Raw genomic sequence first — 116499 nt, forward strand, 5'->3', positions numbered from 1 at the left:
TGGCTGTCGTAAAACCTGGAGACACTTGAAGCGGATGGTGGTTACCTCAGACCCCACCTCTGCGCAGGAGAGATGCTGGTCCCCTTCAGCAGCCTCTGTAGGAGGCACTCGCCTATCTGGAAACCAGTTTGGCTCCCAGTGGCTACAGCGGGAGCTGGAGGGAGACGTGGTATCTGCATTGTTTCCTAACACCCCCTCCTCCCGGCTCACCAATGCTTACTCTCTGCAGCTGCTTTGCCAGAGTTCACATCACCAGTGCTTTATCTTCCTCACTATGATGCTGCTGCTCCTGCGGGATTTTAAACAGCCAGGCTGGTGGGATTCGAGTGGAGTGGGGATGGGGGCCGAGAGCTGTGCACGCCTGTGGCCATCGATGGACTGAGCAAGGACAGCAGCGCGGGCAGCGCTCGCCCCCGCTTCCTGCCCGTGAGACAAAGGGCTTGTGGGTGGGGGGTGCCGGGGGCTCTGCTCCGCGGGAGGGGGCAGGTGCTGGGCAGCTCGGTGTAGCAGCAGCCCAAGGGGGTGGTCACCCGGGGGGGGACCGAGCGTGCAGGTGGGGTGAGCCTGCTCACATGCTTTGTGTTCTCGGAGGCAGCGCAGCATGGCCCTGAGCGCGCTGCCCAGCCCCTAGCAATCTGGTAAATCCTACATCCCTGCATGGGCGCAGTCATCTTCCGAATTCCAAAAATCTTCTGGTATCACATTGCCTTGTGGCAGGCTTCATGACACATGTGGAGAAGTTTTCCTTGCTGGGAAAGGGGCGTTGCTAGCTGCAGTTGGTTCCCTCGCTGCTTTTTGGGAGGGTCCTTTGACCTATGTCTGCCCTTTTGCCCTCACAGCTCTGTAGCATGTCCTGCTGAGTTCCTCCTCCGGGCTGAAGGTGCTCATCTGCTTGCTTCCCTCACTGAAGTGGCATCTTCCATTGCTCCTGTCTTTCTCCCTAAGTCTCCACATCCATCTTATTGAAGGGCAGCTGGAACAGCAAATGCCATTCAAGATACAGATGTGCTGTGGATTTATAGGGTGCCAAAGTACCTTTTCTGTTTCCCTCCTGCTCCTTCCCTAGCAATAGCATAGTTTCAGGTGGCTGCTGCTGGTGGCAAAGCTGCTGCTTTCACCCGACCGCCTGCTCAGCCGCTGGCAGGCTGCTGGGCTGCATGCAGCAGGCACGCAGGGCGAGGATGGCTTTCCCCTGCTCACCACTCGTATCCCCCGCTTTGGCTCTTACTCTGCTCGTTTGCCTGACCCCAAGGCCGTGCCACCGGGGTGCTGCCCCGCTTCGGCACGGTGCTGCCGTGGCCGTGCCAGGCATCCCTGCCATGCCTCCTGCCAGCACAGGGACCCCGAAATGCAGCTTGTGCTTCCAGCTGCAAACCCAGCCCTGATGGACTTTCTTAGTTTCAGTGCTTTCCTGTACAGGCAAAATTCCCCTTTTCCTCGCAGGCAGGAAGGCGGATGGCTGCTTGCCGCTGCCCTGCAGCAAAGAGTTGATGAATCATTTCCTTTTCCATATTTTAGCAAAACTGTGTTGTTCAGAGCTCACCTAGAGCATTTTAATGTTTTGAGCACTTGCACTCTTCGCTCGCTTCCTGCAATTGTCCGAAGGCTGGATTCTCTTTGTTTCCCAACAGTTGTTACTTGCTCAGGAGTGCTGCGGGTGGGTTAGGCTCTGTTAGTGCAAATTATTTTTTTTTCTCGTTGTCTTAGTCAGCCTTTTTACTTTTATTGTACATTAGTGTCAATGCGGTTTTAAAGCATGAATGTGTATTTCTACCAGTAAGAGCGGTTTTGTACGCAGAGGAGACAAAGCACCACTACTTGTACCTTTAGACCTTGGAGATTTCACTCGGCTGAATATAAAGCTATAAAGGGCTGTATTAAAAAAAAAAAAAGAAGTGTTTTGAATTCAGAGTTTTGAATAACAGACTTACTAGTGCTGGGATTTCTGCATGGTGAACCTCTGGTTTGTGTGCTTGGCTGTTTGAGAGGGAAAATCTGTGAGATGTGTTGCTCTTAATTGGGCGGAGCTGGATACATTATCAGAGGCCCTGGGTCCAATTTAAATACTGGCTGTATAGAAAATGGGGGTTGGCTTAACTTGTATTGCTCCTGGGCTGAAAAAATAAGGAGATGAAAGAGCAGTGTGATTTATTGTCTGGACACTGGAAGAAGCCTGGCAAGAGGTGTATCTTCAGCATTCCTGTTGTAGTCTACACAATAAGCTAAATTAAGTACCAATATGTAAACGTGAGGAGCAATGGAAAAAACCTGGAGTTTGCCTAAGGGTGCTAATCACAGGGATACCTTTGGCATTAAAATAAAAAAAAACACAGGAGCAAAAAGAGGCAGACAGGGCCCTGAAAGGGGGAGACCTGGTACCCAGCTATTATGGGCTGTGTTTAATAACCCAGGAGCTGATTTCTGGCTAGGCAGCAAGCTACCTGTGTTGTGAAGTGTGTAACTAGGAGTCGAGGTTTTTTTCCCAAAGCTCCTCTTTCCTGAGGCTGATTCATATCTGTCCTTATTGTTATCTATTGTGTTCACATGGCTGGGTTTTTTTCTTTTGTTAGCCTGTTTTCCTTCCTTGTTTTTAAAGAATAGCTTATCTGTATGCTCCAGAAGGGTGTGACTCACAAAGATCACAAGCTTTTTTGCAACGAGCTAAAGCCAGCCTGCTGACTACGAGAAAATACGCTGAGGTTTTCAAACACGAGTGCCACATCGCCTTTGCAAAAGGTGGCGACGGCACAGAGATGAGCAGTGGTGGGATTTGGCCAGATCCGGAGTGTCCGTTTCCACCGCTGCCAGGCCGGAGTGCTGACAGCACCACCTCACCCTGGGGAAGCGCTGCCCCTGTGTTTGGTGCTCTTCATCTCTGCTGCTGGTGCCATGAGGGACAGGAGCAGTAGGACACAGAGGTGTTTCTGGACATGTCGGTCGCATGAACCCAGTGACCACAGCTTGGGTCTGGGAGCTGGAGAATGAGCCTTCAGCTGAGCTCTGCCGTCGCGTGAGTCACCCGGGACCCGGCACGTAACACCTTGTCACTCCTCACCTGCCTCCCCATGTGCATTAACCATGCGTACCTGCCTATTTCGTTGGGGTATCGCGAAGCTTGTAGGAGATTGACTTTGTTCTGTCTAAGTTCTAAAGTATACCCCTCGTGTTACTGAGGCTGCAGTAGCAGGAAAGGGAAGGCACCAATTTGTTTTTATTTTTTGTCAGGCACCTTTGCAATGGATGATGGAGCAGACGCTGTGATGACTGTGCATCTCCTCGCCAATTCAGGACACTCATTGCTTCTGCAGCAAACTCTGGATCGGCTTTTGGAGTGGATTTGCCCAGACATTCGCCTTTTCCTGGTGTCTGAGCGAGTTACTCCACTGAAATACTATGAGAGATGTCGTAAGAGAAGCTGCGGCTTTCCTGGAATATCTGTTCTTCTTTTTCTACATGAGGACTTGGGAGAAGAACGGATTTTCCAGATCCACGAGCAATTCCAACGTCCACCCTGGCGCTACCAGTGTGCCCAGATTGCTAATGGGCAAAGCCACCCCTACGCCCCAGCTCCCCAGGACTTCTATGGCCTGGATGACCAGATGCCTGTGTGGGGCATCAGGCGGGTGCACTGTGGCCCTGAAATCCTGCGTGTCACCCTCTACTGCAGCCTCGATAACTATGAGGATGCAGTCAGGCTCTACGAGATGATCCTACAGAGAGAAGCAACTATGCAGAAAAGTAACTTCTGTGTCTTTGTGTTGTATGCAACCCAAAATATTGCTGTCCAGCTCTGTTTGAAGCAGCTGCCCGTCGGGGTGGCTGCGGAGCCGAAGGAGTCAGCAGCCTTGCAGTTCAAGGTGCAAGAAATTGGGCAGCTGGTGCCTCTCCTGCCTAACCCGTGTATTCCTATCAGTAGCACCAGGTGGCAAACACAAGACTACGAAGGAAATACAATTCTGCTTCAGGTATGTGTCTGTGGTGCTCTGAGAGGAAGGGTTTTTTTATTGGTTGGTTTTTTTTTTCAAGGAAAGCAGGACTGGTTTAAAATGGAAATTAAGATTTTGCTTGTTCATGTTTTCTTTTGAATTTTTGAATGCAGTAATTGGTAGCTGTCAATGCCGTGATGCTGTCGATAAATATAAGCACAGATCCTTGGAATGTTCTCATATTGTTAAATTAACATCCCTGACAGTGAAAGTATGAATGCATTTTTGAGCAGGCTAGTTTAACATCTTGCCTTCCCTGCTTGAATTAAACAACCATAGCAGCCTATTCATTTTTTTGCTAAGTCATTATGTTATAAATGTTTTTGAAAGCAAATTTTTAGCATCTGAAACCAGATGTATTCTAAGTATAGTCTGGATACAACTGCCTGCGATAGGTTTGTGTGAGTTCTTGAGTCAGTTGCAGTTGGGTGCAAGTGCCAAAGAAATGTCCTAGGAAATCTCTGCCTTTTCTGTTCAGGTGTGTGGTCCAGAGCTTGTATGAACACACACCAATTAAAAATGACAAAAAAAGGCTCTGCTGAGATAATACACAGCGGGAACTACATGTGAGCAGGCAGGCAGTTTAGCTTAGTGTGCTTTCTTTCCATTGTAACAACACCTCCCACCTCTGATTATTTTGTTTCTTGTAATTTGGATATTTAAATATCTTGCCCATCCTGTGGTTTTTTCTTTTTCTTTTAGCTTCCAGAGCTCATTTGTTACGAATCAAATTACTAATTCTGCACGGCCTATTTTTATGCTGCTCTGAACACTAATCCCCCGGGCAGCTTTTGCATGCTTCTCATTCAGTATCGCTTTATAAACTGGTTTCCACCCACTTAGACTGGACAAGGCCCTGAGCATCTTCATGTAGATTTGAAGCTGACCCTGCCTGGAGCAGGGCATGGGGCCAGGTGACCTCCAGAGGTCCCTTCCTAAATTACTCTGTGGTTCTTCCTGCTGCAGGTACAAGGTCTTTAAGCTGACAGATGTACATGAATTCACTGGCAGGATGTTCAGCAGCTTTTTTTGGGGTGTAGCTGTGCTGCACTGTGCTCCTGGTGAAGGAAGCTGGAGGCTGCTTGAGCCTGGGGATGCATCTCCTGTGGCCGCTCCATGCAGGGCGCTGGCAGCCTGGCACACGGCTCCTTGTTCTCCAGTTCATGCTGTCAATCTTTATTCTAAGTACCTGTAGATCATTTATTCTGCCTCTCCCCTGCCCCAACTTTCTGCCTTATTGCAAATCAAACCCAAGGGTCAGCTCACGGACTGCTACCCACGCAGAGCTGTCATTCCCCCCTGAGCCTGCAAGAACTTTTTCTTGGTTTTATTGCAGAAGAGATAACCCAAGCCACCCAATTTGATAAAGTAGTATATAAACGACATCCTCTCTTTTTTTTTTTTTTGCTGAAGTCGCTCACTAATTACTATTCTATTCCATGTCCTTTCTTTGACTACTTACAGGAGATCCCTGTTTAAATTTTACAAGTTTAGCCTTAAGACTGATTTAGGAGTCTTAAGTAGGAGAGTAGGACCATTGCTTTGTAAATAAAGACATGAAACATGTCTCTAGCCTTGTAGAGGATTGGTGAGTGGGTGCCTTGCTCTGGCTGGGGTCCCAGGGGCAATGTGTTCCACAGGAACCGGTGGGACATGTATGTTCAGCCGGTCCCGGTCCCATTGGCCTCGCTGGTCTGACGGGTATCTCCCCCTGGATTAGTCTGTCCGTGTGTTGCCCAGCCATCAAAGGGAATGCCATGTGATCGATCCAGAGCTTCCTGAACAAGTTTCTTTCCAAAAACAGCCAGTCTGCTTTTGCAGACGTGAAGGAGCTCTGGTAGGTCTGATGCCTCCAAGAGGGTTTTGGGACAGGCACAGCTATTTGTGCGTGCGGTGTTTAGGTCACCTGCAGCAAATCTGTCACATGTGTGTGCTAGTCCTGAGATGCCTCTGGAAGGTGGCCACGAGCACCACAGCGTGTGCGTGCTGCCATCAGGAAACCCCCAAACAGAAGTGTAAAGAGCTTCGTAGATGCGATGTGGCAATTCAGGTTCTTTGTCTGAACTGGGGTTCAGCTGGGTGGCTGCCTTGGCAGGAACAGCAAGAGGACAAGTGCATGTGTTACACCCCACCAATATACACTCCCAAACTGCCTGCTTTAAACTTGAGGGTCTTCTGAAACTAGCTGTGGTAATTCTTCTTTAAGTGTTTATCTAGTCTCCCCTTGAATCCACGTCACCTTCTTGTATGCAGGGACTTCCCCAGGCCTACTGCCACCTTCCTTTAACTGGAGCTGGCTCCAGCTGGCTTCATTTGATGGCTTCTGCTTCTTGCATTGCAAATGGCAGGGAATGGACAATCCTTATCTGTTTCTCCGGGTGGCTCGTGGTGGTTTAGCCTTTCATCCTCTCCATTCCAAAATGTCTTTTTCCCCAGGATACATGGGTGTTCCTCTACTGTATTTGCAATTACCCTTATCCATTTCTGAGCGTTTCCAGCTCCATGATACCCTCTTGTGTGCTGCAGGTGAAGGACAGGCATCATAGCCCAGCTTTGGGACCAGAGCTGCACCGTGCATAACCATGTTCTCCATTTCATTTGGAATAATTCTTAAGATTTCATTTACTTTTTAGACTGCTTCAGGCACTGAACTGATGCTATCATGCTGCTGTCTGTCACAGAAATGAGACCCTGGGTTACAGTCACCTCACAAGCTAGCATTTTGTGTGTAAAGCCAAGATTATTATTTTTTTTCTATGTGCATCACATTACCTACATTTTCATCTGCTATCACTTAGGCTTGTAGGACCACTGTGCTGTTCTCTAGTGGGGCTCTGACTCATGCTGCAGGCGATTTCAGCACAGTGAGGCTGGATGAGAGCATCACCACTTGGCCAGGCTAGAACAATCTGTTAATGAGGTTCTCTCTAAATTTTCTTCAACAGGTACAAGAGAGGTCCAAGCCCCATGAAGCACATGTTGGGCTTTCCCATCAGCATAACGCAGGCAATGAAAAAATCCTGCAGGACTCTGTCCCAGCCCCTCTCCCTGCAAAACAGGGTAATCCTGGGTGGAGAAGCCAGGAGGTCAGAGCCGCAAAGGGTAAAATAAAATCTGACCACAGCGAAGCCCTTATTCCTGAGCAAGCTGGCGGTGAGCTCCACAGGCACTTCTGCTCTTCTCACAGTGGTCCAGCAGCCCGGCCATGGTGGGAAGCCACCCCGCTCCGCAGGCGGGCGAGCAGCAAGCAGCAGGCTTCTCGCCAGGAGAGCCACGTCCCTCGGCACACGGCGGAGACCAACGTTGACACCGGGCTTGCCGTGGCCAACGCTGTGAGTGGCCGCTGCCCACTGAACCGCTTCTCCAGGGACCTGCGGAGCAGCCTCTTCCAGCTGCGAGCAGCCACGGATGGGGCCAGCAGCACCATGCCCACCCCGGGCAGGACCCAGCTGCTGTCTGCTGCAGCCAAAAGGAGTAAAGGAGCAGGGCAGAGCGCGGCAGCCTCTCCCTCGCAACCGCCACAAGCCAGCATTGCAAACAGGGCAGAGGATGAGGAGGAGGAATTCTTTATATGACTGAAAACAGACATGCTAGACAAAGTCAGCGTTTCCAAATGGCAGCAGGGTGCTTTTGTGTCTATTGTGCCTCCTCGTGCTGTGACCGCTGATGCTCAGCTTACCTCTGTAGCTGTCACAACATTTCGGTAGTGGGTTCACCAAAGCAGACGCTTACCTTCCATGCAGCAATGCTAAGGAGGCTGCAGATAAAGCAAGAAAAATAACACTGAATTTACAGAAAGCTTTATATTTTTTTAATGTAGAATAGATTGGAGGATTATTGTGCAATGAATAGGAATAAGCCATATGGCTCCTAGAGCTGTTCTAAGATGCTAAAAAACAGCCAGTGACATCTTCAGATGGGGTTAGATGGTGCAGTTTGCCTAAGCTGCCCAAGCCGCTGGATGCCCCCAGCCATGGGGCTCATCGTCCTTCCCTGGGACCTGTTGGAACAAGGTAGTGGCATGGTCACGGTGGTTATGCTGATTTTCCAGTGTGTTCCTTCTCTCTTCCCTTGTTGGTATTTAAAAGCTATCAATGTCAGTTTTATGCAACATGTGAAACGTAAGCATGTTCTTTTAAAATATTTTTGAAGAAAAGATTTGTAGGTGCCTTTTCCCCAAATAAGCACAGTACATGCAAAAACACAATCACTAATAGTTTGAGCTATGTTTATGCTGCAGTAAGACCTGTGGTTGCCTTTTCATGTGACACTTACAAAGCCCACCATGTTGCTGGGTTTATTTTGTTTAGACCAGTGTGGAGTTACCAGCAAGCAATCATAACTGGGTTTTAATTAACAGAAGACAAGAGAAGCTAAGAGTCTTGGAGGGAGCTGCTGAATGCTGGAGAGTAAAAAGTGCAGGAGAAACGAAGTAATGTTTCAGGCACAGATGCTGAAGTAACTCCCATCTTGATCAGCAGTTTTCTTTTCTCAAGCAGGATTAAGTAAATCTCAAAGGGAAAGAGATGGGAAGGGTATGACAGAGGCACGACTTTATTAAATGAAAAGCCAAATCTGATCATACTTACTTTCCAAACAGCACAACATTTTCCCCTTAAATACACCTGAAGTCGACTTTACACAGAAGTGTGAATGTGTCTGGTGAGTGCCATCTCGTTGCCTCTCCTTAGGTCACAACTCAAGCTTGACAGGTGATGACTTCTTGTGGCCGGAGGAGAGGCAGAGGGCGAAGGGCAGCAGCAGCAAAGCCTTCCTGGGGCTGCACAATGTTATGGGTATCTTCTGGTACTCGTGCCAGCTGAGCACAGCTCACACTGCACCGCTACAGCTTTGCTACCTGGGGGGGTCCAACGCCTGCCTATGCTGCGGGTGGGCTGTGCGCTGGGGGGCTGGGGAGCCATGCCACTGCTGGGTCTCCGCTCAGGCTTTGGGAAGGCCCCACGTTCTGGGGAAGTTTGAAGCCCAGTTGGTCTTAGGGCTGTGGGTGGGAGTAGGGCAGTCCCTGCTCTGCACCCCCACAGCTGGTGCTGCCCTGGCAGTGATGCTCACGTACCCTCCAGTGCGGGGCCCGGGACCTGCAGAAAGCTGAACTTATTTCACTGCACACTTACGCACCCCCACCGCTACATTTTCACAAGCTCCATAAATATTTTGGGCGTTTTAATAAATCATACTGTGATATTTTACATCTTTAAAGGGTTATTATTTAATCTTGCCTAACATGCTAGAAATCTAGCCAGCACTTTTCAGAGCCGGAGGAAATGTTTGGACAAGAAGGCAAGCGGCAGAGGGCTGGCAGGGGGGTGAGCTGTCTGGGCTCGCTGTGGTGTGGCTGGGGGCAGCCTGGGAGGGATAAGGAGAGAGAAGGGGGATCGGGGTAGGGCCCTTGGCAAGGTAGTTGCAACCCTGGCAATGGGCATGGACAAGGATAGTCATGAACCCAGGAGTGAAGCCAGAAGTGGGATTCCTGGGAGAAACTGCTTTAGAGATTTCATGGTATTATCTCTATTTTGATGCCAAAGGTACCTATTTGATGCCTATTTAGCATCACCTCATTCTACTTAAGAGAAAGAGGGTGCATAGGAGGTGGAAGGTCAGTATCTAGCATGGGGGAAATGCTTCATCATTTAAAACAAAAAAGAAGAAAATGTTCCATGAGGTTCACCTGCCTGCAATAGATCACAGAAGAGAATGGCTTCAAGTCAAATGAAAACTGCTCTGAAAATACTGCTTGTGACAGTGAATATATAAAGTCCATCTATTTTAAGTGTAGGATACACCTCACTTAAATTCTGTATTACCCAGGCAGCTGTTTGGTCCGGGGGTGCAGTTTCTCCCTGGTTGGATTCGGTAGTGAAAGGCAAAGATTCACATTTTCCATAGACACTTCATATCTCTGCAACCTTTATTTTACAGTTCCTTGCATGCTGTGCCATTTCTTTCGGGCTTTTTAAAAAAGGCTGGTTAGAGTGTGTGCAGGCTGGCAGGGGGCTGCTGAAGCTCTGTGCCCCCAGTAGTGTCCAGGCAGCCTCCTGGGACCGGGCAGGAGTGCGGGGTTGGCGATGCTGGCAGCAGGCTGAGCCGGGGGCTTCCCTCTCCCCTAGCTCCCATCCCACATGTTGGTCCCAACAAAGCACGCAGGGGCAAACAGTCTTGGTGGAAAACCAAAGAGGGAGTTTTGAAAAGTTATGCTTAGAGGTATGATGGCGTTGCAACCCTGAATGAAAGGAAGTGGTGTGGGGGTTTTTTACCATCTGTATGTGTCAGGCTTGATATAAATGATTTAGTCTGGTGGAAAGGGTTCTGACTCAGTTGTGACCATCAGGGGTGATGATGCTGTGGGTACCGAGCTGCTGATTCCTCCAGACACCTTGATGGACAGCAGCCAAGGTGGTCAGCATGGGTTGGCACCTGCTAATCAAGATTTTAATGTTGAGATGTGTACTTTTAGAGGGTGATGGTCATCCTGTGTTGTGCAAGTCTGTTGGGTGGTATCACACCTGGGAGCAGGAGCATGGCCCTGGGATTCCTGTGAGCCATGTGGCTGGGTGACCCCGTTCCCAGGAGGGAGCAGAGATGCTGCTGTGGCTCTGCTCACAAGGGATGATGATGAATGGTCCTGGCCCAAAGGGAAAGGCTTTTCTCCTGGTCTGATTGCACAGCCTGGGTGATGAAGGCTAGAAATCTCTTCTTGTGGGAGTGGGGTGCATGCTGAGAGCGAGAGCTGCTGGCAGCAGGAGTTGGGCAAAACAGGAGAGCTTGCTCTGGAGTCACCTTAAGCCAGCCTGCAAGGGTGGCTGCTGTTGCTTTTCTTGTTTTGGTCCCTGGCTACAAAAGTGGTGTCTCTTGTCTCCTCTGAAGCAAGTGCAGCGGCATTTGTGAGGGACGAGTTGCCAGGAAGGAGTGGGAGCACTCCCGGATGCCTGGATACGGGCACAAAGGCAGGGGGTGCTCTCCCCACTCCCTGCGCCTGGCACGGTGTGGCGGCACAGGCGGGAACCCGGGTAACCTTGGCCTCGGCACGGCGGCTGCTGGAGTCAGTCCTGACACCGCAGGCTTGGCCCCTCATACTAAGAAGAAGCTGGCAAGCTTGATTCTTTCGGGGAAGCAAATGCTGAATGCACTCTTCTTTCCCAAGTTTTGGGCCAAATTCAGCTTTTGTGAATGTCTTGGTAAATCCTGAACTGGTCCAGCGAGCACAGCTGAGCTTTCCACATTTACACTGGTGGGTCTGGGGTGGGAGTTGCTTCTCTCAGCTCTGGCAGGATATTCTCCATCTGTGTTGGTGCTGCGCTCCGTGCCCAGGACAGGCAAAGCTTCACAGCCACTTGGTGGAGGGAAAAAATGTTGCACGTAGCAGAAATCCTTAATTTGTCATAGGGACACGAACCAGAAATTGTCTCTTTAGCCAAAGATGAGCGTGGCAGCCCCAGCTTCTCCGCGGGCTGTGCATGGTGCGCTCCTGGCACCCATGGCCGGGCCGTGGGGTCTGCCTCGCTGTAAATTGCGTGGGCAGGGTGCGGGGCGGCTGCCCGTGGGTCCCTCTGTCCGAGCACGTGTAGCTGCAGCAGTAACAGAAATGTTCTCTGTTGCCTGTCTGCTGTACCGCGTCCAGCCAGGTGGCCTGTCCCCTCAGGTGGGGACACCGGGGGGGTGCCGGGGGGCGGGGGGGCTGCCCGTCCCTGGTGCACCAGCTCCGCCTGGTGCCCGCCGGTGGCATCTTCCCGGCCGCTGCCGCCCCCGCCCCCCGGCAGCAGCGGGGACCGACGGCGCTGCCCCGCCGCCCCGCCCGGGCTGGCACCGAGCGGCCGTGCCCCAGCGGGCGGCCCCGCACAGCAGGGAGGGGGCAGCTGCCGGCGGCCGGGGCTGTGTCCCCCCGCCCCCCCTCCAGGCTTTGCCCTTCGGCAGCGGCAGGTGCCACCCCCGCCGTGCCCCGGTGCCCCCGGGCTCCTCACCCCGCTGCCTGCCCGTCCTGCGGCTTCCCACCCTCGCTCTCGTTAGCACGGAATTAACCTGGTATAGAAGAAAATAATAGAGATACCAATACCAAAGAAAGCTAACTTAGCTCTCAGTCATTCGTTTTCTCTGCCAGCAAACTAAATTAAGGAGATCTGCCACGTGAGCGACAGGGGTGAATACCGTCCGTCATTATTCCGACGGCAGCCTCAGGCATGGATGCGCTGCAATTCCATATGCAGCTGTTAATGTGTATCTGCTGACTGCAGAGAAAAATCAAGGCACAGTGCTAGCATGCTTGTTACAAAGGCGTTTTGCTAAGAAATGCCATGGCAGATCAACTTTTTTAGCTGTAATAACAGAAAAAAGTAAATCATTAATTTTAACTGGAGGCAATTTTGTTTCAAAGGTTAAAAAAACAGACTTCTCCCTTTTTAGTTGAGCGCCAAAGGATCACTCTTGGCTTGCCGTGAATTAATCCTGTTCCCCTTCGTGGAGGTGACGATCCACTGTGTGATGGAGCGGGGCGGGAAGCAGGACCTTTGCCTTGGTGGGGTGGGGCAGGAGGAGATGCGGGGCGGGAGGAGAGGTGGAGCGCTCTGGGGCGGTGGGGTCATGGCTGTGGTCCCTCTCCGCCTCACTTGCAAAGTGAATTAGGAAGCTCAAAGGCTCTTAGGCTTTGCTTTAATAATGAGGAACTGGAAACTTCTGTGGAAGCCAAGAAGGGGTCTGGGCTGTGGGAGGGATGCAGAGGGCTCAGGGGTCCCCATGGCACACTGCGTGGAGCGCGTGTCCTTCTTCCCCGCCACCCCATGTGGGTCCACAGTTCACCCCTCTCAGCACAGCAGCAACAAAAGGGTGTTTCGGGGTGGGGGGGATTCTCTGTGACCCCCTTTGCCGGGGTGCTGCAGAGCTGCCGGTGGGGCAGGAAGGTCACTGCTCCCTTGTACACCAGGATCTCCCTGCCCAGCCCTGCTGGCACCTCCTGCAGCCAGGCACGGCTTTGCTTGAGCCCAGGTAGTGGAGGTGGGAGGTCTGGCTGCTGGATTTTGCCAGTGAACCCTGAGTGACCACCCAAACATTAGTCCTGTCGGCCTGCCAGGCCGGCTGGCATGAGACGTGCGGCAGCAGAGTGGGAGTGTGTGCACATCGGGGCTGGGGCTCAGCTTGCACGGAGCTACCTGCCCTGCATGTGTTCTTTAAGGGGTTTTGCTTTTGTCCTCTTCTCCAGTAAGTGTTCTCACGCAAGGTTCACCAGGACCTTTCTTTTGTCCTTAGGGAGATGAAAACTCATTTTTCCTTCAGTCTTTTGGGCCATGATGTGGTAAGTGCAGAAGCTGCATCCCTGCCTTGGGATGCCGCTTACTTGCAGACATCAGGGAACATTGGGAGAGGGAACTTGCAGCAGGAGCTGCCTGAGGATGGGGCAGGATGTACGGAAGGAACCGGAGATGCCCTGTTTGGGCCTCAATAAGAAACCTGGAGTATGATGTGCTTCCGTTCAGCAAAGTGCCTACCTGGCTGTGGCTTTTCATCCAGCGTAGGGTTGGCTCAGCCCTGCGGGGGCTCAGTGCCTCAGAGACGCTCTGCTGCTTCATAAGCCAAGTAGCCAAACACACTGGGGAGCAAAAAACTGACATGAGATTAAAAAAATGTCTTTTAAAAGACCTGCCTGAGAGCTGCAGTATAATCCTCAGGGTGGCAAGTCTTAGTCAGGCCCCTCTTCTGCCAAAGGCAGGTGTGCCTGCAGGCTGGGCTTCAGCAGCAAGTGGTGTCCTGGATCTGTCCCCTTCTTGGTGTCAGATGTTCCCCATCGGTTTTACTTTCAGGAAGAGCTGCTGGTTTCCAATGGCATATCTCAGGTGGAACACCTCATATCCTTAGTACCTCATTGAAAAGAAGCATCAGAGGTATTTCTCTACACCCAAAACGTAACAGTAGTTATACAGAATAACAAAATATAGCAGCTGTTACAGTGAGCAATTTCTTTCCTGTTCCTGTATAGTGGGTTTCATTAAGCACAGAGGATGCACCTGATCAACCTGGATTAAAAATTCAGTTATATTATATTTTACAGGAGAAACAATGATTGCACCCAAGTTTGGAAGGGTGTCTGGAAAGAAAATTCAATGTGTTGGGAAGCAGTCGGTATGGGTTTGTGGTCCTGGGCACTACCAGGAGGCAGTGATACTCCCGCTGCATTTCCCCACCTCCTCTTTCAGCAGGCTTCCCCTGACACTACCACTGCATTGCAGTTTGCTGCGCTGCTCTTCTAACATTTAATTCTCATTATTCGAGAGAGGTTTTGAGAGGTTTCCATCTCCCATGGAGCACTTGCATTAATATTCCAGTTCAGGATCTCAGTTCTGCTGCTGATTACAGGCAAGGACAGATCCGATTCCTATTAGTGTGAATTAATATTCTTTAAGAGTCCCAACAGCTTTCTTCTCCCCTATCACCCTCCTTCAGGCACTGGCAGCCTGGCTATGCTGGGAGGTGATTAGGTTTGTAGATTTGTTCCTGCAGACACTCGGTGACACCATTAGTTTTCTCATCTCACTTGTGCAGCTGAAATTGTGACAGCCTCACTTCTTTAATTGGGATCATCTTGAGTTGCATCTCAGCATCAGAAGGAGCCTTGTAGGGCACAGGCCTGGCTAGGCACGGAGCAGGCAGGAGCCACTGGGGCTTTTAGCTGTCACAGCTGGTAAAAGGTTGATCCTTGCTTTCTGAAATGGGAAGGTAGGATGAGAGATGCCCTGACAACTGACTGGATGTGGAAGATGTTCCTTGCTCTGAAGTAAGCCCCCTCCTGTTGGCATGGCTGGGATTCAGTGTCTTGGTGTGGAGCAAGAGGAGAAAGTCCCTCCTTCTCCTCCTCTTGCCTTAGGTTTGACTCACTGCTGCTCCCTTGGGAGTGGCAGGAGAGACATCCTAGCCCTTGTGCCACTGTGTCACATGTGCTGTGTAGTGCTGGTAGCTGGGATTGCCCCTGGTGGATGTGGTGACTGGGTCAAGTGCAGATCCTGCATCATATCTCTGCTCCAGGGTGGGAAGGGGTGCAGCTGGAGTTGTGACTCCCCAAAGGTCACTTGCCCTGTGCCTGGGCCACCTTTGTCTCTTTCTTCACGTGGTGACAGCGAGCACTTCCACTGGGCAGGAGGACCAAAGGTCTCTGCAGAGCTCCACATGGCCCTGAGTCACCCTCGGTCCCTGTATGGCAGGGAACCACCCTGCCACCTCTGCAGGCAGCGACAGTCAGCCGAGTGGCTGCCTTTGCTCTGCCAGCTCCCAAGTCTGCTGTGGGGACAGGGCTCTTGTGCAATGCTGGGCTGCCCTCACTGCTGTCCTAGGACCACTGCTATCAGAGCATCTCTTCCTGGCCCCAACTTCATATTCCAGCATCACCAATTCTCCTCCCCTGCTCCATCTCCCGCTGTCCTGCAGAAGATGCTCATTGGGTCCCACAGCGGGTGTGCAGCAGGGTCCAACTGGGACCTGCAGCGTGGCACATGGGGGCAGCTCCCTGCCCCTGCTGTGGGCTGAGAGCCGTGCCCTGCCACTGCTGCCGTGTTTCCAGGAGGAGGGAAGGGAGTGACCCACTTGTGGGAGAGGTCAGCCTTAAATCCCAGTGTTTGAGCACCAGTAAGGAAAAACCTTGGGATAAACAGCAGCAGTCTCTGCAGTGCCCCTTTTAATCTAGATGGAAGAATTTTTCTAAGGCCTGAGAGTTACCAGCTGGTGGGACAGGTGACTGCAGCTTAGAGAGATACTACATTTATATGAAAAAAAATGTTAAACCGCAGCCTAAGTCTCCCCTTGGATCTCATACTTTATCCGTTCCCATCCACCAATGTTGTGCTGCTTGGCCAGAGGCTGCACGGCAGGGCTGTCAGCAGCCTCCAGCTGCCGGAAGGCTCTATAGCCTGCATAGGAGTGACTGAATCAGCTGCCTGGGCCATAAACGCTCATCTGTGATCCTTTCTCTGGGCAGGCTGGGAACCCCATCCTACCACTGGCTCCTCCCAGGCTGCCCTGGCCTCCCCTGCCCTGAGCTGCCCTGATGCGTCTGGAGCCTCCCACAGCCTCTGTGCCCCGAATCCACTGGCTACGTGGGGAGTCAAGGCTGCTTTGGGGGGAAAAAGGGTGGTTTGGGGGGCTGAGAGCAGCCCCATGGTGCCGGCAGCAGGGCTGCTGGAGCTGGGTCTCGGGGCACAGTGCGTGTCCCTGCCAGCTCGGTGGCCGGGCCAGCAGCGTGGGTCAGCCCTGGGCATGGGCACACAGCTGTGGTCGTTAAACTGCTGCCTGTTCCCGTGGGCTGCTCTCTCACCTCGCCTCAGAGGTAAGGCTTTCCTCCTCTTGCATTTATTGCTCAAACCCGGAGCTAGGAGACCATGTATTGAGCTGGAGTGCCTGGGGCACAGTTACAGTTATTGCCCACCCTAGATTCTGGCAATGAGCCCGCCTGGCTCGTCAGACTTCCCTCTTCAGCTAGCTGCCGTGGCTGAGCCAGCGCCGCTGCCAGCGCTGCGCTGGGTGCCCGGCTGTTGGCTCCTGTGGCTCCGTGCTGCTCCGAGCCGGGGAGCACCCTGGGGAGCACGGCCACCCCCTGGGCAGTGCCCGCTCCGCCTGGGAGAGCAGCAGTGCCACACGGGAGCTATTCACTCGCTGGTGATGGAGAGAGGTACCTGAGCCACGGTGTTCCCACGCTGCTTTTTGATTCTGAAGCTTCACTGGCTTATGGTTGGAATGGAAGCAAGGTTTGTGGTTTTGCTTTTGCTTTACCAGAATTGGCTTAAAGCACCCCAAGGATTTTCAATTAAAACAAACAAAGGAAATTATATTCAAGGAAACTCCCAGGACAGTACAAGAGATGTGATTCTGATGTGCAATGAGTACAAAGGGAACGTGTTTTGGCCATCCCAGTGGCTGGAAGTTTTGTTTCCAGCCTGGCAGTGGATCTAAGCAAGTGGATTTTGGTTGTGTTCCTCTCCCTCCTCTATTTGTTGGTCATGTTAGATGGAAGCATCCTTGCAGGGCCACCACATGTATTGGGAACAGCACCAAGAGCAGCTTCCTTCAAATGCAGCTGTGGGCAAACCAAATAGCCACTGTGATGGATGTAAGCAAGTGGGATGAAGTAAATCAGTGTTATGGAACCTTGTCATGTAGATCAAATGCAACATTTCACAGCATTGATACCCCAGGGCTTCCTTACCCATTGGGCACAGTGGTTGTTGTGTTGGCCTGCGTGGCCTCCTGCCAGTCCAACCAGTGCTTAAAAATGTAGATGTACTTTCCAGAAGCGGGTTGAATTATTGGAAGGTGACTAATCAAATTGGTTCTGGCACCACTAGCAGCATCCTGGTGGATCAGATGCTGAACTGTGATGCCTGGGCTCTGCTGAAGGCCCTGCTGGGCTGCCACTGGCCTTGGCGGGGGTGGTTTGGCCACCAGCTGGTTTCAGCTGTAGGGTCAGTGGCTTCACACTGAGGAGGGCACTGGGCTCCCAGTCCCTCAGCCTGACTCCCCGAAACCTACAACGCCGATGTAAGCCAGGCTGTGAGGGTTTCCAGCCTGTCCGTGTAAGCTGGGAGACCAGAGGGAAGGGGTGGGGTGGGAGCAGAATTTCCCTGAAAATTTTGCTGTGTTTTTTCATCTTGATTTAATTCAGAGCTACTAGGCTTTGTGGAGGGAATAGCTGATTGCAGAAATGTCTCATGCTGATGTTTACCAGATACTCTTTTTAGATGGGAAAGTCATTCTGTGTCACGAGAAATTTTGCAAATGTTAGTTTTTGTTGCAAATCAGAGTGAAACCAGATTTCAGGAGATTTAGACTTCTCACAGACTTGGAGTTTTAGCCACCCTTAGCTGCAGCTCTCTGACAGCCTGCTTGAGCTGCTGAGCCACCTCCTTCAGTAGCACATGGCACAAGGAGTTAAAATAATTGGAACAAGATATGCGCCATGGGAAGCCAAGCATTTTCTATTAAGGAAGAGCAAACCTTCTACTTCTTGTAGCTGTTTTGATTCAGCAGTTGTCTTAGTGGAGACTGCTTTTTTTCCCGATTTCATTGTTCAGCTCTGGTAATAACCACTGTTGTGTTTGCAAGTTTTAAGTGATGACAGGCCAAATGCCTTACCAGCATTTCATTTCTTCCTGTGTGAGTGTGCTGGCTTTGCCTGCCTTCATCAGCACCATGGGCTTTCTCTCTCTTGCTCCACTTGACATGTAACTGAGCTGTGGACAAGCCCTATCTTGTATGATGCTGGCATGGCATACGCAGTCGCTGTGCCTCCCCAACAATCAGTGTCTTGAGGCACCGCTCATCCAGAGGGATTACATTCAGTCTGCAATTTTTTTGGCATCAGCAAAGCGGGTTCTCAATGTGGGGGTCCTTAATGGCCTTCATGCTCCTTCTGTGCCCTGTGTTGTATTTGGTTCCTGAGTTTAGTTTGGAAAGGAAAAAAAAAAAAAAAGTGCTGCCAGGGTGTCGGTGGGAGCAGGGATGTGTGTGGGTGTCAGAGGCGCAGCAGATGTGGCAGGCAGGCTCACGCAGAGGGCTTGGCAGGAGCGGGGATGGTGTTGGGAGGACATGCCAGGGCTGAAAGTGGTCACCTCTCCACGTACCAGAGCAGGCTGGCCACGGCCATGGCATGTGCCAGGAACAGCTCTTCCTCCTCCTCCTCGTTGTCCACATGCGCTGCCGGCACAGCCTGTCCCCACCGAGCCTGCCCGGGGGAGCACAGCACGAACCAGCCCCGCCACAGCAGCCGGTGCCACCCAAGGGGCACCGTGCAGGGCGGCCGGGAGAGGAGACTCCCGGGATTCCAGTTTCAGGGTGGGAGCTGCGAGTCACAGGCTGACGCCAGCCCAGTGGCCCCCGCAACCCCAGTCAGCCCCATCACGGCTGCTTGCACAAGCTGGGTTATTTAAGCTCCCGAGTGATGTGGAAAGCTGTGTCCCAAAGAAAACCTTGTGCGTTTAGCCAAAAAAAGACCCAGAAAAAAAGGAGGAGAGGAAGGGAGGAGGACCCATAACACATTTTCCCCCACCTTGCAGACTCAGAGCCCTTGCCCCACTTACCTGGCCGCTGGGTTTGAATTTCAGCTGTTTGATTCATGAGAGCGTGTCTCGGAGCCTCTGGAAGCATGTGGACTGCTCCCACCCGCAGGGTGACTGCCCGGCGGCACTGCCACAGCCTGGCTCCCCGGGGAGGGGAAGGGGTGCTGGGGGCGTGGGGGTCCCGTGCCCCGGGGCCCTGCAGCGCTGCCTGGCCAGGTGCCTGCCAGTGCCGTTGGGTAACATGCAACTGTGCAAAACCAGAGCGGGATGGATGTTTTTGTTTTTGTTTTCCAGGTCTAATGTGAGCTTTTCATGGTTCCAATGTAACTGTGAGGTTTTATGGACTCCTGTTCACTGTGTTCTGCTGTGCTTTTATGGCAGGAGCTATGCTCACACCATCACCAAAACCTGTTTGGACTCCTGTTTACTGTGTTCTGCTGTGCTTTTATGGCAGGAGCTATGCTCACATCATCACCAAAACCTGTTTTTGAGTTGTTTGTGATGGAAACTGTACTGACAATGAAAATACTTGGGAAGTATTGCAAAGCCAAGGTTGAATGGAGATCTCCTCCCTCCACACCCACCACAGGGATCTTGGACCTCCAGGAGGCGGGTGAGGACAGCAGCCGTGGCCACCCATGAGCAGCTGACCCACGGTGCACGGAGCGGGTGGCCTCCTGGGTCCTTGTCTGAATTTCCCAGTTGCTATTCTGGGTAGGAGTTGTCTGCAAGAGAATCTGTCACGGTTTTGATTCAATATGCGGTTTACTGCTTGGAGAGGTGATTGAGAGCTTTTGTTCTATGTTTTTCTCCTTTGTGTTCTGTCTTGCTTGACCTATACACAGAAATGCACGTTGGCAACCTCAGCCTATCCATCTATAATCATTGATGCTCCAGCATGTGTTTTTACTTTACAGAGGGTTTCAGTGTTGCTGTTGGTAATGGGAAAGGAGATGTTATGGGCATGCAGCAGGGCCTTTTAACATCTACAAAATCTCAGCCAATTTTTAAAAGCCAAAGCAGTCACCCGCTGTATGTTCTAAAAGCTATTTGTCCGTAATTTTAAATTGTAATAATAATAATAACCTTGCTGATGCAGAGGGTGTGTGGAAGAAACAGGCATCCTTGAAAATTTCCTATGAGGCTTTGCCAAGCTTGAAGTGACTTTTTGATATTTTTCCCCCTTTTTTTCATGACTGAAAGCCATTTCTCACAGTGGTGGGTAGCAGCTCCAGCTGCTACATGTCAAAGCCGAGCACAGGATCTGGCTCTGGAAGCAGTGCAGCTCTCTGCTATCCTTTTGCAAAGCGTGCAGGAGGCAGCAATTTCCCCAGAAATGTGGGAAACGAAGCCCTGGATGCAATTGCCCTTCGGTCCAGCAAGGCTGTCAGCAGAGCAGTCCCATCCCCTCCTGGCCCAGCTGTGCGCTGCACATCTGCAGTTCACAGAGCGCATGCTTGGGCTCAGCCTTTCCTCAGCCACCCCCAGTTCACCCAGCATGGAGGCTGAAAAGCCACTGATCTCACTGGAAAGGATGCAATGCACCGGCTTGCTCCAAAGAGGCGGCAGGTTAAAACTTGCTTACCTCTGTGGTACCGTGGAGGTCTCGGCTGCGTAAATGCAATTTAATGCCTTGGAATCCATCAGGCGCGTGGGTGTGCAGGGCAGCAGCATGAGAGCTGGCGGGGTGCTGAGCGTGCCCCGGGCTTCAGCCACCCCCGGGATGCTGCGCTGCGGCACAGGATTGATGAGACTGTCATAGGTGCAGCCGTGCGGTCACAGTTAGGAGGTGCTCCCATCCGCAGCCCCTCTCCCGGGGCTTCCAGGCTCTCCAGAAAATTACCCTGTAGAGCATCGCTTCACATGCTTATTCTTAGCCTAACGGTGTGTAGTCATTTGGGGGTTTGGAAACTGGATGAAATTCGATTCATTTGAGTTTAAAAATTCGGTCAGTCCGATGTGGTTGGTTGAGTTGTTTTTTCTTTCACCTTGTGCTTCATAAACATTTTGGTGGCGGGCATTGTGAGCATTAGGGCCGAAGTGATCTAACCCTCTCCACCGGGCAGGAAAATAGAGTTATTCCCATTTTATTCAAAGGGAAATGAAAATAAAGGGATTTTATACAGCTTGGCCAACACTGCAGGGAAAGTCCCTTTAATAAAAACCAGATCTCTCATCTCTTAATCTTACACGTTAACTGCAACAACATCCTTCTTCCTTAATCTTCCTTTCATGCACTTCAGAACTTTGCACTAACAGTTTGCTTTTATTGGACATGGCCTTGATAAGTGATTTCTTTGAACAATAGCCAATTCACTGGCTATTGTTCGGTGGTAATGAGCTGGCTTAACATAAAGTCAACAGTGAGCCAAGACTTCACACCTGAATAGGCATCCAAGAGGTCGGAACCGGTGTCTGATATTTGAAAAAAAATCCCCATTACTATTTGGAAAATAGGATAAGAACAATTAAGAAGAGGACTGATGCAGGTGTATGACATAAATGCAAACTGCAGCCATCTTAGGTGCTCAGGCTGGTTTCTCTGTTTTCTTATGCTGGACCATCACTGCCTGTTTCAGTCTTTATAGTTACTCTTTGTCAGAGGGATGGTGAGACAATGATGTTGCCTTTACCCAGGGATGCTGGGGGCTGAGAATGGCTCCGTGAAGGTTGGTCAGTGGTGGGTGGGAGGGAAGGAAGTTTTGGCATCTGTATGAGAAGGGGCTGTGGATGACGGTGAAGTCCTCCTCCCTGCCTGGAGGAATGACGAGCTATTTAGTGCATCTTTCTTCCATCTAAAGTAGGAGTTGGGAGGCCAGCTAGACCACAGTTAAGGCACTTCTGGGTGAATCTGGGCATTCCCTGACAACAGGATATCTCAGAGGCATATGAATGATGGGATCAGAAAGAACTCATGAATGTTTTTATCTCTATGCTCCTTGGCTCTTCACATGTGTTAGTGGAGCTATTTCTGCCTTTTTCCTGCCTTTTGGAGGTGCTTATTACTACAGGCTGCTGGAAGATCCCGGGGAGTGAATGGTCCTACTCTGACAGGAGCATTGATTATGCTTGGAAATTGTTCTGGCAGCACTTAGTTATTTATCTTTTTTCCCCCCGCCCTTCCCCTAGGCAAGAAGTGCTTGTTACAGTTGAGTACTGTACAGTGATTTTGGATACTAGGGAGGCAGATCCTGAGGTATCTTTGCTGTGCTCATCTCTTGCATATTTAGGTTAGTCAGCTAACGTATTGTTGATGTTGCCTTTTAGAAGTTATACAACTGCAGCGGGCTGGCCGCGTGCTTCAGGTGCTCTGGTGCTAAGGAAGCCACACGTCCACCCATGGGTGCTCCCCTCGGCATGCAGGCAGGGCGTGCTCATCCCCCGGCTCCTACCTTCTGGTAGCAGAAAACAGAAGCTGATCCAACTGGGAATACTGGGGCTGCCCCCACTCACGTGTTGCCCTGCAGAGTTGTGTTGCACTGCTGGTTCTGCAAAGCATTACTCTAACTGACTTTGTTGTTACTGATAATTTTCTCCTGGGGTCATAGATTAGGCAGTTTTGGTTTGCTCTTTTTTCAGTTTGGTTTTAATTACTGTTTGACCTCCTTGCTGCTGGTTCTCTTCTGCACTTGCTGTATTGTAGTAACTTTGCTCTGGGCTGTATTCTGAGAAAAACTAGGACATACTCAGTGCCTTTGGTAGATGTTATGCCTGGAAGGTGGCCAGTGCTGTAAGAAATGCTCCTGACTGAGTAACAGAAGCCAAGAAATAAAAAGTTATGACAGTGTTCCAGTTAAAACATGGCAGTACCTCATACAATTTCAAAGTGGCTTAGCCTGTGTCATCACAGTACCAAAAGAAAGGTGCGTCCCGAGTACTGCTGTTCCCAGGAAATCACTGGCTGCATAAATAATCACTCAAATGAGGAGTTTTCAGTGATAGCCTAAAACCACACCTTCTGTCATGCCTGTATTCTTTGCTAGTCTACTGGCAGACAGGCCAGACCTCCTTTATAAGACTTACATGCAAAGGATATTGCTGCAGGCTCAGTATTTATCGAGAGACAAGGTATTGCTGGACTCTTTCTAACGGGTATCATTTTAGACCTAATGTTCTGCTCTGCTTTCTGTGTCCGTACTTATTTAAATCTCTTCCATGTGTGTTTCCCAGAGCGATAAGATCTCAGTGGCACAACCTCAGCAACAACAATTGCATTTAGCCCATCATCTTTCAAAAGCCTCTGCTGTCAGCAGCAGCCAGCAGTTCCTCCTCGCCGGGTGGAGGAGCTCCCTGGGAGAGCTGCCGGCAGCGACATGCTCTGCGGGGATCACGCTCAAGCAGTGAAGTTGGACCTGGCCATCCATGAAGGCAAACAGCTGGCAGCCAGTGATGGAAATGTTAAATGAGGTATGGTTGTGCCTTTTAAACGCTCCTCTGGGTTACATAGAAGGTCAAGTGTTTGTTTGTATAAGGTAAACAAATGCCATTACTCTTAGCCCATGTTCACAGGGTGTGCTGGTCATGACCTCCAAGTCAAAGTTATGGGATATGCAGGTCTTGGTTTGACATGAGAGTTGGAAGTATCCAGCTGGAATAACAGGGATCTAGGTGGGTAAAAGCAATGGCAAGAGAACGTTTGGTGGAGATGCCTAATTTAATTGGGATTTGCCATAGGTGACTATTGCCTAAATCAGCCAGGCTCCAATGTACTCTTGTCCGTGTGACTTCTCTTGGCAAGAAGTGGGTCTTCTGCTATATGTTTGTAAAGTTCCTCATTTAACACTGTTCTGACTCGCTGGTGATACCGCTATGCGACGGGTAAATATTGAAATTTTATTGTCTAGTGCTGAACAGGCATAAACTTGCTATTTTATCATCCCTATTGAATTATTATTAGAATGTTGTTGAATAAAATACTAACTTGTCAGCATGACTTCATTTTGATGGTATTTGTTCATTGAATCTAACCTACAGACAATGGTGAACTTTGCCCTGTGCTGTGGAAACGCTCCTATTCTTTGACTTGTGCCCTTTTAAACAAAGTGATCTGCGAAGTGTTTATCTAGAGGCATAAAAGCCCCCCTATAAATCGATGCATATCCCAACTTTATAAGACTTGCATATTAATTTGCTTATTTTCCATCTGAACAAAGGATCTCAGGAACCCACAAACATGGTCAGAATCATCTTGATCCAATTTGCTACATAGTTTTGTTTGACTGCGCAGATGTTTTCTGTGTGTTTGGCAAAAAAGGGGTCAAACCCTCTATCTGGGCCTACTATTTCTGGCATGATCCCTGAAGTTTTTAATCCTTTTTGAACATGAATCTTCTGAGAGTTTATTTTGATTTATTAACCTGATTGTTTGAACACAGGGAAACAATCTGGAACTGCGACCTTCGCTCGGGAAAGTGCATGCTCAAGTATTTCTGCTCTAAATCTCTCCAAGCTCAGTGCAAAGCATGTGAAGGACCCTGATGGCCACAGCAGGGCTCATCAGAGACACGGCTGAGCCTGTGCATCCCCCCTGCAAGGTCTGGGTATGGCTGTGGTCTGCATGGGGCAGTGGGGCTTGCAGTTACCCAAGAGAGTTCTGGTGGAGGGCCCGGGCTGTATCGACAGAGCTCTTCATGGATGAGCAGCCCCAGCCCGGCCAGCATTGCGTGGGGCTTTCTGCTCTGGAGCAATGTTGACAAGGGCTGATCTCGCCTGGAGCCTGCGACAGCGCACTGTGCTGCACGTACGGGCTGGCCACTGACGGGTAGCCGTCTTATCCAGAACAGCTGGGTTTTGGGGGATGTCACCCCATGCAGTTTCATTAAATAACCCTCTCTGTCTCTGCAAAGGAGACCTGGAGATCTTACGTGCTTTGGGAATATGCGCTGACATAGCCTTAGTGCAGCTCCCATTCCTCATTTGCCCCGTTGCAGCATGTGAGGGGTCCCCAGTGTGGGCACTCTATGGACAGGGTGCAGAGATGGACACCATCCCTCAGTGCCTTGCAGTGAAAGTGTATCTGGCCGGTGAGTGGCAGGATGAATAGTGCTCTTAACATTTTCTGCGGAGCTCCACAGCCCGTGCAATGAGGCAGCAGTCATCTGGGTCATTATACCTCCCTTCCTGTTACTCACAGAGTTACTGACTAATTCACACATTTCTGGCCAACGTTTTTCCAACTCAGCTGCCTCAAAGAAAGCACCTCTGACAAGAGCAGCTGGGTTTCAGAAGGTGCTAGGGAGTCCCTGCTGCCAAGCAGAGTCAAATCCACAACTGCTGGCCTACATTTGCTTTATAATTGCAAACTCTGTAAGCCTTACCATTGCAATTGGAACTGTTGGGGTTTTTTTGTAATCCAGTGGAGCTGATCCGAGTGTGCTGCAGACAGCGCGGGCGGACCCAGGAGCAGCGAGGATGTGCAGCAGGATGGTTCCTAGCCCATGGCAGAGCTGTCTCTGCGGGGCAGACCACGGTGCCACGGCTGCTGACAGGGTGCAGCACGCAGCGATGGCTGGGGAGGTGTCTGCTAGATGCAATTAGTGCTTCTTCGGCAAGCCGGCTGTTGGAGAAGCAAACCGATGGAAACAATAACAGGAGCCAATAAGCAGCCTTGTGTACAGCAAACTTTTAAATTCTCCATTTTGTAAGAAACAGCAGTTGTTCAGGGCCAACATCATAAACGCCCATCTCGGAGCGCTGCTCTCCACGCTGACGATGACCAGATGTTTAGTCAAATCTGACTAACCTCTGTTTCACAAGTTCAGGCTTTTCCGGTGCTCTGGGCCAAACCCAAAGCTCACGGGTGTGATGGAGGGCCTCTGTGGGACACAGGGGCTTTGAGATGTTTTCAAAGCTCCAAGGTTGTTTGTATAAATATTGGAAAGTGGTTCTCAAGCAGCTCTCGCTGTGTTTTGAGCGCTGTTCTCTTCCGGGCTTTGCAAGTGCGTCAGATGGAGACATCAGTAAAAACCCAGCACTGAGTGGCACTGGCATGAAACCTGGGGATGGGGACAAAGATGATAAAGAAGCTGAGCTCTCACTACTTGTGTTATGTCTTGAATACACTTCTCTCCCTCCCTTCTCCAGAGAGGTCACTGTGGGCATCACAGAGGCAGCTGTGTTTCAGGCCTTAGCCAATGATTTTATGTGCTGACTTAAATTTTGGCCCTTTTGCTCTTTCCCAAGGCAGTGCTGTAACTAGATTTTTCATTTAGGGAAGATTTGCCGTGGCTTTTAATTACCAGTCTTGGCTGATCCTGATGTGGCTTTGCTACCTCAAGAAAGCCCTTTTTGTCACAAAAGCCATCTCCAAGACGAGCCTGTGAGTGAAGTCCAGAGACGCAGCAGGTCTCATGGTCTTTCCTTCTCACTTCTAACCAAGAAAAGCAGAGCTGGCTGGCGGGTGGCACACAGGCGGTCGCTGCCTTTGGCTCCCAGGGACAGTGAGTTATCATGCAGGTGTTTCCAAAAAGCCTTTTCCAGCCAGCAATGCTCTGGGTGGTGGAAGTGGCTCTGAAGGAGGACCTGTACACAGATTTGGATTCATCTCTGTGATGGTCTGATCTGCCTAATGTCCAGGACTGAGACATCCTCAGCTGAGTGGAGACTGGAAAGGACATTGCATTTCATGCCTCAGTTGCCTCATAGTCAGCATACAGCAGCACAGTGTGATTGGCTTGGGCTCAGAGCTTGTCAAGGAAATTTCTCTTTTAATCCAGAAATGTAGGGCACCTGTCAGATTTACTCTGTTTTCACTTATCCCACGGTGCCTACTGTCACATCTTTGAAATATGGCTTGGGGTCCCTTTGACAGTTGTCCAAGGTGTAGGTTCCTCATGGACATGCTCAGCAAAAACCCAGGATATTATAGCACAAAACTTCAATGCCCAAATTTCTTTAACTCCCCTAATTTACATACTCATCTGCAAAATCCTCAAATATTTCCACTTTATTATACTCCCTCTCCTGCCCCCACATTCTCCTCATCTTTTACTCCTTATTGTAACAAAGGTCAGCAGGGTCAGCAGAAGGTTTGCCTATAGCCTTTGCAAGGTCTGGATCTGTAAGCGTACCTGAATTATTCTTCACCCATCTAGGAGTCCTTAAACTTTTTGATATTGCATATGGACACCAAAGAGCACCTTAAATTACTTTCTTTTCTATTAAGCTCCAACAGAGACAATCTTGGGGGTGGGATGTACAAGGGTTTTTTGAACTACCATGTGTTGTCCAGAATTGCAACTGTCATGCCTACAGCTCATTTCCAACTCAGAAGAGCCACATCCAGGAGATCGAACTGTGAAGTGACGAGCAGAAGCATTGCCCACCCGGTGTGTTTCTCCCTGTAGATGAAGATCAGCACAATGAAGCTGGGTGGTGTCTCCAGGTAAGCTAAGAAAAGGTTTAGCAGGTCAATGAATAGCCATCTGTTAGAGAAACTTGGGGTGGAGATCTTTGTGGTGGAGAATGAATCATGAACTTGTGGACTACCCAGTGTTCTTGTCTAAGAAAACAAACAATTTGTTGCCAATCTGGACAAACTGATTTTTTTTGAGCAGGCCTTGTTCTAAGCCAATGATGACAACATGTCTCATCCCAGGTTGTTGTAAGAAATCCTGCATTCAATTCAACTCTCTTAATAGACTGCCTACTCATCTGCTAGGAACAGAAATGATAGTAAATGTTTTGTATAACTTTGCCACCCAGTATTTCATATAGCAGTACTGGCACCGATGGCTTGCACCACACTGGTGTGTCCTAAACCCAGACCATAAAAGCAATGTGCTGCTGTTGACAATGACGCTAGCAGGATTTGAAAGGCTGGTTGTTGCTCTTCTGGCAAGCTCTTTCAGATCCCTTGGTCTCTCTGTACAACCCCATCCCCGAAAGGCCAGCTGTTGCCTCTTGGACACATCAGGCTGTACTGGGCAGTGGGGAACCCAAGGGGACCAGAGCTGTGGCCCCTGCCACCTGCCTCACCAGCACCCAGCCTGTGCCTCGAGCCACCGCAGGGCAGAGGAGAGCCGACCTCAGTAGCATCAGGGGCCACTGGTTCTCACGCAATGATGCCATGCAGTTGTTTTGGTCCACACTGAGCAGTACCAAAGCCTGCAGACAGCACAAGCGAAAAGTATCTCCATGTTCTTCATATGTTGATTGACCGGTGTTCCTCTGGGACGGATAAAGCTGTCCTGTAGGTCTGGCCTGGACTCTCACCTCCTCTTGGCAGAGGGGAATGGAGCTATCGGTATCTGTTTAGTTTCCAATGACTTCTGAATTTACCTGTATCCTATGGAGGTGGAGCCCTTCGTGCCCCCCCTGATGTTAACTGTGGTAGGATGAAGCATTAGTTTTGCTCCTCTCTACTTCCCGGCAAAGTTTCTGTGTGTGGGCAGAAGGGAAGCAGGTGCAGGGAGTGCTCATCCTTCCTCATGCCCACGCATTGGGGTGCACGCTGCTCCCTCACCCCTGTTATAGGGAGGTGTATGAGCTGGCATCACACGTAGCTCTCCATTTCTGTCCATGGGTCTTCCTAAGAAGAAGGATCTCTCTCTTAGCACTGACTGTAAAAATCGGGAAATGCTGGTGTTTTATAGCTTGGCAGGCATGGAAGCTGGGGCCTGACCGCTGTGCTGTGAGGGGACAGCGTGTCCTCCCTTTCACTGTTTAAAATAGGTTGATTGGAACACTATAACAGATTAAGGCACTGTGGGTGTTTAAACTTTCAGGATGATTGATCACCTCTCGGAGAGAGGCAGATGGCACTGTGATGAGTTCCAGATCCTCTCAATTGAGCATCTCCAGGGAAAGCTTTATGGACCAGGCTGGGGGCAGGGTGCTCTTAATTTAATTATTTCTTAAAAAACAATGTAGGATTTCAAATTAAATCCTCTTGGCTCATAAACAGAAGTCTAAAAATTGACTTCTTTTAAAATAAACTGCCTGAGCCAGTCTAGGACAAGGGCCAGGCAAAAGGGCCTCGGTTCACAGCCCCCTGAAGGCTTTGGGAAGGCTTGGCACGGGTCGGACTTTGTGCCATACTTTCACCTGGGTGCTGCTGTGTGGCCCCTGAAGGGAGCCCAGGTCTCCTCCCAGCCACGTGGCCTTGGATGGTGACCGCTGCCAGCTGCTGGGCTCTGCCAAAAGCATCCGCATTAGTGCCCCTGTTTGGATCACCCTGCTTACAGGCTCCTGATCCCTGGGGTAGGAACGTGCTTTCAGGCCCACTTAAATATTCCAGCAGCTGTACTGGAGCCGTTAGCCCAGTAACCCTGTAACGGGGCTGATGCTCCATGAGCTGTCATTGATCTTCATCAGTGAAAAGCAATAAGCAACTAATGAGCAGAGCTCAGCACTTTCCCAAACACATCCCAATTCTCTGCTAGCCTCAGTTGCCTGAGGAGGGGGAGAATTGATTAGAAAGGGTCATTTGCCTTCTTGCTTTCTGGCATAGGTTTTAACACTTCCAAGCAAGGATGCAGTCAGCATTCCCTTCGTCTGAGGCAGGTTCCCCCCAAGCATCCCCTGTGGCTCGGAGCAGAAGCCTGTATCTCCATGTCAGGGGCTGCATCTCCACGTTCCTGTTGGTCCCCACCATTTGCCAGCGAGGCTGGGAAATCGCACACTGGCTTCAGTTCAGGAACCATTAACTGTGTGGGTGTTAAAGGAGCCGGTTAGTTTTTCGAAGGCAGTTTCGGGGCTTTATGGTGATGTAAAGTTCCTCCGTAAGCCAGTTGGCAGCAGCGCCTGGGTAAAAGCCCGTGCTGCGTCACTCTTCCTTGAAGTGCACTCCCAGCCTGCCCAGGCCCCGGCTCTGTGACTGTTTGGGCCGTCTGGCTTGACTTCTGCAATTAGTTAAAGGTTATTGTAGGTTTAAAATGTTGCCTGCTTTGGCAGTATCTGCAGTCCCTTAAGGCAAAGATGCCTGTTTATTGTTATAACACCGCCTAAGCACAACAGACAAAAAGTCCCTGTAGAAAAGAGTATTTCAGTGAAGTGGATTTTTTTAAAAAAAAAAGTCTTGGCTGGCCTCTGAAACTCAGATGCCATTGGAAACTAATACTAAGTTTATGGTTTTTTTCCTCCATAAATCAATCTCAGAGCTTTTGTTATTCTGCTCTCATCCTGTGGTATCTCCCCAGCGCTGATAAAGAGCACTTAGATGCCCAAGGGGTGAGCAGAACTGCCGGGGCTGCTGGCGGGTTTCCCAGGAGCTGAGCAAGCCCGTGCTTGGGCGCCAGGCATTGCAGGAGGCCGGCGGTGCTGCCGGCCGGGACGAGGGTCAGCCCGTGCCACCGGGACGATGGTCAGCCCACGCTCCCACAGCCACCCAGCACGTGGTGGTGCTTTACTGGTGCTGAGGGCTCCACTGCCGCCAGCACGTTGGTTCAGTCGCAGTGCTTCTGCCACCCGAGCAGGCTTGCAAACCAGCTTTGCCAGCACCGCGTCGAGCTGGGAGACATGCTGGCAAGTGTGACAAACTGACTTTCCGCTAGCTGCCAGTCGGTCTGCACTGGCATCTATCAGCTGTGTTTTGCGCTTTACCCAAGCATCACTGCTGTCAAGATGGTCTGCTTGGGCTGTCGCTGGAAAACGGAGGGAAAAAAACCTATTAATCTCACTCTCCTGCTAGTCCTGGTTCTCTTTAGCACAGCTGCAGGTGGCCGGGGCGGCACATGCGTGGCGCTGGGGGGTAGCATGGCTTTTCTCCCACAAGGCCAGGAGCTACGCTTGTGGCTTCTTGGCACTTGCAGGAAACGGAGGAGACAGCATCGCTCCCTGTGTGCTGGGGGCTGGCCTGTCACCCAGCCTGCTCGGGGCACCCAGGGGTGCCTGCTTCTGCTGGGGGTCTGCTGGGAGCCACCACTGCATCCCAGACCTGTGGGAACAGCTGCTCTGGGGCTTGGTCCTTTCAAGGCTAAACACCCAGCCACCTGAGAGGCCATCTCCAAGGGGAGGAAATCCCATTGTGGGGTGGGCTTGCTTATGAATTAAAAGAAGCAAGTGCCTTGAAATCCATTTTGGGTTTCTCTTCAGAGGAACTGGAAGATCCAGTGTGAAAATCCCTGTATCGCTCAGTGTGAAGCAAGGGATGGCTGGGAAGCGAGGGCCTGTCTGTTTGGCTGTTTCAAGTGTTTGGATGTCTCTGTTTTTTTATCTGTAAGAGCAACACCACACATATATATATAAAATAGATGGGTTGTTTGGCCTTTTTCCCTCCAGCACCCACCTTTGAAGCTTTCCCTGCACTCTACTTGGGCCGTGCAGAGGAGGAGCCAGCCCAGCGTTACTGTGTGGCTTCATTTCACACACATTGACGTGAAGATGCTAAATGACAGGACAATTCAGCCCACCCCCCACTCACAGATGGGTGGGTGCAGGTGGCAATCCTGCTGCTCTGAGGGAGCAATCACGCTTTGCTGGGCCCCCAAGCATTTGCTCATTTCTGATTACTGTAAGCCAGGTCATCCTGGATCTTTGTAATCATACGGACTAGTTACTGAGGCCTTTTTAATTCTCCAGCTCACTGTAGAAGACATTGATGCATCATTCTGATCCTTTCCTACTATTAACCAGCAGGGTAATCACAAGAGAAATGGAAATATCCCTGTATGGATAATGCCTGACTGTACAGCCTGTGTGCTGCCTGCCCACGGTACCTATTGAAGATTTTCCAGTGATCTGGCACATGATGAACTGGAATGATTTCTGATTTCACTCCTGACCCCCTTCATCATGCATGAATAATTTAGCAAGAATAATGGGCTGGATCATCATGTCTGCTATGATGCACCAGCTAATGAAGTGGCTTATCATCTCTGCAGCTAATAGCACGTCCTGGTGCGAGCAGCGGCTTGAATGTCTTGGCTTTTACTGAGAGCGCTGAAACTTCTGAGTGGATTTATTTCACTTTTCTCCTTGCATTTGATGTGAACTTTATGCTAATGCATTTCAACTCTCTTGATGTTCCTGTCAATATTCCAACTTTCACATCTTTGCCAGTGAGGAGCAAATCAGTTAGGTTCCTCAGACTTCACAGGAGTGATGTTTTCAAAGCAACTGCTTGTAAACTCATTATTCAAGGAAGACTATTAGCAGAATATTCATGATTTAGGTTTATCTTCTCGAAGGAAAACATTCAAGCTTAAATACCTCTGTGTGCTTTATCTGCCATACTTTCCCTTTTGGGTCTCTGTAACTACTATATGAGATTCTAATATTATATAAACCTAAACTTCTTGAAGAAAGAGAGATAGGCGAATTATCTGCTTAAATTCTGAATTGTAGTGGGTTTTTTTTCCTGCTTTTTAAACAGCAACTGTGGCTATGATCTTTTCTGAGGATGAGGTTTTAATAGCAGTGTATACTATACCAATGTTTTCCTAAAAGCATGAACTGGAATTTACACTTAAATTATCATTTGATTAAAAGTGGGATTATGTGAACTCACAGTAATGATCTTTCAGCGAGGGTAATTTCTCTCTCATCTCTCTGAGGGAAAGTTGGGAGGAACCATCCTAGAATAAGCAAGGTCACAGTGTTATTGTAAACCTCCCATGGTTTCCAGAAGAACTTGAGACAATATTTATTGGAAATATAGTGCTGATACATGCCTATAAAGCTAGAGTGCATCCATTACCCTTACTTATGGTGAGCTGCAAAAATCCCTTTAGACCTCTTTTTGGTAAAGGTGAGTCTGAATATTGTGACTTATTTTTTTTAAGACTTTTTATGGGGGTTTAAAGATTTTTAAACCCTTCCACCAGCACTGCTGGGCAGCAGAGGGCAGGTTCCCCTGCAGCCTCCTGCTCAGCAAAGCCCACCACTCCGCTGCTTTCTCTGTGCAGTTTCAGGAAGAATCTGTATCTGTTGCCCCTCTGGGTGTGCAGTTTGCCAGCACTGTGCTGCAGCCCCCAGCCCTGGACGTGATGTTGTGGAGCCTGTCGAGCCACTTGAACCAGAAATAGCTGCTCTGCCTTCTTTGGCCTCTCTGGCTTTAGAGAAAAGTTGCTTTTCTCCAGGTCTAGCTGCCATCTTCAGAGCCTCCTCCCTGCCTGAGAAGACCCTGTAGGTAAACGCGCCTCTGGTATTTCCCCTCTCATTAATATATGGATGCCTTGCGTGCCCCAGGCTATCAAAGCAGAGCTTCACTACTTTGTGCTGGGGAATTATGGAATCTTTTGCCATTGTGCACGCTGTGCCTGAGATTCCATCGGGTATCTCTGTCCCACATGCTGTTAATTGACCATGGGACCAGTTGGCATTTTGCAGGCAGCTGGGGGGTGACTACCCTTGCAGCTTGTCGTTCACAGCTCACTGGCTTGTGCTAGGGATGTAGCTTGTTGCCAACATAGAAACTTCTCTGGAAAGAGTTTGGCAGGTTATGTCCTTTGAGAATTATGGCTGTGCCGTGGGCTTTGTAATAAATTAACTTTGATACAAATATTATTTTATTAAGTTTGATGGGAGAACTAAACAAAATGTTTTTGGGGTAGTTATGTCAGCGTTAAGCTGCTTTCCCATGTTAATACCCCATAAATAAAAACCTGACAACATATTCTTTGTTCAGAACCATACACAGACTGTTGCACAATATCCTTGCTTACTGCAGATGGGCTTTATTTTCTATGACTTGCGACTCACCATGGCTGGAGCATGAGCAGCCAGGAGCTGGGTCTGAGCAGAAAACAGCCCCACGGGAGGGGGCGAGCCCAGTGGCTGCAGTGGGGCTGGGACAGAAGCAGGGTGGCCATGGTGGCCAGGGAGGGGTGTGCTGGCTCTGCTGGTGGTCGCCGTTGTGGGTACATGGTGGGAGCCATGCCCTGAGGGACGGGGAGCAGCTCCCTGCGAAGGTGCTCCTGCACACGCCCAGCAGCTGATGGTGTGCGGTGGGAATGGCTGGCCCTGCGGTGCTTCCTATGTCAGTCACAGCTGTCGGTGTAGGCTGGGGGTCGGTGAGAACTCAGGAGGGAGGGGACACCTCTGTGCCCTTGCCAGCTGACCACCAGCCCTTTGCTGTATTGCAGTACCGGTCTGCTGGTGTGCCTCGGGTCCCCGGGGCTTGCTGGCCAGAGCTACATCCATCTCCTTGCTGCAGCGGGTGCTCATGCGGGCTGGTTGTGCCATGCCACCCCCCCCGCTCTGCCCTGTGGCACACACCCTGGCACCACAGCCCCCTTCCAGCTCTGCTGAGCTGACGGCTGCTGGCTCATGGGGCTGATCCTGTAACGCTGAAGCTCAAAAGGAACAATTTGACTGCCAGCATTTAGATGCAGGAGAGACCCCTAGTCTTCGCAAGTTCTGAGCAGCAGCAGCCAACGATGGCTGCAGAGTGGGGCCCTGGGAAACAGCTAGCTGACGGGGACGTGCTGCTGGCATGAACCTCCTTGCCCTGGCGCTTTAGGGCCAGTGATTTCCAGATTTATGCTGGGGTATCCCCAGAGTTAAACCACGTGCGTGGAGCTGCTCTTGCAGGCAGGCAGCAGGTTTTGCTCACAGTAAGTCTGTCTGCGTAAAGCTCCTTAAGTCTGTTAGTCAAATTATTTCCATAGTCAGCATAAAAGCACTGAAGCCATGTAAGCACACTCGGGCGTTAGAGGCAACCCTAGGACCTTGCGCAGGCTGTGACCTCAGATGTCACTGGGGTTTTCAGCTCATTTCTTGTGCTTCAAGTAAATGCCAGAGAGTTGAGGGACATGGACAAAGTGCAGGAGGATACCCAAATGAGCTGCCATCACCTGTGCGGTGAAGCCTTACACAGGCAGCGGGACCTTGCTGTGCTTGCAGGGTAGCACGGCTCTGATGAAGGGATGGGTTGCTCCCTTTGCTGGCTGCTGGGCTGCTTGCCTGGAGATTGTTAACGTCCTTCAAGCGAAAGTCGAACAAAGCTGCCCTCCCTGCTCAAAAGATCCCAGTTTGTTGCTGCTGGCAGCATGCTGCTGCTAACGGGAGCTGGTGATGCCAAGCACCGGCAGATCTCATGGCAGTGCAGATGGAAAATCCAACGGGGGGGTGAGCACGTGCTCTGTGCCTCGCTCTCCAGCTCCAAGCTGATGTGATTCAGCTGCCAGTGCCAGGCAGAAGCCAGGGAGAGCCTGTGGCTCGGAGGAGGCTGAGCCGAGTTTCCACGGGAGGGGTCCAGCAGGCTGTCCTCCAGCTCCTGGCACCGCAGAGGCTCCCCAGTTCCCACTAACCTTCCCGTGGTGTTGCTCATGTGCTACCCCAGCCCCACAGCCTGAAATGCAGTTTGTATGCTCTGCATATTTTGCTTCTTCCCACCATCCTTCAGCTAGTCCTGGAGCAAGCAGTAGCAGAAGGCTCCCAGTGTTTCTCCCGTGGGCAGCGGCCGGGAGCGATGGGATGCGTGCTTCTCCCTCAGATGTCACAGGCAGCGGTGAGACAACCAGCTTCAGGAACTGGCTCTGTCTTTGGGGAGATACGCAGTGATGATGGCTCCGTCCAACCCTGCTCGTCCCAGCTGATATCCCTGTGCTGTGCTGCTTTCCTTCTTATCTCTGCATCCCAGATTTCTCCTCCTAGCTCCCTGTCTCTCCCGGTTTCACACCCCGTCCTGCAGTCGGGAGCCAGCTGCAGCAGTGTGACCGGGCTCCTTTCTGCAGAGGTGTAGGACGTGCTCTGCTTGAAGCGGCTTCTTGCAGAAACACTGAAGGCTGCTGAGACCACCCCTCCAGGATGTCAAAATGCTGCTCAGCATCCCGATAAACCACTGTAATAAGTGAGCCAAAATGAGGAATTTTCCTTTTCCTTCCCATTCCTGGTACAAACATTCCCACTAAAACCTTCATGAAAAGCTCAGCCTCAGGGAAACACCTGGCTTGGGGAAAAAAAAATCTTGATGTGACTGGTTTCAGTTGCTCAGCTTTGCAAGCACCTCAAAAGGAAAGGTTTGGAGGCAGAAAGTGCTAGGCAGTTGGTGGCTGCAGCTACCCACAGCACCTGGGAGTGATGGGGAAGCAGCTGCCGGCTGCACTGTGCTGCTTGCATGGCAGCAACGGCCGAGGCCAACAGCAGAGCTCCCCCCTGACCTCCTCAGGAATTAGACTGAAGTCAAATGCTATTAAGTTTCCCTTTCTAATTTTTGCTTTTCAGGGGGCACACACAAATAAGCGTTTAGCATACAGTGTGCAGAGCTTTTAGTGCCTTTTGAAAGATTTCTTTAATACCAAGCCTGACTGGAAGTAGGTCAAGTGAAAAATGAGGAAATTACACTTGTAAAAATGCATTAGGAGCTGAGGTGTGCATATATCTAGCTGTCATTTAGCAGAGGTCCTAACAAATTAGAAATTAAAGTTTTAGATAGAAAAGTTTTCCTGGCTACAGTAGGTGAAGCAGCCTCTGCTGCTGGGCTCTTTGCCTGCCCTGGTGTTGCTCTTCCACCTCACTTGGAGACCTGTGGGAGCAGTGTGTGGGGCAGCTCATGACATGGCTTTCTGTGCCAGATGTCCCTCTTTTTTGCTTTTAAGGTTGGATGATTCTATAAAAACTTGTTTCTTGGTGCACTCCTTATAAAAAGGACTAATGATGCTACCACTAGCAAAGCCCTGTTGAGGGATGAGTGCTGGCACTCTTCTGAAAATCAAAACCTGCAGCTTATGTTGAATGGAATTTAGGCATCACCAGCGTTTTGAAGGTGGAATCCTTCCAAATGTTTCCAACCTCGGTCACTAAAAAGCCAAACTCTAACTTGTGACTCTTGCTCTTTTTCTTAATGGTAGGGCGAGTGGGAAGGGGCTCATGGAAATACAGTTTCAGCAATGTAAATGTAACTCTTGTTTTATTTTCTTTTTAAAGAAAAAAACCCAAAACACATGAAAACCCACCCTGTTAAAACTATAGTCTGAGCATGCTCATCCAGAAACACCAGCAAATCTGTTTCTCAAAGGACGTTCTTTAGTCTCTAACAAACACATTAAATACCAAGTCTCCAAGAAAAAGCAAAGCAGTTTAATGTAAATATGTTGGGTGAACTGTGATAACAAATACTTTGAAATAAGCATTTTTTTGAAATAAGTATTGTTTTCTTGTCCTCAGGCTTATAGTTCCTGGGCCAAGCACCCTCAAACTGCAGAAAACCAAGAGTTTTTTTCCTCTCCCTCTCCTCTCACCTAATTTGAACGTTGTTCTCTTTCCCTCAGTGTGGTGGTTCTCCTGCTGTCTGCCAGGCATGCCTCCTCCTCCAAACATGTGATGTATTTAAAAACAAATGTCTGTTGTGCCCTGGCACCTATGCTCATCCAGCTCTCAGATTCATTTGAAGGGTAAGAAGCACCTGATTTTCTTTAAAAGGTAGCAGGACTAGCAGTCAAGAAAATAGCTTTAAAATGCACCTCCCTTCAAACACCGTTCTGGGTGCTTGTTTTACCAACCGTACACATCCTCAGATAGCCAGGTAGGGGATTTCCTTCAGCCTGGGCTGCTGAAATCAGGTAGATGAGCAAGTTTAATAAGCGCTCATTTGTACTGCAGATATACAGTAAGCACTGTTGCTGGGGTGTCCCAAGTGTGGCCAAGGGCCGTTGGAAAGGAAGACTTTTAATTGCTATCCAAGTTCATCCGATACCTTTTTCACCAGCAGTAATGGTATGTAAGCCTGGAAAGCTTCTGTTTAGTTCTTCATTGCTGCTAGAGCTTCCGTATGCTTGCAGGGTGAGAAATTTCACCCCGGTACCACAGGAGGCAATGTGAAAAACCCACACTGCTGTGTTAAGTCCTCTTGTAAAGCAGAACCATGATTTAAAATGTTAAGAGGCTTCTTCCTTGTCTGTCTTCATCTCCTCCTCCCTTTCCCCAGCTGTTTGTTCTGCAGTGAGTTTGTCACCCTCCTTCTCGCCGCATCGATTTCTAACGCAGGGCTGCAGGGTGATGCACCGCTGCAGTCGTCTTTCTGATCAAGGGGGAAGTGTTTAGCTGAGTTTTGCTCACAACAGCCTAAAAGAGAAGCATACACGAATACTGCAAAGTTGTTTACAAGCGCAGCTGGGCTCCTGGATGTAGCATCCCTATGACCCTGAAGAGCAGGAGCTGCTTGCTTTGCCGGAGCGATGGTTTGTGTGCTCTTTGGAGTCCCGAGTGCTAAATGTATGATAGTCAGCACCCGAGTGAGGAAACCCAATTACAGCTGCAGAGATTAATGTCCTGCCAGCTCATGGGATTGCTGTGCTTTGTAACCGTGACCCACATGAGGCAATGAGGCCTTGTAATGAAGCTCAGTTGCTTACCAACACCCTGCTGTCACCTGTTCTCTGACGCAAGCTGCATTTTTCAGCAGAAGCTTCTACTTTCACTGTCTTGGGACCTTGGTCTGAACTTCCAAAATACCTTCTTGTGCCTGAACCTAGGGTTTGTATTTGTTTATTTCATAGCTTTAGGGACCCCCCCTGGTTTTGTGAGGGTGAGGGAGTACCCTGCACAGTTGTGTTGTACTGGCTGTCGAGCCTATATCTTTGATTTTCCACAAAACCATTGAAAACAAAATGACAGTAATTCTATTCCAGGTTAAATGCTGTCTTAAATGCAGGGAGGGAATTACAGGTGTAGACAGCTAGCAGTTTGATTGTATTTTAAGTGCATTTTCTCCCACTTTTAAATCTTTTATTAAATACCATGTAGGTATTTCTATATCTCTTCTTGTTTTCATGCCAAAACATGTATTTTGAGGCATTACTGTATGCACTACTGAGACAAAGAAGAGACAGGTAAGACTGTGTTATGATGCAGAAACACTTCTGCATCCTTAACACCACCAGCAGAAGCCAAGGCCTCACGGAGGGTCCAGTTCTGAGCGAACTCGGCACATTCCTGCTGGGGCTGGAAGGGAGGCACGTTGCAATGGGGTTAAGACAGGGCTGTGTACCAAGTCACACACGTGTTGCCAGTGGGTGTTCATCCTTGCTTTAACTGGGGTTTTCAACCTTGTTAATGGAAAGTGCACTGAGTATTATGAGCGTGTAGGAAGAAATAAACCCCTGCCCAGGAGCTTTGCTGGGGCCTGAGCTGCAGGAGGTGGCTTTGGCCAATTTATGGAGAGAGGTAAATGAATGGGAATATTCTCCGACTTGCAAAGGCTTTGCCACAGGAATCCCTCACAGGTCTGCAGCTCTTTGGCAGCATACAGAGAGTCTTCAATCCGTAGACATATATGTGGCAGATGGCCGTGCTTGTGCATTCAAGGCATCTTTCAAAATCACTGCAATGATTAAGACTTTAGCTGATGGTTTCCATATTCCTGTGTCCTGGTGGGTCCTGCCTGTATAATGGAACAGGATTGTCCTGGGGAAGATCGAGATAATGGCGAATGAAAAAGCAGTTTTGGTGGAATACAGCAGAACACCTGTCTGGAAAGATAAGCAGTTCTGCAGCAATCAACAGGGTCAGGCTTGTGTACCAGTGACATGTCAAGTGCAGGGCTACGGTCTTCTGGTTTCATTTTGTTTTAAGCTTTTAAAATTGCGACTTTCCATCTCCTCAGCAGCTGTAGACTAGCACAGCTCCACTGATTACCATGGACCTCTGCTGATCTGAAGCGATTGCATGTCGTTTTGCTGAGGAAGACAAGGGCAAGTGCCGCAGGGGCACCAGGAGCATGGTGATGGTCAGCGAGACCCCAGCCCTGGGCTGCAGCCCTGTCCCCCTGCCTCGCTGCCTGGCTCTGCCCCGTGCAGCTGGGGCTGGCCTGATAGTTTGCTGGGAAAGTTATTTGTTTCCCTCTGAACAGGGATCAAGGCATGGTGGTGCGGTGCTGATGGCACTCTGGATGAGGACTGGTCTCTGTTTGCCTGTTTCTTTTTAACAGTCGACACTCAGAGCCTGTTCACAGTTTCAAAGGAGCAGAGACAGGCATGAAACCCATGGGAGCAGCTTTCTTTTGTGTGTGCCAGTTGCTTATTATTATTATACGTTTTGTCACTTGAATTATGCATAATCAGAAATCAGAGCCAAGCAAAATCAGGATATATTACCACAAACAAAATAAATGGAATATTTGTCTTTGTGTTCTTTTAGTTAACCGTTTTGCATGAGGTATTTCAACAGAGCAATTTATTCTCTTCGGTTACTCAGTATAACTCTATTGGCAAAGGCTGGGGTAATGATGGTTAATGATGGGTAAATTACTGTCCAAGCTGGTGAATCCCACATGTTTTTGTTACCTATTAAAATTTATCTGTTGAATATTCCTCCACAGGGGACAACTGGCCCTTCAGATTCAGAATCAACCATCTTGTGTCTATTATCAGCAGAGGCTGCGCTCTACTTAAAATCTAACATTCCAAATGTCACTTCCAGATGATCCAAAGAGAAGCGCTTGCAGATGCCCGAGTTGAGGAAAACAGCAAGGGAAAGGGCATTACATGCGTCCATCTCATCAGGAAGTTTTGTCACATTGCCAAAATCTGAAAACATTTGAGTTGCCAAGCGCAGTTTCTCTCGCCCTCTAAAGCAGTTCAGTATGCCATGCAGGAAAGCAGTCTGAACAGCAGTGTCCTTGAAGGAGCTAGTACGGCTCACTTATTTTTAATTGAAAATAACGAACCAGATGTTCAGCATATACTGGGAAACTCGAAACACATGCCTACTGCTGCAGGGCCAGACCTTCACTGATGGAGTGGGACCACGTGTGGCCTGGGGCACTTTTCTCCCCTGGAGCTGTTGGGTGTCTCCCTCCCCTCCCTGCCTGTTGTCCTCGGCCCACGGTAGGGCTGGGTGTTTGTGCTCCCAGCCTTTCCCTACTGTCCCTACACCATCCCGCACAGCGTCACCGCCACCGCTGACCCTAAGCGCAGCACCAGGGTGACTCAGCTCTTCTGAGGGCAGCTCCTCCTGCCCCCCTCCTCTCCGTGCCTGACCTCACATACACTCAGATGCGCTTGGCTGTTGCATTTTATGCTTATTTGGAGTCAGAAAAAGCCTAAGTGGAAAAATAGCCGCTGTAACAAGTTACCTGACTTGTCCCTTTCTGTGTGGCTTGGCTGCCGCCCCAGCTCTCGGAGTAGTGCTCAGCAGTCCCCGAGCCTCCCAGGCTCTGGCATCTGGTCGGCTTTCAACGGGAGCAAAAGCCAGCCATTTACAGAGAGGAACGGGTGTTTGTGGGAGATGTTTGCATGTGGTAATGTGCTCAATGGCTCTCAGTCTAAGTATTGAAAAATGCAAAACACCCTGGAAAAACTGCTGGCCTTTGGTACTTAACTCTTTGGTGATCGTGTAACAAGCAGCTAATAACTGTAGTAATTTGGTCAGAAGTACAACTGGCACACCACAAAAACAAAATTCATTTGTTTCCTCTTTTACTGCTTACTTAAGAGAGAAGTTAAATCTGACTTCCCAGCTTGTTCAGAAAACCTTTGTAGACTTCTTTCCTGGTCTGCATAAGAGATATTGCTATTTACTACACTTTTTTTTTTACTCTATTTCAGGACATCCTAGAACTTCTTGATTTACCATGAGTCATTAGGAAGTTACCAATTTTTAGGTCCTAGCAAAGATTAGTCAAGAGACTGTTTCACAGCACGCCGCATTAGCTTGCTCCATCACGTGCTGTACCTGAGAACCACTTGTGGTGAGATTTATGTCAGGTGACGGTATCTCCTGTTCGCAACCCAAAAGTGGTCCACAGATTTGTGTCACCAAGGAAGGGTGAGAGAAGAGCTGAGAAATGGCCATAACATCTCTATGGCTGAGGTCTGGTGGCAAGCCAGGCCGTGGCTGGGGGGAGGGGGCTGGCGGCAGCCTTCCCACCACCTGCATCGCCAGGCAGTGGCAGCGGGGGAACCTGGAGCATGGAGGTTAGGTTAGAACCAAAACATCTGTGAGAATGTCAAGGCCCAACTAGCAATATCAATTTTGGTAAATGATTTTTATGCACAAACACATGTATAATAACGTATATTGTGAAAACATGTTATACATTCCAGCGTACATACAGGGCGTGTGTACCACTAACACCTTAGCCCTAGTCTTCTGTGTGAAAATGCACAAGCTCCTCTGTGAATTTCAGTTGATCTTTAGTCCTTCTTCTAGCAATCAAGTATATTGTTTAAATTTTTTTGGACAATACACAGATCACTGACGGGCACTTCATTAAGATAGCTAAATCCATCCTTGCAGGCTTCATCTCTAATTTTATAATGTGGTTTTCTTTGTCAGATGACTATGTTTTTTCCTAACTCTTTCAACAAAAGTATCCAGCATGATTCAGGTTTATTCTTTTATCAATCGTATGTGTTGTGCATTCAAAATAACCAACTCTGTCATCTGGAGAGCTGTACAGTGCTCCTGAAGCAGCAGGTGAGATGCTTTAATCTGAGATACCCATTACAAAGCTGGTGCAATCAGTCCGTCTGACTCCTTAAGACTTACACTGGGGGTTTTTCCCCCCGCTCCGTGACTAGGAGTGACTTATTGACTGCAGCATCCCTGAATTGCTCTGGAGAAGCAGCCTGCTTACCTGTGATACTTGCCCCACTTCTGTCCCTGTTGCAGGGCGAGTGATGGGCCTGCCCTGCTTCCCCTGAGGCTGGCTGGGAGGGCAGGGAAGGTGCGGGGCTGCTGCTCCCTCCCCTCGGGATTGCCCTGTGCCAGCCTCACCACTGAAGAGCTGTTGGAAGCAACTTGTTGAAGAGGTGCTGCACTTTTGGTCAGTCTCTTGGTGCTCAGAGAGCCAAAGCTTTTTGCTGCTGTTTTCTTAACCATGTTTTACTTTCCTCCCTGTGCCCTCTTTCCTTTTGCGAGCTCGAAAGCAGAAACATTCAGAAGCAGCTGGGGCTGCTGGGTGAGAAGAAAACCATATCAGCAGTTGATTTGAATGGGAGTAACAGAGCTGTAGATGGGAGGTCAAGGCTATGGTACATCATGTCTAACCAGCCTGTTTACCTTCTATAGTTCTTTCAAAATGTTTCTTCACTTTTTTTTTTTTTTAAGTGGAAAATCTGGGGGTGGTTCTTTCCCTTCTGCTTGTAACCTCTGGATTTAGTTAAACCCACAAAAATGCTGAGAGAAATTGCTTAATCTCACTGAAGTCTGTCATCATCTTTCAGCTCGATATAAATTTTTGTTTGATTTTTGAGGAAACTGTCATTTCAAGTGTTTCAGGCCATGACAGAAGATGGTATCTGTATGTGTTACGGAAAGGTTTTTAGTAAGTACAACTAACATATTGCAAAACCAATGTTCTGCACGTTCTGTTTTTAGAGGTAGGTCGAGGAAATGTCCTAGAGAGTCAGGCTGAGCAGGCTCTGTGTGCTACACTCGAGCTAGCACAGCTAGCCACACGTGTTTCACCACACGTAACTACTAACAATACATATCTGTGAGGGTTTTGCTTTCTGCTGTTTTATGCTTTTATATGTCAAAGACCTTGCTCTTAGCACAAACCTGAGCTTCCAGGCTTTATGGCATTGCTGTAGCCTGCTCCAAAGCAGATACTTACGATGTTCTCCCTTGTTACTGCTTCTAAAATCACCTTTTTTTTGAAAAATACATGTTGTGTTCTGGGTGATTACAGGTTGGATAATTATGTGTCTACACACTTGGCAGAATAAAATAGATTTATTGATGTATATAGCCCCTGGCTTCCCAGGGGAGTTATCGGTAGGAACCCTTTTTTTGGCCAGAATGTCTATGACTCAGCATCCATCACTGATCTCTGAAATTCATCACTACATCTGTCAAACGTTCAAGTTTTTTTCCATCTTACAAGTTTCCTAAACTGTTGTTGTATAAACAGCCTTTTAATTACATCTTTCTTATAAGTCTGTCAATTTACTAGAAGGACACTCTGTACTATCTGAATGAGCTATCACTCCTTCCCTTTGCCTTCCATCCTTCTAAAAAATCTGCTCGTAACTGTGGCAGGTATTTGTGTTCAAGTCATTACCTGATCTAGAAAAATGAGATCTTCTTGTACAAAGCACTTATGTCCTGTATTTCAGACTTATGGCTGACACTGAACTGAACTTGCTGTTGAACTCTCTGTCTAGCAGCCTGAAAACATCTGGTCTCTTGTGACTGAATTGAATAAGCAGCAAAACGCAGTAATTCTTTTTTTATTATTTTTTCTTGACAAGTTTTAGCACAAATTCTAAGAAACTTCTGTACCTTTCATATTCTCAATGGGGTCATGAACCTTCCTTGGCTATAAATGTGCACCTGCTCTTCCACCTTGCAGAGCAGAACAGCAATAAGCTGTATTTAATCACTACCTGTGAGCATGCCCCCCATGAAAATGGCCTTGCGGGGGACTCTCAGCTGGCTGCAGCCCCCAGTTGAAGTGGAAAGCATCTCCCCTCCATCGTAGGGCTGTGGGGTTAGGCAATAGGGGCATGGGGGAAGTGAGAAGCAAGTAGTAGACTTTGGGTTGGAAGAGCATAGGAACTAGAGCACCATCAGCTTGCTTGAAAAGGTGTGTGATCAAAGGCTGGCATCCCCCCCGTGTTGTCTGTGTCTCAGGGCTGCTGGGCAGTAGGTAAAGATTGGGCTTTTCTGCCTGGTGCTACAAGTATGAAATGACTCCTCATTGTGTCCCTGTACTACTTCTTGGCTGATTTTCTGTTGGCTGCGAGTGTTGTGGGGATTCACTGGGGGCTTTGCAGCACTGAGGTGTTCCAAAACAACTGCAGAAGGTGTTCCCTACAGCTCAGAGGAGCTGTGTAACAGCATACAGCTGGAATATTTTGCCTTAGTAGGAATCATACACCTGGGTCAGAACAGATAAACCAGACTTGATCCCGTGGGCAAGCAGAAGGCTCCCAGCATCACCCCCGCTACGCCCCACTTAGAGGTTTGAATAGCAATGAAGTGCTGTTGTACAAATGCCCTTTTGCAGGACAAATAAATGAAGTTTCTGTATAAAGGAGTAACATAAAGCTAAAGCCCTACTGATTCCTCTTGAAAATTCCATAGGAAGACCAACTGCGGCCAGCTCTTAAAACTAACTTCATTTACAGCATCTTATAAAATTATGTGATAGATGAGGAACATGTGTCCCTTTTTCCTGTTTTATTCTGCCCTACTTTAGCTCCTTTCTTTCACAAAGCCTGTCTTAGCTTGATGTAAGGGCTCCTTCTCAAATCTGCATTGTTTCCACCCTAGTTAAGTGTGGAGAAAATATTGCTCAACACAGCCTAAAAAAATGAGCGTAAGAAAAGACTCATCTGGATAATTTTTGATTAATTGGTTTTTTTCTTTCCCTCTCTTTCTTTTTTTTTTTTAATTTTATTAACTGAACTAAAGTGGTCCCAACTTGTATAAGCTCTTCTGAAAAAATGCAGCCAGCACGAAATGTGATAGCTGGGAAACACCCACTGCAAGGCTGATGGTGCTGATGGTAAAAGCCTGGCAGAAGCCAACACCAACGTGCTATTGGTATTTGTAGAGGGAGTGCTTCTCACCCCGCTCAGCAGTCAGAATTAGCTCCTGTGCTCCTTCCTGGTGATGTCTGCCTCATGCCAGCTGTAAAGGCAGGATGCTGGGTGGCAGAAGCTAAGGCAAAATGTACTTTTGGGGGCTTTGGTGTCTGAGGCTGAGAAAAAAACACCATGACACAACGAATCCACTGAGTCATCTGCCCGGGGAACAGTGTGCTCTGTCACTGGCTTCTGGAAATTTTTATAGCTGTTAATTTCCCAGGACAATCCCCCGTAGCAGTTCATTTGCCCCAAAAGGAATCATTTGCTGTAAATTCAGGCAGAAGATGAACAGCTTGTATTTCGAATCAGCAGGACCAGAGTGATGACTCGGAGGAGCAGCCCGAGGCCCCTGGGGCTGGGTGCAAGGGCAGCGCAGTGGGGACCGAGACCATCCCACTGTCTGGGGACAGATGCTGCAGCTCGGTGAGGCCATTAGTCCTCGTGGCATCTTCCCGGCTTCCCAGCAGGCTGCATTTAGCTGGTGTGGAGAAATGAGCAACTGGGCACCGTGCACCCCTTCTGACAACCAGATAAGGAACCAAAACTTGAAGCTGCTGCCATCAGGTTTTGGTGGGCTCCAGCTGCACTGCTGAGGGCGAGTGTCCACCTTCAGGGCCTCAGCAGCTGGCTCCAAACTGGGCTCATCCAAAGCTCTGCTCCCGCTAAGAGAGCATGGATCAGCTTCAAGGCTTTGTGCACCAAGGAGGTCTTTAGCAGGAAGGAAATGAAGGGGGAAACAAAACTCAGGCTTTCAGAGCAGCTGAAAAATCCCCATGATCCAAGCGCCAGCATTAGTTGTGCCGCCGCAGTGAATAGGAGGAAGGAGGGATCATTTCCTCGGGCCTCCTTTTGTGCCTGTTAAATCATTAATGCCGCTCTAGGTCTCTATGACTCCTTTAAGCTTGAGCACCTGGAAAGCTCTGGGTTGCATGTAGGCCAAAGAAAACATGTTTTTGCTATTAAAAGCTCTCTTATTTTGTCTCGTCAGCCTATGCATTTCTTGCAGACCATGCTAACGTGCGCAAAAGTGAATTTCTCTTTTCTCTCTTCTCCTTAGATGCAGCTATTTCATTGGAGAACACCCGACCTCACTGGAGAGAAATGTCCCATTCAGGGTACGGAAGGTAAAAAAATCTCATTTAGTTTATTGCAGCTCGTGTCACGTCCTGGAACAACGACACCCCTGAGACAGCACTGATGTACAGCTCTGGGTGGCTGCAGATTTCCCCACCAGACCTGGCCCCCCCAGTGGGGCCATCAGGACCTGATGCTGGGAATCCCCAGCAAAATTTCTGAGCTGACAGTAAGAAGACAGATGCCACTGTGGGGAGAGAACTGCTCTGTTACGAGATGACAGGAAGGAAACCTCAGGTTACTGCCAATAATACAAGGACAGTACTTTTTCATGATGAACTGAAGTACAGGTGGGGCCAAGAACAAGTCCATCCTTTTTTTACCCCCAGTGTTACTTCAAAGAGCACTTGTAAAAGATACGTTCTTCCCCAGAGTTTGTTTTTCCATAATTTAGAGGAATTTGTAACAGGGAAAGATGACCCTGATCCAACTGGTTAATTGAAGGATGTTCTCTCTGTAAACCTGTTCTAGTAAGATGCCAAGAAGGTGACTTACAAGCAGGTGAAGGCTGTTGGGTGCTGTGCTGCTGTCGGTGCACTCCTTTGCGTAGTTCCACACTTGTCCTTCACTGAGATGCCGGTAACAGAGCCAGGGTTCTGCTGGCAGAGCCTGTGCCCCAGCTAACCCCCTAGCATTTTATGCAAGGTGAATCTTTATCTTTGCCTTTGGGGATTGATTGGGTTTTTTTATTTCTATGGTTTAAGAGTTAATACTCTGTTTCTGTTTAATATTGGTGAATTAGCAGTACAGTAAGGAAATAACTTGGTAAATTAGCTCTTTCAAACTGATGTGATCCAGAATTACATACACAGTGTAAGGACTTGATTTCCAAATGCTCTGGAATGCATGTCAGCCCCGTTTTTCCTTATCCTTTCTGTGTGTGACTAGCCTTTGCCATCCAAATCCGAAAGCTGTAGCTGGAGACTAGCCGGAGCAGTGGCGTGGGGCAGGCGGAGGCGGCTGAGCCAGCCCAGCAGCCAGGCTGCGGAAGGAGAGGAAGGACCTGCAGGGCACGCCATGATCAGTGCTGGAAGGGAAGGGAAGGAACCTGAAGCTTCTCCATGATGAGCATGGTCTTGGGTAGCCTGTGCACAGGAGTGATGCCGCATTTTCCCAGTGACCTTGGGAGCTGGATGTAGTGGTAAGGGCGGCAAGAGTTTGGAACAATAACTGCTAATGCACTACAAAGGGGGGTGGGCTATGTAAACAAACTGCTATGATTAGATTTTACTTGGTTCAAAGAAAATATTCCCATTCCTTTTAAGTTTCTGGTAACATCTGGGCCATCTGCAGGCTCCGTGGCAGGTGATGTTTGCCAGCATCCTCCCCTCGCCTGTATCCTCTTGCCTGTGTTTATGGCAGAAGAGAAAGATGTTAAGGAGAGAACCAGCCTTTAAAAAACCTATATCTCCAGGTCTTTTATTCCCATACCCCCGACAGGAATATTTTCTAGGCTTTTCAGGTGTACAGCTGTGGTAAATAGCCCTCGCTACCCCAGCTGTTGATTTAGCAAGCTAAATCTGCTCATTTCCCTTAGCCCCTGGAAAGCTCACGCCGAGGGCTCTCGGTGCAGTGCTGGGACTGGGAAGAAGCTATCCGTCTTTTGATTATTGTTTTCTCCTGCGGTGTTTCAGCTGGGAACAGTCTTGTCCTGCTCTCCTAAACAGGGAGGACTTGTGGTTTTCCTGCATGCTTGATGAAAAGCAAAATCTGCCTGGCATCTCTGGGGGAGCTGGGGGGCAGCCGCAGTGGTCAGAGGAGGGAAACCCAGATTTCCCCACTTAGCCAAAACCAGAGCTAATTGTAGGAAAAGGCAAGGTCCGGGGGGTGGGCGGGGGGAAGCGTGCCATGCTGCTGCACCCCAGCCAGCCCTGACGTGCTGGGGTGGGCAAGGCTTTTGGAGCACTTGTGGCTCCCTGGTGCCCAGCTGGGAGAGGCTCAGGGAACACGGATCCGACAGCCTTCCCGTGCCACTTCCCTGGGACTGCAGGCAGAGCCTCTGTCTTGGGAACGGCTGTAGCACGGAGTTACTGCAGGGCTTAGGAGTGCTTGCCACGGCTCGCGCTCCCGGCTGCACCTGCTGCTGTCAAAGAGGAATAAAGAGAGATGGTTCCTGCCCCCAAAACAGCGAACCTTTATAGTTTTGGGGGATTTTATCTGATTAATGGAGCTGTTCCTGCATTTATTCCTACAGGGTCAGACCATTTGTTTTCATGGGGTGTGCTAATATATTTTTTATTTTTTCTTAGCCATTGCTTTTTTAAAAAAAATATCTTAGAGGTTTGTTAGGGAAAGTGTTGTAGAGGTACTTCCATGTGACATATTTATACATACCATCAGTGATGTGAATTCAGCCCTGCACTAAAGTAATAACCGATAGGTTGTAATGTTTATAAACATTGCTTTGAGATTTAAATTTAGAAGACAAGCATAGGAAATAGAACTTATCACAACACACTGTAACCAAATAGGGTCTCAATAAAGAGAAACAAAGAAAACAAATTCTATACCTGGGCATTTACATTCTCCCAGATGTTGGGTACCATCTGCCAGGACTTTTTAGCTCTAAAGTAAGCTGCATTTATAACACCTATAAACCCGGTGATTTCTTCCCATCTTTCTCCCCTGCCCACACTTTTGGAAGAGAAGGATGTACAGTATAGTAACTTGGGGTGACAGTTTTCTGTTGGTGTATATGGAGAACAGCACAAGCATATTCAGGGGGACTTGGCTCCGTGAGTAGGACCAAAAGGACCAAAAGGTTCTCTTTAGCAGTGGGTGGGAGAGCCGTGGCTCCAGCTTCCCATCGCAGGTGCTATGAAGGTGCAGCTGCAGCCAGGGAGGAAGGTGTGTCTCCATCGGGATTCCCACCTCTGAGCTACCCCGACCATCAGTGCTCCTGGGAAGGACTTTCATAGCTGAGGAGGTTTTATCTTCCAGCGCCTGCATATTTAGGATGCTCCCAGTTTATTCTGGCAACAAGGCTGCTAACTTTTATTATTGTTTTGAAAAGATCCACACAGGTGTTATGTGTATTTATGTACAGTTCACATGTACTACTTAACAGATGCTCAACATCTCAATTCCGGCCTTATTGCTGTGTGCTTGTTGTATCAACAGGATATTTAGACTCCCTAGAACTCAAGTTTTTACTGGGAAAAAAGTCAGGTTTTACTGAAATATTGAAAAGTCTTATCTAGTTTTGTTTTCATTCTGAATCCCAAGGATTCCGCACAAAGATGAGATTTATTAGAGGCTTGAATGCTCAGTTGTGTGCATTATTTCCATTGGATTGGGAGCAGATTGAAAACTGGAGAACTGGACATTCACATGGTCCAAGAAATGAAAGGTACAACTAGCACTGGGTTATTTTTTTTGCTCTCTGAGTTATACTGACAGCAGCCATAACATTAAGGCTGAAAAGTTTATTTACTATATAAAGGCCATATTTTCCCTTCTTATCCCAGCTTTTCTTGGCTTTCATTGCTTGGCAGTATCCCCTTAACCACTAACACCCAGAGGCGTGGTATGAAACTGGGATGAAAAATGAACATGCAGAAGAATATTGGAGATTTAAGTGGGTATGGCTCTAAGAAAACCAGTGGAAAATATGTTTACTCCAAGCATCTGTAGCACCTAATTGAAGCAGTGATATTTTCTGTAAGAACATAGGGAATGCTTTTGTGCTTTCTCTTTGGCTTTGAATTTCACTTTGAATCAATGTGACATAATCCATGGAATTATTTTCTCACAGCTGCAATGGAAACTTTCTGCCAATAGACAAGGATGTGTTAATTGGGATGAAAAAGCTTACATTCAGTCCAGCTTTGTTGCTTTCTGGAGTCTTTGTTAGGAACTGTTGCTTACTTCTAATTTATTGAAATCTAGTATACAGTAAATGCTATTATTTTGAAACTATTAATGTTGCTATAAATCTGAATGGCTAGAAAAGGGTGGCAGATCATGATCAAAAGGGAGCTGATCTACAGCTGTGTGTGAAATCTTTGCTGATACTAAATGTGACAGAGAATGAAACACGTATTTATGCGCCCATAAAGGATGATGCAGTCCTCCTGGGCCTGCAGCATTAGCATCGCTAAATGAATTTCTGTGAATCTAATTTAGAAGAACATAAAAGAACCCGTATCACCTTCAGGGCATCTGCGAGTGCTGCTGATTTGTTGTTTATTCATATTACTTTTCCCAGGCACCTCTCATTTGGAGGTTGAGTTCCCCTCGGGTGGACTTGGTGGCACCCGTGGGGGCACGCAGCCCTGCCAGGATGGGGGCCCAGCTGCTGGCTGCCGGCAGCGGTCCCAGCTGAGGGAAGGCTCCCGGTGCAGGGGTCTTCCCCTGGAAGAGGCGGTGGGGTACAGGGCAGCCCTTCATGGGAAGGCTGCCAGAGCGCTATGCACTGCTCCCTGGGCACTCCTCGCTAACGCCATGCATGTACCGGGGTTTTAATTACATACAGCTAAGCCGTGGTCAGCAGTTTTAGCTCATTATGGTCCATTATTGGTCTCAGGGTTCTGCAGTGCCGTTCCAAAATAAATAAATAAAAGGCACTGTGTGTGTTTGATGGGAAGACACGGGCAGAGAATGGCCTTTTCTTTCCTGCATCTCCATGCCCCCCTTTTTTGAGGCAGTGGGGTCCTGCAGCAGCCATCTGTTCTAAAAGCTACAGATTTAAGCATCCAAATCTTTTCGACTACATTAATCTGTATTTATACAGGTTACTTACCTTCCCAGGGACACAAAATGTGCAGGCAATAAGTCTGCCCACAGTGCCCTTGCATCCCCAGGGAGCCACAGCAGTCCCAGACAGGCAGGGGACCCCCCAGCCCTTCCCCTCCCTGCAGCTGCATGGCCAGCTGGGCTCATCCCACCGCTCAGGCATCCCCCAGCATTTCAACTCACCATCCTTTCACTCCTTCCTCCAACCCCCTGAGGAAATGCCACTCCTGCCAGAGCTGCCCGGGGCCCCCGCTGACAGTCTGGTACTTCGGTTGGACCATGGCCGCTGTCACCAGGTCAGACCAAGCCTGGAGAGCTGCCTGCTGCACCACCGGTGACTGCCCCAGCGACCTGCCAAAGAAGAGAAGATGGGCTCCCACACCTCTCTGGTCAGTCTGACCTCCTCTCCCTTGCCTTTTGTTGTATGTGCTTAATCTGGAGCTGTTTCAAAAATGTATTCCCTCCCCCCCCCCCCCCCCCCCCCAAATGCAGATTTACATTTTCCAGAGGCCTTTGAAGACATAAATCAAACAAGATAAATTTTAAAGCTCTTCTAATCAGCATCACAGTCCTGGTTTGTGCCATATGGAGGAACAGAGGAACAGACTGGAGCTGAGAGTGTGAGGTGGGGTGGGTGACGCACCAAACAGCCTCACCAGCAAGTGACAGCAGCAGAGATAAGCCCAAACAGGGAGATTTGATGGGCACTGTAATGTACATGGTCATGGCCATCACAACAGAGCATGACAGTGCCATCAGGGCAGCTGGAAAAAACTGTTTTTCCTATTTAACCAACTGTATCATTTTACAGTCATGTTTTGGAGATTAACAACAAACAGCAGAGGCTACTAATGCAAGTGCTTCAAAGAGGGAGACTTCATCCTGCAAAAGGCTTATCGAAAACCCTGACTGAAAACAGCAGGACAGTGTTCAGGCTGCATGAGCAGGGCCAGCAATGGGCTTTGAGTAGAGGTAGTTTCATGAACGTACCTGTGGGGAAAACGGTCGGAGCTGAAACGGCCCCAGCTGCCTGCTGGAACTGCTGCTGCAGGCAGTGCTGTGCCAGGTGGTGCCTGGCTTTCACGAGCCTTTGCAGAATGACAGAAATGTAATACCCACCTCATTACGGGGACCAGTTTCCAAATCTTTCTCAGTGAAGTTGCAAGAAAAGCTAATGTTCCTTCCTGGACAAAGCTTTGCAACTCTTCTTTTGGCCAACTATCAGCCTGAGTGGTGGATGTTGCCTTGGGTATGGGATACCATGCCCACGAGGAGGTGGCTTCACGGCAGGCTTACAGCATTTCATGTGCTTTAGGGATTTGCTTAGTCTGGCAGAGCGGTGCCTTGTGACAGGAGGGGGTGGGCTGGCTCCTCCTGCTCCCCATCGCTGCCGGTGTCACTCCGAAGCATTCCATGGCTAGGTAGCTTTCAGCCGGATGAGCAAGGTGTGATGTGCTGAGCGGCCATGTGGTTGCCAGACCCCTAGCATGGGGCTGCTTGAGAGAGTGCAGGCTGCAGCAGGGATGGGAACAGGACCTCTTGCTCACCTGAAGGTCAATTCTCTATCTTCTCACCATGCAGAGCAGGGCTTTATTCCAGGCTTAGTCCCTGAGTACAGGCATGCCTCCTTAAGGCAATGGGAGCAGGATGGCACAAAATTCAGCTCCGTGGGATCTCCGTTGGTGTGTGCAAAGAGCAGGCAAGGGGAAAGGGCTGTGGTACCTCACGCAGAGCAAAAGCAGACATGAAGTTCTTGATTTGAAGGGGGCTGTTCAGACTTTATCTCCAGCTTCCCATGCATTCAAAGCTGAGCTGTTCCCTTCTCAGTGTTAAAAGTTCTTCAAGCCCTGCCTGACTCCAAGCACAGAAAGAGCCCTAATTCTGCCACTCTTTCCCGCCTCTCAGACCTGTTGGGAATTTTTTTCTCAGCAGGAGTAATCAGAGTGCAAACCGACGGGCTGAGAAGGGCAGAGCTCTTCCCCAGCTCTCACCTTTGCCTGCAGCAGAGACCTGTGCCTCCTACCTGTGTCATTGCAGGGCTGGCTGCTGGGGAACTCGCATGGAGGTGACAGCTGGGCGGTCACAGCTCTGTAGGTATCCAAGTGTTGACAGGGATTTCTAAAAACCGTTTTGAAAAAATGTATTTTTGCCATCGCAAGTCCCATCAAAGGAAGTCCACAATGTTAAGTACTCAAATAGAAAACATTTATGGAAAGAACAAAAATGTTATCATTCCTTCTCTTTTCCGGTGAGTGTAAATTAATGGCAGTTCAGCGCTGCACTGAAATAAGCAGGGTGAGGTTGTGGGAGAGCTATTTTTAGGCCAAAAATATTCAACAGTTTGTCACTCGCTCATTCACTTTTTAATGTGAACAAGGCTTCAGCAGGCTCCAAAAAGCACGTGCCTGCTGCCCGCACCGCCCTGCTCTGCAGCGGCCCCAGCCAGGGGCCTCCAGCGTGTCCACAGGCAGGTTTTTACACAAATACGAGATCACTGCCCAAGGAGCCAGACGCCACCTCCTGTGTCTATGACGGTGGCTTATGAAAAAGGGCTCCCCGCTTTCCAGTGGTGGTAAGCTAGCAAAGGAAAGTTGCTAGCTTAGCCCCCTGCTCCATCATTTCCCATGAGATGTCGCTGGGCGCTGATAACCTCACCAGCTCCCGTGGTGAGGATGTGCACGCAGAGCCACCACAATGCACTGTCATGGAAGGTGCTCAAGCTTTGGGCTTTTTCTTCCCCAAATCTGTGATTGTTTTTGGAAGGTGAAGGAAGGCTGCTCTGTATCTGAGGGTTTTTCAGAATCCTCTGCAGTGGCCTAATCCTGCTGTCACCCATTTCAGCTGGGGAAGAGCCTGGCCGCTGCTGAGGATTTTTGGAAGTGAGGTGCAAACAGTAAGTGATGCCCCCACATGGGAGAGGGGCTGGCCACCCTGGCAGCGCTGCTGGTGGAACTCACAGGACTATGAGGCCCAACAGCCCCCCAGGGCCACCTCCAGTTCTATGTTGCTTTGTATCCATAGGCAGATTTACCTCGGGTGTTTGCAAGTTACTATCAGGGAAATGGAATAATATTGCTCTACTTCACCTTTGCGTTGGAGTTCAAGCACCATCCTCAACCCCATGCAGAGACCCACGTCCTGGAGCTGTAGTTGCACCTGGGACCTTCGCACAACATAATGCAGAATAACAACCTGACAACTCTGTGTGTTCAGTCAGGATCAGACCTGCTGTCCTCCTGCGCAATGAAACTACTGCTGCTCAGCTAGCGTTGGTTTTCCAAGTGTATCCTATGGCTTGTTATCAATTGGAGCGAGGCTTAATTTTGATTCAAGCTTTCTTCTGAAATATCCAGCAAAGCCAAAGAAAGCCAAAGCCAGGAGAGTGAAGCAGAGATAAATGCACCTTAAAAAAAAAAAAAAAAAAAAAAAAGACCCAGGGTTCTCTTTAATTTGCAATTTATCTGCAATTTAAAAGAGTAAACACAGCCATGCTGAAGATGCATAAACACAGCTTGGAGAGCTATTGAAATCTAGGTCAGGGTTTCAGCTCTGCCTGGGGATCTCATTATGTGAATCAGGGAGACTCTGCTGCTCCAGGAACCAGGTGGAAGATACTTCTGAACCAGTGTAATGAAACCAGGTAGGCTTCTGCTCAATCGACAGCAGCTCCATGCAGGCTGATAAACAGGTCACAAAGCCATTGCTGAGCTGAAATTGCTGAATTATGACCGAATCACAGTGTTCAGTAACGGCGAAGGAAGCCTTCCTTTTACTCTCTAGTGGCTTCGGTCTACAATTGTGTTCTGAGGAGGACCTGAAGCATTTGCCAGCAGTAACCAACTCACCTTCCCGATGCTTGAAGTAAAGTATTGAGCTGTCAATCTGACAGCTGTTAACAAAATACACAATTTGGGGGGAAAGAAAAAAAAAAGCTTGCATTGATCCACATTCATTTGATTTGCAATCTGAGCATATGACTTTTGCAGAGCATGAATCTATTCTGTATTTGAGACCCAGCCTGTGTTTGTATTTTAAGCTAGTCTTCCAAGCAAAACATGTGAAAAGAGAACATTTAAACAGGAAGGGTTCGATATTTTTTTTCCTCTCATAAATTTCTGTAGGTCTTGTTGCTGCTAATTACTGGAGATCTCAGCACAAGATCTTTTCTTTCTAGTAAACCAGCTTCTCATGTTTCCTGCCCTTCAGTTAATCAGTTATAATCTCCTGTTCTGTTTGCTTATTTAACTTTTAAAAAGCTAATTGACTGTTTGTGACATGAGTCGGCCTAAGACTACGAAAGCAAAGTGTGTTTGCGTGTACCCGCAGAGCAGATGGAGGGTGGGCTTTGGCAATGCCCACAGCTGGCCGCTGCGTCCTCTAGCTGCTCCTTCCCTGATGCCCAGCGACCACCGACGTGCAGGGCGGGGGCGTTCAGCCCGGCTGGCTGGCTCTGTCCCACCATGCCTGCCCGTGCGCCTGCCAGGGAGGTCGGCGGGGCTGGCTGGCAGCCCAGCACCCCTGCAGGTAGGGCACGGGCAGCTGCCGGGGATGATGACCTGCAGCCTTGCCCAAGCGAGGCAGAATCCCAGCCGGCGAGGGTGGGTTAGGGTCGAGTAAGGCAGGGATGCGCAAGGGAGCCTCTGCAAGCCTGGTCCTCTGATTCTTCTGGAGGGGCTGGGAAAGCGGATTAGAAAGTAAAAAAATGAGGAGCTATTGCAACCTCATTTGTGCCTCTGCTCTGTTAATTGAAGGAACATGTTTGTGGTGGGAGTGGTGGACTTGTGTCCCCTGTTGCTCTGCTGTCCCACGTCCCCTCCCTGGCACGGGCATGCTCTTTGGAAACCTATTTCGTTTGGTACCTATTTCTCTCTGTGAACACGTAGAGCAGGACAGCAGCTGCACCCGCAGCTCCTCACTCCCCCACGCCCTGGAGCTGGACTTCACAAGATGCAGACCAGCACGTATGGGTGCCAGGGCTTCTCTGCAGCCAGTACTGGTTTCCTTGTTTACGTAGTAACCATGTCTTCAACCTGAGTACCAAAGAGGTCTCTTCCCAGCATGTACTTCCCGACGGCTGCTGCCTCCACAGGCAGCATCTCTGGTGGGGCAGCCCAGCGTGTGTGAGGCTGATGTGAGCCACCTGGGCTGGGACGTTACTAATGGTCTATTGGATCCTCTGAGCAAGGTTAGGAGATGGCTTTTCTCAAAACGGTATTTAATTGATTGCAAGTGAGGGTTTTTTTCGCAGTGTGGTTTTTGCCTTGATCATGCAAGAATAACTAAGCCACACTAAATCTTTTTTTTTTTCCTCCTCCCTTTAAAACAGGTCTCTAGATCACACCAGCCTTTGGCCCCCTTGCAGCTCTCTGTGGCATCGCATGGCTACAGGCTCAAAGGATACAGCCAGTGGAGAAGTCCTCCTGCGTAAGGTGAGTTTCTGAAGGGATGGGTCTGCTGTGAGGTATCTTAGCCATGCTCATGCATGCATATTTTTGCTGCAAAAGAGATTATTTTTTTTCTTTTTTGGCAACTACGTGCTCCTGGGATTGTGTTTCAGCATGACAGAAACAGGCTCAGAAGGTCCCACTTGAGTTCCTGGTATGACAAAACTACCTTTTAACGTCAAGCCATCAAATATGAGGCACTCTTGGTTTCTAAAGTGATTTGAGACATCATGCACAGTTCTATAAAAATGCAAAATGGGGCTGCTATATTACCTCCCATGGTTCAGGAAGTCTGGAGGAACTGGTTCAACATTTATTAGCGAAAAAGCACTTCCTTAAAGCCATGGCTGCAGCATCTTCCTTTGCAGCAGGCTCTTTATTTTTGTGCTTATAACATTGCAGTTTATTTCCGTGGCAACAACTATAATGCTATAATTCACATCCATAGCCACTTCACTGTTATTAGAAAAGGTAAACCTGTGACAATAATTGTAAAAAAAAATTATCTGGGTCCAGCTGAAATAGCAAACTATAAAAAAAAAAAATTAAAACTAAGTGAATTTCTGGTGCATTAAATCATGAGATACTGAGCTGAGCTTATGATTTTTCTCCTCTCACTGCAGAAAAGTTGTCTGCCATACCAAGAGGTAAGCCTGCGTAAGCAGGCTGAGAGCTGTGGCTGCAGATGAGGGAACACACAAGCACTCTCATTTGTATTTTACTTCAGCTTTACCAATGTTGTTCTGTGTTTTTCCTTCCTTGAGGACTCCAATTACTCATGTACTGTTTTCCTTCGTTCTACTAAGTGATGCACAAATTGTTTCTGCATTCCAGGTTAGTTTCTGACGTCCCTCTCTTCTGTTTAAATGTGGATAATGACGATGCTGCCCTGCTCATCAGGAAATGAGTAGGCTGCTTGACCCCAGCCTGAGCTGAAGGAAAGAAGCCACATCTAGGTCAGTGGAATCACTATGGCTTACCACTAGCCCTGAATCGGGATTTGCCCCTACTTCACCAGTTATTCAGTGTTTTTGAACATGTTCCATCTTTCACCTGTGTCCAAAGTGTCAATGCTGTCCTTCACTGACAAGTTTAGGACATAACGTGGGCTCTGCTGGGATGAGCACTGCACACAATCAGTGAGGAACTAAGGGAAAAATTGCCTTTCCCTTGGTTCAAATTCCAAACCAGCCGCACGGTGTCCTTCCTAGTTCTGTCTGCTGTGGGTTTTGCTTGCTTTAAATATTTTTAGAACATAGTAAAAGGGTTTTTTTATTTTATTGTGCATGTGTGCGCACACGCACTCTCATAATTAATCAAATAAATGAGAATCCTGCCTGTATGATGAGACTTGCCTACAGAGGGTGTGTAGGACTCCACACTTGTCTGGTCTTCATTGCCATGCCTTGATTCACATGATCTTCTGTTTTGATGGGTTGATTTAATCTATTTTAACTGAATACTTAGTAGGAGTCAGGCTACTAGTAATATTAAATGAGCTAAGAAAAATACTGTACGTATGCTTTCCTGAAAATCTTTTATTTCCTCCATAAATAGAAATATAAAAGCTGGCACTGAGAGAACACAGCAGGCTATCAGAGGGGTCAGTTTGGCTGGTGTAGAATTTGCTCTTCAGATGATATGATTTTCCATTAATTACTGACTACATAACCAGGTTGTGAAGTTAGACTTGTTTGAGAAAGGTGTGAGCCATACGAACCATTTGGTCCCACACGTGGTCACGAGCTCTTCATCCTAGCTTGAGGCAGCTGGGTGAGCGAGTATCACCTTTCCTAGTTGTGTGTGATGTGGGTTGCAAATTGGCATTACGAAACAAACCTCCTCACCTGCTGCTTTGTCTCGTTACATTTCCATAGGCCAAAAAGAACAAAAAGCCCCACATTCAGTAATGCAGGTGTAGGCTCGCCTGGGCGCTGTGTTCCCTTGCCAAAGGTGGTGTGAGGTCTCTCCCTGGCCCCTGAACGCTCCCAGGAGATGACCAGCAGCTCAGCTGGCCTGGGTCTGCCTGCTCTTCGTGCGCACTCCTCCTGCACGGGGCGCTCACCTACACTGCTACACGGATTTGACACGTCAAGTTTGCGGCTGTATATAGACATTCTGCAATCTGCTAATTAATGCGTGGCCTTAATCAGAATACAGTTATGAAGAATTGGCTCTGATATTGGGTTTCGCCAAGTTGGATAGGCCACATTTGATTTTTGCTTTCTTTTAAATTTCCTGCTTTTCCTGTTGCATGTTATTGCAGTCTTTTAACAGCTATCAGAGTCACCACGATACGTGCTCCTTATTGCTGTGTGTGTTTATTTTTTGCTTCATGTTCAGAGTATTATCAATATTGATTCTCAAGATGGTTCTTGTGCCTTTTCTAGGGCGACATGCAAATGGAGCGACTTTCCATTTAATAATAACTGAAACACTCTGGAACATTATCATCTGCATGGCAACCACCAGCCCATCTGCGGCTAACATCAATATTACAAAGCAAAAAAGCCTGCTTTTACATGGTAAATACACATTGTGAAAATCCTTATCAGAGCTGAATGTGGGCTCGGTGGGAAAAGCCATCCTCTCTGTAACACTAACAGCAGGTCACTTTATATTTCAGCTGTGAACAATGGACAGCAGTGATTCACTCCGCAGCTAGTCTCATAAAAGTCTACTCCTTATTCTCTGAGATGAATAGGAGTGATATTTTTATAGATGAGTGTTGTTGTTGTTAAGTCTTTTCTAGGTCAGTTTAAACCAACACGTGTAACCCCTCCTGGCTGACTCCCACCTCTGTGCAAACTGGCAGATCCATTCAAACACAGGCAGGCGCTGGAGCGGTGCTCTGGAGGGGACACGCTGGACAAGCCACATCATCAGAGTTGGGAATTGGGTACAAAACAGCACCTAAGCCAGATGTCGAAACTCAGGAGTGCTGGACTCCGGTCTTTAAGTGAAAAAGAAGAGTGCCAAATGCTTGCCAGGGAGGAAGAAGCCTGTTCATCTGGGCACCAGCCAGAGAGGACCTTCACATCTTCTGATGGTCCTCTGCCTAGGGGTGACATCAGTGCAGGCTCCCTGTTTGGGGTTGTGCTTTCCCTCAAGTTAATGCTGCTCTTCTGCTTACAAAAAATCAGCACAGTATTAATTTCACTGTGTCTTAATTATTCCATTTCTGGTTTTATAAATATATAGCTGCTTTTATGCTTTAATGCAATATTTTCCATTAAGCAATCCTATACGGTACAACAAAAATAAGCACTCTTATAACAACATGTGTAAGATTAAACTATTAAACTCACTCAAAGTACACAGTTCATAAATTAAAAGTGCTTATGCTCATACTTTAGTATTGATTGCTGAGTTTATAAAAATAGAAGAACTTGCCCTTAGGAAACAAAAATCATAGTTCCTTAAGCTTTTCTTTGTCAGGAAGCCAAAAAGACAACATTACATGGAAATGTCGCCATTTGTTCATGTCAAATGTAGTTTATTCAATTAGATATTTTATAACTCTACTGAGTTATACGAAGGAGGTTAATATTTTTATTGTTTTTCTTCATGCTGTGCCTCTAATACACAGAAACATAACTTAGCCTAGTAAAATATACAGTGTAATTTGGTAATGTGTTTATTGGATTCCAGTAAAAGACTACGAGAAATTACTCAAGATTTTTGCATCTTCAACTAAAATTATCTTTTTTCTTTCTGCCCCTCCCCCCCCTTGCAAGCTTTTAGCTTTTTGTTTTCTGAAAATGCTTTAAAGAAGAAATTGCTAGAAACAGTTGCATTTTTTTCCTCAAGAGTCAGGAAAGAAAAGACTTTCTGGAGAACAAGGTCTTTAATTACTCATGTTTTTCAAAATTTAATTATCTGTGGTTCTGAAACATATCTGACATCTTGCAGAATGATAAATGCAAGAGGACTCTCAATTTACAGTAACTTGCTTTTTGAAACTGTCTTATGGAGGGTTCAGATCAGTGATGGGTTTATGGGTGTGGTTTTGTGGTAATTCAAAATAGCCAAGAAGTATTCATTTTTCCTGTGGACTTCATTTTCTGCCAGATTGGAATCTGGAGCTCCATTCAGCTCCAGGGGTCAGGTAAATGCCACCATCAATGTAGGAAGAAAGATGGGAACATGCAGCCAGTGCAAGGAAAAAGAGAGGACCAGAGCGACATCAATTTTAGGTTCACTTAACCAGTGATGGAACTGCAGCCTAAGCAGCTGGATAAAGCTACAGGCATGCTCATGAGTTTTACTGAACTGGGACAACGGTACCATGCCCCGTGCAATGGCCTTGCCACATATGCAAAGAAAAAGGAAAAGCAGGGCTGTTTAGCTGACTTTGGGCTGAGAATCACATATGTGGTCCATGGTCACTTCCTAAAAGTTCCTGTAAGCAATTTCACTATGTGACTCTACAGGAGGTGATGTTTCTTGAAGAGACCAACGCCCTCCCTGGAAAAATATCAGAAGTTCAGAAAAGGTGAAAGTTGAATGCTGCCACCCCCTTCCTCTTGTATAATTTGATTAGCTCATCCTCTTGGGCAGTAGAAGTTGCCGTCCCCATGGTGTTGGTTTTAGGGCTTTTTTTGAAGTCTTGTGTTGTATTAGGAGCTGCTATCATGTTTGAACTCAATTGAGGACATGAAACCAACTGCAGTTTGGCAAGCCACATAGGCTGGAGATAATTTTTGTTCTCTGTTAATTTACCTGCCTGTGGTTTTTTGTGCTGCCCAGGATTTAACCACAGCTTGCTCATGAGATGCTAAACACGTTTGTCTGAAACTGTGCCGGCTGCTGACCAGCAGCAGCGGTGTGTCATCCATTCTGGTTCCTCTTCCCCATGGCCAGGCACAGCTGCTATGCTGTGACATGGACAGACCCCAAGCCTAAGGCTTCCCTTGACTGCTGCATCCCTGAGGACATGGAAGGAGCGTTGAAAGGGTCTTTCACAGTGGGTACAGTTCTGGTCTGCCCCGGCTGGTCAGGAGCTAGGGGGGCTGACATGCAGACACTCTTCCATCCAGCTTACGGGCTACGCAAAGAGAGCAGAAGCGCTGGAGATGACAGTGGACTGTAGCACATAGTTTGTGGAGTGGCCTCTGGGAGAGACGCTGCAAACTGTGATGACTAAGAGTGGCCTGGAAGCTAAATCCAGTGTAACTAAGGGTTACATGAAATGCTTAATCCAATTTAAATGCAAACTGCTTCCAACAGAGATGGCCTCCCCGCATCCCACATGTGCATTCCTGCCCTCTCCCTTCTGTCACCTGTGGGTATCCTCGGGCTGTGGGCTGACTTGGATCATGCTGTTCATCCAGCACAAAGCAGGCGACGTTCTGTGTGTTACAGGTTCAGTTTGTGTCAGGCCAAAACTATGCATGTGCCAATCTAACCTGGGAGACCCCATCTGGCAGAACAGAGGGAGGAACACTACTCCGTTTGGTAGCCTTCAGTCAGACTGGATTGAGTAAAAGGAAACTGGGCTGCAGGGAAGCCAGTCTGAATAATGCTCAGGGCTGAACAGGTTTCAGCAGCTCAGGAGACTGGAAAACAGAAAGCCACTGGACACTCCTCTTTGCTACCTCATGCAGGACCCACACAAAATCTGGAGCCTTCCACCAAGCTCTGGTGAGCAGGACTGCAGGCAGAGGAGCCTTCTTTTGGAAGAAACCAGCCAGCTAAAGACAGTTTGATGGGGCTTGCTGATATATTTATACAGGTCAATAGTCTGGAGGTCAGAAGGAGCTCTGGTTTCTAGATAAAGGCCTCTCTCCTGTTCACTTTACTACTGGTCACAGCTCTCTCCCATTCATTTTGCTGCTGTTTTTCTCCCATTTCAGGACAGGGATGTGGCAGGGTTTGAACAGGGCTGGTTCACACAGTTGTGAACCAGGGCTGATTGAACACAGCACTCACACAGTGGTGCAAAGGAACACAACCAGGGCATCACCCTCCCACTCCACTGGCATCCAAAGTAAACACCTTTTTATCACTGTACTTATGCTTTGATTTTAAACACAGCTTTTCCATTCCAGATGTAAACCCTTTCCAGGATTATCACCTCCAGTTTCTGTAAATGGACATTTGTTTCAGGAAACAAGTGGAAGAGCAGCATACTGCCAGGGTAAGTTCCCTGAGCATGAGGTTGCATCTCAGTGTTGAGAAGCCTGTGGTGATTATTTCTTCCAGTCTTGTCAGATGAATGTAGTGGCGGCACACTAACAAAAGGTGCTATGGGACTGCTGAAAGGAGCAGGGGCTCAGGGAGGTTTTGGGAGGTGCAGGTGGGAGTTGAAAGTGAGAGATATGGAGGGAAGTGGAAGAGATACCATTCCTGGAGTGTGGCAAATATTTGGTAGCTGTGGGAAGGATAGAGAAGACCTCTAAGTTTTATCTGTAATGCAAAAAAAAAAAAAAAAAAAAAAAAAAAATATCTCAGAGAATTCAGGACATAAAAGTGGAGATAAAGGCAGAATTCCAGCTTCTACTTCTCTGTCCTGCTCCTTCTGTTCTCTCTATGCTTGGTGTTGGCGTGTTGCTGCTCTACATTCTCGCCTGCGGTATTGCTGTGAATTCTCCACCCGTCCTCCTCCCCGTGTGGATCACAGCGTAGGTGCTGTTGGGGGTGTTTTCTGACATGCACAAGTAAAGGCTTTGTCTGGGTGGGTGCCCACCTCGGGCAGGTGGGTTAGGAGCCCCTTGCATTTCCAGGAGAAGTGACATGCCTACCAGCCCAGCACCAGGCAGCCAAACCAATGTGCGTGCAGGATTTGTGAGGCTTGTGTGCAGCAGAAGCAGGGCTTCCCCATGCCAGGATGTTGTGGCTGAAAGTCAGAGGATGATGAAGAGAGGTTTGGGGGCTCATCTGCTGCTGAGACAACACACCTTCCCATTTAAGCTTGTAGGCTCTACCGCAGCTTCTCTGTCGCAGCTCAGGGATGCACAGCTTGGTCATCATGCCCTTGCCTCTGCCACTGCCAGCGGTGGCACAGCTCAGTCCTGCAGTTTCCAGCCTCACAGAGGGACAGTGAGGGGAATAAGAAAACAGCACCGAGCACAAGCCCTGGCAGACCTCAGGAGAGGGCTGCACAGGTACTGAGCAGTTTCTGGTCTCTGGACCATGCTATCTTTACAGTCAAAGCCATTACCGCATCAAGTAAATACAAAAAATTAAATCAATTTACGTGGCCTGCTTTACACATTAACATACTGCACATACTGTCACTGAAGTGTTTAATGAGTTCCTTCTACAGTAAATTCTGGTCTTTTTTATTATTATTTTTAATTCAGCAGAGTTCCAGAAATGTCATCCTATTTCCCACTGTCATACAAAGTGCCCGAGGCGAGGCCACGATTGAAAAATCTTATGAAAAGACTGATATTCTGTTTCTAATCTGATGCATTTCTGTCTTTAGAGCATCTGCTAGTTTCTTTTTGCCTGCATGCCTTTTCTATTTTGATCTAACCTCTTCCCTTCCACCCCCTGTTGCAGTACCTCTGTCTGCAGTGCCGGTTTCTCCTTCACTTCACTAGTTAATACGAAAAAACTACCTTGCCCCATACCTGGGCAGGTCAGCTTCCAGCACTCCTGAATCCCAGCTTCAGCTGATGTTTATGGTGGCTAACAATGAGAAGATTTTTTACACTGAGGATAATGGTGTATTTTGCACTGTAAGATAAACCTTAGATGTAAAAATCATTATTTATTTAATATGAACATCAAAGAATACCACTGGAGAAGGGAACTTCAAAGTTTCACAGAATAATCAGAATTCTGCTATTATATGAGGTATTTTTTTTCTCCCAACTCTATAATAACAAGTAATAAAAGTGTAGTTATCAGAAATCATTGAAAGCGTTACTAGATTGAGCTGGGGAACAAAAAAGGAATTAAGTTTCCTTAGAAGCCAGAAGTCTAGCAAGCGACAGGACTGCAGGGCTAACGAGAGAAGTCTGACTTGGGGCAGGCTGCAGTGCTTCCAAAACCCATTCCTGACCCCAACACAAAGATTTGATTTTGGGGAGAAGGAGAACTACCATTGGGAAAGTTCGTTGCTCAATTTCCTACAGGACTTGCTTTAATTAAATGCATATTTAAATAAGCAGGAGCTCAACAGTGAAAGTATCCTATAGCATCATTATGCATTGTGCTCCAGCGGTACAGAAGCACCACTGAGGGCAGCCCGGTCCCCAAGCATTGCATATTCTAGGTAGAGAGTGTCACAGAAAAGACATCCTTTGTGGCTCTCCCGCTACAGATTTGTCTGAACGACTTTCTAAAGCCTCTGATGACTGACTGTGAAACAAGGCTCCAGTTGATTAAGGAACCGAGTGGCTTGGCAGAAGAATGGAGTCCTTCAGTTTAAATTCAGCCTAGTTTCCGTTTTCTTAGTCCTTTCCATGACTCGCAGAGAAATACCCCACGATTTTTTAACCCTTTGCTCTGCCTGGCTGAACCCTGGGAAGATGTGGGCTGTGTGGGTGACCGTGAGCTTTCTTTGTTGGCATCACCTCACTGCTGGACCGACCCTGTGGCCCCCGTGAGACCCCGCGTGGCAGGAGAAGACTTGCCAGGCAGGGCTTGGTGGAGAGATGGGTCCACTCTCCTGGTGGGCAGAGGGGAGGAACTGAGGGGAAAAAGGAGGCATCCAGCAGGTGAAGGAGCATTAAGGTCCAGGTGATGCAGTCTGTGGCTGGGAGAGAAGCGCGATGGTCTCTGTCAGCCCCAAGCCCACATGCAGCTTGTTGACCCCATCTGTGATCTGCCCATGTCTATGAAAGCTGGGGTGGAGAGTCCTCTGCTGTGTGTGTGACATTTGGCGAGCAAGCATTTGTGTTTGATGTTAATCCACTCAGCTATTGCTCCAGCCCAGGCATGGTTGCGGCCACGGAATTGCCAGGTTTTGACAACAGCCTTGAAAGGTTTCTTCATCCTGAAAGAACAGGGTTAATTTCCTATTCCCACAGTAGGTGCATTGTTTGCATGCATGCGTGTAGGGAAGGAAGAATAGTTTCTAAGTGGGTAGGGCAACAATCAAGGTCTCATTGGACCTGGCTTCTTGTACCACAGCTGTCGAGGGTCTGCTCGATGGCCCCCAGCAAATCAGCTCACCTCCTCATGGCTCAGTTTAGCTATTATGAAACAGAAATGAAGGTGCTGACCCTTGGTAAAGTTCATACAGTGACATTCATTAGCAGAGGGTATGGGAGGTTATACCAGTATTATTATTACAATGTGCATAAGGAGAACAATAGACAGAATTGGAACAAAACCAGATGAAGTGGAGGAGGAAAAGGATGGAGCTTAGACTGGAAAAGAATATTTTATAGCAGTGACAGCAGGCAGGAAAAATAGTTAGGTGGGAACATGTCCTGTTGACTAAGAGCAACCCGTGCTGTCTCTGTACGTTAGGAGACATGGGTGACCTCTTGGTGTCTGTGCCTGATGTCCTCACCAGGGGAAGATTCCTTGACAGTAATGTGTGTATTACAAAGCTCTTCCCAGCCTTTGGTTTCATTGCTTAGCATTCTCAGGCAGTGCTCCACAGTCCTCTGTAGGCAGCTGTGGCATGCCCGGCCCACGGTCCCAGCTCGCTGCTGGCTGCTTGTGCTGCCCTGCTCCCCAGCCAGAGTGAATGAGCCCTGTGAGGGCTTGTGGTGGCTCTCACACAGGCACGTGGCTTCTGGCTGGCTCACAGCATGGCTGTAACTCACTGGGGTGTGCCTGCACAGGGCCTCCCAGGGCCCAGATGGGATCCAGCTTGCCAAATGACAACTACTTTAAAACCTGGCTGGTGAAGAGTGGTGACACCTCCAAAGGCAGCTGAAGCTGTGGGCAGGTAGGCATCCAGGAGCTCCAGCCAGGACATCGCCCTGCCAGGGATGGCCAGTGCCATCGCCAGGCTGACTGGGGGCTATACACGTCATGGGAATTTTCAGGGTGGACTGGGGAAGGATCACCGAGTTACACGTTTGGAGGAATTGCAGTGATTTGGGCTGTGCAGGAGAGCCATGCCGCATCTGATGTGGCAGGAGACCATTTATCCTTTCATAACTTGCTCAGAATTGTTCCCTCTAACATCACTAACCAATGTTTCCCTTCTTATGGGTAAGGGACATGGGTGATCCGTATTCTTGGCTCAGGCAAAAAGTACTTTTTTCCCTTTTCTTCACAAGAGCAAAAATTGAAAGTTAGTTGAAATAAAACCTTTCACTTAGCTGTTTAGAAGGAGGACGGGGGGAAGCACTCACAGTAGACAGTGGCTGTTGCAGTTGCTCCCTTCACCCATTAGTTTAACAGCTGGACTGTTTACCTGGGACATGAGGGATGTGGCTCTGATTCCCTCCTCCGCTTCATACAAGTCCCTTGGCAACACCATCACCACTGCAGCGCTGCTCCAGTCCTCCTGCGCTGCTGCCCTAAGGCTGCGCTGAAGCAGAGTTGAGTACCCAGGGACACTGCCCACAGGGAATGTCAAGCTGGTGGGACAGTGAGTCACTCCATCCCAAAGATGAGCTCAGGATTTCACGCCGGTGGAGCCATGCCACACGGACAGACTGAAGAAGGCTTACCCAAAAACACCATGAGGAAAACTGAGCCTGAAAAAGGGTGAGGAATGGAGGCAATGGTTTTAGGTGAGCAGCACTAGGAACTAGGGAAACACTCAAAGGAGAGCCTGACAGGAGTAACACTCATCGTAGGACAAAGAATTTTAAGACATGCAAAATAGTTGCAGCATTTATGGGCGTGATACCTGGGAGAGAAGGCAAGGGACTGCTCACGGATTTTGGCAACATATGGTGAATTAAGATAGAAGGTTGCCTAAACTACAAAAACAAAGCTGGTACTTGGTAAGCTATATATGATATAATTCTGACGTTCAGAAATAGTTTTGAACTTGCAGATTTTGACAAGTTGCATAAGCTATTTTCAGAAGGGAAAAGAGTATAATGGTATAACTGAAATGGAAGAATATAAATGTCCCAAGGTCTTGAATATTGTCTATGTACTTGCAGATTGTATGAAAAGGGTAATTGATAAGAAGAGAATATACCTCTTGTCCCAGTAATAAACCAAATAAACTGTTCCTACATAAAGTCTGATTCCAGAAGTATATGCAATGTTATAATAAGTACTTTAAAGTAATATCAGATACAAAAGTGTATATTCCTTTTTCATAAATACTATATTGTTTAAAAAAGTCTGTGGTTCTAGTGGTCCAAAGTATATGACATGTTCCACCCCCAGACAGTGATGGATTTGCCACAGAGTCCTTCCCGCACGGAAAATGACTCCTTCTTGTGGGATGTGCAAAACTGCAGGAATGCAAAGTTTCAAAGAATATTGATCTATGTATAGGTTGCGAAGATATTATCAGTTTAATTTTAGAATCAATACAGGCACTTGTAATGATTCTTAATTGCACGAAGCAAGCCTCTTACATCCTTTGGCATTGGGGCTGGTGAAGTCAGGACAAGGAACTTAAGTGGGAGCTTAGTACAGCTCTAACCATGCCAAAGGACAGGAGAGCAGGGCCAGAGTTGCATAGTGTGGTTCTCCACTGGAAGGATTTTTTACTGGATCAGGAGAGGTAAAAAGGAGACTTATCCTCAATAAGAATTTGAGGATACCATATTGAGGATATTCTCAATACCTCAGTACCTCAATACAGTATTTTGGGAAGAATTAATATTAACAATGATAGCATATAGAGCTGTCATAAGGACAAGTTTTTGTGGACCGACTTTAAGGAACAGAGGCTGGACAAAAAAAAGCCCTGAAGTAACATGGGTGATAAATATAATACCTTCTTGAACCTAGAAAGCAAAATAGAAAGGCTGGGAAAAGCAGTACTCTGTATGAGATTTGTGGTATTTTTGTGGAGAACTGACTAACAAGCACATGATGTGCAGCTTGGAAGAGTGGGGGGGGCGGAAAGTGCTGGGACAGAAACCTGAGCTTTCAGAGAGATTAATCTCCCTGACATTAAAACAACCTCACTTCCCACATTTGTAGGAGAAAGACTCAAGTGCCAGATTTCTAATGAAAAGGTAGCCATGATCAAGCCATGAATAGCAAAAAGGCATGGCAAAGGTTTTTTTAAAAAAGGGCAACCTATTCAGGAAAAATCTATATGAAATATGTTGGCTCCAACTGCAATATTGAGACAGCTGTTGAATTGCAGCCTGAAAAAGCGTAAAATATTGAGAACTGGTAACACAAGCTCCAATTCTGAAATAATTGTGTGACAAGCAGAAGAGAAACTCGTTAGGCAGCTGAAAATGTCACAGAACTAATTGTTTCATTTTGCTAGCTACCTTCTGTTACATGCACATCAAAAACCACTCTGTAAGATGGGAATATTCAGTTTTGAGGAGCAGTAGTAGACTCTGTGTCATCCGAGCACTTCCATGCTCCAAACTTCTGTTGTCTGGCACTGGAGTAAAGAAATGCCACTATTCCTATTTTACAGTCAGGGAGGTAGATCAAAAAAAATGAAGTGATTTTGTAAAGATTGCACCAAGAAACTGTTGGCAGGTCAGGGACTGAACGCAAGTCCCCAAAGAACTAGACAAATCTTTAGCCACTGGGATTTTTTACCTGATTTGTGAAATGGGTCATTGTTAATAATCCAGAATTGTTATTCTTTTCTCTTTTGACAGATTTAAGGGCTTTCATGTGCCACCTCCTTGTTCTCTCGCGTGTTTATATAGAGCATGTACTGCATATTTGGCTGAAAGCCAAGTGTGGCTCAGTTCCTCATCTGCTCTTTTTATGTTGCAACTTATCTGCCATCCCACCTCTGCATTGTCTTTTATAAATGTATCTCTAATCTCAAGCAGCGTTTAACAAACCGAGATACCAATGTCACAAGGGGTGACTGCAACAGTAGTGCTCCTAATGGTCTCCACTAGTGCATCTGTGGAAAACTTGAGCAGCCCTAGGAACAGATCACTAGGTGTTTGAGATTATTTTCAAGAACCTTTGCTAAGTATTCACCAGGAATAGGGAGACAGCTGTTAACACTCCAGAAATACCAAGTGAAGGTTTGAATGCCAATCCAGAAAAGGAGCTGAAAATACTGTATATGATTTATCAAGGGCATATTGGAGAAGTGTGAATAGAGATGGTGCTGTCATGATGTATCTTACAGTGCCTGATATTGGAATGACTGCTTAGAGATTTCCAGTTAGACATGGCAAAATTTATTATAATTGCCAGTGTTGCGGAAGTCTGTGTTAAATGGGTACCAAAAGGCAAAAAGTGGAAAGCCTGGGGACAAGGGAATTTGTTAAGGACAATGGAATTTGGGTGGCTGGGTTTGTGGTCGGGTTTTTTTAGGCTTTTCTTGGGTTTGGTTGTGCTTTTTTTTTTTTTAATGTTCTGACAGAGGTTATTATAAAGAGGTAAGAGGAAAATGGCATTTTGTCACCATCCCACCGGCCACCAGTGGCAGCTTTCCCCTCCTTAGCTCCAGGAATCAGGGGATGGGGAGAGGGCAGAGGTCTGGGGAAGAAGCACTGAGTGCTGCGTTGCAGTGTGGGTGGTAGGGACTGAAGGAAGAGCATCTGCTGCTGCTGTTTCCCCCACTTCATCACTGCTGGTTTCAGAGGCAGCTGGGAGGTAGCCAGTCATAGGAATGATGTAACTTAATCCAAATAATAGGAATTGGCAATAAAATATAAAAGGATACTTGGCAAGAGGGTTGTACAAAAGAAGAAATGTTTTCACCTGAGGTGTGAGGTGTGAATTGCTGAATGCAGTGTGTTTAGGAAAGGTGGACACAAAATCAAAGGAGCTGCTGGCACTGCTTGAGTGATATGTGAGCTCGGGTTTGTCTATGTTACTCGGAGACGGCTTTCAGCTTCTGCTGCTCTATTATCTGCACTGTTTTGACAGTAACTTCATAAAAGTAGGAGCCGACTGTCCTGAGGGATCTGTGTGTCCAGCCTGGGTGTTCAGTCCAAGTCCAGCCGGGTGTCTAGCTGGCCATGTGCACCCACAGATGCCACTTCTGTGCACACACTTGCTATCTTAGTGCAAGAGATGTGGCATGCACTATTTGTGCAGACATGCAGGCAAACAGGTAACTAAAAAATCTAGTCTTGAAAGTATTATGGATATTCCCAGAGATGTAGTTCACCTTGAATCTGCTTAATAATAGCATTTTAGAATGAGCCCACCCTAATGATTATAAAAAGAGTTTGTCATCACGTGTTCCATTCATTTTGAATATACTGTATGGATGCTAAGCTCCAGTTCTCTGCCTTTGATCCTCAGGTAACTATTTATTCCTACACAAACTGGACTCTAAATGCTGCTGAACTGGAATTCAGTTGTTTTGTGTTGCCCTGCTGGTGTGAACAAACCACTTCTGAAAGGTGAGGGAGCTCTGTGGTGTTTGGTGGCTGCCTGACACCAGTTTTACACGCCTGTGAAAGGTTGGGGGGGTCAGACTCGCTGTCTTTGACTGAAATACTCAGGCTTAGTAAAAATGTCTCTGTTTCACCTCTGAAAGGAAATTGTATCCAGTAGGCAGCTCTCTGCTCTTGATGACAGTGAACACTCAGTAGATTGCTCAACACTTGATGTGAAAAAAAGCTTATAAAAATTGGGTATGTGAAGATTTATTGAGATAAACTGTGGCAAGCTACCAGGAATTCTTCTGTGAGAGAAATAACCACCCTAAGAAAGTTAAAGCCTAGAGCACCTCTGAGGACTGGGCTGGCAGAAGTGACAGTGAGAAATTATTTCTCTGGAAGCAAAGGGAATTTGAAGTGCTTTTAGAAGAAATGGATGGATATGAAAGGCTGGTGCCTTAAGCTGTCTCAGAGCTACTTTGAACCTAATTCTTGGCCTTTCTCTTACAAGTTATTAAAAACATTGGTTTGATATATGCCATTTATGCAACACAAGTGATTGTTCAGCCTGAACAAATACCAGTAACAGAGGGCAGGCATAAAGGCACCCGCCGAGATCACTACCTTTCGACTAGTTTATGAACAAAGTGTGAAGTCCTAAGAAAAGCTGAAGGTGCTTTATGCAGCGCATTGTCATCTGGATTACCTTCCTAGACCTTCTTGATACCAGGTAAATTGCCAAAAATAGCTTCCTCTGGTACTGTAGGGCATGAGAACCGGTAACATAATGCCAGTGCTAATACGTATGCCTCCTTTGCTTCACACACCTTTTGCCCCTTTGCCCCTTCCCTCCTGGGGCATAATTAGAAGAATACTTTATGTGGGGACTTAACTGCAGTCATTTTCATCTGGGTGGATGTTTTACATGGTCTTCCATGACTTCTGAACCCCACAGTACACCTTATGAATTATAGATATTGGCTGCTTCAAGGCATTGTGACTAGAGGGAGGTACGTCCACACTTTACTACAGAAATACAGCTCTTGGTGTCAGCTGCCCAGGAAATTGTGAAGTTAGAAACCTTAATCCACATATTTATGATCTTTGAGTGAGTAACTCTGGAGATAAGCTGAAACAAGCTAGCATTTCTGCAGTGGTCCTTTCTCCTCGAGCACTGACAGCTTTCCTGAGTGCTGTCATCTCAAGGGAAGGCGCTGGGGCTACAGCATCAATCGTTTCAGAAGTGTTGTCAAGCCCGATGGGGCAGAGCAAGCCTGAGCTGGGACACTGCTGCCAGTGTGCTAACTTTCTGACTTAAAAGCTTATCCACTGGGCCCAAATGGTGTGACCGGAGAACAAAGCAGTAAAACTCTAGCTGACAAAAGTGGGTGGAGGCAAGCCAGGACTAGAACAAAACCAAAGCTGCAAATAAAATATAGATCATCTCAGCCCAGTTTAAAAAAAAAAAAAGTACTCTGGTGTAGCCAGGGTAAGTCTATGCACTGACGGGCACAGAGTGGGCTTGGATATTGATTGATATCCCCTCTTATAACACTGAAACATGGTGGGCAAGGCATGTCTGCCCACCACAAAAAAAGAAAAAGTCATACTTGTTTTCCCTTAGAAGGAGGTGACGTGAGACAACCTCCAGTTCATTGTGTCCTGCCTTGGTTAAGAAGTATCTTTGATCTCTGGTCTGCTGGGCTATGTGTGTTTGAGGTGAAAAGGTCCTGACTCAGGGAAGACCTTGAGAGGGAGACTTTGGTGCAGAACTGAGGTTTTCTTAGGCTAGCCCATGAGCCCACCAGCTCACATGTGGTTTCAAAATGCAGACAGTGGACACAGCTTAGAGATAGAAACACATCCCTAAGCACTGTTATGATAGTTGTGGAAAAAGCAGTCCCTGTCTGCAGAGCCACAGCAAGACAGATCACTGCGGCAGCATCCTCTGTTCAGGAAGGAGCACTCATGGTGCTCGGTCGCCAGCCAGAGGTCCAGACTTGGGAAGGAAATGTGCTCCACCAGAGCCGTTCAGACCCACAAGATGACTTCAGTGTGCTTAATTGCTTCTAGAGGAAACCATTGGCTGGTGTAACTAACTGTCTAGCTTCCTAAGCTGGCATGGTGAAAGGTCCCCAGCCTGGGACAGTCTGATTGTCTTCCTTAGCTTTCCTAGTGATGCTGTAATTCATGGACGGATCCATCTGCTGAAGCCTCAGAAAGAGATGGAGCTTGTGCCAGTGCAGCAGCGGAGGGAACTGGCAGGGCAGCCCTGCGCATGGCAGGGGCTGGCCTCGGCCATCCAGCTGGGGCTTGACCTGGCACTGCCACCAAAAGGGCCAGAAATAAATGAAGCAGATGGGAAGTTGTGGTGGAGGCTAACCACAGGGCAAGGGTGTGGGCTGCATCTGCCCACAACACCCACACACCATGGGAATGGCCCTGCTGACGTCTGGGAAGCTCTTCAGCATCCTGTCTGTCCCTCGCCTCCCTGTGTTTTTCCTTGTGGTATCATTCCCTGAGAGCACTGACCTGAGCAGATGTAGTGTATTTAAGGTTCTTTCTGAAGTTTGGTTACAGTAGCATCTAAACCTTGTCTCAGAAAGGGTTTTGACCCTTTTTCACCCTCTCCTTAATCTACAAACGCATATTTTTACTTCCCAGCAGCAGTGCGCTGCAAAAGGGCCCCGTAGACTTGAGGGCTGAGGCACTGCGTGGGGACATACACACCACGCTCGCCAGAGGCAAGGCTTCTGTGTCTTCCCTTGGTCTTGCCATTACCAGTGTACAGCCCAAGGTTTCAGCCAAAAAAACCCCACTTAGGACACTGGCTGCAGCTGCGTAGGAGTACATTGAGGGCAAATGCGGTTTTGTTCCTTGGCAGCTGTTTAGTTGTACAAGGAGAATTCTGGAGCTTTCTTGGACACCTCTGTGTGAATAAGGACAGAGCTGTTTCTGCCCAAAGCTCTACTTAGCTGTGTGTACTACTCTTGTTATTAAAGCTACTTGTTCTGTTATTGGTAGTTGTAAAAATTGTTTCCTGAACCTTACTGTTTCTCCATATTTTTTTTAATGGAGTATCTGCCTTCCATAGCGCTACCGGGCTTTGCCTTTTAATTAAAAAAAAAAAACCAAACTTAAGGTCATATATGCTTTTATATATATTTACCATGTATTGAAAATATGTGAAACTTTTCCTATAGACTGATAGTGGGCAGTTGACGTTTTAGTTCTAATGCACAGTAGCAACTAAATCTAAAGAACTGTATTTGTCTTCATCTTTTTTTTGTTTGTTTTGTTACATCCTGTCAGCCAGCCCTCCAAAGCAGACTGCTCTTGTACCTCAGCAAATTGAGACATTAATTCACGAATTAGTCTGGTGTTATTAAAAACAAACCCCACCCCTTTCTGAAAACATGGGTTTGAACTGTGAACCATTTAGTCTACTTCTGCCTTCAGAAACTGAAACTTCAATCACTTCAGAAACTATGACTTAAGAAATTGTTAGCCTGAACTCCCACTTTAAGAAGGGGACAGGGGAAAGAACCTTTCCCACCCTCTTTCAAATGATCATGATATGGCTTAATTCTTAAAGCTTTGAACCAGTTAATCCTGTCTTCATTGTTGTTGCAGCACAAACTGACACAAGGGGATGTCTGGATTAAACTATAGGCAAGAGAAGTTAAACCAGATCTCTCCTACCAAGCAGAGGGGACATCAGTCCTGGAAGAAGCTGGTGCTGGAATGCAGAAGGGGGTGGGCAAACCCAAGACACTGAGGCATCAAACATACCAAACATAGTGGGTAGGGGAATAAATTGGGAAAATAGAAAAAGAATATTTATCGACAGGTGCTTTATATCTCAGAGAGAGAGAGAAACAGATAAAACTTCACCTTAACCAGAGCTGAGCGTTTAACTGCTAAGCCCTAGACACCTAGAGAGGTCATGATAAGCATGACAGAAGCAACAGAAACTGAAGATCACATCAGCATAATCAGAGTTTAAGTGCAGGCAGGAAAATAGAGACTAGGAGGAAAGCATGAAATACCTTGCCAAGAAATAGCAGGGTTTTCAAAGCAAGACCTGAACTATGTTGATTAGTTGAAAGGCAAGAATCCTTTACTGCTAGCCAAAGACTGCCTGATCTGCCATCTTCTATGTTATTTTGGCAAAATGAGCAAAAAAAAGTCTTCTGTGAGTATTACTGCAGCTTGCAAACTCAGAAGTTAGCTGTTGTTTTGGGAAAAGGCAAGCTAACTTGAGATGCCGAAGTTTAGCTATGGTGCCAGGTCTAGTGCACTTGTGATGATGGAATTATGCTCCAACAGAAAGCTGCAAGGCTTGCTTTTTGGGGCCAGCTGTTGCGCTTACCCTGATGCACAAAGGAGAAGCCACGTTAGCTCTGGCAGGCAGGAGGAGCAAAGTACATGTGTGTTGTACCTTGGCTGCCTGTTGCTGGGTTTCCTTCCTGCCGGTAAATCAAGTGATTACAGGCTGCAGCTGCTAATTATTTCAGACAGTGGTTTGAACCTTAGGGGAATCAAAGCCATAGCATTTCTTTTCTGGACTCTTAACTTTGTACTTTAGATATTTACTGACCAAGCAGGCCAATAGCATGTTCTCTTGCATAGACTTAGCAGCAGCCTGTTTTATCCAAGCAGGTTGAAATCAAAACCCGGAACCGTGTTCGTCCCTACAGGCCTCTGAAGGAGAACAGTAATCTAAATTAATTTAATATCTGTGGGCTGAATATAGAATTTCTCTTTAGACCTTATCCTCAGTGGATATAAAGTAATTGTTAGCCCCAAAGTCACTTAAGTGGGTGGAAAAAACCACCACCAACAACAAATAACCCAAAACAAAAATCTGAAGTCTTAATCTTTAAATCCCTGGGGAAAATACTAGCTTTTTATTGTTTCCCTATCAATAAAATGCAGGAAATAGTCCTAACTGCCCCACCTCTACAACTTCCCATTACTTATCATAAAAAATGTCCCTTCTAGGCTCTTTGGTTTACTCCTGCAAATAGATCATGCAAACATATCCCAGAATTCAGCGTACGGAACAGAACAGATCCAAACGCTGTTCAACCAAATGCGAGGTGCCTTCGCGTGATGCTAGTTGAGTGTGAGCTAACCACTCTCGGAGAGGGCAATGCACTGTATTGTGTTAGGAGCTGAGAGTATGAAAACACCCAGGCAGTGCCAGTAAAATGGCTAATCAGAAAGCATTCATGGAAGCTGGCAGGAAAGCACGTTTTGCAAACCATTGTTTTATAAATATTTATTTTTAAAATCGAATTTTGTGAGTTTTTCAATAAAAGAAGCCCTAAAACAGTGAATAGAAACTTCAAGCTTGAAATTCTTGTGTGCTGATTTAATTTTTTTTATATATATTCCCTTATTTTTCAGTTTGAAAGAATCAAAGAACTAAAATCTAAAAAAACACGTCTTGGGCACAATGCAGAGCCAAGGCCAGGTTTCCAGAAGAATGAGTCAGTAAGAAAGAAACCTACAGCTAGTAAGCAAAACTCCTCAAGTTGTTATCATTAAGTTATCTTGAATAAACTATGTATTGTGTATTTCCTGAAGAGCATGACCAAAAACTCACTGAGAGCATAGATCTCCCAGTAGGTTATGGCTAAAAGCCCAACTAATATTTTAAGCCTCTTTTTGGTTCATATCCAAAAGGATTTGTTTGTTTGTTTTTACTCATTCCTTACTCATTAAAAAAAGCCCCAGTGAACTTAATGGGGTTTGCAATAGAGAATTCATTTTTCACGTGTTAAAGAGCGCTTTCTCCAGACTGTAGAGAAATTATGTCCCAGCATAGAAAAATCTGTACTGATGTGGCTCAGATTTAAAGTTTAGTAATGTGTTTCCTCTACTGAGGACATTCTGAACTTTCTTATGGCAATGAGTCATTCTGGTGGTGGAACCAAACTCAACTTATTTACATTGAATGGCAAAACAACAACAAAAGCTTCCCCAAATTTTTAAAATATCACTGAAAAAGATTAAAAGCACAATTTTCTTCAGCCATTATGGCTGCCCTAATTTGAATCACATGGGAAACTGCTTTGTTAATAGCTTTCTTCTTTTACTCTTCATTGGCAACAAACCAAACCAAACCAAACCAAACCCCTTTCTTTGTTCTTTTTCCTTTATGTATTGCTTTTCCATCTGTTTTTAGGAGAAGCTGGTCCTGTGGGTTAGTAATTATGTTGAAACACTAGAGGTCTGGGGTCATTTCCACAGACTTCCCGAATAGCCATGGATTGACCACTTTACCTTCACTACTATTCTTCAAAATGGGAATAATTCCACTTTTCCTCACAAGGCTGTTGCTAGAAAATCTATTTATTGCTGCAAGACACCCAGCCATCACTAGAATATTCCAGGCATATATATTTTGTATTTTTCCTTACAAGTGTGTACTGTGTAGCGTTTAAGCTAGTAAGTACTGATGATGATTCATGATGATACAATGATTCATAAGAGGAACAAATTTGAATAGATTTAAATATGTACATGTAAAAGAAATTTGTGCTGCCTCCCAGCACTCTTTGAAATCTAAATGTGAGAATTCCTTTAGGTATAACAGTGGAAGCCTTCACATCAGACTGTACTGGCAGGTGCCAGGCAGAAGGAACCAGCCAGAAGGACTGATTTATTCAGCTTTCTGCTGGCAGACCCCAAAGGCTGCAGTCCCACGTTACTCCAGACTACGGGGCAGGCGGTGGGATGTGCACAGCTAATGCCATCATCTGCTTTTAAGCCCAAGCAGAAGGCTTATTCCTGTCTGTTGGTATGGACCTGTGGTTATTATTTTTTTTTTGTCTGCTTTTCTACACCAGCAGAACTTCTCCAAGTTCTGATTTTCATTTTATTCCCCTTCTTAGAGTATTATTTACAACCGAATAGCAAAATGGCATAGGCTGAGCAGAGCGGGCACTATATATCGCAAGAGCAGGGAAGTACCCCACTGTAATCATCTTCTGCTTTTATGTAGATACAAAATGATGGGCCACAGAGGGAATTATCGTTCGTCTCTGGGAAATGCATGTTACAGGAGTTTAAGCACTGCATCCTGCCCACACCAAGGAAAGGTAATTTCAGCTTGACACAGCACTACTGGCTTTTTCTAGTGCTGAGGAGCTGCAGACGAGACCTTTCGTCCTTCAGCTGGGTGCTGAGAGCCCATGTTTTAGAACAGGGTGTTTGCAATAGCAAATGGTAGCATTCCCAGCCTGGAGTAACAGGTAAATTTCAGCCAAAAAGCAAGTGGCATTCATTCACATCATTCCCCTCTGCTGACCCCATTGCCGACATATGCCTCTCCTGGCCTTGGGAACCAGGCCATGCCTTGGTCGGTGGCTCAGCTCTGCCACGCCAGGGCCTGGGCCAGCCTCAAGGCTGCCATTTGCTTTGTTTGTGCTTTGGGCTCATTTCTCTGACTTGCCTCCCCCGAGCCAGCTGACTTGCCTGTGCTTTTTTCCCTCTGCCAAGTCTGCTTTGCTGCCTTCTTTCAGGTCTGGAGCTGTTCTGCTGCCTGCTCTTTTTACAGCTGTCCAAGTGAGCAGAAATAGTTGAACCAACAATAAAACTTTGCCAACTCTGGTCAGTTGGGTCCTACAACTTAAACACAGCATGCAAAAGCTTAAGCAGCAGCTTTGCTGATGGGGCTTAGCCCCAAATCCGCACAAATCCAAGGTAATCTGGAAGCAGCTCACTGCCTTTTCTTTGTATTAGTGTCAGACGGCTTCAGCTGAGATGGGAGCTGAATAGCCTGGAAGCCGTGTGCGTGCCTTGTCAGAGAAAGTTTGCAATCTGAAGGGTTTATAATCTGCATATTGAAAACTGCCAGAAAGTTTAGTGCAGCAGTTCTGCTTTTACCCCTGCAGAGCTATGGGGCATGGGTTAAGACCCAGCTCCAAGAACTGTCTGAGGTATTGCAAAATGCAAAGGAGCAGAGGAGATACTGAGTACAAGGCTATCGGTTAAATCTTCTGCCCAGCCTAAGGGTTGTTCATGTGTTTCATCCACTGGCTGATTAACGTAAAATACAAAAGCATTCTCCCTGGCAAGCAGGGAGCAGAACTGCAGTCTCCACCCTCCCAAAGGATGACTTAAATATGAAGCTACGGTGCCATGCTCTTCCTTTCCTTCTGCCTGATCAAGTGCATTTTTATTCTTTAATGCAAAGAGGAAGGCACCAAAACAAGAGCTGAAGAGCTCGCTCTTGCTGCAGGAAGGCCTCAGACAGGGTGAATAGAGACCTCTCCTGGGAACACCAGCAACTCTCCTCCTGCCTTTGGTAGAGTTAAAATCACACTCCCCATGTTCTAAGTGACTACCTGACCCCTGAGGTGCACAATGGAGTGCTACCTCCTCCCTGGCTGTGTGCTGGGTACTGTGGCATTTTGTACCCAGGTGGTCTCGGCAGCGGCCAGTCACCCAGCGAGCCAAGCCACTAGCCTGATCGTACAGGACCTGTGAACAAGAGCAAGAGCACAGGTTTAGTCACCCAAGGGATATTTTCTCTTCATGGTCCACTGCTGGATTTCAACATACTTTAGGAAGCCACTGTTCAGTAAGAATTGTGTTATGCCTTTCGGACTGTGTGAAACACAGATGAACATAGTGGTGAATATACTGGTCTTCCAAAAATAAAAACTGGACACACTGTTTACTCCAGATGTCTATTCATTACAGGCAAAGCATTTCAGAGTCACTCCTGAGGAGCTAAGATCACTTGCTGCGATGTTTCCATCACAGGCTTGCTATGACCCAAGTCACTGATATTTTCTAGTTAAATCACTTCAGATTAACACAATGAAAGCTAATAAATAAACAGGAGAACTGTTGATGGGAAATGTTTCCCTGTTGCTGCCACCAATAACAGCAGCTGGCAATCTGCTCTGTTTTCAGGGTGAAACAGAGTACAAACTTTTTAATTGTCAATCCAGAGCTCACCTAAAAGATTTAGGGCCAAATATTCCTCTTATTTACACCAGTGTAAATTTAGGGAAATTTCATCTGAGTTACTGTACCACCAGGTGTGGGATTTTGCCTCAGATTTCATTATTTGTTGGGCTTTTATTTATATTCAGCCACTGTGTGTATACACATATACAAAGCAGTGATTTTTGCCAGCAATGAGAAGAGAGTGGAGTTTGCTATATAAATCAGTATTTCTCAGTCAATATGTTGCAACCCCTGAAGGGGTTATAAAAACCATCTGGGGACTTGTAAAGCACTGAAAATTTTATAACAATCTAAAGCAAAGAAAATGTCATTTCTTCCACTCTCCATATAGCAGCACCATTCTCTTGGCAACCTGTCAAAACCATACATGAAACAATAAATTCTATAGGCTTATCACTTTTACCATAATTTTTTACTTTAGCTTTATAAAACACGTATGGGAACTGTGAAGTTTCTCTTACTTTTATATAGGATATCCAATCTGAACTGCTTGAGAAATGGTGTTCTAAGATTTTTGGCCTGAAAAGGTGATACTTTTCATTACTGGCCTCCGCCTTAGTCTTCTCCTAAGCTGCTTATTAAAACTACAGCCTATTTTGTCAAGCTTAGGCTTGTTTGTGTTGGAGCCAGTTCTTCTCTTTCACTGCGACTTTCTGCCTGTCAGCTTCCTCTTTAAGCCTAAATCATACAGGGAAACATCAACATTTCCCTCTGTGGGAAGAGATATTTTGCTTCAAGTGGAAAAAATGGTTATTTCTTGTATCCTCATTAGCAACTTGGTGAATGGTTTGAAATCTGCCCTTTCTAAGGTGAGATACCATCTGAAGAACCTCTGTGCTTTTAAGTATAGCCTCACAGCACACGCAACTTGTCAGTGAATTTTGCTTTCATGTACGCATCTTTCATCTCTGTGCACAGGTACTTATCTAGGAAATTAATTTCAGTAGCAACCAAGTGTCTCCCACATGCACCCACCTAAAGGAATCTATGCCAGATCTTGCACTGTGGCTGAGTTTTTCTAGCAGTTTAAGCCAGTCTCTCTCCTGGCTACTTTGTTGTTCCAGTGGCTCCAGCATTCATCAAGCCCCTTAGATGCCTTCTTCAGAGAATAAATTCAGAAAAAAAAAGCTCAGTGTTGTTTTTCTCCCCTGCCAGGATGAGATGGGTCACACAAGGGCCTTGCAAGCAGCAGAGCTAGTGAGGCTCTGAGACCCTCAAGCGGGGTAGGGGAAAAAGGGGGGGATGCTAGCCTTCCCCTTTTGGCAGCTTTAAGTTGGGGGGGCCAATCTCACGCAGCTTCACTTCAAGCTCTTCTTGACTTCAACAATTTTTGCCTGATGCTTGAATTTCCACAAAGGAGTCCTTTGCTGATGATAAGTACTTAATAGTTGTGATGCCTCACTCCTTCCAAAACCAGTTAACTGTTTAACGGGTACAAATTTGGTCACTTAAACCATTTGCTAACAAAGAGAAACTGTGACTTCTTGCCTGGGTGAGAGGTGATTGCCCACACCTACTTCGGTTTCTAGCTGTGGGCTACGTGGCAACAAGAAAGGGAAGGAACAGCATTACCTTCTGGCTGCTACTCTTTAGCTCCAGTTTCACTGGACTGGAACTGTGCTGTCCAAACTGGGTGTAATCAAAACTAAGCCTATTTCGTGATCATTTGTTTGGAACATAACTTCCCTTATCCCTGTCCTGTTTCTACTGAAGACAGACTATGAAGTCTGTACCTGCAAAGGCTGGGTTCAGATCCAAGGTGAGGGTATCTGGGGGCTTGGCTGATGGCTTAGATCTTCAGTCTTTCGGGCTGGAGCCAGGATTCTTGCCCCAAGATCTGAGTGCAGCTGGCTAGTCATGGTCTGGCTCTTCTGCCTCCTTTCCGTAAACCAGATTGTACCAAAAGGCTCCTAAAAAACACTCCGTAACATTTTTCCATGTGGTTTTCATGATGTTAAGCAGTTGGGCAAGAGATCTGACAAATGTCTACGTAGCTTTCTGTCTTCATCCATGACAGCAAATGGATGGATACTCAAAGATTGTCCCTGCTAATATGAAAATCATGCAAAAGGTGGGGGGGTTTTGTTATTGTTTTTAATTCATCTCTATTCTGAACACAGATCTGCATTTGTAGAAATGATGGTATGAAGCATTTTGGGAAGATGAAAAGCAAACAATTTTTAATTAAAACAGCAAAATCAAGTTAGTGAGTAGATAGTCTAAGAAACATCCACCTCAGCTGGCACTGCCCGTAAAGAAACCATTCCTCGACAGCCCAGCCTGCTGGTGCCAGCACCTCGTCTCAGCCAAACTCCCCTTGCCCAGGTTGAGGCCGAGCTCCTTGCCGCCCCGTACTGCCGGGCTGTGCCACCTCCGTCACCCCGCCTGCCAGCATTCCGGTCTCATCCAGGCACGAGGGCTCTCCACCCAGAGCCCACCTCAGTGGTCACCAGGCTTTCCACCTTAAAGACCAACGGTGGTGGCCGCCACCGCTGCTGCTGCAGCTGGTGCCAGGAGATGGGTTGTTTTTTCTTTATCCAGAAGAGTCCAAACTCCTGAGGGAAGAAATGTGGTTTATTGCATACTTGTGCTGTTTCTCCAAAGCCAGAGTGCGCCACACATGAGAAATTTTTTGGAAAACGGGCACAGAAAGGATGACTTAACAAGGCAGTGTTGTACTCTGCCAGACCAACGCACTGCCTGCTTCTCCGGTGTTGTCAGCAGCACCGTGTAGGTATGAGCAGCGGAAATTCCCTCTTGTGCTTTGTCAGCTGAGGAGTTGGGGGCTGTCAGTTGGTGTTAAGGATCACATGTGGTTTCCCAGGATTACACTTCTGTCCTGTCACGCCGCTGTGCCTGTGCCGTGATGCCGGAGCGGCAGCTGGCCTCCCTCCGATCCCCCTGGCAGCATTTGTGAGGGGTCAGACCCCAGCACCGTGTGAGGGGACAAGGCCGCAGGCTGCCGGCTTCCTTGTCCTGGCTGCTGAGGACATGGGCACAGCGGCCCCAGCCGTGGGGGCACGGGAAAGGCCAGGGCGGCGAGAGGTGCCCTTCTGGCCAAAATCCTTGGATCTGTCACGCCACGCTGCCAGGACAGGGCCACATGGCATTGGAGGATGTTGCAGCCTTTGGCCTCACTGGCCTCCATCCCCTCACTTCCTCCCTTCATTGGCGGCTCTGCCAGGCTGGGCTTAGCCCCCGTGGGCACCATGGCAGCTGGCTCCGCTTCCCAGTATCCCATCACAGCTGGCTCTGCTTCCCAGTATCCCACCACAGCTGTCTCTGCTTCCCCGTATCCCACCACAGCTGGCACCGCTTCCCTGTATCCCATCACAGCTGGCTCCGCTTCCCTTTACCCCACCACAGCTGGCACCGTTCCCCTTACCCCACCACAGCTGGCACCGTTCCCCTTATCCCACCACAGCTGGCACCCTTCCCCGTATCCCACCACAGCTGGCTCCGCTTCCCCCTCTCCCTCCACGGCCGCCGCCTCTCCCCGCGCTGCAGCAGAGGGGCTCGGGCTGCCGGGGGGGCTCAGGGGGGCGGCTAGGGCAGGGGCACCGGCGTGCCGGCGGGCAGATCTGGGGCGAGGGCACGCAGCCGGCCGTGCCCCCCACGACCGGCCCTACGGTGGAGACACCGTCGCGCCGTCAGCCCGCGGCCGGGCGGGGCCGCTCCCCTCCGGCGGGCTCGGGGCCGGGCCGGCGCTCCCCGCCTCCGCACGTCCCCCCGCCCCGCTCCGCAGGGGCGGCCGCGGGCAGCTCCCCCCGAGGCGGGCTGCCGCGGGGCTCGGCGGAGGGGCGGGCGGGGCGGGGCGGGCCGGGCCGCGGGCCCTATAAACACCGGGCGCCGCCGCGTTCTGGCCGAGCGGCGCGGTGCAGCGCAGCGGCTGCCGCGGTGGAACCGGGCCGAGAGCCGCCGAGGGGAGGTGAGCGGGGGCCGGCTGGCCACGGCGCCGTGCCGCGGGGGCGGCGGTGGTGCCCGGCGCAGCCGCTCGGCGCCCGGAGGAGAAGGGGGGTCGGGGCGGCGGGCGGGCGGGAGCCGAAGTTTCGTTGCTGACAACCCGGTGGCGGCGGGGGGCCGGGCCGGGCGGTACGCGGGTGCCGGCGGCCCCCGGGTGCTGTGCCTGCTGCCTGCTCCCGCCAGCCTCCCGGCGCCGGCTGCGTGGGTGCTTCTGGCGTGGCGAGTTTTTTCTTGCCGGTGGCTTTTTTCGGCAAGCGAGGGGGTGGTTGTGTTTGCCCCCCGGGAAGCGGTGTGCGGGCCGGGAGCCCCGCGCTGTGCCGGGCCGGGCGGGGGGCGCCGCTCGCCGCTGCCACCGACCCCGCGGCGGCACCTCCCTGGCACCGGCCTCGTCGCAAGAGCTTGGGAGCTGGAAGTTGCTCACTTTGCTGGTGCTAGACGGAGCTTGCTTTGCTTGTAGTGAAAAAAAAATTGACTTAACTAAGATTTTCTGTATTGAGTAACAGAGAAACGGGAGAGACGTATTCACAGCCATTGCGGTTCGGGGAGGAAAGGGTGCGTGTATTCTCTAACTGAAACAGCGTTTGGGTAGTGTTGGTGCCATCAAATCGTGTGTTGGAGCAGAGAAGTGGTCAGCTAAAACTCCTGGCTCCCTTCTGGATAACGTGGGAGCGTGCTTCGTTTGCGGAGTGCTGGGAGGACTGGGAAATACGGAGTGAGCCTGGGAGAGACACTCCTGGTTAAAATTATGTTCAAGGGTGTGCAGTGTGGGAGGAGCTGCACAGAGAAATAAAACCTCTGGAGATGCCATTGTGCAAGCAAATAGGTGCCGAGATGTCAGATTTCCCTTAAAACTCGGGAATACCAGTTTATGGCTTAGAGGCCTCAGTGTGATTTTTGTTTCTCTTCCTATTTTTCATGCCTGCGTATGGTTCTGAAACGCGGTTTGGTTTCTGTGGTTTTAACTGCATTCTTGGGCAACTTCCTGGAAGAGAAACCTGGTGGACTGATTATTGTGTTTTTCACTGCGCTGAAAAAATGACTTCTCCCTTCACTTTCTCTTGTGTGAATGTTTAGTAACATCTTACCCCTTGCTGTCCACGGGAACTCATTAGAAGCCTGGTTTTGTAGGGACTATTCAGGAAACATACGTAGGTGTGAGCAGCTGTGCTGTTAGTGTAGCTTTGAAAAAGGGGACAAGCTGCAGAAAACCAACAGCAAAGTGAAAACCAGCTGCATGCCTGCTGAGTGATCAGATAAATCTTTTAAGTGTGTGAGGTGAAGACCAATGCAAATAAAAAGGCAGAGTGATTAGGTAGATTGATTCAAATACATACAAGATGTGCTAGCTTGGAGTTCTAGCACTTTATGGGGTGTGATTAAACCTGTGAGAATAGCAGCTGATTGGCACAGGAGTAAACTTTGAGTAATGAATGCTAGTCCACAGCTTCTTTACAATTATGGACAAATTGTTCATCAGGCAATCTGTCAGCAAATGTTGTCGCTGCTCTTAAGATGCTGAAAAGCTGTTTTTCTGGACATCAGCCTTGCATCTGCTGCCTAGGTATCAGGATGTTATAAAAACTCATCTTTGCTTTGGACGGTGACATGGCCATCACGATAGACAACTGTCTGTATAGCTCAGTGTCCCTCACGTGGGAGGTGATACCACCTCATGTCAGTACAAAAAAGAAAGCAACAGGGATCTGCAGTGGATTCTGTTTCAAGGTGTACACAGAAGTGTTGAAGCTTCTGTTTGGTGTTGTCATTGACAACCAGGAGAATAGCATGTCTTAGTGGCATGCGGAGACTTTTAGTGTGGGTCTCTAAATTGCACAGCCAGAAGTGTGTTCCAGTCCTAAAGCTTCTTAATGGCATACTGCTAGACAGAAAGACATCAAGCAGCGAGCCCAGTTAAGTTGAACTAGGCATTTTTAGCCTAGATTGAACTGTATGTATATAAAAATAACCACCTCACCGTATTGCTAGGAATTAAAATGGAGACGCATATAAATTGCATTCATCTATAGTAAGGGAACAGTTCAGCGGGACCTCTGGCTAGAGAGTTCTGTGGTGGTGGTGGTGGACTCCATATCTACCTGGCTTGTGCAGCCGGTTGCAGCTTTTAATACTTGCTGGGCAACTGCTGTGTTCATGCTTGACAAAGCTGAGGCTCAGTAGAAGGTTTTTCTTGGAAGTTGGAGTTACGGTTGTCTAGACCGCTTGGATTGCTTAATCATGAGCATGCATGAGACAGTATGCTTTTGTAATATTAATTAGGGGGAAATCCAGCCTAATCATCAAAACGCTTCCAGTTAGTTGGTCTGTTAACTGGATTCTACTATTTTTGTAGGGTCAAAGGTTTTATACATGGGAAGACAGGAAAGATGGATTAATCATCACTAATCTGTAAAGTGTTGCTTGATGCAGTCATCTTTGTGTGCCTCTGGGCATCTTCCTAATTGCCTGTGACATAACTTACAAATCACGTTAAACAGCAAAGTGTTAGCCTGTAAGTACCATGTAATTCCTATACTAACCATAACTAACCTTTAAATAAGCGGAGTGATACAAAATACTGCCTTGCTCTAGCTTTGGAGAGCAGGTAACATGGAGTAGCTAATCTCCTACTTATGAATTTAAAGATTGACAGCGTAAGTTAGAACTATGAAAATATAAAATTTTAAGTAAATGGCTTTGGTGTATGGAAATGGGAAAGGTGAATATGTACAACCATGTACATGTTCAGGTGTGTCTCCTCTACAGTGGTTAAAATGAGGGGGTGGGAGGAGACCAGAAAGATGAAAATAAAGGTAGTAGCATTCTACAGCTGTAGCTACACAAACATTTAGGCCGGCATCCTGTGGAAAAGAGCTGTCCTGTGTTCTGCTTTCTCCTGTCTCCTTGCTAGTACTAGGATCTAGTTCAGTACTCAACTACATGAATGCTTCTGTAAGCATAGAGGAGATCACTGCTGAAGCTGGTGATCAGGGACAGGAAGAGGATGGAGCAACTTCAGTGGCGATGCTAGTATGAGCCATAGTTTCATGAGCTGTTTGTCATGACCTTGAAATACACTTATATGCAAACTGAAATGCTTTATCTGTCCTTTAACACCTCTTCTTGAGCAGTGTCTGTGGAAACGCATGAGTTTTGGCAGCTACTGTATCTTGCCTGTGGTCTGGTGTTCACCTTTAATAGCCAGAAACATGCTTCTGCTTGCATTTCCAGGCTGAAATCAGGAGATGACTCATGCTGGGGCCTGATACTTAAACCACTTTGTGGCATATTTATGAAAGCATGTTCATGTTGTGGATTGATCTCCCCATGGTGGGAATCTGTCTTGCTGGCCATACTCGGCAACATGATGAAAAAACCATGTGCTTCAGGCATTCTCCTGTTCTCTTGCTGGGCTTTAGAAGCAGTGGCTCTGAACTTTTTAGTATCTTGGGACCTTGAGAGCAATTATAGAAGACATCAAGACTGACTACCAGCAGGCTCTGAACTGAAGACCCCCGCTCAAGGCTGTGTATGTAGTGGCCTCAGCACGCAGGTGGAAACTTTCTTTTTGAGCAATATTAGTTGTCAACAGACTCTAAGCTACAATTCTAAGCCACATTGGGGTTTCCAGCAGTAGTGCTGAGAAATGCTGGTACACTTTAGCTCTGTTAGTTCAGCTGAGATGCAGATTGTAGCTGATGAACGTGAATTAATACATAGCTTTGACCAAGCTTTGTTTTCTTCTTAAATGCTGTTCTTGTTATTAAATAATTTGAACTTTAAACACCCATTCCTGCAAAAGGGCATGTTGTGGTATTTAGTGATGGTCCTTGCTGTTTCAGAGATGGCTGTGTCACCTGGTCTGAACTGCAAGCTTCTGCTGACCAAAGGTTTTGAGTTGTTTTTGAGGCTGCTTGTTTTGTTTTAATAGGGGAGGAGCAGTCTCTGTTGTTGGCTCTGACAGGTTACAGATACAAAAGCAAGAGGAGAATTGGATGTTTCTTGAACTCTTCTTCCATTCTGGTATCTTCTTACTTTACATCTTTAAGCAATCTAAAAATCCTGCTTAGAAGTTGGTGGATTTATCTGTTGGCTATATGTTTCTCTCTGGCTGTATACCTTCCTGTTCCAGAAGTAGTTCATGGAGCTTTCTCAGCAATGGAGTGGGCTTGAGGCCTCCAGCTGCTCTGGCAGCTCAGCTGAAGAGGCTGCTTTCCCAGCTAATTGCCTGCTTCCTCTGAGGTTCGTCATCTGCGTTACAGAAATAGCGATGGACTGTGCGGAGGCTTCTCAGCCAACGCAGCTCACAGCTCAGCCTGCAAACTTTCAATCTGAACTGAATCAGATGGTTGAATATACCAGGTCATGACCTGCTCTTGCAGGATTCTTGTGCGTAGTTCATACTCAGTTGTCCCTTTTTTCCATGGAAATTTAGGTCTTGCCTTTCCAGAAACCTGGAAAGTAAAGTCGGTGGGATTAATCGGAAGTGAACTCAGGTTAATGAAAAGAGTATATTTTCTTAAATACAGGTCTTCTAAAGAGCTGTTAATTCTCTTGTTAACTGGTTAACGTAAATAGTCTTGCAGATGACTGAGGAGGTGTCTGAGAGTGTACAGTTAGGTACCCAGCACAGTGCTTGATTCCCGCATTCTTCCTGGGCGCAATTCCTACATCCTTACAGCTTCTGTGACTTTGGATGCTTTTGTAGTTGACTGGTTCTGCTTCTGACATTAGCAGGGGCAGGGAGAGATGAACATAAGTAATCTGTATGCTGTAAAGAAAAAATGTAAATATCCTTCTTGGGTACCCTTTAAACTAGTTCTGAAATGGTTGAGGACTCCACTGGAAAATGAATATATATATGTGAGCTTAAGTCTTTCAGTGGTGCTGTCCTGGAGGCAGAAAATCAATATGCTTTTTTCATCTTCAACAACTTTAATCCTTGACTACATTACACTAAGAGCTATGCTTCTTGCCTAGTATTTCAGACAAGAACGGGGTTTCTAAACTTACTTGCAATTAGGAAGCAGTTGTTTGTTAACGTTGTACAGTATGATTGCTAAATAAAAGGCTAGTCACCTATCTGCAGATCTCAAACCACAAGTGCAGTAAATGGTTAGAACAGTGTTCCTGATCTCCCCCAGTATTTTGTCAGATGGTAGCAGATCCTAGTTACAAATGCTTTTAAATTTAAGGTCTTTAGATATCAATGAGTTTCTGTAAGTAAGTACAAGTCCTTATAAAAGCTCTTATTATTAACAGAGAATACTGGAGTTGTTCCAGCTTATTTTTATAGTGAAATGAGTGTATCAAATAACTCTAACTTTTACAGAACTGTCAACACTGTTATTACCATACTCTTACCTCTTGTAGGAGGAAGAATAAGTGAAAACTTAGTAGTACTGAATTAATTTCATTAAGTGGGGTTTCTTCAAGGCTACTTGGAAGACTGAGAGCCTGTCTCTTACTTGTTATCAGTTGGGTATCTCTAACCAAAGCCAGCATAGGCTTTGGTTAGGTATCATGGGGCTGATAAGTTCTGCCATCTCTTAGCTTCCTAGAAGTACAAAAATGTTACTACTACATAGAAAACTCAATTTTCAGTTGTGCTGGTAGCCCAGACCAAACCATAAGGTGTGGAATGGTAGGAACTGGACTTCATAGGGTGTTATCAAATAGGAAATAAAAGTACTTCTTTTGTAAACTAAACAAAAAAGGTGTAAAATCTAAAGGCAAACAGTCATCTGTTTTCTCCTCTGCAGCAGCTCATGTGCCTTGTGAAAATTTCAGTAAAGCTTTGACTATTGGTTTGAGGACTCAATTCCATGTCTTCTAGCTTTCATTATTTTTTACAAACATATTTTTTTTCTTTGCTTGACAGTTCTCTAGGTCTGAGTGTTACAGCTAACAGTAGCTTAACCCTTCTAGAAGAAGGATATGTACTGGGAAGTTCTTGATGTTCAGTCTGCTCCAAGTACAGGTCTCCATGCAGTCTCCAAGTGGCCATCTCAACAGGGCTGCTTCTACTCTTTCAGCCTGGTACGTGCAGGAGATGGGGCATGTGTTGCTGGCCAGCGGATTAAAATTTACCCTGGGAGAAGAGCAGCAAGTTTTTGCTCTGCAGGGGTGTAGAGGTGCAACAGTCCTGGTGTCAGTTGTGTCCTGCAACAGGTGGGAATGAGTAAGTGTACTGGATTTCCCTTTAATATTCTTTAGGGAAGAAAGAGGGTCAAATACTACAGGAGAAGTGAGGGTTAAGGTAAATGTGATGGTAAAGTACCTAAGACACCAGCTGGTGTTAGTCCAGCACCTTGTGAAATTAATTCATAAATCTGTGCTTAAGCAGCCCATTACCAAAGAGTTAATACCCTGTACCTCATTAATGGGAGCTTGCAGTCCTGTAGGTTTGCTGTTGTTTCTTAATGAGCCTGTACTTGCATAGTGAGCATTGTTAATGTACAGTAAATGTGGGAGCTGTGGCTCCATGAGGCTTTTCTTCCACAAAAACTTAAAATGGGAGCAGGTTATGGACCTGCTGCTACGTTTTAAGAAAATGCTTTAATCATTGAACCATTGTTCCCTTCACAGGGGTGAATTGAGAGCAAGAGGGTATAGCTTCACTGCTGTGTTGTGAAACACCACTGTGCTGCATCTTTTTGGGAAACTGGTTCTGCAGCATTAGTCATGATGGGCTGACTGTCCCATGCTGTTTCTTCATTATGTTAAAATAACCACATTGCATAAAGAACTTGTAATCAACAAACCCACTTATTTAATAAAGGGGCACCAGTAAATTAAAAATACAATTTTCTTTAATCTTCCTGATATTGTGAGACTTGATAATAGATCTTAGAGGAAGAAGGCTGTGGAAACTGCTTTAAATACAGGAGTAAATAACACATGGAAAACTTAACTATAGTTGTTGAGCCTACTGTAATGAGCAAACACAGATAAAACTTGAAAATGGTGGTAGAACTGTAAAGCCCTAGAACTCTCTGTAAGCCCCCTGCCCTGTCATTGCAGCAAACTGTATTTGCTTCATGAAGCAGAGCTAAAGTTGTCTCTTGAAATTATATATAAATGAGAGATGTAAGTAAAAGCAAAGGATAAATAAATGCCTATCTGTGTTCTCGCAACTCTAAACAGTGCTTGTGTAGTTGTATGGTTACAATTGAGTGGTGAAATTAAAAGCTGTCTCTGGTCAACTTTACAAGGACCAATTTCACATGTAGTGAACCACCATGTGCAACCACCAAATGCTGGAGAGAGAAAACCAGTCCGGCTTGTGAACTGAAAACTCTAGTTGTGAAGCTACAGTAAGTTTAAATGGAGCTTGTCTCTCTGTCCTTCATGCTAAATAGAACCCCCCAAAAAGCGGTGGTCAGGATTCTTCATATAGAAGCACTAAATTCTAACTTTCTGCTCATGTGGGAACTGTGCTTGGACAAAGAGATGGTTCCTATCTGGGGCCAGCCAGTTCTACAAGCTGATGCTCTGCTGGGAAATTCCCCCTTGGCAGGGGAGGCTGGTTGGACACAGTGAAAAGGAGGCATTCCAGATGGAGGCAGTCCATCTTGAAACAAACACAAATGCACTAACAAAAGAGAGAGAATTGGAAATAGTGAAAAGATTAAGGGTGAGAGGAAAGCCTCAGAACTGGTACCAGGTTTTTTGTATGGTAACGTTGGAACGTTGGCTGTAGTGCCTGAGGTCAGACCAGTATCTTAACATACAAAATAAATGCTTTTTCTAAAAAAACCTTCCAGCTTATCTCCGAGATAAACAGAAATTGTGCACATATTGACAGTAGCTTACCCCTCTTCAGAGCTCTGAGTACTGAGCTGTTTAACAGTGTTTAAAAGCTAGCAATCATCCTTAGTGACGCTCTGCATGTACTAAACCTTCAAGGTATTGAGTAATAAAAATCTTTTGTTGTTAGATATTTTTCATGTGACATCACATGTTGATACAATGTGGCTTTTATTTTTGTGACTGTGGGGTTTTTCTTTACTACTTTAAAGCAGAAAGCACTGGAAACAAGTTATTAGATAAAAGGGAAGAGCCAACATTCAGGATGTACCAGAAAACCCAGAGGAAAACGAAATATTTCCCAGCTCTGTCTTGTGGAAGAAGTCACTTCTGAACTCACCTGCATTCAGACCAAACCCAAAATCATGTTTAGATGTAGCAGAGGCCAAGTGACATGGTAGGAGAGGATGCTGAAGGCTTTAGGATATAAGAAGCTTAGGCAGAAGGGGAGTTGTGAACACCTGTGATGGGGAGAGAAGCCTAGCAATGGGCTTGAGTGTTTTAATGTACTGCCAAGTGTGCATCATCTGAAAAACAAGACCCAGCATGTGACCTTCCCATTGCAACTAGAGTGGTCTCATAGCTTTGGAGAAACAATTGCTGTGTGCTCAGCCGGCTCCTTAAATGACTGTTAACAAGTTTGGTTGAGTATTTATTCAGTCCTGCTGGAGAGAGTTAGTTAAATGCCTGAAGTGAAACTGCTTTCTTTGAGCTCGCATGTCAGTTGAAGTTAAGACTTTAAAATTAGTAGCACAGATGGCACTGACGGGGAAACATCAACATCTCAAGCTTTGAGAAGTCCCTGAATGTTTGTTCCAGGCAGAGTTTCTCCGGGCATACAGGCTGCCCAGTGCCTGCCATGTGGGTTCAGGGGCTCTGAGTTTTTTTGGCTCAATACAGCAAGACCAGCAATGCTGCAACACTGCTTTTCAGTTTTACTCTGTTCAACTGTGCCTGCTGCTCTTTCAGTTACAGCTATTTGCAGAAGTGAAGTCTGGTGTCTAAACTTCCTTATGCTTGATACATCTTTAAAGAAATTGCAGAATCAATCTTGCAGCTGTAAGAATGAGCCTTTTGCTTTATACCTTATTGCTATTGAAGTCAGGTTTCAAAATAAACACTTAGAGGTGCCTCAGAATACTAACATATTAGTGCAGTGGGTGCAGATATCAAAATCTATATACAGTGAACTATTTCTTCCTCAATTTCCTCAAAGTGGTCTTCAGTCTCTCTGAGACGGGTCTTTTCTCTGCCTTGCGTTTTGAAGTTGGATATTTTTTTTATCTTATGGTTTTGCCTCTGTCTCTGAACCAAACTAACTTCTCTTCCTCTTGGGAAAAGTGCAGCAGCTCAGTCTGGCTCTCTCAAAACAGTCTTTCCTAAGCTAGTGCTTTGCTGTAGGAGAATCTCCATGCTCAGCAGCTTTTTGTGCCTGGGGCTGAAGACTTGACTTTTCCCTGCTCCACCAAATGCCTTTCTAGACCCAGATCAAACAGTCCATATTAATGTAACTATGTACTGAGCATTCTGTAAATGCAGGCCAAAAGCATTGTGTCCTTTTTGTTGACATAAATACTTCCATAACTTCAGCCAAAAACTTAACTATGCATTATGTGGGTGATCTGATTAGCTGAGCCTAGTGCGAGTTGAGTAGCTGCCTAGCATGTATGAGGACTAGTGTTTGCAACACTCTAGAGGCTGAGGTCATCTGGAGATTGGTAGCCTGAAGACATTTCGTCATCTGTCATGAAACAACACAAAACTACCAGCACAGATAAGACATGCTGTGGTGCTCCTCTCCTGCCTTCCCCAGAGCTCTCTGGCTGGACTAACTGTCTCAAAATATGCAGCAGCTTAAACTGGGCTCTGCAGTTGGACACGGGTAGTAACTACTAATTTAGCATGGTGTACAGGACTTGGTATGGCGCTGTTCAGCAGGGCAGATGGACGAATGGAGGTCTCAGTATGCTCGCTGTAGACAAGGTATTCCTAATGCAGCTGAATACATGATACTGTCATCTGTTTTGTTCAGAAGTGTTAGTGTTAGGAACTAGATTTGCGTACAAATTTAATTTTTTTTGGTTTTATTACTCTAGGTGCATTTCTCTGTCAGTATTTCCATTTTCTATTTAGAATTTTAAGTTGTGGGATGCTGTCCTTCCTATTAGTTCTCAATCTAAGAAGCAGACAGCCTACCTTGAAGAGGGATTATTTTTTTTAGACCAGCATCTTTCAAAAGCCCACATTTATGTAAATTAATTTGCCTATACACCTTCCTCCTTCTCAGTTAACTTTGTGAAAAAATATAAAGATCATAGGCAAAGAAATGCCTGGCTTGTGTTTTGGCTTTCTGAAGCATTAGATTGAAATTTAACCATCACTATGTTTTTTAGCCTAAGCATTATGAAAGCTTGTTGAAAGAGTGTTGCTATTCTGTATAGCAGGTCAACTGTTTTCCATCCTACATCCTTTTGGATTTTTTTTCTCCTTGTACTCTACTTTGGCTCTTTCTTTCAGGATATGCAAATGTACTTCTTGTTACTGAACTGCATAGAGGCTGGATATTCTGAAATACAGAAGCATTAATAATGTGAATGCCAGTTCTGCTCGAAGATGAAATTGGCTTCTCAGTTAAGTGGTTAAGCTGTGCAGTGGGCATGGCAGGGCCAAAAAGTGACTGCTCTAATGCTGAAAAGCATCTTTACTTTTTTCTCCCTGTGGTCAAAGCACTGCACAACCTTGTTTCACTTACTGAGCAGGTGTCTGCTAGAGATTGTGCTCCAAAATGGAGACCAGCTTGCCTTAATGGTGCAGCAGGAGGAGAGGTTAGGCAAGCATGGGGGAGACCTCTGGGGAAATCAGGTGCAGCAGGTAATAGTTTTTTCCCTGAAACAAAAAAAAGCAAAACTAAAATCCTGTAGCAGTGGCCTTGGGAGCAGTTGGGTTGTTTTGACAAGACTTCACGCATGTGTCATAGGGAAAGTACAAGGCTGCTGGTAGCTGTCACCCTGAGTTTGGCAGGGGCCTTCACCAGTGAAGTAGAAAACTTGGGACTTGCAATATATTGTGGTAGAGGCAGAAGGAGAAATATCTGACTTCAATTAAGCTTGTGCAGATGCAGTAGTACATAAATGACAATGAAACATTGCTTTATTTGGTTTCATAGAAGTGTCACTCCTGTCTCATAATACACTTCTGGCAATGTAATAAGTCAAGGGTGGATGCACTCAAAAGAGCCTGAACTCTTCTGGGTTGCTGGCTGGATCAGATGGAGCTGTCTCAAAAGCAAGGTTTTCAAATTACAGCTCAAATTGTGTGCTTGGTGGTTGTTGCCTGTCACTATTCGTGGTCCCATCACTATGTCAGACAGGCTGTATTGCACCAGCATTAACTTCTTCCCTGTAATCACATTTACTAAATCTCTAGTAGTTGTGGGGCTTTGTGGTTTGGGGTTTTTTTTGACCAAGTTACTAGGTAAAGGTAGAAGTCTGATTAATATTGTGATTAAGAATTTTTGTTTAAACTGCCCCTTGCATCTCTGGGTAGGGAGGAGACATGGTCACCATGCCACCAAAGAAAACTCTTAAACCTAAAACCTAGCTTTTTGTGGGGTGGCAAGTCATACTTGCCTCCTGTAAGGCAGCATTGCCATCTGTGTAGAGCTGCTGCCTGGGAGAGAGCAAAGCCTTCCCCCTAAGAACAGAACTAGAGATTGATTTCATGCTAGTATCAAAACAAATAGGAATATCCTTAACATTTTTTATTTTAAAAGTGCAAGTTCACTTTCCCTGTTAGGCTGCTGGTCTTGCACGCAACCGCTTCCCGCTGTAGGCAGTGTGGGCTGCGGGACAGATGTAGGAAGTGATTTGTGTAACCTGCTTCAGGGGCTGAGGTGGCATTTGGGTTTTGCTCCAGCAGGGCTCCACTGCAGCTGGCCACAGCCAGTCTCGTTCTCCGGCTGAGCTTGAGTAGTGCCAGTTGATGGCTGGTATGGAGCACCTTCGGAAGGAATTGTACTCCAGTGACTCCAGAACTGCTTGAGGGATTAGTAGGTTGATGGGAAAGACTTAATTAGTGGGTGTGCTGTTAAACTGCTTTGTAGGACAGCGTTTTCACTTTTTCTTGCATAACTTAAATTAGTCTGACAGGTTCCTCAGGTCACAGCTATATTAACAGTTGGGTTGGGGGGAGGAAGATGCCTCAACTCCTGCGCTGTTTCATGTTCAGCATTTGGTTTATTCTGTGCTGCAATGGCAAACTGACTAAGCCAGTTCTGTCCCCTGAAATGGCACAGAAGAAAGTAGAAATGCTGTATCTGTTACTTTCAAGTCAAAGTACATGCTATAAAGATTACGTGAATCTGCACAAACACCAGCTGGTTTTCTGATAATCAAGTACTGCGGCACGGTTTGAACTCCCAGCGTAGGTAGGCTGAGCGATGGCAGAGCTCCTTGGCGCGGGACACCCTTTCGTGGGAGTGGGAGGTGGCTGGGAATAATGCCTCAGCTGAAAGGCTCTGCCCACCCGAACGCTGCCTCTGTGCTGGCCTCTGGCTCAGGCTGCTAGAGCCAGAAAAGCAAGTGTGTGGTGCTGAGCAGAGGGCTCAAGGGAAGGAAACACCTATTTCTGGTTTTTTGTGTGGTATGCAAACTGTATTTTCATCAGTGGTATACTGTCTGCAGCCTGGTTAGACTGCCCTGAGCTAGGGAACTAGTTGACTCATCAGTATGTTTGAGAGACTAATGCTGAAGTGTGCTCTTGGAGCACCAAAGTTGGCTCGGTTGGTCTGGAAAGCGAAGTCAGGACTCTTGAACTGTGCAACTGAAACTTCTTAAAACAAAAATGTTGTGATTGAACCTTTCAAAAGTGAGCTGGGAACCTAATTTCTTGAAATAGGAGTTTATTGCATGACTGTTCCTCTAAGTACCTGTTTGCACTCACAAAAAAGGGTTTTGAACACACGTCCATGAAGAAGAAATACAGCCTAGTAGTTACAGCACCCAGTGCGTAAGATTTGGGCTTGATTGTCTAATCAGTTGCTGAGATGTCCTGGACAACCATTGGTGCTGCATGTGCCTCAGTTCCTACGAGGTCATGGGTGTAATGATACTGAATTCTGTTAGGTGTTGGATCTATAGATTGGCCCATTTTTGAATGTGAATTTCCTTCTGCATTTATTAGCTGCTGAATTTTCTTAAATGGAAAAGTACAGGCTAAAATCCAAAACAAACTTTGCATTTTAAAAATCTAAAAGTCTTTCTCTATTCCTGTTATGGAAAATGCCAGTTATGCAGCTAACTCTTATTATTCTAGACAGGTGTAAATTCCCACAACAGAAGGTCTGTTTGCATATGTATACATGCTTCTGTTCACTGCAGAAAATGATCTATCAGATGTACTGTACATCACACTTTAGTGGGCGAGGACCATATCATAAGGCTCTTAGTGCTAATTTATCCTAAAGGGCAGTTCAAATAGAATGCCAAGACGCCAATTAACTGAAACATAAAACTGAACTTGTATATGGTGGGAGGTAGTCTCCCAACTTGGTGGCTTTTGTCCTGTTACATAGTCAATGATATCTGGCTATTTCATGGTTATCTCTGCTTCTGGAAACCCCTAGACCTAAAATACTGGTAGCAGTAAAATGCAGCTGTGGGTCCTGTTGCCAGAGCTCTGTGAATGGTGTGTGGAGCATGTGTAGGACTCGCCTGGCCTTTAGGTAAACAAGAATTTCGGCTGAAAATAAAAATGCTGTACTTGTGAAAGCTGACTTAACTTTCCCCTCTTGTTCTCTTACAGGTAGATCCAACCAGAAATCATGAACAGGCACTTCCCACTTCTCTTTGTTCTTGGGACTTTAACATCTGTATGTTCCCAGTTCAGTTTTTATCCTTTGGAGGAACTTAGCTCTGATGTTGGAATCCAGGTCTTCAATCAGATAGTGAAAGCTAAGCCTCAGGACAATGTTGTTGTTTCTCCTCATGGGATTGCATCAGTCCTGGGGGTGTTGCAGCTGGGTGCTGATGGCAAGACAAAGAAGCAGCTGACAACTATGATGAGATACAGTGTAAATGGTCAGTGATTCCTAAGGTGGCTTTGGGTGTGTTTTGTCAGAATCCTCATGCTGTTTTGAGATGGCTTTCAAAGTGTGGTAGATTGCATCATAAACCAATTAACTCTGTTTACCAAAGCACAAAATGGTCACACTTGAAATTAATTGGCGATTTTAATATTGATGTGTGCATATACTTGAACTGGCTTATAAGCAGCTTTGTTTATGACTTCAGGGCCCTGGCTAGGACTGCCTTCATCCTTGCAAAACTGATTTTCCAGAACAGTGTGGATGGCAGGCCAGTGCCAGCATGATGCGGGAAGGTTGCAGTACCCCGTTTGAGGCTGTGCTGAACAGCCCTTAATGTGCCACTCATAACAGATCACATTACTCTACCTCATGTTGAAAGTGATGCAAACTCTAACCATACGATTGATACTTCCACTTTGATGTTCTTCAGCTTTGTTCATTTGTGTTTCTGCTGTCAGGATCCCTGAATCTGTAGTTCTTGTAGTGCCCTCTTCTTGAAACAGCCGTTTCTGGTTGTCTCTGTGCCTGACACTGCATGCATCTGTATTTATATTCCTCTGCCGATGTCTGCCCCTCGAGAGGGTGTAGGCTGAAGGTTCTTGCTGCTTTACTTTGCATGCTGAGTATTTCTGTGAATGTTTGCCAGCAAGACTTAACATCTTAGTGCCAGCATTCTGCCTTACTTCCAGGAATAGGAAACCTTCCAAGAGGTAAGTGCACGTTTAAATCTTGAGCAGTATTGTCATGTAACACATCCTGTCTTCATTTGCTTTGCTGTTTTGGTTCTGGGTTTGAAGTACAGCAAAACGATTTGTCAGCTTAAGATCTAAGTGTTGTAGATTGAAATCTCTTCATGGGATAATCAACTTTAGGAGCATTTGAATACTCAAAATATAAATACTTGCAAAAATCTTGAAGCGATATACCAACTGGTTCTATTTGGCCTGCAGGCTTTCTGATCCTAACTGTAAGACACAGAGGTTCTCAAACTCCTTAAAAGGTAGCCAGTACCTTCTTACAGAGACTTGTCATGGGATGCTACCTATCTCTTTGCACAGATCTCCTCTACTTTTGTTAATTATTGCCTTACATTCCCTTTGGCAACTATAGCAACTGCTTCTTTGGAAAGGTAACGGTTGAAAAACATTTAATTTATCTTTAGCTGTCTTTTAATGCAATTTAGCAGCAGGAAGCAAAGAGGAGAGCCAGCATCATGAGACCAGCCAGCTCTCCCCGGACCACCAGCAAGTGCTCCGTGGACCACCAGTGGTCCACAGAATACAGTTTGAGAACCTCTGTTATGGTATGTTCTCCAAAATAATTTCTCCATAATACTGGAGAGTGAACATATAGAAACTTATACAAATAGTACTGCTAAAGCATTCATGATATGTGAAACAGCAAAGCCATCTGAGGCTTTTTCTTATATGCAGCTAAGAGAATAACTCTGAATTAATTTATTCACTTCATATCTCTCTGATTTCAAGTTTGTCTACATAAGGAAGCAGTCTGGAAATGTTTCTGCTTAAATTTTACTGGGAAACAGAGGGAGCCCATCAATAACTGCTACAAAACCAGCCACCCAGGGATCCTGTTCAGTGTAATGGTTGAACATGAAGTTGCCTGCCTGGCGATAGCTTTCCTGTGTAGACAAGCACTCATTCATAAGCTGTAACAACGGGAAGAACTGGCTATGGTGAACATAGCAGTTCTTCTGTGCTGCCATATACCTTCTCTCAGATACGGTGAAGGAGCTAGCAAGCACTCAATATGAGCTGCTTTCAGGTCCTAAGGATCTTGACTGTAAGCACTGGTACCTACTGTTTTCCCTTTTTTCTGTTTTTTAAAGGCAAGCTCATGTGTTAAGGGATTGATTCCTGCTTGTAGCTAATTTAGGCCAGGGCCTAGTCTTTAAGGAACCTAAGGCTGCCAAGATTTATGAGGTTCGAGTAAGGCTTCCTTTATTTTCCAGTAAACGGGAAGGAAAGATGATGAGAAAACAACTTTTGCTTTGCACTCTGAGGTTCAAGACCACCTGTATAATCTTGCAGAGCTGTTGGGTCTGAGTGAGCAGGCTGAGCCCTTGACTTTGTCACAGTCACAGAAATGGCAGGTGACCTGGGCATATATGATACAAAAGACACTTCAGAACAGTCTGTTCTATGGGAGAGTGTGGTTAAGTAGCTCTGCAGTAAGACTTGAACCTTGGTATTATCCCCAGCCTGTCTGTAGCATTCCGAGCAGGCAGCTAGAGGGACAGCTGGCATAACAGTGAAGGTTGTCTTTTCGCTGGGAAACAGTAGTGTGCTTCAGATGAGATATCAGAAATGGGTATTTTGGAAGGCCTCTCAGAATGCCTGCTTTGGTCTCCTTTTCTAGTCTAGCGCTTAATGTCTGACCTTTCATGTAATTAATAGTTGCATATAAGCTAACTGTTTGTTCATCATCTTATTCTAAATTAAACTTGCTGTTCTTTCCAACTAGGAGTTGGTAAAGCGTTAAAGAAGATAAACAGGCTCATAGTCTCAAAAAAGAATAAAGACATTGTTACAATTGCTAATGCAGTGTTTGCAAAGAGTGGCTTTAAAATGGAAGTGCCTTTTGTTACAAGGAACAAAGAGGTGTTTCAGTGCAGTGTCAAGAGTGTGGACTTTGAAGACCCAAATGCAGCATGCGATTCCATCAACCAGTGGGTGAAAAATGAAACGAGGGGTGAGTATTGGCAAGTGCTTTCTGCGTGTGGCAGGGTGGTGTCCGAAACATCTCAGACTCACATGGAAAGATGGGGAGGTAGAAAAAGCTCTGTTGCAGCTGAAAACAGTCTTTAAGCTGGCATTAGTGTAATGTTTTAGAACTGGTGAGCAGGAATGGGCAGTCTCACTGCCCCAACAGGTGTGCCTGTCTAGTGGCCTTGAGGATTGTACATAGTTTGTGTGTCCATCTGCCCATGGTATCAGAGTTGCTTCTACTGCTCTTTGCCTTCATACAACTGGTGAGAAATCCAAGCAGAGTTCTCCTGGGGCTGTGCTTTCTCAAACATAAATGTGCTTTCAAGCAAGTCAGACATTTGACTCAGTAAATCAGACTCATGGAAAGCTGTAGAGCAGTTCAATTTTTGCTCTTGCTGCCCTAAACCCTTACAAGGTATGGCAATGTTCTTGGGAGTCATGTTTAATAGAAGATTGTTAATTAACCCTGCTGTGACAGAATTCCTCCTGGTTAGAGTCTCTTGGCATCTAGTTGTCAAGCTTTACATATGCTAAAGCCAGAGATCATGTTTTACAACACATTCATAGTCTAGGTGAACTACATGTTAAAACCGGTGCCTCCTGGATGTGAGGAGTATGTTAATGATGTTGGATGTGGTATTTGTGTATTTGTGAAATGGGGCAGTCAAAACTCTTTCTCTACCATATCACCAGTTTTGCATAGCAATGTTGCAAGCAGTGTGTGAATGGGGAAGTGCTTCATCTGAAACTGTTACTGCTGTAACATAGTCTTCGATATGCTCACCTGCTGAAAAGTGTAAGGCCCTGTTAGTTACAACATCAGCCTATTGATTAGCAAGGTATACTTGCTTTCTAATTATCCTAAAGGTTTACTTTTTGACAAAGAATACAGCTGGCTTTATGAACCTTATATGTGTTGCCCTGTGAGGAGTTGGCACCCTAACAAATCTAGAGGCCTAAAATAGTATGTGCTTCAGGTTCTTAAAGAGCAGTTGTCCAGTGTTGACAGCAAATACTCAGACTTTCTTTTTCTTCTAGGTATGATTGATCAGGTTGTAGCTCCAGATGATATTGATGGCAGTTTGACCAGACTGGTTCTAGTAAACGCTGTGTATTTCAAGGGCTTATGGAAATCACGATTTAGACCTGAAAATACAAAGAAACGTCCATTTTATGGAGCTGATGGGAAGACCTACCAAGTTCCTATGCTGTCCCAGTTATCTATCTTCCGCTGTGGTAAGCTCGGTAACTCCCACTACTATCAAAATGATTATAAAATTTTCTTTTTCTTCCAACTGAAACAAGTTTGCTGTACATGTGGTTTAATGGTATTGCTTATTCCAGCTGATGTAGGAGGGTTTGTGTTGAAGTATCTCATACTGCTGAGGTATAGATGAGCTTGCTGTGCAAGGTATTTAACAGTTGCTTAAAGCTGAATACTCTGTCAAAGTACTTGCCTTACCCTGTTGTCCTTTAAAAAGGAAAATCTGAAGTACTCAAACTGAGAAGTTTGCAGTAAGAAGAAATCCTTATTTTTTTTAAGAGGTGAGAATAAAGGAAAACTGCCAACAGGAACAGAACCCTGAGGTTTATCTGGTGATCTGTGTATGAAAGAAAGATTGAAGTCAAATCAATCTGTAGTTTACTGTATAATAAAGAAGCAGGACTTGCACTGTCTGTAGTCCTGTGGGAGCCAGAGAAGCACGGGGTTAGCATGTTGGCTATATCTCTCAAGGTGTGAAGCTGCTCTTCAAATTTAAATTGAGTCACTAGTGAAAAGAAGTTCAGCAGGTTCAGCCAGACTTCCATCAGAGACTCTCAGAGCTGACATAGGCGGCTGGATGTGACTGACAGTGTGCTTCAGCACTTCAGCATTGCAGCCCTGTGGGGATTTTATTGGTCAAAGATTGAAGCTGTGATAAAAGGACGTTTTCTCTTGCATCCTTCCAAGAATAGAGCAGTGCTGCCTGGAACTTGCTTCCATACGTGCTAAACACAGCCTGAAAAATAGGGCTGAGAATACAACTTCTTGTAAGTCAAAAAACAAAGACCCGCTGTGCTTTTAAATGCTTAATTTTACTGTCAATAGTGCTCAACTAATACTATAGACTTGTGTTGAAAGTAAACAGCTGTAACACTGTCTCAAACCCATGTATTAAAGCAGATATAATGTAATACTTTGAGATAATAGCTGGAAGCATTAGCTGGGCGAGGTGGGGAAGCCTATGGCAGCATATACTAATCTGTAGAGTTTGAAAGAAGTTCATAGCTTAAGACAGGCTTTGGCAAGACTATTATCTTAAAGGCTTTTGGCTTTGGATTCTAATGCTGGGTCAGCACTATGTTGGCCTGTGTTTAAGCTAGAAAAGCTATTTAGGCTAGAAAGGAACAAGAGAAATATGGCTGAGTTAAGGCTCATTTTAGGTTGGGTATCTCAGGATTTCTTAATGCAGGACTTCTATCTTATTAACGCTTGCAAATGGGTCTGTAAAAGCTTAAGCATCTTAAATCCCATCAGTTGACTGTGAAGATGAACTCCCATCCTGTTTGATATGCCATGGTAGTAACAATAGTAGTTTGCAGCACATCAGGGTACTTTAGTGTTGGATAGTTTGCCTTTTGTTACTGTCCTGTAGCTGACTTATGCAACCAGTATTTTGATCTGTAGGCCCTTCTCTGAGAACTACTGTCATAATAAAAAGAAACAATCAAACTACCAGGCCTGACACGATTACTGTAAAAAAAGTGCAATGTTGCCAGTTTTCTAGCAATATGAGCTCAGTCAAGGCAGGTTGCATGGTGCTGGCAACAAAATTAAATTCCTAATGAAGATGTTGATTTGTCAGCCTGGGCTGACAAGTGCAGGCTTACATGAAGAAAGTGGAAAGATAATAAGATCTTATTGCTATCCAAAAACTCTCCCAGAAACCCTGTCTGTAGTTAAACTGACAAGTTTTCACTTGAAGCTCCTATAATTCTTCCCAGTCATGTACCAGAAATCCCACAGTAAGCAAAGGGAGCTTGGAGGAGAGGGTTGCTCAAAGACAGTCTTCCCAGCACTTGCTGTAACTCTTGGAGACATTGCTATCCTTCTCATCTAACTGGCCTCCTGCACTGCCTCAAAGTGGCTGCTCTCCACTACCTTGAAGGGCTGAAGACTGCTTCCTAACGAGATCCTTATTAAGCAAGAAAATGAAGTAAATGCAACAGACTACTACAAGCAGGAGCTCTTCCAATAACTCCTAGAGGAAAAAGATCTTCTCTACTAGTTCTCTTCAGTTTGGAAAGATGGTCTGGGGTTTGTTGCTTCTTTTTGTTTCTCAGTGCTCAGTTGGTTCTGGAACAGTTGGTATCTGAAGGAGAGCTGATTTACAGACCTTGTCATTTCTGACATAGCTGGCTTGCCACTCCGGGCAGATGAGGTTTGCTTGGGAAGCAGTATGTGTGTCAAACTCAAATGAGTATTTGCTTCATGGTGTCATCCTGTCTTTGCTTTTTGTCAAACTAGCGTCTGTACAGAGCCCATACAGTTAGAAGTGTTGCCTGCCTTCCTGCTAGGCAGTCTTGACTTTTTAGAGTCAGTTCTAATACGTGGGCAGAGCTTTCATAACAGACTGTTATAGCAGTAGGTATCGGAAGGTAGAATAGAAATTTGAGGCTGTAAAAATAAAAAAAAAAAAACCAAAATGATGGCTCATCAGCTTTGCTTATTTTTTTAGGCACTACAAGTACTCCAAATGAGCTGTGGTACAATATCATTGAGTTGCCATACCATGGTGAAATGATAAGCATGTTGATTGCTCTGCCTACTGAAAGCACAACGCCACTCTCTGCTATCATTCCCCACATCAGCACAAAAACCATAGGAAGCTGGATGACCACCATGGTAGCAAAAAGAGTGCAGGTTATTTTACCCAAGTAAGTATTAACATAACCAATTTCTCTTTCAGGGAATGTTTTGGGGATCATATACATATCTTTTCTGATATAGAAGCAAGAGTGCTTAAGATAACTTTCCTTTGTGATACTGATGTGGTTTTTTGTGTGTTCCAACAGATTTACAGCAGTAGCAGAAACAGACTTAAAGGACCCTCTGAAAGCACTTGGTATTACAGATATGTTTGACCAGTCAAAGGCAAACTTTGCAAAAATAACAAGTAAGTTATTTTTTTGGAATCCATAGTGGTCCTTGTTGATAGTTTCTGGCACTGAATAAAGTGCTGTTTTTACCAGTGCAGTTATTGGTTTTGTCTTGGATAAGTGTTACCATGACATTGGAGCTAAGTTCTATTTTGTAGCCAGCCAAGCATGGCTGCTTGCTTCTGTTGAACTCTGCAGTGGCTTTTTTCCCCTTGTCTTGCATTAAAGCAATAAATCATGTTGGTCAGCTTCATAAGACTTGTTGTTACAACCTGAGGGTCTCAAGCATTGTCTAAAATCTATGGCAGGACTTCTAACAATACTGTACTTTAGAGCGTAATAAACGCTGCAACTGCAGTATTTAACTTCTCCCTCAAGTATGTTTGGTGACTTTCTTGAACTGTAGGAAAGCTCAAGGACTAAATTCCCAGTCTAAGGAGCTGAACCAACACAGAGCTGTAAATAGTCTGAAAACAAATTGTACACTTTTTTGAACTCATGGCTCTAAAATGCCATTTTACTTCTATTCTCTGCTTCCATTAAACTCCTGATGAGCTTCTACAGAGAGATCTAACAAAAAAACCCTGCTTCGTGCTGGTTTAATTTGAAAACAAATTCCTGTTTCATTGACAGCAAGGTGTCTTGCTAGTGCTTTTTTCTCCCATGATGCTGAGATAAATGGAATTCAAGTAAACAAATGACTGAAAAAATATGCTAATTAAAAGTCCACTTGCATTTTTAATTTTAACTTAAACCATCAAATAAGAAAAATTAGTAAATGCAGAGGAGTAAGATGTTGTTCTCTATTTTTTTGTAATTACAAAAAATGATTGTATTCAAAGGTATTACTAGCAGTGTTTTTTTTGCTGCAGCTTCAGGATTTCGGCAGGATTGCAGTAGCTTTATTATTCTGAGCCATGCTAGAATGGCTACTAGCCACGGTGTACGTCGGGACTCTTGCAGCTAGCTTTACTGAAAGTGCTGGTTTTGTTTGGTTTTTCAGGAACAGAAGGTCTTCACGTATCTCATGTTCTGCAAAAGACAAAAATTGAAGTCAGTGAAGATGGAACCAAAGCTTCTGCAGCAACAAGTAAGCAACTGTACCGATAACTCAGACGCAGGAAAACTGTATAAGGCTATACCACTAAGTGAAGATAGCCCACTTTGAGACCATTATGTGAATGTGCTCTGACTTGAGATCCATTGATTTTTTTTAGGCAATTCCTCAGAAAATCCCAACTTGCCAATACTGATCAGACTATTGATATACTCTAAGAAATGTAAACAGGCTTATTTTTTAGAGAAGTGTCTTCTGATCACTAATGGTTTGGCCACCAATGTAATGTCCTGGCAAGGTGGCAAAGAGGACTAAGCTACCACATCCTCTGGGTGACAACCTTCCTTCCAGCTTTCTGTGGGCTTTGTGTTGTGTCTTTTAATACGGTTCCTATAAGAATAACATGTGACCTGTGTGGCTTTAAATGTCCAGGTTGGAGGGTTTTAGGCATTTTATCTCTACCTGTGCAAGCTTCTAGTAAACACTAGGAAACCTCACTTTGACAGAATATATAATGTGTTGTTACTTGTTTCTCTAACTTCTAAACCTTCTCTTTCCTGCAAGCTGCAATTTTAATAGCCAGGTCATCCCCTCCTTGGTTCATAGTAGATAGGCCATTTGTCTTTTTCATCCGGCACAATCCTACAGGTAAGGAGCATTTGTATGTACTTTTTGGCTTAGAAGTTGGGTATCAGCTATGCAATAGGAACAAAAGTCTGGAGCTACTGAGTAACTATTGCCTTAAAAAAATTCTGCAAGTATTTTTTTATGCCTTTAATACTGGGTTATTTTACTTGGAATACAACTCAGAACAGGAAAAAAACATAAATATTGGCTGCCAAGTTAACAGAAATAAGCATGGCAGGTTCATGGGTACAAAAGAACAGTCTGTAATAGTCATAGTTTTCCTGAATGGAGAGGAAATAACTGAGTACATTGGTGAATAGGATCCAGCTTTCTGATGGACAGTAATATAGTGCTAGGGCAAAGGCTAGAATAGGGGCTTCAGGGATCTAGGGAGTTACACCAGCCTGTTGTGAACAGAAGTCAGTGTTCAGGCAAAGAAACAATGATCGCTATGGGTTGACTCTCAAAGAGCAGAGCTGTCCCAGTTATTTTGAGTAACTCTTCCGCTTCTTGCAGTGATGTGTGGATGATACTACTAGTTAGTAAGGAACAAGGTGCAGCTGCCAGCACTAGGGGAAGAGTAGGCTCCTGGCAGCTGTCCCCATCCTGAGGCTCCACAGAGCATCAACAGAACTGTGTGTCTCTAGAAATATGAGCTGGCCACCTATCCAAACATACGCTTCCCTGGGCTCACAGACTTGAGGGAGGCTAGACGAGACTGTGATGAGGTAGCTCAGCTGTGCTGTGTGACTTTGTTAAACTTTTCCGTGAAAGAACAGTATTTACAGACTGTAGTAATCCTTGTTTTCATTTCATCCCTCAGGCACAATCTTGTTTATGGGACAAATAAACAAACCTTGAATGTGGAAAAGACTTTCTTCAAGAAGTAAACACTCCTGTGACACACCCCAGTTCTGTTAAATATTTTGTACGCTACTCTTTGACTTCACTCAAGAGCTAGTTTTAACTGCTGACTAGGTTTTGAAACGGGAGTCGATGTAGTTCTGGCTTTGGGGGGAAAATACAGATTGAAAACTACGGTATTTCTTCAAAATGTCTAAAAGATTCTCTAAACTACTGAATGGTTACCTATGCTAACAAACTTTTGAGCTTTTTCTGTATCTACTAAGAATTTTACGTATGGCTTTTGTGAGAGGATTTTAACAGAATGATAGATGTTTCTATTAATGTTGGTTTCTTGTGTGTGGAAAGTCTAACTTTTGTAATACCACTTATCAAGACTACTTTTTGTTCTTGAGTATCTTGGTACCTGGATATTCTTGGTAGAAATAGATTAAAGTTCTAGCAATTTTTATATAGTGCATGTATCACTGAGAGTTTTAAAACTAATGTGGTGTTCGATACACATCGCATTGTCTGTCTTATTGTAATGTAAACTTGTCATTGCTAGTATACACTTTCTATTGGATTTAAATTTTATATTTGTTTTTGTACAAAGGAAAAAATAAAAGTGCATTATGAACAGTCAGTATTGTGGATCATGGATGTGCATGTGCCAATGGGTATTTGGGTCCAGAGCCCTGTGAAGTACTTGTCTGAGCCTTCCTTCCAAGGAAGGTGAAAGGAGCGTTGTTTTGTGAGTTTTGTTGTGTGGGGTTTTTTCAGGGTGACTTTGTGTAGGCTGTTTGTTTGGTGTGTTGGGGTTGTTTGGTTTTTTGTGGCAGGGTTTTTTTTACTGCCTGTTGCTGATTTCCTTTTCTGCTGAAGCCATTCTGTAGATGAATTATCTGTAGGCTCAGTATCTGAAGAGCAAACTCCTTGTATTTGCTGTGCCCAAGTTACTGCTAAAATTGCCATGTGAGGACATCTCAGTGCACCTTAGGGGCCTTTCCTCCTGCTCCCTGTGGGTATAGATTATGTGCACATTTGTATTTCTTCAGCCCCTTGCAGAACTCCCCTGAGTGTAAAACTCTTCAAAAGGCAAGGAGTAAAAAGCCCTTTGGCTTGTCACAGACGGTTCTTTGTTTGCAAGCTTGTTGTACTGCTCCTGTGGCAACCAAGCGGTTTGGATGGGGAAGGTAAGTCTTTGATATTAGCTGCTTCACTTAAGGGCACACTGGAAGTGAGAGGAGGCTGGCTAATGGTGGGTTGTGGGGAGAATTTCCTGCAGTGTCTCACAGACTGCCCTGGTGTAAGTAGATGACTGTCGCATGCATATCCATAAGCTGGAAGGTGAGGAAGCACTGAGCTTCTTTGTCAGGTAAGAATACAAAATGAAGTGAAAATACTTCCAGCAGAAAATTGCCTGAATGTGTCATGGATGGCCAGTCCTAACCCAGTACAAAACACAGGATGAGATCTCATAATGTACTGCCACAGTATGTGATGGACAGGTGCTAACTTAGTAAGGGGGACAGGAGTAGCAGAAAAGCTCTTTATTCTATGGGAAGAATGTCTGACTCTTAGCTGTTGGTGCCTCTTACTGCAAACATGTCAAGAAGAATAAATCTCTCTAGCTGTCTTTTATGGGATGGATTTGCTGCCTGCCACCAAATCCTCCAAAGCTAGGAGAGAAGTGCTCCTGCTGCATGCTTTCTTGTGATGCTGTATACAAAGGGCTAGGTCTCCTGCCCTTGACTCCAAAGAGGTGAATGAAGAAACCAGCATGATGCACTTTTCTTCCTGTCTCATTGAAGAGAAAATGAGCTATGCAGGCAGGAAAAACAAAAGAAAACAAACCCAAAAAACTCCAAAGTGTGACTGATGTAACCAAAGATTCTGTTGCTGAGCAGGAAAGCTGTCCTGGCTAGTGTAGCCAGGCTTGCCTTCAATTTCTTGCATCTCACGAAGGTAAGGAGCAAAAGTAATAACAGAATTGGTAGAGTACTGTACAATGACAGTGCCACTTGCATTGGTTTGTCTTGCATCTAGCTTGGGGTATGGCTCTGCAGAAATAGAGGCATTGCCTCAAACTATATAGCTAGGACCTAGGCTGGACTTTAGAAGGCATGATGTGTGTGAGAGGTGACTACTGGGGTACAAGGTGCCTTCTTAACGCTCTGGAGCAGCATGGGATTGTATTTCAGAGTAACAGTATTGCCATTTTTATATGAAAATAAAATTACAATATGGGAATTTTTTGTTGCTTCTCTTTGTTTGTGGTAAGAATTCAAATATTAAGGGGCTGGTACTCGAAGCAGCAGTGTGTGCTCTGCAGCAAGCAGGCTTGGGATTAGATTTAGGCAAGAAAAAAAATGCGATGATGTAGTTTCCAGGTTTGCCTTAGCACAGTTTTTCTGTAAACAACTGTTGGTCCCTTCTGTTATTCCTGAAATAACTTGCAAAATAAGATGATTGCTTAGAGCACTGAACAAAGAGTAACTGTGGGTGTTTTCTTTTTCCCCCCTCCCCAACCAGACCAAAGCTGGACAACTAAGAATGTGGCTTGGCAAATGTGAACATGATTATTTAGTGTGATGGGGCTGGGGCTACCTGCCCAAGCTGAGCTCTGAGCAAACTGATGGGGAATGTCACATGTAGCAGCTATGTGGGAGCCTCAGCGTTCTGCAGTACATGGGTGAAATATATCACCACTCAGAAAAAGGGCTTTTTTTTTCAGCTCTATCACTTCCGACATTCCTAAGCAGTAGTCTTTTTTTTCTTCAGTGCTGGGAAAGAAAAGTTTAACAAAAGCAGGTTTGAACTAAGATGCTAATGGTATTTGCCTGTACACTGGGTAAAGGAGAGCAGGATGGAGGGAAGTGAAATAAGAGCCTGGGAAGGAGAGGGTTAGGTTAGCTGTTGAAAACTTCCTTTTCAGTAATGCTGTAAAAACACTGGCTGTGCTCTTCAGCGCTGGGAGTCTATTCATATCAAATTTCCAGTCCTGCTCAACAGAGTAACTAGAGTTCAGCATGATGTTTTAATGTTAGGCTTGTGCTTACTGTAGTCTTATTAACCCTTACTGTAGCAGTCTGGCTGCTCTTGAAAGGTTCTGGGGTCTGCAGAGGTTGCTGTTGATTTCTTTAAGCTTTCTTTGTCTCCAGGAATATCAAGCAAGGTGAATGCTTGTGCTGCTTGGTTTTGCTTTGATCTATTTTCTTCCTTTTCTCCTGACTGCTTTGCCATTGATCACTGTCTTTGCAAGCTGAGGTGGTTTTGGGCCCCTGAGCCTTGCAGAGGTGGCCAGTCCTGCCCTCTGTCTGAGGGCAGGAGGGCTGGGGAGGAATTGTCCTCAGGAGGAGCAGTGATAGTGAGACGGAATGTGTAAAGCTTGTAACTTAGTGATGGATTAGTAACTTCAAGCAGGACTGTAACTATGCAGAATTGCAGCTCAGTCTCATTCTCTGTCTGCTGTTGCTGGCTGCTTTCCCTAGGCATGCCTCAGTTTCTCAATCTTTAAAAGTGGAGGTAACACATACTTCCTAAACTTTTCTGAGGTGGAAAGCCCAGAGAGACTGCTAGCTCTTCAGTAATATGAGACTGAAGCCCTGAGCAGGGAATGATTGTGGAAAATGCTTGTGGTTACAGTTGCTTTAGCCTTAGAGACTAAGTAGGGAGGAAGAGTTTGGTAAAACTCTCCATATGCTTCCTGAGCCAGATGATTTGTAATGAAAAAAGTGGTTATTCATGAAATAATTGGGAAAATAGCAGGCTATTAATCTGCTAAACTGTGTCTCAATTTTGTTTTCATGACTTCACAGAGCTCTAAAAAGCCTGCTTTTCTTTTACAACTTCCACATTTCATTAACACTTTGTAGTTCTTGAATCTTGTTTGCTGGACAGAGTAGGGAGGGGCCAGATCCTCAAGGCTTCTGTAAAGGGATAACTGATGTTCATCCCCTGGCATCATACCAAATTTCCTTCTGGCAGCAGCCTCTCCTTTAAAAACATGGCTGTGTTGCCTCCCAGCAGCACAGCAGGTTAATAAAGATGAAAAAGAGAAAGAAATTCAAATAACTCTTTGTAAGCGTTGTTCTAAAAACTCTCCCTTGTGCTTCAAAGAAAGAGAAAGCCCTTTAGCTTAGCCTCATCAATTTAAACTGTGTATTTATTAGTAATGCTACTACTACCTGTAGTGGTTGAAACCTGTCTAATGCTAATAATTTTCATTATTACTGTGGTGCCAGGAGGCTGTGATAGTCTGGCATGCTGGATGTGACACCCAGGAGGAGACAAGCCCCTGCCAAAGGCAGTGGGGAAGATGAAGGCAGAAGCCACAGAGGGTGATGCAGTCTGGCCTCCTCCCCAGGAGGCTGGTGCTGCAGCTGATGACAGACTGCAGATCTCCTTGCTCTTGGTTTGCTAGGCTTGCTGCTACGGCCAAGTGGGCACTGATCACTTCCCAGATGACAATTTTCTGTGAGCTCTTGACTAGTGATGCTTTTTGTGTGCTGCGGGGACATGGAGTCATGTTAGGTGGGTACTGCTAGCTTGCTGTAACAGCCATCTTGGTGCTGTGCTGTCTTTAGTCATTCCTGTCCTTCAGATCATTCTAGAATTACCAGGAATGCCATTCTTGCATTCAAGGCCTTGGTGGATATAACTTTTGGTGTGGAAGATTGGACCCTGTCTGGATGTGTGACATGTATGTGCATTAATGCTGACATTTCCTTTCCAACAATACCTCCACTGCATGATCAGCCGTGAGCCAAGGATTACCTTCCCCAGGCCTCTCCTGGCTGTTAGGCCCATGCCATCTCCCTTGAATATTGGATCTGGGCTCCTGATGCACCCTGTAATTAAGCATACCCACTCCTGTTGTGCAATAGGAGTGAATCAGGTGCTTTTCCTTTGGGCACAGAGCACCTGGAACCTGTGGCCATCAGTTAATTACATGGGCTGTGAGCCACCCTGCCCTAGACCAAAGGGCGGGCTCCGTCTCCTCGGTTCACAGGCACCATTTGTTTTGCTCCCAGACTAATTAGCGCTGGCTGGTTTGGAGCTGGATAGGTGCTGGGGAGCAGGGAAGGCAGCACTGTGGCTTTTGCTGTATTCCACCTTCCCAAACAGTGGAGGCGAGGAGGTAGCTGCCCTCAGCCTGGCCAAGGGCTCCCTGGGCTGTGGGTGCCTGTGAGGACAGACCTCTGGCCTGGCCTGGGCCGGCCACTGCCCTCAGCAGTGTCGTGGGGCTTCTGGTGGCCCAGGGGCAGCGCCTCTGAGAAGCAATGCCACCCTGGATGCTCGTCTTTGTACTTAAGAAATAATTAAAAAAAAAAATCTGAGGGGAAATGATGGAATTTGAATAGTTTTGTTCTGTTTGTTCAGCTTCAACTAGCTCTTAAGGCTGACGGCCAGGAAGCAGGGCCGAGCAGAGGGCGCGCAGGGCGGAGGTTCCTGCCCCGTTGGCGCCTCCCCCTGGCGGCGGTGTGGCGGGAGCGGCCCTGCCCGCCGCCCTGCCCGGCCCTGCCCGCCGCCCCCTCCGCCGGCCGTGAAGGGCCGCTCGCTCGAACCGGCGTCTCCACTCCCGGCCGCGGTAACCGCCGCTGAGAGCGTTCCCCGCGGCTGCCGCCCTTCCTAGGAGGGGGCGCCCCCCCCAGCCACCACCCCCGCCGGCAAGCTCAGGCCGGGGCCCCGGCACCGCGGGGCCGGCAGCTTGAGCAGGAAGCCCCGCGGCGGGGTGCCGGGATCCACCGGGAAAGCCCTGGGCCGCCGGCTCCCCCCGCCGCGGCGGGCTGGAGCGCCCAGCGTTGCCCTCCCCGGGTGCCTTGTGGCCCCTGTTGCTGCTTTGCCGCCCGGGTTGTCCCCGTGGGGAGCTCTGGTGTGAGGGGGCACGGCGGAGAGAGGGGCAGGCTGTTACGGGGAGGTCCTTCACCATCTCGTCTCGTTTTCAGGGATGCCTGATGCTGTGCTAATTATGCCTGGCTTGCGCGGTAACTCGGCTGATGGCTCTTTGCCTGTTAAGATGGGCCGGGAAGTCAGGTCTTCCCACCAGGCCGGCGAGGAGGGCGCACCGGCAGGGCATTGCCCAGGCAAGGCGTGCTCCTGCTAAGGGCGAAGGAGATGGGATGTGCCATGCCGTGTTCTGCCAGACAGGCATGTGGGAAAATCACCTGGAGGGGGGGGAATTAGGGAAAAATTACAGACCTAACAGAAGTTGTATTAGAACAATATTGAATAGAAGGGGGTTTATTTTCTGCCAGATTACTCCATCCCCTTTAATGCTATGAGCTGGCAAGGAGCTGCAGAGGAGGAGGAGCAAGGGCTGGCACAGGTAAGGAGTAATACAAATGTCTTTTCAGGGAGTAGCTCTTATGACAAAAGAACAGCTTATGCTGGACGTGGCTTTGATGCTATTTACCTGGAACAATATGTTTTAAAACTAGACTGACCATCATGGCATGCTATGGCATGGGTGATTTGTGGGAACACAGGAGGGAGGGGAGGAGTGACAGTGCTGTAGTTGGTGCCTGTGTGGGAGGCAAAAGGAGGCAAGCTAGAGAAAAGGAAGAGGAGGGAGAAAGGTTTAGCAAGGAGGATCCGGTAAGCTGCGATTCTGAAGGTGGCAAACACAAGGTATTTTCATATTCCCTGCTCCTGTGAAGGAGATGGAAGAGCTGGTAGAAGTATGTACCTCTGAGCCAAAATGCATTTCCACTGCAATCCCAAGTCAAGGTCAGCAGGATGATGAGTACCAGATGATGAGGCCAGAGGCAATGTCTTGCGTGATAAGAAAGGAAGATTAAAAACAAGGAAGAATAAAAAAAGCTCATAACCACTCGTTATCAAATAAAGTTCTTGAAAACATTTCCTTGTGGATATGCTATCCTATAGCTGCACGTTGAGACAGGGTCCCTGCTGTGAAGTCTCTGCAGGGGGAGAGCACTGCTTTTCCCCTCTTGTCTTTGGGCAGAGAGCCATAGTCTCACCGATAACTAGCATGAGCTAAGCAGGTCAGGTTTAAAAAAGCAGAGGAATAGGTATGTATGAGTCTGACTGGAAAAGAGCATTGGGCAGCAGGGTGCTGCTTGGATTATGCGAGAATTGTTAGTTCTTGTTATGGGTATGTCCACTGGGCTAAGCACTGTATTACTGTTTGCAAGCACAGGGAAACCTTGCACAGCAAACGTGGTCAAGGCCTGAAATACTGTGTTTGGAGGATTTTAGGTCCAGCTGTGCCCTGTATTTTACTTATGTGGTCATTGCCTGTTGTCTGTACTGGGCCGATTTGCTAGACCAGACCTGGAGTAACATGCTTGTCCTCAGTGACCAAGTCAGGCTGCCGTGCACCAGGTGCCCTCTTATGAATGGGATTCAGGACAGATTCTCACAGCATTATAGACCAGCACATTACCCAATAAACTATTAATCTTGCCCACGGAGATGCTGATAAAGGTGGTCCTGGTATGAGGAACTGGTAAATGATTACAAGTGTTCCTGCACAAGCATGTTTGTATGCAGCCAGCACCCACGAGTATAAGAGGGATGACTGAGCCACTCTGCTGGAGCCACCTCTGGAGCAGGTATTGAAAGCTCCCTGTAGGGTAGAGCAAGCGTAAGGGCTGTAGACATGAAGATTGGGAGCCTCAAAAGGAGTTAGATGTTTAACTCCCCTAGATTCAAAGGGGATTCAGGCACCTGGCTCCCTCTGAGGTTCTGGGCTGGGCTTTTAGGGTAGCTCTGCACAGAGTCCCTTGTTTTGGAAACACTTATTTCCTCCACGTGTTCTTCTGTGACCTCTCCCTGTGAAGCCTGGGAAAAGGCTTGCACAACCCTGGAAGAAGTGAACATAGTCAGTCCTTTGTTGCAGGGACTGTTATCTTGCCAGTTCATCTCATAGCTGAGTCTCATCAGAGCCATGGGAGGCGTGAGGTGGCGCAGGGCTGGACTGACATGCTGCTTGGTTTGTTTGTGATGGTAGTGGTGCAGACAGGGTGATGGAAAAAATAGGTTGAGGAAGGATAAGAAATGGAGAGAAAAAGCAGGTTATAAGTTTAGGAAGTGGACCAAAAGAGGAACGCTGGAGAAAGAAAAGCACTGTGACACAGGCATGAGCTGAATGAGTGGGGAATGTGCAGGATGTAGGAGGGGTGGAAGAAAGGTGGACTCTGGAAATACGGAGGAATCATTAAGAAACAGGGAAAAGCTGAAGGTAAAGTGTATTTAATCACAAGCATTTTTAAAACTTCAAGCTGGACCCATTCTTCCAGTTTCCTTTGCTGTTTAGTCAATAGCTGGGAAACCCAGCAAGGTGAAATTCCTCTCTTGGGGCAGGTCAGGGGAAAGGTAATTGCTGTCTGCTGCCCTCCTGGAGCCTGCAGAAGCCTGGTTCAACCTCCCTGACTGCAGGTGTGTGAGGTGGTCTGTGATGGCTTATCAAATGGTGCGCTCCCCACCACCCCGCTCTGGGAGGTTTGTCCTTACTTCATCTTGTAGATGTCCTGAGCAGAAATAGCTTCACCCAGCTTGCAGTTAGGATTTTCACATAGACTCAGTGTGTGTGTTTGGTTACATCTAGACACGCTGTTCAAATATTTACATATTTGCTAGACCTGGGATTAGAAACTATATCTCTGCCCACAGAGACGGGTCTGCCAGCCCCTGGCTAGTCCTGACAAGAGCTGCTCTGGTTCAGGATTGGGCTCAGAAGTGTCAGCACCACCAGTGCCATGGGCACAGCAGCTGCCAGGGAACCAGCACTGAGAGGAGAGCACACGTTCTGCTGTGGGTTAACCCACTCCGTGGGCAATATGTACGTGCACTGGCCACAAAGGCAACAGCCAATGCAATCTAGCTGCTTGTAAACTTAGAAGCAGCTGTAAGCCTTTGTGCTTTTAGTTTAAACGACATAAAGAAACTAGCTAATATATTTCCTGTGACTACACCTCCTTCCTCAGTCCGTACCTTTCCACTAATTATCCTAGGGGGGTACAGCCTTTTCTTTGCTGCCTTGTTGTGGCCCTAGGCCAGCCGGGAAGGGGCAGCGAGCTGGGGGGCTCCTGGCCCCCCCGGGGTGGTCATAACTGTACTTGGCAGCAGTGCTTTCCCCGCGGTTTGCATGCGGGGGAGC

General features: G+C 46.8%; 2 protein-coding genes and 1 long non-coding RNA gene across 9 annotated transcripts; all 3 read left to right on the plus strand.

The window, feature by feature from the left end:
• Positions 1–2629: 2629 nt before the first annotated feature.
• Positions 2630–23969, plus strand: FAM124B (family with sequence similarity 124 member B). Of its 4 annotated transcripts, none has more exons than XR_008825219.1 (4): positions 2630–3103; positions 3226–3965; positions 6932–7999; positions 23201–23969. XR_008825219.1 is itself a non-coding variant. In XM_056358817.1 (3 exons), exons 1-3 carry the CDS (start codon positions 3079–3081, stop codon positions 7559–7561), a joined length of 1395 nt encoding a protein of 464 aa, XP_056214792.1. In that variant the 5' UTR covers positions 2630–3078; the 3' UTR covers positions 7562–9193. The 4 variants fall into 4 exon arrangements, 2 of the variants coding, with proteins under 2 accessions (XP_056214792.1, XP_056214793.1); XR_008825218.1 differs by lacking the exon at positions 23201–23969 and adding an exon at positions 8678–9193; XM_056358817.1 differs by lacking the exon at positions 23201–23969 and having other exon boundaries at positions 6932–9193.
• A 2654-nt stretch (positions 23970–26623) lies between these two features.
• Positions 26624–60437, plus strand: LOC130158432 (uncharacterized). The gene is made up of 6 exons (XR_008825289.1): positions 26624–27413; positions 46505–46571; positions 47470–47722; positions 56642–56744; positions 57594–57715; positions 59150–60437. It is a non-coding gene; the product is annotated as an uncharacterized LOC130158432 (long non-coding RNA).
• Positions 60438–83900: 23463 nt separating this feature from the next.
• On the plus strand, positions 83901–108018 carry SERPINE2 (serpin family E member 2). Of its 4 annotated transcripts, XM_056358826.1 has the most exons (11): positions 83908–84050; positions 86436–86594; positions 97694–97968; positions 99160–99279; positions 100461–100688; positions 101744–101941; positions 104425–104623; positions 104762–104862; positions 105849–105935; positions 106467–106550; positions 107353–108018. In XM_056358826.1, the coding sequence occupies exons 3-11, from the start codon at positions 97713–97715 to the stop codon at positions 107388–107390; spliced, it is 1311 nt and encodes a 436-aa protein (XP_056214801.1). In that variant the 5' UTR covers positions 83908–84050; positions 86436–86594; positions 97694–97712; the 3' UTR covers positions 107391–108018. The 4 variants fall into 4 exon arrangements, with proteins under 4 accessions (XP_056214800.1, XP_056214802.1, XP_056214803.1 ...); XM_056358825.1 differs by lacking the exon at positions 86436–86594 and having other exon boundaries at positions 83901–84050; XM_056358827.1 differs by lacking the exon at positions 86436–86594 and having other exon boundaries at positions 83901–84050; positions 99163–99279.
• The last annotated feature ends 8481 nt before the right edge of the window (positions 108019–116499 follow it).

The sequence above is a fragment of the Falco biarmicus genome, chromosome 13, assembly GCF_023638135.1.
Source record: "Falco biarmicus isolate bFalBia1 chromosome 13, bFalBia1.pri, whole genome shotgun sequence".
Taxonomy (NCBI): Eukaryota; Metazoa; Chordata; class Aves; order Falconiformes; family Falconidae; genus Falco; species Falco biarmicus.

Excerpts from the sequence above, each read along its gene's own strand:
- FAM124B (XM_056358817.1), top strand. The coding sequence starts at position 3,079 with ATGCGTACCTGCCTATTTCGTTGGG. Across the intron at positions 3,104-3,225 it reads TACCTGCCTATTTCGTTGGG|GCACCTTTGCAATGGATGAT; the intron begins GTATCGCGAAGC and ends ATTTTTTGTCAG. Across the intron at positions 3,966-6,931 it reads GAAATACAATTCTGCTTCAG|GTACAAGAGAGGTCCAAGCC; the intron begins GTATGTGTCTGT and ends TTTCTTCAACAG.
- SERPINE2 (XM_056358825.1), top strand. The coding sequence starts at position 97,713 with ATGAACAGGCACTTCCCACTTCTCTTTGTTCTTGGGACTTTAACATCT. Across the intron at positions 105,936-106,466 it reads CAAAGCTTCTGCAGCAACAA|CTGCAATTTTAATAGCCAGG; the intron begins GTAAGCAACTGT and ends CTTTCCTGCAAG. Across the intron at positions 106,551-107,352 it reads CATCCGGCACAATCCTACAG|GCACAATCTTGTTTATGGGA; the intron begins GTAAGGAGCATT and ends TTCATCCCTCAG.